The sequence below is a fragment of the Phallusia mammillata genome, chromosome 8, assembly GCF_965637545.1.
Source record: "Phallusia mammillata chromosome 8, kaPhaMamm4.hap1.1, whole genome shotgun sequence".
NCBI lineage: Eukaryota > Metazoa > Chordata > Ascidiacea > Phlebobranchia > Ascidiidae > Phallusia > Phallusia mammillata.
The window spans coordinates 1,360,690-1,471,041 of record NC_137259.1 but is presented as its reverse complement, the minus strand read 5'-3'; the positions used below and the strand labels follow the sequence as shown (position 1 = coordinate 1,471,041).

General features: G+C 35.7%; 8 protein-coding genes and 1 long non-coding RNA gene across 16 annotated transcripts; 6 read left to right on the top strand and 3 right to left on the bottom strand.

The window, feature by feature from the left end:
* Positions 1-2,091: 2,091 nt before the first annotated feature.
* LOC145204999 (uncharacterized) lies at positions 2,092-15,709 on the top strand. Its single transcript, XM_080077621.1, has 12 exons — positions 2,092-2,323; positions 2,858-2,985; positions 10,568-10,640; positions 11,078-11,157; positions 11,423-11,495; positions 11,562-11,635; positions 12,069-12,208; positions 12,428-12,523; positions 12,941-13,046; positions 13,290-13,502; positions 13,938-14,082; positions 14,429-15,709. The coding sequence occupies exons 1-12, from the start codon at positions 2,162-2,164 to the stop codon at positions 14,510-14,512; spliced, it is 1,374 nt and encodes a 457-aa protein (XP_079933747.1). The 5' UTR covers positions 2,092-2,161; the 3' UTR covers positions 14,513-15,709.
* A 457-nt stretch (positions 15,710-16,166) lies between these two features.
* Positions 16,167-18,719, top strand: LOC145205000 (uncharacterized). 2 transcript variants are annotated; one of them, XM_080077622.1, is made up of 10 exons: positions 16,167-16,516; positions 16,624-16,697; positions 16,811-16,937; positions 17,025-17,119; positions 17,248-17,303; positions 17,386-17,481; positions 17,561-17,639; positions 17,773-17,952; positions 18,015-18,135; positions 18,271-18,719. In XM_080077622.1, exons 1-10 carry the CDS (start codon positions 16,418-16,420, stop codon positions 18,352-18,354), a joined length of 1,011 nt encoding a protein of 336 aa, XP_079933748.1. In that variant the 5' UTR covers positions 16,167-16,417; the 3' UTR covers positions 18,355-18,719. The 2 variants fall into 2 exon arrangements, with proteins under 2 accessions (XP_079933748.1, XP_079933749.1); XM_080077623.1 differs by having other exon boundaries at positions 16,168-16,516; positions 16,811-16,895.
* A 223-nt stretch (positions 18,720-18,942) lies between these two features.
* LOC145204729 (endoplasmic reticulum resident protein 44-like) lies at positions 18,943-29,027 on the top strand. 2 transcript variants are annotated; one of them, XM_080077318.1, is made up of 13 exons: positions 18,943-19,095; positions 19,212-19,288; positions 19,360-19,426; positions 19,493-19,648; positions 20,111-20,295; positions 20,782-20,897; positions 20,961-21,018; positions 21,526-21,612; positions 22,461-22,599; positions 23,456-23,597; positions 25,247-25,361; positions 28,124-28,222; positions 28,698-29,027. In XM_080077318.1, exons 2-13 carry the CDS (start codon positions 19,229-19,231, stop codon positions 28,920-28,922), a joined length of 1,449 nt encoding a protein of 482 aa, XP_079933444.1. In that variant the 5' UTR covers positions 18,943-19,095; positions 19,212-19,228; the 3' UTR covers positions 28,923-29,027. The 2 variants fall into 2 exon arrangements, with proteins under 2 accessions (XP_079933444.1, XP_079933446.1); XM_080077320.1 differs by lacking the exons at positions 28,124-28,222; positions 28,698-29,027 and adding an exon at positions 25,825-27,707.
* A 335-nt stretch (positions 29,028-29,362) lies between these two features.
* Positions 29,363-35,218, bottom strand: LOC145205317 (uncharacterized). Its single transcript, XM_080078003.1, has 5 exons — positions 34,550-35,218; positions 33,751-34,061; positions 32,077-32,300; positions 31,229-31,547; positions 29,363-30,819 (listed from the first exon to the last, which is right to left on the bottom strand). Exons 1-5 carry the CDS (start codon positions 34,578-34,580, stop codon positions 29,506-29,508), a joined length of 2,199 nt encoding a protein of 732 aa, XP_079934129.1. The 5' UTR covers positions 34,581-35,218; the 3' UTR covers positions 29,363-29,505.
* Positions 35,219-36,249: 1,031 nt separating this feature from the next.
* On the bottom strand, positions 36,250-44,834 carry LOC145204501 (uncharacterized). Of its 3 annotated transcripts, none has more exons than XM_080077089.1 (7): positions 44,385-44,834; positions 42,862-43,006; positions 41,479-41,722; positions 41,007-41,124; positions 40,134-40,394; positions 37,950-39,602; positions 36,250-37,421 (listed from the first exon to the last, which is right to left on the bottom strand). In XM_080077089.1, exons 2-7 carry the CDS (start codon positions 42,926-42,928, stop codon positions 37,041-37,043), a joined length of 2,724 nt encoding a protein of 907 aa, XP_079933215.1. In that variant the 5' UTR covers positions 42,929-43,006; positions 44,385-44,834; the 3' UTR covers positions 36,250-37,040. The 3 variants fall into 3 exon arrangements, with proteins under 3 accessions (XP_079933215.1, XP_079933217.1, XP_079933216.1); XM_080077091.1 differs by having other exon boundaries at positions 41,479-41,719; XM_080077090.1 differs by lacking the exon at positions 44,385-44,834 and having other exon boundaries at positions 42,862-43,066.
* LOC145204502 (26S proteasome non-ATPase regulatory subunit 5-like) lies at positions 44,822-52,746 on the top strand. Its single transcript, XM_080077092.1, has 9 exons — positions 44,822-45,065; positions 45,816-45,960; positions 46,505-46,759; positions 47,101-47,191; positions 47,556-47,717; positions 48,480-48,671; positions 49,179-49,291; positions 50,625-50,762; positions 51,392-52,746. The coding sequence occupies exons 1-9, from the start codon at positions 44,887-44,889 to the stop codon at positions 51,650-51,652; spliced, it is 1,536 nt and encodes a 511-aa protein (XP_079933218.1). The 5' UTR covers positions 44,822-44,886; the 3' UTR covers positions 51,653-52,746.
* A 5,796-nt stretch (positions 52,747-58,542) lies between these two features.
* Positions 58,543-95,375, top strand: LOC145203767 (band 3 anion transport protein-like). Of its 4 annotated transcripts, none has more exons than XM_080076073.1 (34): positions 58,543-58,784; positions 59,024-59,153; positions 59,847-59,918; positions 60,295-60,434; positions 65,511-65,628; positions 67,837-67,932; positions 68,617-68,725; positions 69,923-70,043; positions 70,418-70,569; positions 71,717-71,801; positions 72,129-72,227; positions 72,674-72,734; positions 73,844-73,982; positions 74,377-74,518; positions 75,622-75,709; positions 76,120-76,232; positions 76,751-76,913; positions 77,248-77,383; positions 79,564-79,726; positions 80,244-80,361; positions 81,192-81,376; positions 82,000-82,198; positions 82,966-83,169; positions 83,676-83,824; positions 84,232-84,426; positions 85,386-85,521; positions 86,237-86,324; positions 86,650-86,764; positions 87,353-87,522; positions 88,130-88,282; positions 88,964-89,064; positions 90,007-90,176; positions 90,767-90,940; positions 92,389-95,375. In XM_080076073.1, exons 2-34 carry the CDS (start codon positions 59,135-59,137, stop codon positions 92,464-92,466), a joined length of 4,251 nt encoding a protein of 1,416 aa, XP_079932199.1. In that variant the 5' UTR covers positions 58,543-58,784; positions 59,024-59,134; the 3' UTR covers positions 92,467-95,375. The 4 variants fall into 4 exon arrangements, with proteins under 4 accessions (XP_079932199.1, XP_079932201.1, XP_079932200.1 ...); XM_080076075.1 differs by having other exon boundaries at positions 58,549-58,784; positions 93,684-95,375; XM_080076074.1 differs by having other exon boundaries at positions 58,549-58,784; positions 59,013-59,153.
* Positions 95,376-95,437: 62 nt separating this feature from the next.
* On the bottom strand, positions 95,438-100,449 carry LOC145203768 (uncharacterized). Its single transcript, XM_080076077.1, has 7 exons — positions 100,003-100,449; positions 99,642-99,762; positions 98,891-98,954; positions 98,699-98,819; positions 98,064-98,159; positions 97,574-97,778; positions 95,438-95,725 (listed from the first exon to the last, which is right to left on the bottom strand). The coding sequence occupies exons 1-7, from the start codon at positions 100,401-100,403 to the stop codon at positions 95,600-95,602; spliced, it is 1,134 nt and encodes a 377-aa protein (XP_079932203.1). The 5' UTR covers positions 100,404-100,449; the 3' UTR covers positions 95,438-95,599.
* A 1,910-nt stretch (positions 100,450-102,359) lies between these two features.
* Positions 102,360-106,226, top strand: LOC145204583 (uncharacterized). The gene is made up of 4 exons (XR_013853507.1): positions 102,360-102,422; positions 102,704-102,767; positions 103,082-105,878; positions 106,154-106,226. It is a non-coding gene; the product is annotated as an uncharacterized LOC145204583 (long non-coding RNA).
* Positions 106,227-110,352: the final 4,126 nt, after the last annotated feature.

Genomic DNA, 110,352 nt, shown 5'->3' with positions numbered 1-110,352 from the left:
TGCAAGTTTCGGGCGTTCATGTCCCGAAGAAATGAGCGAGTGATCGCCTACCGAGGTTTTTCCTGCGCATCAAGGTGCTTGAACCTGCGCAAACGGTTTGTGTTATCGCTCTGTGCGCGTTTTTGATTTGAAAAAGTTAGTTCACTTGCCTAAAATAAATGATGACACGCTATTTGCCTTCAATTTAAGTATTTATTACATGGTTATGATTGCATGTTGTGTTTTATTGTGTTTAATATTATCATTAATTGCTTTCAAAATGTACATTTACCCTAGCACTGCGGACTACATGTTCGAGAAACATGAATATGAAATAAACATGCCACCAATCTATACAACAACACCCAGAACAATCCTGTATGATTACCAAGATCACGTTTACTAACAAATTATGATTTAATTTAGATTCATACAAAGCTTTTTCGATCTAAAATAGGTAACAATAAATTTATGTGGTGATTTATGGCCATTGACATTTGCTGTGAGCTAATCGCAGTGTAAACGGAAGGAATCACAAGGTAAGGTTAGATGAGACGCCGCTAAGCATAGTGTAAACGGGCCTTAAAGCTTGTTGTTTTCCTTTATATTTGCACAAATATGAGGGTGTTTCGTATAGATATCTTATATTTGTGTAGCAAAGGCATCACAAAACCCAAACAATAAAAAATATTGTCGTTAATTGCGTGTTTAAGCCGCCCAACACAGCGGTAGCATTTGGTCAACACACAGACGGTGAGTTGTTGAAAAACCTTGTCCAACGTTTTGCTTTCGTGTTGCTAAAATATGTATTTTTAATTGTGCATAGCGATTGTGGAAGTTGTTTTATTTTTCTTAAACAGAAAAACATGGGTGGATATAAACCGCTCGATACCAAAAATCAAGAACCTAAATTTGGACGAAATTGCCATAACTATGAAATTGCTAATTACCTGTAACTTTTTTGTGTTTTTATTGAAAAACGAGAAACTCGCTAGGTGACAGTGTGGAGTTCCGTTGTGTTTTTGTTTTGACAATTTTAGGAATTTTTGCAGAAAGTTTTAGGATTTTTTTGCGCTTGAATGTATACTAAGTTGTGAAAACAACGCCGTACTGATGTTTCTTCTGTTATTTATTTCTTTTTTCTTCAAAAATGCGTGCTTCACAAAGTTGTAGTTGATAGGTTTTAGTTTTGGCAATCGTTGTTATTTTATTTAAATTGGGTAATTAGGAATATGTTTAGATGTACTTACTGCTTCATGCTCAAAGTACATTACATTAGTTATTTGTTGTGACTATATATTTTAAATAAATTTTGAAATATAAGTTTAATAGCACAAAATATTATTATTTTAACCAAGCAAATCTTCAAGTTATTGGCCACAAAGGTGTAGATACTTTAAAGGCAACTCCTCTTCAAAATGCCTTCAATCAAAAAATGATTGATTACAAAAAGATTATTCTTTTACGGGTCACGTCTAAAACTGCGGGCCCACTTGGCCCGCTAGGCCTAGCACTTGGCCCGCCCTATGCAAGTATAAAAACTGCGGGCCGGCTTGATAAAGCCGTGGACACGCCTGTCCAGGTTTTTTTTGAAGGTTTGGTTTGTGTGGCCGCTAAGTAGTTTTAAGAGACCGCAAGTGTTTCATTTAAATACCAAAAACTGTAGTTGTAGTTGCAAGTCCAAATTTTGGGAAACCGCTGGAGAAATTTGGGGACCGTTTTGTTCCCCCAAAACACCTTAAAAAAACAACACTGCGCCTGTCACATGTCATTAAATTTTGATTTCGACACGACCTGAACGGCAAGCAATGGATAATTTAAAATAGTGGGCCTGCAGTTTTTCACTGGATATAGAAGGCCCCCGTTTTTTCCCTGCGAGAGACGGGCCAAGCAATGGATATAGTGAGTCCGCAGTTTTTATACTTCCGAGGGCCCGCAGCTTTTCAATTGCATGAGGCGGGCCAAGTGCTGGGCCAAGTGGACCCGCAGTTTTAGACGTGACCGTTCTTTTACACTTAACATTGTCATAAATATAAATTTTTGAATCTGAAATATCTTTCTTTTTTGGTGCAATTCAGATTGGTCCATTGTTTACAATTTCTAAATACAATTACTAAATATTAATCAGTTAAAGTTGTTGTTTTAGTCTATAGTGCACTTTGTGATAGTTTTTTCTGTCAAAATGAGTTGGTATCCACAACAAAACAGGGGCTTAACACAGCAGCAAATGCCCCTCCCTCCTGGGTGGGAGGCTAAGTATGATCCAACAAATCGGAAGTGGTTTTATATGAACCATCAAACCAAGATAACCCAATGGGACGATCCACGGCTAACAATGCAAATGGTTAGTGACAGAATTCTATTGGGTCACCTTAAAAACTGTGTTCAGTATTTGTTTGGTAGGAGTAGATTTTATTCCTGCAATATTGACTGTATTTCACTCAGTCATATGTATTATATGTATTGTAAACTTAGCCAACATCTGTTTAGCATTGATTAATTTTTTTGAACCACCCCTGGATGCTAAATAGCAAACTGTGTGTTTAGATTTTAAACAATTCCTGTAATTATGTACCTGCTTTACTTGTATTATGTTTTCAAAAATGTATTGAAGCAATACTTTAGGTACCAAGTGAACATATTGTATTTGAACATCTTAATTCTAACAATATGCAATGAATTTCTTTATCCTGTAACTATAACATCTATAAACAAAATGTGTATTTTTAGTTTTGTGTGATACTTTTCAGGATGTTCATATCTCTGTCAAACTACGGAAAAGTTAATTTTGATAAATTGAAATGAAAAAAAGATTTTAGTAAAGGATTTAAAGCATAAGTATTGCACATAATTTATAAACTGAAACATTGTTTCTTAGCAACCTCAAGGTCAACGTTATGGTCAACAATCACAGAAACCACAGAATGAGACCAGTTTTATGGAAGCTGACCCAAGCAAAGTTAAGACTCTGCTGGACAACTTTGATATTGATGTGGAATTTGCCAGGTAAGAAACCACACTGTTCAGTTTTGTTTTGCAGCAAAAAGTTTTGTGTGGGTCAAAGGGATTGTCAAATTTTTGTACAATGAGATAGTTGTTTAGGATGACTGGTGATAAATATTGCGTAACATACTAAAATAACAAACAGAGATCCAAGATTAGTATAAAACTTTGTAACAAATGCAATACGAATGCATGCCCTATCTTTTGAAATTGCCACAGATTCCCTGGTACTTGGTATTTTACAACTGCTCCAAGTAAATGTATTAAGCCATACCATGAATACCCTCATGTAGGCAGTGCTACTACTACAATTACAAATTTTGCTCAGACATAAAAACATTATAAGTCTGATCTAAAATAAAGCTATAAACCAGGGGTGATCAGACCTGCTTCATGCTCGAGCCGCATATCACATAACTTAGTTTTAAAAGAGCCGCAACACAAAATAGTCAAAAATGAATTTATTCACTCACAATGAAGTGTAAGCTATCAAATAATGATTATTGTTGTGTTGTGACACTGTTAGTCTCCATCTGGGCTACAAGGTGTTTAAAATTAGGCTGATATGATAAGGAAGTTTTTGTGTTTAGATTCATAATGATGTTTCAAGTTATTAGTTGTGTAATGATTGAGCGAAGCTTGACAAATAAGACACACAGGTTTACCTCCATTATCAATGAATACAAACTCCTCCCATTCTCATTATGGGTCCCCTTCCCTGAAGGGGACACATATTGATTTTACTCAAAATGTTTGTGTTTTTTTTCTTTTTTTTTCTTCTACCCAAAGTTTGTCCGACTCGTTTTTCCATCAAATCCTTGATGGATTTGGATGAAATTTACACAGATGGTAGATGTGCATCCCACTTTGTTTTTGTTGTTAACCCCAGTATTTACCCCGCTAGCCCCCTAAAATGAGTATTTTTTCCCCGAAGTTTGTCCGACTCGTTTTTCCATCAAATGTTGGATGAATTTGGCTGAAATTTACACAGATGGTAGATGTAATTATGCAGATGTGCATCCCACTTTGTTTTTGTTGATAACCCCAGTATTTATCCCGCTAGCCCCCTAAAATAGGTATTTCCCCCGAAGTTTGTCCGACTCGTTTTTCTATCAAATGTTTGATGGATTCGGCTGAAATTTACACAGATGGTAGATGTAGTTATGTAGATGTGCATCCCACTTTGTTTTTGTTGATAACCCTAGTATTTATCCCGCTAGCCCCCTAAAATAGGTATTTCCCCCCGAAGTTTGTCCGACTCGTTTTGCCATCAAATGCTTGATGGATGTGGCTGAAACTTATACAGATGGTAGATGTAGTTATGTAGATGTGCATTCCACTTTGTTTTTGTTGATAACCCCAGTATTTACCCCGCTAGCCCCCTAAAATGGGTATTTTCCCCCGAAGTTTGTCCGACTCGTTTTTCTATCAAATGCTTGATGGATGTGGCTGAAACTTATACAGATGGTAGATATAGTTATGTAGATGTGCATCCCACTTTGTTTGTCCGGATAACCCTAGTATTTACCCCGCTAGCCCCCTAAAAGGGGTGAGTTTGTAAACAATGTCAGAATTGGCTAAAATTTAGGTAGCTTGTAAAGTATGCCAATTATCGTTATTGCGCCATTGCAGTTCGGGGGTTGTTAACAGCCCTTTGACGTCAGAAACATTAACGGTTGTTGCTCAAAACACCTCTAGTGGTTGAAATTTTAAACGTTGGCAGATTGGACTGAAATTTTGCAGTACTATTGATTGAGTCATTGTGGTTTCCTACTTTTAAGTTTGTGTGTGTTGAGCCTCAATTAGTTATCCTACTAGCCACATATTGTTTTTGTCTATATTTTTTTTTTCTTTTTTTCTTTCTAACGCGGATTTGTTCCCACGTTTTGGTCAAGAAAGAACGGTTCAAACTTTTTCAAATTTACACACATTATAGATATTGGTCTAAAGATGGTGAACTTGAATTTTGACCCCGTTTGATCCCTCGGTTCACCCACAGCCCCCCAAAACATGAAATTTTTAAAACAGCTGTACTGACCAAAGTACTTAATGTAGGAGTTTCATGCTTTGTTGTTTGGTGCAATGTGAGGTATTTTAAAGAATTTTGTACCTTAAAAAATGATTTACCCATTTTCACCCCTAAACCCCACAATATTCATTTCTGTCTTACGCTGGTTTATTTAACACGTTTGGTCAAGAAAGAGTGCTTTAATTTTTTCAAATTTGTACAGATGTTAGTTATTGATCCAAATTTGATCCTCCTAAAGTTTGACCCCGGATGACCCAGTAGTTCACCCACAGGCCCCCAAAACGATTTTTTTAAAAACGACTGTACTGGCTATTAAACATAATCTGAGAGTTTCATGCTTTGTGGTTGATGCAATGTAAGGTATTTTAAAGAATTTTGTAACTTTTTATTAGATTTACCCATTTGTTCACCCTTTTAACCCCGAAATATTCGGTTTTAGTTTTAGGCCAGAAATGCAAGCCCTATAGTGCTGAAATTTTCGAAAATTTTAACAATTGTTTGAGCAGGGTATTCGTTTAGTATTTAAAATTTTGCCAGTTACCTTTACAGCCCATAATATCTGTACACTATCGGTCAGATATTAGTCCCAAGGGAGTAATTTACAGGTTTACGATTAAGGCGGCAAAGCGGGAGTGCTCAGCTTGACGTCCGGACAAACGTTTTACGAGACAGTCATATGGGCGATTTGAAATCAGCTGTTTTTTGTGCAGCAATGAGGTGTCGTTTTATTAGTTTTTCATGCGCATTTTCAGCTTTGTTGAAGGTTTCACACCTGCAATGTGATTTAAATTCGATAAACGTGTTTCAGTTTCGCATATGTCAAGCAACATAAAGGTGTAAACTTAACTTTTTCGAAAGTCACGATATATGGTCTTTAAATTCTCGTTGTCAGCTTGGCCGCCGCATAACTACGGGTCACTAAAGGTCAACTTGTAGGCATTGCAACATGGAATTTTTCGTCATAACGTAGCTTCTCTATTTTTGACAAATAAATTTAAGAATCATTACTTAAGTCGGGTATAAACTAGGTAGAACGGTTTTGTTGAACACTAAGGACTGCATGGTGTTAAAAACGGTGTCAAAAGGTGATTAAACGATTGTTTTTGCGAAACAAAGTTAAGTGAAAATTCTGAGCAAACGACTTTTTAATTTATAGTGTCTAAAACAACAGTTAGGCTTTCTAGGAAGATTTGTGTTCAATTGTTTGTTCACATGTTAATGAGATCAGAAATACAAGACTTAACCTGCTGAAATTTTATGGGCTGTTAAAAATTTCAGTGCAATCGGCTCAGTAATTACTCTTACAGCCCCAAATATGTTTTTACATGCAGTCTTTTGTCACATTTGTGCTCGCTCAGTGCACAGCTGACGCAATGGGAGTGATTGACGATAGTGGCACATGGAAAAAATGCCTCTGCTTCACGCATGAACGCGGTCGTCACTTGACCATTTTCTCCTTGGTTGAAATTAAGATGTTACGATGTTAGTAATATTGCGCTGTAAACATTAATGTAGGTCAACTTAATATGGGTCCCCTTCCCTGAAGGGGACACATATTGATTTTACTCGAAATGTGTTTTTTTTGTTTTTTTTCTTTTTTTTTCTTCCTTTATTTTTTCTTCCCAAAGTTTGTCCGACTCGTTTTTCCATCAAATGTTTGATGGATTTGGCTGAAATTTACACAGATGGTAGATATAGTTATGTAGATGTGCATTCCACTTTGTTTTTGTTGATAACCCCTGTATTTACCCCGCTAGGCCCCTAAAATGGGTGTTTTTACCCAAAGTTTGTCCGACTCGTTTTTCCATCAAATGTTTGATGGATTTGGCTAAAATTTACACAGATGGTAGATATATTCATGTAGATGTGCATCCCACTTTGTTTTTGTTGATAACCCCAGTATTTACCCCGCTAGCCTCCTGAAATGGGTGAGTTTTTAAACAGTGTCAGAATTGGCTGAAATTTGGATTTCTTGTATAGTATGCCATTTATAGGTGTCGATTGTTGTGTTCAACCCTGTAGTCCTAACATTTACCCCACAAGCCCTTAAAGTGTAAAACGTATTTGTATGTTACTGGGCACCACAAACGAAAGATTTCTTTGGAGCAATAGTGTTACAAGGGCAACCAGTTGTATGTTGCTCGTTGGTGGGTTGCTTGGTGGTCGTTTTTGCGCCATGGCAGTTAGGGGCTTGTTAACAGCCCTATGACGTCAGAAACATTAACGGTTGTTGCTCAAAATACCTCTAGTGGTCAAAATTAAAAATCAAAAAATGCAGTACTATTGATTGAGTCATTGTGGTTTTTATATATTTTTTAGTTTGTGTGTCGAACCCAATTAGTTGCCCTACTAGCCCCCTAAAGTGGGTCAGTTTTTTAAAACGTTAAATAGGACATACTTCAAACAATATCTGGGGTGAATCTAATTTTATAGTTTGTATTCTACATAGTATTATTATTTAAGCCCAGTGCCGATCGCTGTGTTTTACCTTACAACACCTGACTTTCTCATGGTTATCTCTTGAATTGCATGATTTTCAACTTTGCATGTGTGGGGACCCATGAGTTTTTGCCTGCAGAAACAACTAAAGTTATAAATGATGATGGCTAATATGGGACCCAATACAAAATAAGCAAAGGAAATATATTTATGTTTTAAAATAGGTTATAGTAGGGTTGGTCAATTGACCGCTCAAATACTTGTCAAATAGGTCAAATATCGGTCAAATACTATTCCCAGTATTAAATTGCAATTTTAGTTAAAAGTTGGAAGTTTAATCTTCTTCTAAACCATAAGTAGTGGAAATGAAGGTTTCAACTCATGTAAATTTGTTTGTGAAATAGGAAATGTTCAGTTTATATTATATTACAGACTTTTCCGACTGCATTGCATGCTTCATTTCATCAATGTCCCCACCTGTGTGTCTCTAATTTTCATTCAGTAATCACATTTGTGAACTGGATTCTCATAATATTCTATATACATCAGATTAAAGTCTAATTTTGACTGAGATTTAACTGCAAAACTCGCTTATCCTGCTTAAAATCGTAATTTATGCTGTTAAGCTGTTGTCCATTCATGACAAAAAAGGAATATACAAAAGCTTGATATGTACGTACTTTATCCCAGTAAGTACTGAACAGTAACTTATCTACAAAAATCTATTCTGGGCAATTATAAGCTAAATATATAGCTACAAATAATTTTTGAATCAACTACAGAAAAAAGGACTGTGGGCCTACAAGTTTACACAGATGGTTTAAATTACTTAGATTTTTTATCTGTCAGTAAAAATGTGCAACATTTGCAAAATGCCTAAGTAAATACCAATGAACTAACTTCCCCTCATGGACCTATCACACTCAAATTTATTAAGATAAAACGGTGCTAGAAGTGATCCATGTTTTTTAATTGCATTGGAAACCTTGCAAAGTTTGCCATAACGTAAATCAGATCTTAATTTCAAATGAAAAGTATATCCTAATTGTTATGGGATTTTTTTCAAATGAACAAAACACATCTACATTAGCTTAAAAATCACTTATTAATACAAGAGTATGCCCTAAACTGTTCTACCTGAGGGTTATTAGAAATAAATTACCCTTTTCAACAACCAAAAAGCAAGTCCAAGAAAATTTACCACATTTTATTTTTGAAATTAAAAATAGTATTTGACCGGTTAAATAAAGTGCTGTCAATTGACCGGTCAATTGACCGTATTTGACCGGTCAATTGACCGGCTTGCCAACCCTAGGTTATAGTGTATATGCAAGGGCAATATGTGCTAAGCCACCCTTCTAGTTCGTGTTTCAAAACGCACAGCGACAACGCAGCACGGTTTGTTACACCTGTGTAACGTGACTTCTCTAACTGAAAGCGTTAATAAAACTGTTTCAGAACAGGTTTTGGACATAAAAAGCCCAGCTAAGCAATCGTATTGTTGGTATGTAGAAACTTAACGGCGCCAGGGAATGCTACCCCCTGAAAAGCGATTATCTCGGACTCGCGCATAACTGGACGTGCTATCAGGCAGTCTTTTTTGCACTGTGCAATTAAGATATGTTTGTAGATCATTTAAAAACGTTAGTTATGCAATTGTTGTATCACGCAGTTTTGCGTCTCATGGCGGTTAACGACAGGCCCCTCCTGCCGCGATCGGCGCCATATCTTTATCTAACAACATTCGCACGCCGCAAGACAATGATCGCTGAGGGAAATGAAACCGTGAAACATCGATGCTAACCTCTGTTGCCTGGAGCTTTGCATTGACCCCAGCCACTGGAAAAAATGTTGCCCCTATATAACATTTGATGAAATTAGTTGTCGTTAATTTATAAAAATCTCCCACACAAGTTTTTTAATACGACAAATGTCATCTGTGCAATTCAAATTCTTACCTAGCATATGCATGCGCCATTCATCCTGTTACGAATTCAAAATATATGTGTGTGTGGGGACCCAGTGGTTTTTGCTAGCAAAAACAATTATGTTATAACAGGCCACAAAAGTATTGGTACTATACTGAATGTATCCATCAAATATATATCCCTTACAATTATAACAAATGGTGCGTAAATATGGCACAGTTGCTGTAAAATGGAATATATAGGAAAACCACTATTCCAGTTTAACAATGATTGTGCCCTATTTTTACTGTTACCAAATCGCATATGCACATGTGTGGGGACCCATTAGATTATGCTTGCATAAACAATTATGTTATAAAGTGCCAGGAAAAGATAGGGACCCAATGAAATGTAGGTGCCAAATATATATCCATTATAAATATAATAAATGGTATATGTGATACATCGTTAAATATGATGTAGTATATATAAACTGGCAATATATAGGAAAACCACTGTTCTAGTTTAAATAGTTTTTACTCCACATAGCATATTTAGATATGCACAGTACCAATCACTGTGTTTGTCTTCACAATACCAAACTTACTCATTGTTATCTATTGAATTGCATTATTTTCAACTTTGCATGTATGGGGACCCATGAGTTTTTGCCTGCAGAAACAACCAAGGTTATAAAAGACGATGGCTAATATGGGACCCAATACAAAATAAGCATAGGAAATATATTTCTGTTTTAAAATAGATCATAGTGTATGTGCAAGGGCAATATGTGCTAAGCCACCCTTCTAGTTCTGTTTTGAAAGATATTTTCCTGTTTATCTTTTTTTGCAATTATTTCTCAACAACACTTTTTTGTCTAAACTTTCCAGTTATTGCTAGTATAAGCCGCAATACAAATGTAAAATGTTTTTAATGTCAGTCCTGGTTTACAGCTTCAAACTGACAATATATTTGACTACAATGCACAAGCTAGCACGCTTCTGTACAATAATAAATACGTGATAGAATGCATTGTTTTATAATCAGGTTAAACAACTCGGCAAGATGGGGAATGCATGTGCAACATTAAAAGATTTAAATGGGCTCAGTTTGGCCACCCCTGTTATAAAACCTACAGCTAATTTTTGTGCTGTTTACGTAATCTAAAACATTTATTTACTTCAAACAATAATTTTACAATGTTTTCCAGAGAACTGCTGCGGAAAAACCAAAACAATGTCTCTTCAAGTGAGGGAGTCTTGAAATCCATGGGGTATACAAGAGTAAGGAACTAATGTTTAAACCTGTATTTTTAGATTAATCTACTAAAGCAATGGTTCCCAACCGGGGAGGAATTCCCCCCTAGAGAGGAATTTTATCATTTCAGGGGAGGAATTTATAAAAACTGTAAAAAAATTACATTGAAAATGTTGAAGAATACATTTGTAAAGGATTCTAAAATGGACAGATCCCTAATTATAAGGTCTATTTCAAATTGCTATAATTTTTTATGTTATATGTGTTTTTCGTCTGATGGGGAGGAATGAATAGTTCATAAATGGGCAAAGGGAGGAATGTGATAAAAAAGGTTGGGAACCACTGTACTAAAGCAAAATGTCCTCCTAAGTGCTCTGTTTTAATGTTAATTTTTTGTCAATAAAACTTTTCAGTTGACGATTTAGTTGAAATAATGTTTGTGTAATTTTGTGTATTTTTGCAGAAACAACCAGTTGTGGTAAATGAGGTTTATGTAACAAGGATTCACAAAGATTTTCCTTCAGCTGATAAAGAAACAATCAGGTTAATAATGTTCTATTAATGTTAACTCTGAAATGCTGTGGAAACAACTCCAAAATGCTAATCTGTGAAACTATTTCAACACTTTCAAGTACGAATTAAACTTTATAAAAATCTTACATGGGTAAAAAAAACTATGTTTGATGCATAAACATAATAATTTTTTGTGACCTTTTCAAATGTGTAGATAACACTTGTTTTCATACCTCTGCAAAAACAGTTACTTCGACCCTTTTTTTTATGTCGAAAAAATTTTTTTGTATTGCAGAGACATTTTGAAAAACAATAGAAACGATTTTATCAAGACAGTAACGTCATTGAAAGAAATGGGCCATGAGAGGGTAAGTCACAAATTTCCTAAAATTTATTTTAATATAATAGATGTCTCAATAAAGTATTTTTCACAGAAAGTTGAAGCTGATGAGAGACTTGCACAACAGTTTAAAGAAATTTACAAGGATGCCAATATTGATGTTATCCGGTAATGGAGAAGCAAATATAGTTAATACACACAATTCTGGTATTTGCAAATTCATACTTATGTGCTGAATTCCAAAACTGTTGCCCTTTAGTAAACCAGAATCATCTGTTTTAGAAATAGCTTACTTTATTTGCAAAATGTTGCTGCTTATTGTACTTGGACTAGATTTCTACAAACAACTGATGCAAAATGACAAGTCACCTTGAATTTTAACTATTTTGTCCTGCAAATAAACTAATATAGTAAATTTTACTCTGTCCTAATGGCAACAAGAAAAACTTTGGTTTTGCCAAAGTGGTAATTCTTGAATCTTTTGGCAAAACTGATAACTTGTTATAAAACTATTTTTACTGCACTCTTTGCTGGCTATTTTATAGCAGTTTTGAAAAACTGAGCTGAATAATATTTTTAATTACAGATTTTTGTTTTTCAGCTCTGTTTTGGTTCAAGTCCAAAATAATGGACGAAAATTTCGAACTGAAATTGAGAAAATGGGTTTTGTTAAAGGGGGAAAAAAGATTGAAAAACCAAAACCAGTAAAGAAAGAAATGTCAGAAAGTGACAAACGAAAGAGTAAGAATTTATTTTATTTTACTCTAAACACGAAAATGTAACACACTTTTCTAATTTCTTAATGTGACCACACTTGCTAATAGCTAAATAACTTTGAAAACTCTATATGCTGCTTGTGTGTTTATCACAATGGTTAAAACATTGAGAAATGTATTCTTTAATTTTGTTTTCAACATTTGTATATTTGCTGACTGAAGTTTTGTGTTTTTGTATGAACAGTGCAAATGGATATGAAGGCTAAATTTCCAGAGTTGGACAAGTACATCATAGAGTTGTGTCTGATCAGCACAGACTACAATTTCTCCGTAGCTGAAAGTAAGTTGGAATCATGTCTGTACTAGTTGTGTGTTGCTCATCAAACATGTTTTACTCTGTCAAACATGGCAGTTGTTCTTTTGACTCAAAAATCATTTTTCCAATGACCTTTTAAACAAGCAGGCCTACAAAGATATTTGAATTTTCAATCATTTTATTTTATTATTATTTGTAAACTGTTTTATTGTTGTGCCAGAGAGAAATTCCAATTCTTATTTTGTTTCTGAGCAGATCAATGCACTTGGTGCTATTTTTCTGCAACCTAGCAATGCGATTAGAATTACTTGGAAGTTTACTAAAAACATTAAATGACAACTTGTGTTATATGAAGGAGCAACTCGTCAAATAATTAGGTCAAATACTTTTGGTTCAGTTATTGCTATAACTGCTCTGTCTTATTAATTTTCTTACTTGTAGTGGTTCTAAAGCAGAAGGAAAAGAAAAAGTCGACTCCTACAAAAACTCCACCAAAGAGTTCATATGAAATGCCCAGTGATGACTTGTATGCTTCAAAGACCCAAGAGTAAGAGGAATTACATAAAAATTATTATTCCGAATAATACATGATTAGAAATTGTGAAGCTGTCTTATGGCAAAATATCTTCACATATTATATCTGCTTTTATCATTTCTTTAAACAATGCCCAAAAGCTGTTTTTCAGTGCATTACAAGCCTATTAAGGGTGTAACTGGGCATTTTGATTTTTGCGTATCTGGCAAAAATTGAAAAAAACACCTTGCCCATTCCAAAAAACTTTTGTTTCAGGCCTGTTGTGTTCGGTGAGGAAAGTAAACCAATCCCCACACCAAAACTGAATTTATTTGATATGAACAAACTTTCTGCATCAACTTCAACAACTTTTACTTCATTCATCACTCCAATGAAACCTGCTACTGTTGTTAAACCAAGAATTATTGAAAAAACATATCCTCGTACAAAAAAGTTGGTCACTGCCAAGAAAGCAACTTACCAACCAAAGTAAGACAAATTATGTCACAATGTAAATTATGTTGTTTTTTAGAACAAATAACATTAATAAGTATTAGCGTGGTTGACCAAAGTTGTAACTTTTAAATTATAACACTGCTAACATTCATGTCACCAAAACTCCTTTATTATTTGTTTACCCTATTATATACTTGGTATACAAGCTGTTCGGTTGTATTTAAGCTAACATTAATTAACACTTTTCTATAAATACCTTTCTGTGTTAATGTAAAGTAATCATACGATACAAACCATAAAAAGCAACACTTTCCTAAAATAAGATTTTTTGTTTAAACATTTACTAGTGTTGCATTATAATCCGGTTACCAAACCACCCAAAGCCTAACACGAGCTAAACTTAGTTCTGTTATATGTAATAACCAAAGCAGTTTTGTTTTAACAACTGCCCTTTTTGCTTGTTTTTAGGATGGTGGATTGGAAGACCTCTGAAAATCGGACAAAACCAAATGGACCGAACCCAGCTTTACGTATGGGGCCAGACCCAAGTCTTCTCATCACAGATTATTTTACACCAAGTGGCCCCAATAAAGAGTACTATAGTGGACCCCAGGTTGTTATTTAACAATTTGTTTCGTGCTTTGTTTTTCAACAAGTTGAATTCTGACACTCTTATTTTGCTTATTTTATGAATTAAACTTTAACTTGTCTTGTAAATGTGTTCTGCATTTTAAGGTTTTGGCATTCTTAGGGTGCATTTGTTGGAAAATAAGGCTCATAGCACACTGTAAAAAACTTATTGCACAAAAAAACATAGTTAAAGGACCACTATTTGTGCAACAATGCAATGCACTTAAGAACTAATTAACCATACAATTGAATGACAAAATACTATTTTGTTCATGTTCTTGACTGATTGAAAATACCTCAATTTTATTTTACGTTTTATTTACTTACAGGCTACAAACCGGTGTGGTCCTCTGCCAAGCAATCGGAATGGTCCTGCTGGTCTCAGTGTTGGCCCGATGAATTGTGTGGTTTAACTTTTATATTGCATGAACCTTTCTCTTACCTACAGCAAACTTCATTAACTGGTTTGCTTGTAAAATCTTGTGGTTACTTACTCAGAACTTTTAACACAAAAGTATTGCAGCCTGCACGACATATTTTTCTGCATTTTATCTAAAATGTTTAACTTCCAACTTGTTTTACGGATATCTTAAGTTTTATTGCCGGTTTTTACTTCAACCTAAGGATTTTGCAGTCTTAGAATTTTTTTTCTGTTTTTAATACACCTATTGCATATTTTACGCGTATAAAACTTGCTAAGTTGTTATAAAAAAGGTATTTGCTTTGTTGTGTTTTAATGTGTCCTAACATTTAATTTTGACTCTTTTTATTATATATTGCCTTGAATTAATTTACTAAAGAAATTGCAAAAAACTTTTTTCTTGACTTGTTGATAGAGAACTGCCAACTTTATAGTATTACAAATCACTATAATATAAAATATATTGCTCTGGAGTAAACTTTACCAAGCTTATTTTGGGAATTCTGTGACAGTTCATGCATATGACTTAACGCATAGTTTTTCATGTATGGCGATACCTAAAAAACAAAAATCATTTTTTTGACTCTTTAACGTAACTGCCTGTCTGCTTTATTATGTCAGATTGTAATGTTATCATTTCCATATGTTGCTTTTAATATTACTAAAATGTTTTAAAACTAATCTTTTGGGGATTAGCTACAGTAAATGTGTCATGGTAAAAAATATATTCAGTGCTTGGCTGTTTTTTGCCTGCCTCGGTGCAACATAAAATAATTTACAAGGTTTACAAAAATAATGCTTTCATCAAATGAAAAGCAGGCATAAACAACCTTTTGTTATCCACATGCAAATAGTAGGTTTTAAATGCATTGTGTTTTGTTTTATTTTTGAAAAGTAGTTTTTACATACACATGACACCCTTCTTACACCTCTGTTTTATATTTTATTTTACGCATTGCATGGTGACTTTAAATGTTCTCACAAACCATTACTTTTAAACCACTGGATAATATTGCAGAAAATGTTTAAAATCAATAGATTTTCAAAAGCTTCTTGTAACATGTTTCTGCTTGGGAGTTTAATGTTTGTTGCTATTCTATATTTAAACAAATGTTTTATCTTTGGTGTGTTAGTCATTTTACTTGTGCTCTTAACTCAAAACCTTACATTAAAAAATGTGTTTAAATAATGGCTATGTTTGCTAGTATTTAAATGAGCCAAGCTCTGCTCAAGTCTACTATGATTGTATTTGGCTTTTAAAGTTTAGGACAGGTATAAAGCTGGATCAATATTTTTATGCTCAGAAAAGCACAATACCACCAAATTTTCAGATTGACTTTTTGTTTAAAGTTAAACTGGAACAGGAATGAACTATCAAAAATCGAGTTATTTTAGTACTACATATAATATAGCACACTTGAGGTATGTTTTCAACCAAGTTATGTATTTAATGTGTACAAACATGTTGTAAACGACTTAAATTCCAGCTTTGTTATCAGTCCAAGTAGTTAATATTTAAACTACCTACTTAAACATAAAATCAACATCCAGAAAAAAATCAACATCCAGAAATATGTAACAGACTATTGAAGCTTGAAAACTAGGTAGGTAACAAATTATTTATTGACATGAATGTTTTTCTAAAAACATTAGGTTTAAGTGTATTAAATTTAAACGGCATTGTTTACCTTGTCTTAGTTAGAACTGGTGCATGTATATTTTGTTACAGACTGGTGTTTATTTACTTATGAAAAGGAATTTTATCAGTAACCATCTCATACTTGGATGACCTTGTTTCATTTTACCATGGCAAATACCACAAAAGTGATCTAGCCAAAGAATTCTGACATAGGTTGATGAAAACAAGTTGGGCTTCGATTAAGTGAAACTGGAAAATATGTCATATCAGTCAACATACAGTTCCACAAGTTTTCAAGAGAAAGAAGTAAAACCAAGATCAAAAGTTACAAGTGCCGATTCTATTCTTGCACCACTGGTATGAGAAAAGTATGGTTAAAATGACCGTTTTAAATATTATACATTTAGCTGGATTTAATATACTTTTTAAAATAATTGTTGACGAGGAAATATATTTTTTTACAGAAACTACCACAACAAGAGAATTTAGCTCAAAAACTTTTGCAAGAATTTCCAAATGTAAAACTTGGTGTAATACAGTAAGTAATTCTGTTTTGAAATATTTATGTAGAAAATAATCATTTTTTGAAATCAAATAACATTGCCTGCTAACAAGAAATTGTTAGTAATATTCGATTTTAATTCTCTCAAGGTATCAATTAAATAAGCATAACAATCAATTGGAAAAAGTGAGGGAGGCTTTGAAGAATTTGGGATACTCAAAGTCTTCAGAGACAGTGAGGCTTAAGACTTTTGACAAACCAAAAAGCTCGTCGGGCGTATGTTTTTTGAAAAGCAATCATTTTGTTACCTACATTAATTATTTAGGTATTTTTGGTGTTCTGAATATTATTAACTGTTATTAGGTTCCTAAACAAAAAGCAAACGACCAAAAACCATTGACTGAAACCTCATTTATGGATAAAGAAGCAAAATCGACGTCAACTAAATCATTGTCAAAGTTTGTTGAAAATTTTTAAGCAAATAAACTAACAAATTTTTTCCTCAAAAATAGCTCAGTTATACTTTTTGTCTATGACTACAAGAAACAATCTAGGCTGAAAAAAAAATAATAAACAATTTTTTTAGTACAAATGTACGAAACTCTTCTGAAACTGACTTTTTTGACCCAGAACTAGAACGAAGTAAGTCTTTCTATTTTCTTTTATGTTTGCTCTTTTCAATAATGTCTCTCTAAAATAAAAAGCAATAATTTATTTTCAACAGAAAAAAAGCAACTGAAAGGAAAGTTTCCATGGCTTACCGATACTTCTGTAAGCAAGATTTTAGAAACCGCAAGAAACAATATAACCTTGGCTGAAGGTGAAGATTTGTTAGTTACACAATCTTCTATTCACAGTTGTTTCAAATTCACTTAAAGTTTTTACTGCTTTTTTGGCAGAAATTCTGAAGCAATTTGAGAAGAACTCGAAAAAGGAGCAGGAACAAAAAAATGCTTCTGTGTCAAAAGTATTAAAACAGTAAGATTGACAAAACAAATAAAACCTAAATAGTGTAAAAAATGAACCCAAGACAAAGTTTACAGCATACATCTGTTTATGTCAAAATAACCCTTTACTTTGTTATGTAGAAAATATCATTTTTTTGTTGCAGAGCTACAGCAACTGCTGTTCCCAGCACAAAAACAACAACAGTAAAAAAAGTTGTTGCTAAGAAAGCACCAGCTGTCGTAAAAGCAGAAGTGAAAAAAGTAACCACCCCAATTTCACCTTCGACACAACAGAAAAAAGTTACCAAAGTGAAGGAAGTTGTTTTGCAACAAAAGAAATTAAGGTGAAAACTTGGTTGGTAATATATTTTCAAATATTATTTACTGTATTGTGTGTTTTATTTAGTGTGTTTGAGAGGGGTACTACAGAAAGAAAACAATATGTTTCAAAGAACAGAGTGGTTCCAGTTGGACCGAACCCACTATTAAGAAACGGTCCGAACAAAATGAATCGTCTTGGCCCCCAGGTATGTTGATAAATGAAACAAAATCTCTCACATACTTTGACAATCACACAACTAGGCAAGATTTGCAAATACTGTAAACTTTGCAATGGAAAATGTAAAGACAAATCCTCTTGACATGTTTATTTATATTTCTAGCCTAGTAACAGATGTGGTCCCAATCCTGCAAACCGTCAAGGGCCAACGAAGTATCGTTCAAGCTCTCTATGTATGTGTGCTTAATTTTGTGTATTTTGAAATAACCATGTGCAATTTTCTTGTCCTTACGTTTTGAAATGTATGGCGTCTGCAAAAATTTATGATAAATTCTTCGAAATCGTTATCTTTTTTTGCATTTTTGCTTTTCTTTTTTCCGTCATGAAACAAATAAAATCGACGTTATAACTGCATGTGTAGTGGTTGTAATGCTACAAAAGTAGCCACTTGTTGACTTAAACTACTTTCAAGTTTGCAAAAAATAAAAACTATCTCATCTAGCGCCGCTGGTGGTAAATGTTTGACCCCGGGGTCATGTTGACGTTGTTGCTCGTGAGTGGTCGAGATTTGCCGAAGTTGTTCATGCGTGAGATTTGACGTGCTCTGAATAAATCGAGCTTGTAAATGAAAGTGGCGTTATATTTCTCATAAATTATCGTCACTATATGTGTAATAGGAATTGTTTTGTTGCTGTCATCAGGCGTTGTCAACAGCTATTAGGCTTTATGAACATAATTGACCAGGATTTTAAGATTATTTATTAGAAGCAGCAAATCCAAAATGGTTTTTTAAGAGACATTATTTTGTTTGCAAGCTACGACTACGTTTGACTGATTTTTGTGTTCACAACATCAGGGTTAGGTTTTTTAGGATAACTATGAGCTGCCTATAAGCTAGCTACAGAACAGCTTATTAACTAACTGTACATTATTAGTAACTTATGTTCAACTGACAAGCTGGAATCAGGATATATTTTTATTTTCACTAGTAAGTGCATAGTGACTTTATGTTTAGCCAATTTCGGTGTTCAATGAATTTTAAGTCATCAAGCAAAAATTATAATTCATTTAAAGTTACACCAAAATAATGCTCTTAATTTTCAGGGAAAAGGCAATAAAAGATGGCAACGATGCTTGCTCAAACCTCCTTTAAATTCTACTCGTTTATTTTTTTATTTATGGTAAGTATAGAATACAATAATGCAATAGTTTCATGTTTTGTTTTTTTGTAACTAGAACATTTTGTACACAGGTTTTCTTTCATCACTGTACATGTGATGTTGTTCAATTAGACAAAAACAATGTGGATGTAATTTTAAGTAAGTTACCAAGTTTTTTCAAACTTGTGAAGTCAAAATAATTTTAAAATTTCTATCTGTTTCCAGACAATAACCAGTTGGTGTTTGTGAATTTTTATGCTGACTGGTGTCGATTCAGTCGAATGCTAGCTCCCATATTTGAAGAAGGATCAAATCTTGTTAAAAAAGATTATCCTGACCCGGGGATGGTAGTCTTTGCAAAAGTCGATTGTGATTCACAACGTAAGAACAAAAAAATATTTTTATGTTTGTCATCAAACAACTTTTACTTTAAATTTAACTGTGTATGTTTGAGATTACACCCTTTCTTAAACTAATGCATGATTTTTTAGATCTATTTGACCAAATTTAATTTAATAGATTATCAAATAAAACTTTGTATTCGTATAGCTGGTATATGACTATGACCAATTTTTGATATTCCATGCCTTGTATAATCACCATAGTAGATTATCAATAAATGCTGCAAATGTTTTTGTGTGTCAGTCAGGTTTGTAGCTCTTACATCACATTTGGAATTAAAGTTGTGTGACCCCAGCATTTTGACTTGCTTTTTGTATCAGATATTAGTATTTTTTCCAAATCACAGTCATCAGTGTCTTATAATCAAGTCTCATTTCTAACAAAGTAAAACCAATGTTTGTATTTACACAAAATGCTGCAATCATATTTCGTGTTGTGTAGCCGACATCGCCCAAAAATACCACGTAAACAAATACCCTACCATGAAACTTTTTCGTGGGGGTCAGTTGGTGAAGAGAGAATACAGGGGTCAAAGGTCGGCAGAAAACCTTGCAGATTTTATTCGACAGCAGTTGAAAGATCCAATCAAGGAATTTCAGTCATTGGACGAAATCTATGAGCTACAGGTAACGTTTCAAATCATAACATTTTTATTTGACAGCGAAAATAATTTAGTTAATGTTAATTTGGATGTTCATAGCTTTTTGAAACCATTTAAGTTTTTGTGTCATGTTTTGACAAACAAAGTCAAAATCTTTGACTGTAAAACTCAGAATTGTTTGTAGCCTTGTGCTGAATTTACTAGCCAAAATAGTTGTAGCATATTTTGTATTTGAACATTTTGGCAAATACTTAGTGGTACTAAATGGCTACAATCAAATCAAATTCAGTTTTTTCAAAAATAATTGCACAAAGTGTTTGATTACAAAGGAAACAAACTGTGCGTTTTTTCATTGTCTTTATAACTAGAAGTTAAACTGGAGACTAGATAAACATATTGCCATAAAACTGGAGTTAGTTTTCGTGACATAACGTTTTGGGAAAATTTGCACCACTGCGGTTTTGCTGAAATTTGTGTTTTAAAGTCGCTTACATTTTTTGTTACTTTTCAGAGAGATAAAAGAACTATCATTGGCTATTTCACAACCAAAGACTCACTGGAGTATAATGTGTTTGCGCGAGTAGCAAAACTGTTGAAAGATGATTGTCAGTTCTATGTTGGTTTTGGGTAAGTACAGAAACACATGTGGTATTGACAAAATAAATATCCAACAACTTTTATCTTATTCAGTGAAGCTTCGAAAGCTGAAAGAACAACTGGAGACAACATTATTTTTAAACCAATCGGGGTAAGATAAATTTCGTGTGTTTTATTTTCGTTTTATATTTCTAACTCATAATTTTGCTGTTAGCTACATATCTACTGATAATGTCTTATAAAGTGTGTAAAAATGCTTAATTGTTTTATCTAAATCATAGTATGCCAGGCCCATTAAGACATTATACTAAAACAGCCGCTTACCAGGCATTTCCATAACAAGGCATAGGATAGAAAAATCTAACCCGCTGTGTTATTCAAACCCACAACAGAAGTTTTTTTTACCAATTTAATCTATTTTAGTACATAAACACATGACCAAAGCACTTGTCATATTTATAAATTTATTGTGAACTTTGGCATGTTGTATTTTATGTTGAAACAATTTAATATGATTTCTACTTTGCAGACAGTGCACACTGTTTCGACCTATAAGTTCACATCAGTGCAGCTGGTGACGAGAGATCGAAACAGTGTGCACTGTCTGCAGCTTATCATTTATTGGCTCATATGCTTTTACATTTCTACTTTGTTTTAGGAAACGAACCCAGACATGGTTTACCTTGGTTCATTGGCTAATGAGGATTTACTTAAACAATGGTCTCAAGACAAATGTGTTCCCTTGGTAAGTTTAAAAACATTCGGGTTTATACATCCTGAGAGAAATAAAACGACCAAGTAGATGTAAAAAGTGCCATGCTCTATTGTTAAATGTTTTGTTAGATGCTTATGCTGTCATCTGTATAGCTTATCACTTTTTACTTCTGTTTATACCATCATATTCTTTCATAAGACAGATTCGAATGTTGTGTTCCAGTTTATACTTTGCATACAATATATCCTTTTAACCCTAATTTCACATGTATATATTCTGTACAGGAACTGTATATAGCATACACACACAGTAACAAATAATTGAGGATGTCTTTTAATGCTGACCTGTATCCTAATTGTCAACACATTTATGCACATCCTGTCATATAATTGTATAAATTACACCAGTATATATATACACTGCTGTTGGATTGGTATTAGCAATGGCTTACAATAATATACATTACTCATCCTGCTATAATATTGAGTACATTACCATTGAATATGTTGGGTTAAAATTACATTTCAAAGACTTTATTTTGGTTTGTGGATAGTGGGTAAAGTGTACTTTGGTTTTATTGCAACACATATACATGATATGTTTGTCTCTTGAATTCTTACAGTTCCATTCATAGTAATGGGTCAAAACAGAAAACGTCCTTTTAGGTCGAGCACTGAGCATCTCATGTTAATGCACACTTGGTGCATTGTGACATCAAAAACGTTCCCTATTCCACGTTAGTTTTGTCCTTACATCACCAGCAGTATTAAGCAGTACAAACCCTGCTTGGTACCGTGTACTCTGCCGCGGATAGGCTCATCCCTAACATTTATGCATCTAACAGTTACTTAACTTTTTGTGGTAAACTTTTGTTTTAGGTTCGTGAAATCACATTTGCGAATGGTGAGGAGTTAACAGAAGAAGGTCTTCCATTTCTTATTCTCTTCCACAATAAGGAAGATACTGAATCAATGGAAAAATATTCTGCAGAAGTCAGTCGGCTTGTCTCATTCAAAAGTAAGGGCTTGATTTGTTTGTCATTGTAGTTTCTATATGTGAACTGAATGTGAGTTTGTTTGCGTATAAAAACACACAATCGTATGCTGTTTGTCCATCTGGAGTGGTATTTTCATTCCTGTAACCCTGTCACCTATGGTTTGTTTTGTGCTCATATTTTGGAAACAGGAATATCTCAGTGTTTGGTCGAGCAGTCGCACAAAAACAAGTCTTAATAAAATAGACTCTGTGATTATGTATAATTATTTAGCTCCCTTGCTTAACAATGATGCTATTCTGTTCATTACTTCCTTCCACAGCTAAAGTATAATGTTGTTTACATGACACCATGACAGACCTGCTTTATTACTGTCCTGTGTCTTAGTTTTGTGAAAATGGCAGTTGCAAAGTCCAGTCAGAAATCACTGCCGAAAATTGACCAACAGTATTAACTTTGTGTTTTGTGACACACAACTTATTTAACCTTTCAGAACAATTAAGTGGTACACATCAGAACACTTTTGGGCTTTCATCTACAAATTAAGAGCTAGATAGTGTAGCACAGAGTTGTAAGTCAGGCTGGACTTTTCAGGTTGGGTTCATGCCTAGGTTAAATACACTTGATTTGGTGCTGCTAACACTCTACCACTATCGTATCACAAATTTGTAAAAATTTGGCCTAATTAAAGCTTTATGTGTTTTAAATTTTCAAATTTTCGACTGGTTAATACTTGGTTTGAGTCAGCAAGATTTGGGCCTCTATTACATTCCTGCTTACAACTCTCTGGTCTAGCATTGTCTTTAAAATTGGTTTGATACACTTTCAACAATATCGTACAACCGTAGCACATTTTTTATGTTTTATTTTTTCTTACAGGCAGTATCAACTTTTTGTTTGCTGATTGTGAAACATTTTCTCATCCACTTCACCATCTCGGAAAAACTGTGAAAGACTGCCCTCTGGTGGCGATCGATTCATTCAAGCACATGTACCTTTTCCCCAAGTTCGAAGATATTAGGTAAGCCATTAAATTATTTAACAAAACATCTTGAACAACCAAATTTCCAATAGCTGCTGTTGAATATGGCGATAAAATACAAGCACTTTAGTTGTATGACTGTGTTTTTTTGGCAGTTTAAACTGGTTATATAAAAAGGCATGCTAAATAAAAGTCTAAAAAACGATAAGTTGCAGACAGTGCACACTGTTTCAACCTATAATGCCTTAAACCTATGAAATCCCACAGTGTGCACTGTCTGCAGCTTATCAATCGATACTTTTACAAAAGAAAAAACATTTAACAATAGTTTCGCATAAAATCACCTGTTTTTCAACTGTTTGTTTACGATTTCGCAAAAACGTGTTAAAGTATTAGTTCAAGCCATTAGTGATAAGCACTGCATTGTCAATGACGTGGTATGTCGGGTATAATGCGATTGTTTACGTTCAATGGAGACGTTCCATCAAGTTGTTGTGCAAGTCGAAACCAAAACTCAGCAGTTTGCGACTTCGTGTCTTGATAGCAAAGCCAGTACGTGCTTCCTGACGGCGTTTGGGTAGATCTCAATGTTTGTCGTTTTCTTAATCTTCAATAGCCTGATGTGCCGTTCTAATGTATGTAAAATTGTGGTTTACTTTAAAACGATCGTTTTGTGACTTTTCTTCATTGTTTATACCAATACAACGTCTAAGTAATAATAATAAATACTTTTTATGCAACATCAAGTGAACTTGTTTTTTTTTATGCTACTAAAGCTGGTGTCTTAAAAGGTTTCCATGAATCCAAGTACGAAAAAATTAAAACAAACCATTCTTTGTGGCCACCACGTGCCTGAGATGTGTTTAATTTTATTGTTTGTACTTTGTTCCCATATATCGAAGGAAACGCAACCTTGCATATACAACCAGTGGCGCAACTAGCGGAAAATTGGGGAGGGGGCAGGCAACGAACTATCAATACGACTTCCCCAAAACGATTGTATTGCTAATTGCGTATCATAGATTGGTCGAATGGTCCGACGCGCTTTTCCACTAATAATCTATAAAAACTGGGATTCGTCCTTGGATTGCACGGCTTCGAATGCCGTGAAAAAGTAACACTTGTAAGTCACAAAGTTCATTGTGATAATATATTGACGTTTTGAACTAAGGCATTGTTTCGTAACAAATAAACTTGTTCGACTGGGTGTTTATACGTTAGTCTTTCAATCTGTCTCAGTGGAATTGCAATAATAGCTTTACATAGAGACGTAGACGTAAATTACAAACAAGTTGTTGAAAGATTTTTGGCTGAAGCTCCACGGCGATAAACATTTTATTTTTGTGTGTTTACATGTAAATACGTTTTCAAGTTCTAACAAAGATTGTTGTTGCGGTTATTTAGGTTGTTGTATAAATACATCGCAGAAACTTCGTTTTTACCATCGCAATACATGCCGATGAAGCGATTTACTGCTGTACCGGCTTCTCCTGTGAGTTGAAAGTTATTTTTGGCTTTGGTGCGAACGAACGTGTTTTCGGCGCTGTACGAGAGCCGTTATTCACAATAACGCCGATAGAAAAGGGACCTGGCATGCCGACGAGCCTGTCCCCCTAGTTGCGCCCATGTATACAACCCATCCAGCAAGGATCAATTTGAATCTAATATACTGTTTTCTTTTCTTCCAGCCAACCTGGTAAATTGAAGCAGTTTATTCTTGATCTCCATTCCGGCAAACTTCACCGTGAATTCCACCACGGACCTGATCAACCTGCTGCAACCACTGCTCCTCCTACACCTAAGGTAAATGTTTGAATGCAAAACTTTCTTATAATCGCTGCATGTGGAATAATAAATTGCAGGATTTTGTTTCGTGTTCAGTGGGGTAAAGTTGGTGTTTTTTTTATGTTTGATATAAAATGATAATGAAAAGTCGTTTATGGCAACACAATCACATAGATTTGGACAAAATCTTTTTGAATTCGTAGACATTCCCAAGTCCAAGTTTACGATTTTTTTTTATATTTCCATCAATTTTAACTGAATCAATAATTTAGTAAACTCAAAACGTTAGCAATTAATTCCAGTAGTTTTAATTCTAGCCATAACTTGACTAAAAAACAGTCTAAGTGTGCAAAAATAATCGTTAAGTCTTAGAAATGAGTGTTTTTTACTTTTTGTTTGAATATAAAACGCATTTTGGGGACAAAAGCATGTAATTATGAAACTAACTCTTGCATGACATCTTGTGTTGGGTGTTTCGCAGATTAACTCCCGCCAGGTGGAGACAGAGACTCCGAAAAGCGAGGCGGAGACGCAAAGCGAAGAAACATCGCCACCCGAGTCGATATTCAAGAACTTAAAACCGTCAGAGCACAGATACACGTTAAGAGATAGGGACGAGCTGTAATGGAAACTTTTCAAAGGACGATTTCTCGACATATGCATATGATAGAACAATACTGCGGCCCCAGCCCTGTCGCTTTGACGATCAGTTTTTATTTCAAAATGACAAACGTCCTTTCCTACGTTACTAAAGCGGGTTAACAACCGAGCTTTGTGTTGTCATCCATGACTGTTTTTTAAAATCGAGCAAATGTATGCGGAAAATTGGCTTGGAATTATATTTAAAAAATCATAAATAATATTGCGTCCCGATTCATAGATTTCCTGCTTGACTTCACGAAGCTCGTCCTGCAACCCGCTTAAACAAACATACAAACGCTACTATGGTTATTTTAAACGGCAAATATGCTGGGCCAAAAACCATGCATATTTCACACCAAAATGGCTCCTTACCGCCCTCTTATGGTTTAAACTTGCCCTTTGCACCTTAGACTTTTATGGTCATTTACGAAAATTAAATTTCATGAAAAACATAACAACCAATTTTGGGGTTAAAATTTCAAAGAATATGCCGACATTCTGGGGTCATTGTTGACAATCCAACGTTTTTGTACTTCTGCTGGCTACGTCCGTTGTTACCAAGTAAATCTCTTTGCGTCCGCACTTACAACGCACAGAAATAATATTGAAGCTTATAGTCAATGTGCGAACCCGGTTTGTCTACGAAGCTTCGTTCTTTCGCTCTAGTCCATCTTTGTTAGTTTTCTGTTGTTAAATTTGCTTGTTTTTTGTCGGTGATAAATTTTTCTGGGTAAGAGTCGGCCTATTTTGCTCGCATATTTACTTCTCAGGCGATTGGGCGTCCGTGTTAAAGGACACATAAAAATATTTAACTTTATCGCAACAGCATAGCTTAAGAGTGATTGTTAAAACGCAACACAATGGATGGTTTATTTCACCAGACGATCACAAATCGGTGATTTTAAAAATCCCATATTAAAGTTTGCTACCAAAAATATTAAAAGTACCTGTAATAGTTGACATTCATCAATTTTTATCCAGCAGTCTATCTGTTTCTGTATACTATATCTAATTTGACCCCAAAACAACAATTAAATACGCATAAAACAAAGTCATTTCATTCAGACGTTTTAACAAAGCTATTTGCATTATCAATAAAATAATTTCTGGACTGTTATGTTTAACGGTGGTTTAAACCTTGTGAAATTCCCGTCCGTATTGCCTGAATTCTTGTCGGTGTTTAGAGAGCAATATTGTTGAAATAATACCAGTTCATGACAATACTGCGTTAGAATTTTAGGTTTGAAGCATTTGTTTTTTTCTTGCGTGGCGTTATCAGTCGATAAGCTCCCTAAATTTTGTCGTAATCAGTTTTTATAAAGTCAAAATCAATTAGGTGCAAACGCATCATAACGATTTTGTTATAAACTGTGGCAGCGAGTTTTCAAAATATCTAAAAAATCCCTCTTGTACTTTGCCGCTTGACTCCTATTATCTGTCGTTGGACTTTTACCCACCTTAAGCACACCACTTACTGAAGCCCCTTCATTTGTGGCTCCTTTATTCTCCAGTAGCAGGCAATGGTTGCTTGTATATGGGTTTTTGTGCCTCCAGTCTTATATACGAGTGTGTTTGTGCAACTGTGTGCGTCTGTTCTCTCGCGTAACTTATTATTATTACTTGTTTGTGCCGAGTAGTTTAATTCTGTCGAGAGATTTCTAACGTTTTGCGTTCTGTCTCTGTGGTGGCTCGAACCGCTTAAATAAATCATTAGTAAATTTATTGTGATTGAAAACCAATGAAACGGTTAGTAGGAAAGTGTTGCTGTTTGTACGACAGAGTCCACAAATTAGAAAAACTTACCTTAAAAAAGCTATCAACTTTTGAAATGTTTATTTTCAAATTAAGTTTTTGCATTGTATGTTTTAAAACGTTAGTAACTTAGTTTTTGATTTAAATATCACTAAGACGACTTTTCAGGCTAGTCGCCTAGAATAAGTTTCAATCAATCAAGCACTCCATGATAAAGTTACAGGCTGAGTTTTTTTCACAGGTAATAATTGTTTTCAGCATGAAATGTGTGTTGGTGTTTAAAAGGTGTCTTGCTTTGGTCTGATTGCTTTTGAACGCTGGTGAGTGTAATACTTGGTTGGATTTAACACTTAAACTGTTCCTTATTCCAACATTTTGCTTTGTAGGTTGGTTTCCACGCACAATTGCCCAAGCAAGTCGTTGAAAAAGCGAAAGTTGTTCATACCCAAAAACAAATTCTGATAAAATCAAAGGATGCCATCAATGTAAGTTAGTTTGTCAATGATTCCAATATTAGTCTTAGTGAAGCCAACAGTCGTAGCCTACCTGTAGTTTTTTTTATGCCATTTGTGTCCACACCAGGGTGGTAGGTGGCCCGAACTCGAATAGTATTTTTAAAGTCGGTTTAGACCTGAAAGTTTTGATTGAAATGCCTGTAGTAAAGAGGGCATAGACAACCAAGCCAAGACACTTAAGGGCCGTTGGCATTAGGGGATATCAAGCAATAAGCTATGCAATTTGATTAAAAAAAATACTGACGTAGAATGTGAAATCCGCCTCGAATCAAGTCGTTTAAAAAAATAACACTCCGGCCCAAAAACCTAAGCCCGGCCCGACTTACAACTTCGGCCCACTATACGGAACAGGAACTCAAAAGCGGCTTTATATGCGTAACATCAATTAAATATCTCCTGCAAGCTATTCGAAGTCGATAAAACTCAATAAATTTCTTTCCTTCAGACTGTTGTCACATTGGAGCCTGGAAAGGTACCCTCCGCAATACCAACCATAAAAGGTTCAATAAAAATCAAAGCACCTGGAATGAATGAACCTATAGAGGTGGTGTCAAAGTCTGTACCTGCTAAAGAGACCACACCACCCGAAGAAACCAGCATTGAATCAATCTTTGTGAAAATGAAACCCAGCGAGCATCGTTATACGATTTTGGATCGGGACGAGTTATAAATTTGTGAAGAAACTTTATGCAATGTCTGGAATGTGTAGTTATGAATTTGGTGAAACTGTTTATGTGTGCCAAGATATTATGTGGAAATAAATATAATTCTTATAGCCTACTTGTGTTAATGGAAAGTTCTCTCGTAAAAAAGGAAGCTGTTTCTCCCTGCAATTGGAAAGATGTTTTCCTTCTTGCAATATCAACTAAAAGCTAAATCAGTAACAAAAATTGATATTTAAGTAGCAAAAACGTTTTTTGATTTTCAAGTCTCGATTTCTTTCTTTAGCCTATATTAAGTTTATGAAACAACGGAACTATTGTTTTGTCTCTTAATGTTTGCTGCAAAATGTGTGCATTCAACATCTTACGATAAACCTGACAATATTCGAATCCATTACCTAATGGCTACGAGGTTAAGTAGTGCTGCCTGTAACATATCAATCGACGTTTATTTTTTAATGTTGGCTATGAATTTCCAATAGTTAAAAACTGTCATGCATGTACTCTGTCACTCATTGAGGATAAACGTAATTTAATGAGTTAGCAAATTTATTACAAAAAAAATATTTGCAAAAAGTAACAAACACAATATTAAGTTGCAGAGCTAAGTTCAATAGCATTTTCAGGGGCTGTGGCATTATAGATTCGTCCTTTGACTTTACTGAACAAATTTTCAAACACGTCGGAATAAAGGAGAGGGTTAACAACACTATTTATGGGAAAAAGAAAAACAGCAGTTACTACGAACAAACTGTGAGAAAACTCATTTGGTAACGCCAACTGTACGTAAGAAGCCACACAAATTGGTAACCAGCAAATAAAATTAGCGATTACAAGCTTAGTAACGCGTTTTTGCATCACTCGTAAATGTTTGCTACCTTGGTTACTTTTCAAATCTTTGTTAACGGACTTTCTGTATATCATGAAGTATGCAATTGCGACGTAAGTAAATGCAAACATGTTGATTGTGACCAGCAATGTAGGATACTGCCAACCGTTGTCTGTGGCTGGCGTAAAAAAATGAGGCACGCAAAGACTGTTCTCACTGTAAAACCCGAACCGCCCTCTGCTTGCAAATTGACCAGAGCTCAAATAAGCCTCGATGCTATGCAGTGTTGTAATGGGTAAAAACCTTGTGGTCTCTGTTATAAATTGAAGTGTACTGACAATATGAGGAAGCTGACTTGAACGAACAATTGGTGAGATGAAGTATTTGCTAGGAATCCACAAACCGTCAACGAATAGATTCGCATCCATCGCTGGAACGGCTGAAATCACAATAAATCCACACCAGACTGACAGGAGAGCCACAAAAATCCAACGTAGACGAGCAGACATCGCTCTTATTGGGTAGTAGACGGAATACAATCGTTGCGAGGTCATTATAACTAATGTAAAGAGTGATACTTGTGCTGAAAGTGCCGCAAAAGATCCAATACTTTCACATGTCACACTGGTGACCCACGACAGTTCAACGAAACAATAGTTTCCAGAAAATTCGATACTCTTGATACCAACTATAAGCAAATAAACGGACATCATTGCGTCTGCAACATTCAAGTTTAAAATCAAATACAAGTTTCCTTTTGATAAAGTTGACTGCTTGGTATCTCGCAAGGTCTTCAAGGTATAAAGGAATACAGTTGTGTTGCCTATTAGGCCAGTTATAGCCATGACCCAAAGCCAGATTTTAATTCCAACATTTTTGATCATTTCGTGTCTTGATGAATAGAGATTTGTGTCAAGCGCTGGAGGACATTCGTCACTTCCGTCCGAGCAATCGTCATATCCGTCGAACATATAAGACAGCGGAACTGACAACGGATTGCCGGAAACGCAGTAAAAACGATCCGTACAATTTATTTCATCTGATCCGTTTAGGCAGTTTTTAACACCATCGCAAACCTAAGGTAAAAAAACGGAAATAAGTGAGTAAATCATAAAACCAAACGGTTTTATCCTACGAATACACTGTTGCTGCCAGGCATAACGTATCAACAGAATTTTTAGCTCTTCCGGCAGTTTTATCCTACATTGCATTCACGGGTTTTTGTTGCTGTTTTGGTGTTTTGTTTTTGATTAAATGTTATCCTGAACTTATAAATTAATGTCTTAACCAGCAGTCAAAGAAATTTGCTTTTTAGCCTTAAGGCCTTATATAGCCTTATATAATTATATAATTTCTTCTAAATTTTTGATTGCTATAAGTTCTCTCTTTAAACTCATTGCTCTAAAAATTTAAGGGAATTGAGTTTTTTAACCACCAATACTATCTGATAAATATATTGAGTCAATCAAAATGTTTTTCCCTTACCTTCCAATCGTCAATGCTGATTGGATTTCCTCCGCTGCAATAAAACCTGGCTGGACAATTTATTTCTTCTTGTTGAATTCTCGGATTGCACGGCGTCCAAATTCCATCACAAATGTCCCAAGCATAGAACGAAATATTTCGACTTGAATTTCCTGCGCACTGAAACGACCGGTTACCATCAGATGCGTAGTTAGGGGCAACCGAGCAGAATGCTGGGACATTAGTGCAGCTGGAATTGCATTCATCAGATAAATCACCACATTCTAAAATTCCGTCACAATCAAATGCGTTGATTGTTGTTCGATTGTGAGATAAACAACTGGAAAGAAAAATGCATTACTTATATACTGCTATATTTTTGTACACAATTCATGGGTATAGCATACGTACACATATTGTTTACACGTCAAAATAACTAAGATGAACCTACAACCATACTCGGATCAGCCCTGAAGCGTTGATGCAGACCAGCGATCACGACATACTCATATATAGAAATCACAGTACGTCAGGCTAAATGTAGGCGTTACGCCGAGTTCCCAACTCTCAACCATTTCCATATGGTAAGGCACAGGCTAAATTTTTCTGGGGCTGGCGTAATATCATATATATTTATTTATTTACATGGTGTTGATTTGTAGTACGGTCACCAAAGTGTAACCCTTATATACGCCCTGACGTGGTTATTCGCAAACAAAAAAGTAAACAGTTGAAAAACAATGTGGAGTTAAAAACATGTTTGAATATCAGGAAGCAGTCGCAAATATGCAAAAACAACATTTCACTGACTTTTTTAAGTTTCCGACTTGGAGTAAAAAAAACACTGTTAAGTGTTACAACCCAAATACCTTTTTATTCTTTTCGCTGCCGTGTGTCTACAGTATCGCTCATCCAACATATCAGCGCAGTCAATTGTTCCATCACAGACCTTCGAGTGCGTCACAGTCTTAGTATTGTTGTCGCAGTAGATCACCTGACCAAAAGTCATGTGATTGCAGAGAGTTTGTGCGTTTGTGATGTCACACAGGCATTCGTCAGAGAGGTCAGGGCAGTCGATTATTCCGTCACACATCTAAGGGAAGTTTGGTTATTTTTGGCTTGTTTATTTTGTACAAACGGGAGTTTTTGCGAGCGAAATACGTATATACATGAGTAAGTGAGATCTAAGCCAATTAATTAAAAGAGAAAAATAATTTTACAAAAGAAAAAAAAATGACAAAAAAGAAAATTACAAAAAAAACTAACTGCTTGGGCTAAATCATTAAATTAATGTTTGTCTGAAATTCAGTAATATAACTAATAAACATTAGCTGTAAGTTTTAAACAATAAAGTCCTAACGAAAAAAAACGCTTCTAATTGCTAGTAACAGGGTTAACTCGTAATCTTTTTAGTACTATAACCGTTGGAATGGATTATATTTCTGTGATCATGACATCTAAAAATTATTCTTGATATATACATATCTCGCGTTTCGTGACACAAGCCCCTAATGTACTTGGTGCAAAAAACATCTGTCCTATCGTACTGTATTACAAATACAAGAGAAGAAACGGCCTCAAATTCCCCTTCAAGACGTCACGTTAACGCACGATTGGTTTCTGAATTTATACCCAAACTTTCCTGAAGACGTAACCTCTATCCGGTTTAACGTCACAATACGTTGTTATGGAGAATAGAAAAGTGAATCACAAACTTCTTAAATATATTGTTGCTGTGTTCTGCCACAAGTCACCACACGATGTGTTTGGTCGGTTGAACTCAGCGCGCAAGGAAACTTGTTTTTCAACGCTATTTAGGTGCATTTTTTAAAAATTACGGTTACAAGGAAAGGCGCGCGTAAAAGATTTTGCAACGGGTTTAACACATACATTCTTATATGGATGGGTACGGCATCAAGTTATTATTATCATAGGAACTGCGTTGCCTAAAACCTGAAATACTCTACGATGTAGATATAACCCCACATAGCCACGCGTCCTTAAACATTCAACGACTTTCTCTCACTCACTTCCTAGGCCATGAGACTTCATACAACATACAGGGCTCCCTTTTACCCCCACATGTCAGCGCCCATGGTCGCAAAGGTTCAGTATTTTACACAATTAAGTGATTCCAACAGTGTTTGACGCGACCCAATCATTTTTTTAATTATTTTTGAGATTTTTTGCTACCAAATGTCTTATACGTAGGTTTTTTTTAGTTCAACGTTTTGCAACATGCCCATTGACTAAAAATTTAAGAGGAATTCGATGCATTCAGCCAGACAACTCATCCCGTCACAAACAATATCCACAATAACGCGTCAAAAAACTAGTCGTTTTAACATTATTATTACGTAACAGCTTAGAGCCATGCAAATTGAAAAGGTAATTAACCCGGTAAAGTTAAAAAATATTGCTGAATACAAAAACAGGGGACCCAAATATATTTTAAGCCACCCAACTTTTGGAAACATTACTTAATGGGTCTTAACATAAACTTATTGTTTAGAATCCAAAAATATGTTGTTGTATTTTCGCACCTGTTCTGACGTCAGAGTGACGTTAGCAGCGACGCACTTGTTGCACGTGGGCACCCCTCGTATCGGCCGACACAAATCGGCGCCATCGGTACACTGGGTGGCGTTGTCGCTAAGCAACCGTTGCGGCAGGACGCAGGTGTATCCCCTCGCCCCCATCGGACACTTGAAGCCGGTCACGTGACGTATTTCGTCACTTCCATCGCTGCAGTCGGTCACGTGATCACATAGTTTGCTCGCGGGGATGCACTGTCCGTTGTTGCACTGATATTGAGAGGATGTGCAGCATTTTACTGACGGAATAGCGACGAGACCTGCGTAGAATTTATATTGTTGTGACAATGTAGTTGGAAGGGTAAGTTACAAGCACTTTGCATATTAATAAAAATTGTTGAATTTTGTTAAACATTATACTAGTTAAGGTAAACAACTCTCCAAAAAGATTCACTATACTAGTGTTTTACAAGTAAATAAAATAAGTTTCCACCATGTGTTAAAAACGTTAATAATAACGCCTGGTATGGGGTTCAAGTGCAAATGATATTACTGCTCTGAATAGCAATTATCGTTTTTACTAGCTTAAGGTCGTTCAAAAACATGGTGTTGGGAATTAGAAAATCGAAACATTCTTTCTGACACGACCTTGCAGAGTAAGATTAGGAAGCTCTTTCCAGTAAAAACAAACAAATCAGTATTAAGAACAATCTTCCAAGCTTTTCCCTTTGCGACATGTGCAAAATTTATGTTATGTACTACATTTGTCAAAAGCATGAGCATAAAAAGCTTTTTATATAAGACTTACAAATTAACACAACCAGCAAAGAAACTTTCATCCCAATCCTAAATCGTGGTCAGCTTTCAGTTTCGTAAAACCTTCCTGTCCAACACACTACACCACACTAACCACAACTTAACCTCATAACCTTATGCTGGGAGAAAAACACTGACGTTTAGAAGAGCTCTGCAAAAAAAAACTCAGGTCTTGTCATTGAAACCCAGCAAAGCATGACATCTGCACCACTGCCTGGTCAAAAGGTGGGTGATTTTCCGATCTATTAGACCGCAAACCTGTTGCTGCTTGTGAACCATAAATACCTCAACACTGAATTAATCTTGTTTCCTCATGCGGATATTGAATGACGTCATTCTGTGATTTGTTCAACCAGCGACGTGAAAACTTTGTCACCGTTTTGTGAATCAGACGCAAAATGCTGTAAGATGACTTGAATGACAACTGAAAACATATACACAACTGCTCAACACTGTAACTTACTTGGGACACAGAGCTACACAAACCGATACTTTTCGATAGCATCCGTTTCTGTGAGTCCTGTCACAGTTTTAACAGATAACAATTAATATTTCATATGTAGACTGCATGGTAGATAGGCAACACACTGCACTGATTTGAGTGTTTATCTGACATTTTGTTTCAACTATCATTGTACAATGTTGTACAACAGTTCATCAAATATACTTTTTAAACCCAATTAGCGGACTCATTTAGGAACTAATCAATATAATGAACTCCTGCTTAAAACATTATAGTATCACATTGTTGTTACCCAGCAAACTAAGGACGCATGCAGCTCATTACAACCAAACCAGTTTACCATTTTAAGGCTAATTCATTCCAAAATTCATCAGCTGGCCTAAAACTCTGCGCGTTAATCACCTTAATAACAGACTATCAGGTTTCCCACATCTTCAATTCAAGCACCGACTGAAGTCCTATTAACATTTTAACACCCTTAAGCCTAAAACCATATGCTGACACACAATGGACCTATATGCTTGTCCGCTAAGTAGAATGTAGGCCATACGTTGCTATAGACGGGATATGGTTGATATGGTTTTGTTCTTAGACAAATGACGTCCTGTAGTTTTAAGAGATATACGTTAGGTGTGTCACAGTTGTATTTACTAATGACCGACTACCGCTGAATTTAATGAAACTTCACCCTATGATGAGATGTAATGACTGGTTGTAAAGTAGTTGTGTGTGTGAACTAAAGATCAGGTTTAAATTGCTTGTGTAACCTATAACTGCTGGTTGCGTCCATGTGTCATTGATGTTAAAATTGAACTCTCCGTACACAAGTTGCTTTCATAATGTCTGAATAAGTATTACTTTTCCGCTAGATTTTCGGGTAGGCGTAAACAACCGACGTTTCAACATCCCATGGGAAACGCCTTCATCGGAATAATGACGTATCTTAAAATATATTATAATTTTTACTTATGTTGAAAACTTTCTTTAAGTGTCAACACGACAATATCAAAACTTGAAGGGAGTTATGTCTACAACAGTTGTTATGACTAACACAACGATTTATGCCACAACATCCGTTTCAAGCAGGTTGGCCATCGGTGGTCGGCTAGTTGTTGTTGTAAACTGGGTAACCAGTTCTTGACTCAGTGGTGTTACGTTACATTGTAACGTTTCCGTGTTACTTGGATATCTGGTTTTGTATCCTGTCATTTCCCCCAGAAATATGCAAATACCTCGCGTTGTCCTGTATTTTGACGCTTTATTGTGTAAATGGTACGTTTTTGGTGGACTTGACTAACAGCTAACAAATGGTAAAGCGGGTCTTTGGTGAAGTATGATAAACAAGGCAATAAAAGTGAAAAAAACCATGTTCAATTTCTTTGTGAACTAAATACTCCTAGTTTACAACCTTGCCACAATTTTATCAAAGAGTTCACATAATACATGCGCAATAAATAAAAATACAAAGGTTTGACTTAATTTAGGTATTTTTGCTTCATCCTGAGTTGTCAGTTTTGACTAATAGGACGAATGTAAAGATTTTGTACATTTGCTAAAAATGTGAGAAATTGGCGGAATTTACAAAAACAATCTCCTTTTCCAACACTTGTAGACTTCGGACAAAACAGGGCAGCAAACCAAAGGTACGATATTCTAAGCAAAGGTAAAAAGAAAAAGAAAACACAAAAAATAGAAAACAATGATTCTAAAAGTTGTAGAAAACAGGCAACATTTCTGTGTATAAATGCAACACAATTAAGCGCTGTAGGGAATATTATAGTGTCTTTTTAGTTTCTAATGATGCAAAAATGATATTTCAAGTACAAGTATTTGTATATTTCAATAAAAAAAAAAAATTATACAATACAATAACCTAAAAAGTACAAATGAATAAATTCATACTGGGATCAGCTCTCTGAAACGTCGATGCAGACCAGCGATGACGGCATACTTTTCGATAACCTTTAATAGGCCTGGCGTAACATGATTTAAAAAGTACAAACATCTCAATGTAGTTCACTTAAGTTTGTATTTTTTTATTCATCACAGGAGTTTGCAAAGGAGTCACGTGAGTCAAGTTACTTGCGTGTATCCCTGATGACGTATTTTTGTGTGACGTCATCATCTCAGTTCCATGACTTTCAAGCTTGTTCCGTCTCAAACAACATAAGCATCTGCGCATCTTTCTGCGCAGGGGTAAACTTTTGGCCCAAAGGTTTTCAAAAGCGTTGGAATAAAGCAGTGGATTGAGGACGCTGTTTATGGGGAGAAGTACGACCGCTGTTGCAATGTAGGCTTGGCTTTCATCAACTCGAACCACCTCAGAGAAATGAAGAAACACAAGAATACAGATCGGAACCCAGCAAGCGAAGTCTGTGGCGACTAGTTTGATGATTTTTCTCTGAAAATATAAACAAATTTTGCAATTACAGTTACACGGACTGAACACTTTACTGAGTCTGAATAATTTACCGTTTTTCAATATATATATATAGATACATTTCACATAATTAATGGGCATCATCAGTATCTAAAAAGGCGCTAGTGTATTATACACAGTCTGGTGACTCGTGATTATATAATATATAAACATAGTTTACCCAGCAGTCACACGATGCAGCTTATAAAACAATGGCGTGCATTTAAATCTGTCCCTCTGAAAGCGTTTATCAAAATAGTTACGATTATTACCATGAAAACGTTTTGGATGTCTGTAGTAGCTTTTAAATTTTTATGTAAGTAAGGCAACATCGACCGCCTCAGGTCCTATTTGCATCCAGAAGTCATGGCGTTTATGTTTAAACCCAGATAACCAGACTTTTTTGACGGTGATTACAGCATGGTTTAATCTATTCACCTATAGAGTTTGATTGGCAAAAAAGTTTGATCCAATATTTGTATAATCGATCTGCTTCAATTAATGTCTCACCTGCATTTTTGTGGCTCGGTCGTTGGAGGATTGAACATTCCGATTCACGGTTGATAATTTGTATATGATGAGATAGGACGTTGCTACGAACACGAAAAGAATAAAATTGGTTGAAACAATAGCGATGCTAAACTGCCAACCAGGCTGTTTTGAAGTCACGAACAACTTTGAAACGCAAACACTGTTCAATGAGTAGAATCCAAACAACCCTCGTATTACGTTTCCAGAACTGTGGCTGTCTAAATAAGTTATAATATCGGCCCATGGAAGAATTTGTCCTCGATAACTTGTCAGTGGTCGAGCCAAAGGTGAAAAAATGCTGATGTCATCACTGAATGTGACCGAATCACGATGACTCAGCCTCGTGACGTTGAAATATCGGCTGGGAATCCATGCACTGTCTGTAACAACGTCATCTAGTACAGAACTAATTGGCAGCACTGCTAGCAACACTGCGATACCCCAAGCTATTAGAACTGCCACAAACACAAGAGAAAGTCTTAAATTGCGTGACTGCATCGGCCGAGATACAGTGTACAACCGGATGGCAGTTAAAACTGATAGAATGAACACGGAAGCCTCACTGGATACGACAGCAAGAGCGCCTATTAATCTACACACACTCCCTGTACGCCACTTCTCGTCCTCGAAGCAATAATTGCCGGAGAATCGGATCGAATATCCCGCCAAAATCACGAGATAAATCCCCATGAGCGAATCAGCCAAGGCAAGGTTAAAAATCAAGAAATGATTTGCCTTTGAAATCGACGAAGCTGTTTGAAGTTTCTTGAAAGACATGGCTGTTTTTGTGAGCACGAATCCATTACCTGCCACCGCTGCTACTGCCATAATCCACAACCAAATTTTCAAGAAGAGGTTACTTATCATTTCTTGTCGTGAAGAAAATTTATTTCCGGCTAAAAAGTCCGGTGGGCATTCGTCACTTCCGTCCTTGCAGTCAAAAAAATCGTCAAACATGAAATTTTTGCGCACCGATATCGGAGCTGTACCGGTGGTGCAATAAAAACGATCAGTGCAGTTCATTTCATCGCTGGAATCGTCACAGTCAGCATATCCATTACAAACCAATGCTTTATCGATACTGAAGTGAGAGCCACTTTGACATTCAAACCGGCCTGTACAGTTTGTCTCTTCTTCAAGGATTCTCGGCTCACAGGGAGACCACTGCCCGTCGCATATGTGTTGCTGCGATAATTGGAATACTGAACCATTTGCAGTTGAACAACGGATTATAAGATCTGTCGGACTTTGAAACCTGGAACGCAGAGCGCAGAACGGCTGCTCTGTAGGACAACCTTGGTCACATTCATCACTGAAATCGTAGCACTCTGGTCTTCCATCGCAAACATACGCAGTTACAATACTTTTGTTCGATCTATTTCCAGGACACGTGGTAACATTTCCAGAGGCTAACTTTCGGCAGTACTTTTCATCTGCTCCGTCTGGGCAATTGAGTCGTCCATTGCACATGTCCGAAACGGCAGCGGTGTAGTTGTTAAACTCTCCGCAAGACATTGTCCCCAGACGACAGGTGCCTTTTCCTCGGCACACGTTCTGACAAATAGGTGGAGCTCCGTTTGTGCAAAGACATTCATCGCTTAAGTCACGACAATCCACCACTCCGTCGCAAATCTGTGAGAAAATATGGGTTTTATGGGTAATTGTATCGGGACATTGCTTGTATATTATTATGACTTGTGTAAACGCGCCCAGCCAATAAATGATAACCTGCAGACAGTGCACACTGTTTCGACCAATAAGGTTTCATCACTGCAGCTTGTGACGAGAGATCGGCCATGTTAGCTAGTGTAGCTATCCAACGGCACTCAAGTTATAAATATGACTTATGCTTGTTAAAACAACATTTGATTTGATTTTTATTGTTTCAGGAAATAATTGTTAACTAATGGCTCAATCAAGCCATAGTGCAGTGCATAACTTTCAAAGCAAAGTACAGACGGTTCTAGTTTAGCGGATATCCAACCTGCACGCTATTTTATGCAATTAACAAGATTATGCGACTAACCAAATCAGACCGAACAATACAGAGTTCTTTGACATTTGCAATCCCTATGTATTTATTAACGTTAAACATGTAACCAGTAACTGTATCAAAAATGCTAGTTGGTGTGAAATGGAAAAACGTTATTTATGAATCCGTACCTGGGTGCTGGCAATCACTGTGCGACCGTTGAAGCAACGAAAACATGTGAACTCTCCCTTGTCATTATAACAAGAGTCAGCCTCATCTGCACAATGTGTGTAGTTATCGAGAACATGGCGTTGTGGTAGAACGCATACATCTGTTCCACTCCCAAAGATGCATTTTAAACCTGCACTGGACCTTACTTCGTCCGATCTGTCTCCACAATCGTCCTGTCGGTCGCATGCGTTTTCCATCGGTATGCATTTGCCGTTGTTGCACTAAAAACGGGAAAAACAACATTTAGGAACATCTAGTACAGTCTTGAAACGTCTTCGAACCAAAACAAATTGTACAACAATGGCGATTGTTCCAAACAAACAAAAAGACAATATATTCACTATCCGCAAAAAATAACAAATGCAATTGTTTGAAAACGTGTTTTATTCAATTGGGCAGCAACTATATAAGCAAAAACTTATTACTGGGATCAGCACGGCTTGACACGGTGTAACGACTTTAATAGACCACAGATGTTATGAATTATTAAATTGTAATCACTACATAGCACATCTATGGTTATGTTAAAGATCTGGCTTTGTTGTTTAACAAACCATAAGAACTATTTTACTGTTTCAAAGACAATGGATGTCATAGAATATAAAGGAGGGCTATTACATGTTAAGTTAGCTGCAGACAGTGCACACTGGTTCGACCTATAAGATCTCATCAGTGCTGCTGGTGACAAGACATAGAACGTATAATACACTAATAACCTTACGGTACTAAAGTTTGTTGGGAATAGAACAAAGGGAATAAAACAAAACTGTATGCCTTATCGGTTTCATGATGGAATTAAATTACTATAGCAGGTTTTTAAAGGTCTTACATACTTGGAAATGAGAATGCAGACAAGTGCCATTTTCGCCAGGACAAGAATTTTGCCAAGGAAGACAATAATTCGAAGGTCTTTTACATTGAAACTCATCACTTCTGTCGCTGCAGTCGGGTCTGTGAAGATACAAATCCGTGTTTGTTGTTTTATCTCTTTTGAAATTGCGTAAAATACTGTATTTTTTTAAGGGTTACAACCTTTAATTTAGGTTATAACCCACTACAAGAGGTTGGATTCGAATCTCAGGATTTTTTCACACAAAATTCACTATGCTTGATGGCATGTTACATTTTGACTGTTGGTCTTGCAAGAAAAACTGCTGCTATAGGCTGATTATACTGAACGGTATACATATTACATGTAAATGTATTCACTAGTTTTGTTACTTAGAAAATATTTTCACAAATAAATACAAATAACAAAACGTTTCGTGACAATTATGAAAACTACTTTATGTTACAAATTCTTACGTTAGATCGCAAAACTTTGACCCTTCTATACAATCTCCATTATCACACATGAATGTTCCATCAGTACAGTTGACAAACGAAAGAGAACGAGTAGGGCGAGTTCCATTAGGGTTACGTGTTGGACGAGTTCCATCACCGGTACGAGTAGGCCGAGTTCTATTAGCTGTACGAGTAGGTCGAGTAGGCCGAGTGCGAGTTCTTTGGGCGGAGTTAGTAGGCGATGGTTGACCCAGTTCTTGAGCTTCTGTGTAAAATAAAGTTGAATATATAGACACGAAATAAATATACATGCACCCATTGTTATTAATCACAATAGCGCAATATGTTGTTGAGGTGCTTTATACTTGGTTTTGGTACAAAAGAATGAAATGTCTTTTTTCACAATATTTGAATGTATGATCAGGAGCAAAAATTCCGTAAAACTATAAATAGACTCATGATTGAAGTTGAGGCAAGCATGGGGGGCCGCAAAATCCATTCCCAAATGTAGTATTGTTTATTGTTGGATTCGGATAAAATGAATGAAGTTTACGTAAAGTGGGGTTAAATACATTTAAAAGATATAAAACCTAAAACTACATAAAAGCGAAAAAAAAACTAATTTTGCAATTGAAGGACGTCAAAATCTCTTATACTGCCTTAAATACACTCGCCTCAAGCATATGAATATAAGCTCTTACTCGTTTTTGTGGCCACGTTTTTAGAATGTGTCGAAAACAACAAAAACTTTTTCATCTTAGCGACCATTGTTGGAGTTTAATATTGTGCGATATATGGTTCTGCCCTCCTTTATTATTAGAAACATTATTCGTCTAGTTTTGCACGAAAACACCCCACGATTTTATACCACGGTCTGCTATATTCTGGGTGTTATTCGCAGATTAAGGACTTCCTTAACACTTTTCCCCGTGAAGGCGTCAAACATTTTGCTTGTTAATACGCTGACATAATGGAACGATAAAACCATAAATAAAACTTTCATAGTAGCGCTGTAGTCCCTGTCTGGGAGTTTTAATCAAATTGGGTTATCCATGTACGCTGCCGTAGGGACTACACGCATTGCGTTAGACACGCGATTTGTTTTCTGTTAACTATAAACTTCAGACAAGTAAATTTCATACTTCGTACATCGTCATGCATACTTAACGCCATTTGCGCTGCTTCGGTAAATACCCTTTGACGTCACAAAACGTCTATGACGTCACACGGTGGCAATTCACTGACGTGACTAACTTGAAATGAACGTAAAGTTTTCCGGACAAACTTTCGGAAAAACAAGCCACATTTTAATCAATGAAGAAATTTTTGTGAAAACTTGACCTATCTTATTTTGCGTACAGCTGTTTTGACAGACTTTTGACGTTTTAACTTATTTGAACTCACCTGCGCTGCGGCTGAGATACGCTCCAGTTAACAACAATAGAAGCGGCACACAGCAGTACAAATTCATTTCCCCGTTGTGTTTTTTTTTGCACTTTTGTTCAGGTCACGTATGAAATTTTACAAGAAAAATCGTTCCAAGTTAAGCCTAAAAATACAATGTAATGTGTAAGAAAATCGCCTGAGGCAAAAACTATCAATTATTCTGCAAAGAAATTTGTTGCTGTCTTGGTAACTTTGACAATAGGGACAACATATATGTTGTTACTGGTAACCATGCCCACCAGATTTAACACCAAATTGGCTCAGCGATTATGTTCTGTTCTCACGTTCCTTCTCTCTTTAGAGATTTCTGAATTGGTCTAATTTTAAATCAATTTAAAGCAAATCATTTCAATCTTGTTTCAGTTAAATAAACTCTTTTCTACTGTACGTTCAACTCATCTGGCGAATGTTTACGTTGGCGAACGTGCGGGAACTTTCGTTAACGTAATAAATCATTTTCGTCTGAGCCTAAACAGGTCTAACATGTGCAGTTTAAAATCTTTTGACTTGGATATACACTGTTCACATCACAAGACAGATTGATGCGCAACTATAAACATTCGTTCGCTTGCTGGCAACAAAACTTAGACTGAACACATGCCGTGACGCAACATTCGCTGCCAACCATTACTCAATTACAGCAGTCGCCTTCTTGTGCGCTATGACGTCATAATGAAATGACCGCCAGTTTGCTTGTAAGGTTGAACGCGTCCGCCTGGCCCGGGGATTTATGTTTTCTGCCGGCACCTGAATTGAGAAAGGCTTTAGAGGCGCTGCTTCGGTGCTTTGTTGATGGCAAACCATTGGAAACGTGCCATTGTGTTTGGATCATCTGTGGAAAACAGTTTAAACCCCGGGTAAAGATGACTGGGGTGCAGGTGCTTGCTTCTGTTTGTGTTTTTGCACACGAATCTAAATCGTGAAAAACAATATTCACCCCGCTTTTATGCTTTCTACACTTCGAACCCCATTGTATGTTAGACAACCAATGTTGTTCTGAAGGGTTTGACATCTATGGGGATCTTTTATGAGGGAAATTACGAACCAAAAAGATGTAAAAGGCGAAATTTTATTATTCAAACGTTTATTTAAAAGTTTCGGCAAATGCCATCATCAGTGATATAAAGGGCCACACCAGTCACACCCGTTTATGACCACTCAAGTCACGTAAAAGTATGATAAAAATGTGTTGTGCATATTGGGTTTTCCTGAAATGCAATCAACTGATAAGGCGAACTGCTAGTTTTGACCTTTGCAACTAATTTGTTGGAAATCTTAACGCCTTGGAACAAATTTGTAACATTTTCCCCTCATTTCAAAACCGATGAATGTAAATTAAGAGTTTGATAACAAAAAAGTAGGCCCCAATTATACCCAAAATAATCGGTCCGAAAACCCCGATGTTTTTGTCGCAATTATCCTGTCCATTCGTGCATGCATACGTAACATTCTGCGGTGTAACTCGTAAAATCCCTATTTACCTTTATTTCTCTTGATGTTTTACTTCAGTTGTTGCGGAAATGATTTGAAATGTTCCAAACGACAAGAAGTGTCAATCATGAAAACGTTCATGTGGATCATGTTGGCGTTATTGACAGTAATATACTTCTAAACAAAGATACAGTACGGTTTGCGTTACAAACACAACAACTGTTTTTGGCTTGGGAAGTTTTTGTTTTGTTTGGAAACGTATTTCTGTTGAAGCTAGTCGTTATTGCGGGTAATTCCCTAATTGAATTTTTTGCCGGTCACCGTAAAAAATATGTTTTTCGTATTTGTAAAGATTTCTTCGTATTTTAGCAAAATTAAACTTTATCACGTCTAGAAAATGCTATGTCTTTGCCTAAGTATGCTTGTGGTAACGTTTAAAATTCGATGGTTTCAAGGTAAATAAGTGATATAACTTTTGTATTCATGTATTTCCAGGTCTCAACAGTCAACACTGTTGTCCTATGTAACTCTTATATTAACTGAATAAGTAAAATGGCTGGCGTGCAATCTATAACAAGGCTAATGGAAAAGCTTTCGATATCTTCAGAAAGGCCACAGACTCTTGTGGAAATGAAATCATTCGTCACATCTGTTCCTTCTTCAACTTTGAAAAATGTTGTAAAGGCAAATGACCTTCTTGCACTGTTTGAATGCATAAATACAGAAAACAAGTAAGAAATGAAATGTTCTTTTCTTTGTACAAAAGTTCTACAGTAGATCTTGGTTAATCCAAATCCGTTTGGATCAAAAAAACAATTTCCGGATAAGGAGAAGATACAGATTAATTGTTGTCAATTAGTTCAAGATACCACGTTATAAGTCATTTGTCCCTCGAGTTTTGTCTGAATTAGGTAGAGATTCAGATTAATTTAATCAGGTTTAACCAAGGTTTACTGGATTTGAACAAAACAGAAACTGGCAACACAACTTAAATTCCCCAAATTTAGTATTAACAAAAAATAAAGATCAAATTAATATGTGTGTCGCTCTTTTGAAGTATTAATTAATATACTTTCTGCAACATGGAATTTTATAATTTACTCTCATCATGATAAAATGGTTGTATCAAAACCAATAGCCCTGTACTTTCAAACAGTTATGCTGGTTAGCCAGTCTGCAGAACATGGCAGTTCCCGACGTGCAGGACCTACATGTCCCGCATGCGCGCGTGCACGACCCGTAAATTCGCATACAAGACCAATTTCAGCAGGCGCAAAGCAAGTAAAAGAGGTCAAGACAGCCCAATTAAATGCCTTTGGTGCAAAGTTTTTGCGTGCAAACCCCACAACTTGGCGTGCAAAAATATTTTTTCAAAAAAAAATGCGTGTGCAGCTGCCATACTCTGCAGGCTGGCTGGTTAGTTAAACAGTCCTTAAACTTAAAAAACAACAACTATGGTTAAAACAGAAAGTTTTTCGCAGAGAACAGATTGAGAATACCTGTTTTATATTGTCTATTCTTCTCCCCATTGTGGATCCATTCGAAATAATTACATACTTATCAGCATCTTTACAAGTTGGTCTTGAACATCCAAATCAAGAAGTTAAACTACTTGCTCTTAAAGAGGTAAACTTTGTTTGGTACATTCTTACGTCAGAGATTCTTAACTTTTTTGTTTTTTTTACCACTTTGAAACGCCATTATGGAAGACAAAATTTATCTTCGAGTTTTTGAAGCACTCTATATTCAAGCATACAGTTTTTGCTCACTAATTATATTTTTAAATCTTGGTTTTATTAGATTATTTCCCTGCTCCAAACAAGGACATGAAACCACAAATGATAAAATAATTAAAACTTAAACAAAGTTAAGTAAAAATACACTGAAAAGTGTCTCAATAACTTTCTTGTGTTATGGGTAGTAGCACTGTGTTAATATATGTCAGTATTATAGCAATGTTATTCAAGCAGGGAAATTGAAATCTTGGATCTCTGTTAACAATGGGCACTGTTTAAGCATACTTCTTTTGGTTAGTGGCATAAGTTTATTGCATAAAAAAAATGGCTGTGCACATAACACGATTTTAAAATCTCTCAGTAAAATGAATTTGTAATGTAAAGTTATTCTTTAAAATATTAAAACAACTCACATATTACTTGTGCATTTACAGCTCAATCACATAATCTCAACACCTGAGGGCGCCAGAGCTCTTTGTGAATCACCTGAAATTGTAAAACTCGTCATAAAACTTGTAGCAGAAGATGAGGAATTGATCGCTTTGGCTGCAGTAAGATTTCTATCTGATTATGGCAGTATTTCTCCGATGGCTGCACGTATGATGCTCGCGGAAGGAACTGATTCAAATTTAAATGATTTAAAAGAAGCAATGCAGAAAAATTCTGTAGTCAGATACCGAGTATATGAGGTGAATATGAATAACATTATGATTTCTAAGTGGTTTCCTGTTACATTTTGTTTTATTCTGGGTATATACATTGAATATGTAATTTGTCAATGCAAGACTGTATCATAGTAAAAGCACAAGCACACATTTACCCCAGATACTGACTATTATATACAGGCACTGGTAATTGCTTACCTTAAACTCTTTCAATTCAAAATCAAGAAAAAACGGAATGCAGTAAAACAAAATTCAGAAAGTTTGTGACAACAGCAGATTTTTTTAATGTCTGTTGGTAACCACCATTTTGAAGCACTTAAACGTTATAACAGTACATTGATGCAGAAACTGATTTTTACATGCAGATTATTTGTGACATTCAATCCCAGTCTGAGGAAATGCTTAACTTATGTTTGGACACTGGGATTATTGCTGACTTGGTCAAAGAGCTGTTAGGTAAGAAAATCATCATATGAATAAAATGTTAATATGACCAGATCTTTTTAGTATATTTTCTCAAAACATAAATAAATTATTTCACCAATTAGCAATATTCTTTAGCACATGTTGATTCTTATTTACTGTCTACACTTGGGCCCAGTTTTTATTTTTTTACTTTTTTTGTGCGTTTATGCAACCTATGCATTTAAATTTTTAACACGATTTGTTTGGATGCTACATAGATTTGGCTCCATTAACAACTCACAGATGTAAAGTTTAGAATTATTCACCTTATCAATGCAACATGTACTCGTTTTAAGTTTAGTTTCATCCAACAGATGGGACCACTGTAAACTTATAATTTTTGTTTACTTTTTAGGTGATGATGTGTTATCGATGGTAACATGTTGTGCAATGCTGGCAAACATGGCTTCATCTCAACACAGCTTTAATTATCTTGTACAATCGGGAGTTGTATCGAAGATGACAGAACTACTTAAAGATTCTCAGGAAAACCCTTTATCCAGCCTCTACATTCCAGGTAACAATCATTTGTTACTGCTTTACGCATAAGTTATTTGCCTTTGCTCAATATGATGGTTTAAATGTGACCACTAACATAACCCTGTATGGTTAGACTAAAGTTTAGTGGTTCCCAACCTTACCCTTAAAAAAGGAAATGGCAACCTGTGTTTGAATTTGGTACTAATTACTAATTTTGGCTTTAAACAGGTCGAATAGAGTAAAAAAGAATCCATAATCATGAAAAACCTTAATATAGGCAAATAGTCGATTAAATCAGGAATAAAGTTATTTGCAACACACACTTATTTATGCGCATTAAAAAAAGAAAATGGCTTTTTGTGGGTGTTTCTATGGAATATACTCCTGTGGCCCCCCAGAACACAGCTCGTGGCCCCCCTGGGTGGCCATGGGCCCTGGTGGGGAACCACTGGACAAAATGATGCTTAAAATGCTACACTAAACATAAATATCAATGCTTAATGGTTCATGAAAATGTTTTGAGACATAATGATAATTACAGTTTATGCTTGTCCTAGTTATAATGCAAGAATGATAAAATTGTTTCGATTTTTTTGAAAGTTTTTGTGATCCATGTGCAATTCAATTTTTGGCAATCGGTTTATATAAATCAACTCAACTCAAATGTTTTCAGATGTAAATTGTATTTTAACTACTGTACAAGAAAGATAATTTTCGTATCCTGGTTTCTAAAGTGGCTAGTAAGCCATAAACCGTATGTTTCAAAGTTATTTTTACTTATTATACTGATGTCTTTTAGGGGTGATTCGATTTTTTGGCAACCTGTGTCTGTACAATGGTCCGAAAGTGGTCGTGGACATTTATCCTGTTTTCTGCCATATTTTGTTTGATCTGATCAAGAGCTCTGAGCAGAGCAAGAAGCTAGTTGCCATGGAAACAATTGGTGTAGTGGGTGAAAGTTTTGAAGGAAAATCTCTGTTGTATGACCAAGGTAGCCTGCTTGTTTTAAACAATTATTTGGATTGCTCTGCTTGTTAGGAGTTTAAGCTTAAGAAGTGCAGCATTTAATGTATATGATGTGTGGCCACACACTATTTATGTGCTTGAATATCACACAAACTCCCTGAGTACACTGAGGACCACTGCGAGCAACATTAGATGTGCACGCTGTGGCCATACACACCAGTTTATGTGCAGCATGGATTTTTATGTGTCTGTACATACACACAAGCTCCCTGAGTACAGAGAGCACCAATGTGAGCAACATTAAATGTGCGTATTGTGGCCACACACCAGTTTATGCGCAATGCACACTTTCTGGTATGATGAGAATGTACGAACTAACCACAATTGTTCCAGCGCGTAACTCAGAGGGAGCATTGCTATAAAATACCTTGTTTAAAAAACTACTTAACAACTTGCATACCTTATGTATGGTGGAGCGCTTTTAGCATATGCCAAGTTCATTTTTTATGGTAAATTTCATTACATGATTCAGGCAAACGGTGCACTGAAGCAGTGAAAGAGATTTGCCATGTGATGTGTCACGGTTCAGAAGATTTGAGATTCCGAGCAGTTCGAACAATGCGACAACTTCTTACACCAAGCAAGGTGAATGTTTGTGATGGAAATGTAACATAATAACCTATTAGACTTTGGTTTCCTAACTGGCATCAACCACAACGAACTAAACCTTTGCAAATTATGAAACGAACCCCAACCTCTTTTCCTAACAAGGGTGATGAGAGCTTTTCTGGCAATTGTATTTTTCCTTCCCGTGCAGTGTACTACGCGCATTCAGTGTTATTTACACTGATGAAGGCGACCTGTATAGGACGTCGAAACGTCGGAATAAAAATACAATTGCCAGGAGGGCTTTATAAACATGATATTATGCCTGCAGCTTACATAAGGTTTCGTCTGGTCCCACCAACGTTTCCTCCCCAAGTGTGTTTACCCACAATGCCTCTGGTAAGCTTAGCCACATAACGCTTCATAATACGGTGTAGCTGCAGCGCGTTTATTATGATCCAGTGGTAGGATTCATTTTTTGTCAGACGGTTCTATCACAAAAGTCATATTTTTCAGCCGGTTCTGTTACAGAAAGTCCATTGACAGTAACCAGTAATGCTAACCGGTTTGCTGATCTCATAAAATTTTGTGAGACGGTTCTATAGAACCGGTGCGAACCGGCTGAATCCCACCACTGGTATGGTCCACTAATTGTGCCCTTCACTGTTTTGCTCTCCACGACGTTTTAACGTTACACAGAAATTTCCGGCTTGGTGATTTTTACGTGGCATCGTGTCACATGTGTTCTTTTACCCAGCGAAATACACTCAACTTCAACAACACACTGTAGGACACATTTAGGCAACGTGGTGCAAGCAATTAGTCAATGTGACACATAAGCTTGTTGTGGTTTAGCTGACTATGTCACGACTCATGACGTGACATATAGCTATGTGTAAAAGCATGAGTCTGTGTAAAGTTTTCAAAAACCCGCGAACAAACCTAAACCTGCACTACCAAGAAAATTCAGCGTGCAAAAAACATTAAATCGCTAGCTGTATTTTATTGGTTTTCTGAAAACAAATGCACTTCGCTTTTATAAGCACCATCAGTGTCTGAAAACAAGATAAAAAATGGAATAAAACCCATAAATAAAAGTAAAAAAATACAAAAAGCACACACGCCCAGACCAACCGCACGAAACCTCTCCTCTGCCTTACATAACTGCAAATGCAGACCAGGAGGAATGGCGCTGATAAAACCACGATAAAAGGCGAGATTAAGATAAGATTCGAAACGAAAAACGCAAACACGGTAGTAAAAACAAAGCGATTGCAGTTATCGAACTGCCGGAAGGACCATCGCCTGAATATTGAGCCTCAGAGAAAAGATTTCCTGCCTGTACTACAACATAAGATTTGGATGTTTTCAGGAAAACGAGGATCAGACGGATCAAATTAACGACATCACAGTTTCGTGGTTCCAGCAAATTTCTTTAGACCCGGTGGATACAATTATTGGTTTATGCAAACAACCTTTCACTGATATAAGATGCTCTGGGTTTCGACTTGTAAGTGGATGGTTGTTGTTTAGTAAGCAATCGACAATGCACAACCGTTCAATCATACCTTAATCGTGGGTTATTACGAAAAATTAAAGTTGAAACCTTGCAAAAGTAATTTCCTTCATAGTTGAATGTTAGTTCAACATATCATATAACTGATTAACATGACTCAATGAACGACGTACACTAAACGTCGGTTAATCCGGATCATCGCCTAATGCGTACACAACCGGAGGTACGAATGATTTGTAATGTGGTAAGGCTTCTACAAATGGACATCGGTAAATCCTGATCTTTCGGGCATTTTTTGGCCAAATGTGTCTAGATTAACCGAGGTTTTCTTTAATTACAAGATTACTGGTAGCCTACATGTGCAATGAGTACCTTAAAATGTGGCCGTTTCAACCATCACTATTGTCATGATAGACAAAAGTACAAAAGACGAAATGTAGTTACTACTTTAATTTTAATGAGGGTCCGACTTGCCTTCCATGTCTTAACAAACTACAGGCTTCTTTCTTTATGAAACTGCTTCATAAATAATGTTTTTGTTTGCTGCATTGTGTGCTAGTTCTTAGTTATGGTTTTAATTAGGCTTTTTTAAAGTATATGTTAGTTGATTTTTGTTTCTTTAGCTTCAAACTGTTGCTGAATGCAACTGGGGTCTCCCTGCTTTAGTCGAAGTCCCTACTTTGACTGAATTCCTGCTAGACCGCAGCACAGAAACCGAAAAACCCTGCAAAGAAGCCAAATTTGACGTCGTAAAAACCATCGCAATGGCGCCATCAAGCGCTAGCATCTTTGGAAACCAAAACTATCTGAGATTTCGTCATTTTGTCAACGAAGGACCGTTTTACGTTGAAGCCAGTTTGTCTGTTGCAATTGAGGACGCTTGAGAGTGAATGGGAAATGTTTAATTGATATTATACGGTTTGCTTGGGTCCTTTAAATAGTATGAGCTTGACTTTGGTTTTGTACAGACTTTTAGTTTCAATTTTCTACAAGCTTTAGGCCATAGTAATTGGGATTAAGGCAAAAATCCACAATCAAACACTTTTGTACCATCGACAATTACGTCAATTAATCGCACCTAGATTTTAATTCAAATTAATGTAACTTAGGATTGTGGTATAACCTCAGAAACACATGTTGAAACACCTATTAAAGTTTTGGAACTGCAAAGCCCTGTAAAAAGCATGCTATAGTGAGGCATGTTTTTCTGCCATTAACTTTAAAAGCTTTAGATTACCTGCAATTTTGAGTGGTTTTTGTTTGATTTAACATTTTTTCTTGGCAAACGGTTTAAAAAAGACCTGCAATAACAAGACCTAATGCACCATCGTATTGCAAATGCTGCCTTACATTTTTGAGTTTAAGTTTTTACAAAAGTCTTCCAGTTGCTTCAGTTTGTGTCGGGTCTTGGTTGAACTATTCATTTTAGAAAGTGAGAAAGTTTCATTTTAATGTGCATTTCTGTGTTTTACGGTATTTGACAATGAGGTTTTCTTTTGTGGCCTTTCTTAAAAAATTCAACCGTCAAAAATGAGTGTAAATTTGCTGTACGTGCGCCCTGATTAAACTTTGCTTTGTTCTCACGAACGCACGAGTATTACATCACAAAGAAATTGATAAATGGAACATGTCATTTTCTTACCAAGGTAAACATGGACTTTAATACCAAGGAGCTGGAATTACAGTTACATTATTGCCCACAAGTTTGCTTTAAGATTCACCATGACGTTTATCGCAAAAAACTATTGTCGAAATTGTTACAGTCGCTGGAAATATAACGCCAAAGTCCCATGAACAAACAAGAACTCGGCTGATTTATTGGTTTCTGTTGTGTTGTTGAAATATACTTGGCAAGAAATTTAGTCCAAAAAAGTCCATTTCATTGAAACAAGATCAAGATGTGCTTGTACATTTAGCCATTAGTTTCGTTTCATTTAGTTTTATCTTTGACTACTTTGGCTCGTTTAGTGAATCGACGCATATGAAGGTGGAAACTTAGCCAGAGTGCCAGATACCCCGCAAGAACATGATAATTTATATTTTTAGTTTTGTTTGTTTCAATTATGAGGGTTTTAAAATAATATTCTGGGGTGTTATTCGTTTATTTGTCGGTTGTAACATTTGTAGCAATGTGTAGGTATTTAAAATTTTGTGTTTTTCAATTTCGCGATTAAATTAAAAAATTCAATTTATCCGACACGTCAAGGCAGTTTTGTCTTTTCTTTCAGGTCTAGCGGACTTATTTATTGAGTTTTGTAAAACCACACGCCCTAGCACTTACGCAATCGGTAAGCTGTTTCTTGTAGACTCCTTCCTTGTGCGTGTTATGCAACGTTTAGATTAAAGAAAGAAAATGCGCGATTTGACTTCAAAATTAAGAACACTGAACGACACCTGTCCAATAGCAACTTGAACGTAAAACAAGGTTTATTAAACAAATATATAAAGCGCCGTCAAACGTAAAAGTATGCCGTTGGCGATACTTTGTTTAATAACGTACATGCATTAGATCTCAGCGTATAGAGCGCATAGTCTAAGTTAAGTTCTGAGACAAGTTTTGAGTTCTGAGTAGGCTAGTCTCTTTTCTTGGATTAGCAAACGCAAATATATAGTCAAACGACAACGCGTTATTGCAGGGGTGGGCAAACTACGGCCCGCGGGCCGCATGCGGCCCGGCAAAGGAGTTCATGCGGCCCGCCAAATGTTAGTAAATTTAAGAGAGAAGGTTACCGAGAAACGTTGAATAGTATTATAAGCACAGGCGTAGAGTTTTAAAAAATAATAAAAAATACCGAAGGTGCAACTTGCCGATACCTATACCATGTGCAGTATCTGTACCCGTACCATACTTAGGAACTAAACACAGATACTTGTAGGTGCTTTAGCCTATTGTTTCTGCCACGTTATTATGCAAATCGTCACTTGACACATTTTCTTCGTTCGATAAAAGTAAAAGCAATTCAAGTTTTCAAATACAGCCCACTTTGCACTGTTGGCGCCAAAACGTTGTTCACATTGGATCAAGTTTAGGTCGTTGCAATACTTTGCAAACGAACATTAAACACGCCTTTGGAATCGTTAACACAGACCCGTACAACACCTAAAAATGGATACTAAAAGCGGCTCGCTTTGTTTAATGTTGGCGCAAGAATTTATTAACAAAAAGATGTGGTGTAGCCTATGTTCGGCCACATGCGGCCGCGGAGACGAGTTTGTGCGGCTGTGACCATGTATGTTAAAATACACGTGCTGGCGGCGGTGACGTAACTAAAATTATTTTGCCAAATTTTTTGATTTTGAAACTGCTAAAAACAGATTTCGTGAGATTGGAAAAAATGTTACCAGCCTAGTAACCATATGCGCCAGGCTTTTCACCCGCTTTTTGAGTGCAAACGATGCGAAAGAACAGGCACCACATCGTCACAATACAGATTATTACGTCATAAACAGTTAGCTCCGTTCAGCTAAACTTATGCGTCAAGTAAGAAATTTTTAATCTGAGCATTTTAGGCGGCTTTAAATGGTATATACAGGATATAAACCTAATTCTTTACACCAGTTATTAAAAAAAACAAGCAAGCAATTGGCGGTCGTTGGTGAAATACTATGCGGCCCCCTGAGATTAAGAACTTTTGAATGCGGCCCTTGCACTGGAAAGTTTGCCCACCCCTGCGTTATTGTAACTCGAGGCGAAGGTAGTGTCGCACCGAAACAGTTTTACAGTTTTACGATTTTACGATTTTTGAAACAGTTTTGAAACGATTTGCGTAAGTGTTGAAGGGTCTGGTATGAGGACAAATAAGAACGCTAGACCTGAAAGAAAAGACAAAATAGCTTTGACGTGTCCGATGGGCCGCTAAATTGAAAAACACACAAAAATATAAAATAGGCTACACATTCTACCACAAGTTATCAAAACCTATTTTTAAACTTTTGTAAACAAATTATTTTTATTTTTTGTGAAAAATGACAAAATTGTTTCTAACCAACGGTAATAAAGTTTAATTTCAATTTTTTTTTTCACGGGGTTCGAACCCAGGACTCTCCCGGGGACGAATGCCGATCAGTTTTTTTTTTAAGTCTGCATATGAGTCAGGCGCGCCAGACCGTTCGGCCAAGTTCCTGCCCTTAATTTAAATTAAAAAAAAAAAATTTTTGCAGTTAAGAAATTTGTACCAACACAAAAGTAAACAACCGGCCAAAATGTTGACATTTTCCTGCCGTAGGTGGGCGCTGGTGCAGAAAAAATCTGGCAAAGACATTTGTAAACAAGTTGATATGAGCGGGGGTGGGCGTGTAAATGTTGAACTTGAAATTGTTGCTTGGCTTAGTTGCGTTATAAGTCGGGGGTTAAATAAATATTTGCTTGAACTGTAGCAAAGTGTACTTGATGTTTCGATTTATTTATGATTATTCGGTTGAAGTGGTTAAAAGTCCTAAATCGTTTTTGTTCTTTGCTACTTTTGCATCTTTAATATTTTGTACAGCTTATCGAATGTTCCAGAAAATCCGGAATTTTGAGATTGTTTTTGTCAGGAGGTCACGTTCCACGTATGTATCTGCCGGTTTGTCTTGTGTTTACTGCACCACATGTTACAGTTTGCAAATGCTATTTTTGGATTAGTTGTGTCTAAAATTAGCCATTTTGATTTATTTATATCAGTAATTTTTTTAATTCAAGAAACATGAATTTAAGAATTTTAAATTTGTGTGTGCAAAATACTGTGTTTTAGTTATGAGTTAATAAGTTGGTCCACAAGAAATCTGCTTTTTTGTCTGCAGTTTGCTTTATTTTCTGCAAAATGAAACTGAACCATTTTGGTCCAATCCAAACTTTGCTGTCAAATTTTTATGGACAAAATAAACAGTGACTGTGGTTTTTCTGATTCATCAAATGTTATATCAATTGTTATTCAAAATTTTGGGTTTTAAAATACTCTTTTTATGACATTTAAGCAATAGACCAAAATAAAGATATTTCCAAATCTAAAAATGGTCGGGTTCTAAAAAGATGACACAATATTCAAGGCTTTTAAAGCTAGTACATTTTTGTTCCGTGTAGTGTGTGACTGTGTGCAATGTCAAATGTTTAAATTCAAGGCTTGCAATATGATTTCAGCTTGTTGATATATACTTATACAGGGTGGACTACTTTTTGTGTGGTAAGTTAGTTCTAAAATGATTGAAAATACACAGATAAAAATATTCCACAAAATGATTGACTGTCATTTACATGTGCATATAATTGAGTCTAGTTACGTACGCAGGTTTGTTGATAGCCTGTTCAGTCTGTGTACATATATAAGAGATACTACTGTATCAGTTTGTATATGACGTTAATACAGAATGTTTAATTACCTGAAGTACATGTAGTTTGGTACAGAGTTCTTGCTAACAACGAGATAAGGACTTGGTAAACATCATTTGGTATCAACATTATCAATATAATTTGAATAGAGTGGCCTGTCCTGTACATTAGATTGTGTTTATCTGATAAAATGTTGTTGTGTGCATGTGTCGCTGATTTTTCAATCGTGGGTAGTTGTTTTTAAACTTTACACTTAATATACGGTAGTTCTTTACAATACAGTGAAAATGCACAATAAAAATGTGCTGCAAAATTTATCAAAGTTACATTTTGACAAGTAAATAAGAGCCAATACCAACCCAATTAAAAGGGGGCGTTCCCATGCTAGTTTTGCTTTCAGCATTTAAAGGAAGTCATTAGGGGAAAAAGCTCACTCGAGTAGTGGAAGCCAGTTTGTTTTGCTTGAAATTTGAGCTGCACTTGTTTTTGACAACATTCACAGAGTATTTTTACGATTTGAATTGAAACAGGCCATATATATATATGATTTAGAAAACCTACTACTAATGTGATGTTGAATGTGGTGATGTCTTTCATTATGCCCTCTTCATTACAATTTTTAACTAATTGCGTTGACATCTGTTTTAAGTTTCATACTTAGTATCTTAAAGAAGTTTACCACACGTTTTGGTGACCGAAATTTGTCCTTGTAAAGACTAATGTTTCCTGTCTTGCACAAGCGAGTTTTCAACTTACTGCAGTCACTACTAATCATATCGCACAGGAAACGAGTTACTGGCAAGGACCCCACACTGTTATGGAAGTTGGGTCAATAAGGCTTTAGCGCTGCATGTCACTGTTTCACCTTGAGATGTCAAGCTTTGACAAACTGTCTTGCTTAATATGGTGTATGTTCTTCGTAGTGCAAAGCAAAGAGGCTGCAAAGTTTGGAGACAAGTAATTCTTAGGTTTTTTTTTAGGCTAACAAGTTTTAGGGTTGCGACCAGCATTTGACTGTTCGTTTTTCTTAACAATGATACTTAATGCTGTGTTTTGATCAAAGGCTATGCAGGAAGCCTTCATATATTGCTTTTGGGTTTGTTAACTTAGCTATTTGGCCACAATTGCGCCAGAACATTGCAGTGTTTTGTAAACCTCTTCACTTTCTGAAGCACTACATTGGAAAAGTCCCATGTTGTAATGTATTTGAGCTTGTGGTTGTCTTTCCATGTTGTGACATTTTCTGTGTGTGACGACATTTTAGTCAAGTTTCAAAAACAAGTTTCGTTCAAGGTGTTGAAGGAGCAAATTCAATTTAAAATAAATTTATTTATTCTATGTTTCTGTTAGTTCAATAAATTGCACTTTTTAAGCATTCATTAAGGGTATTTTTGGGTAATATTGGTAGCTTTAATGGCCATTATGGTTCACTGGTATAAATATTCAAACCAAAATACACTTCAATTTGCAGCATGTACATTTCAACGTTTGCTATGTTTTCTCCATGCTGATTACTGTTGAAATGTTTCTTATTTTGGTTTTTATTACAATATTGTGCTTTGCAAGCATTTTGTATTTTTTGTGCCAGAACCAATATGTTATTGCAGTTTTGAATAGATTAAATACATTATTTTGCCTAATTCTGTCATTTTCAGCTTTTGTTTCAACCAACTCAGCATTTTGCTTAATCACCTCACTCTAAGCCTCTCATAATCTGGCAGATAAGTAGAGGGTTGTCACATGCACACAACCACACATGCAACAGGGACTAGACAATCAGTGAGCAACTGTTATTGTCATTGTAATATTGCCAATGCCATGGTAGGTCAACCTGGAGGTCATTAAGCAGCCATCATGTTTTAGTCCCTTGACCATTGTTGTGTGCATTAGATATACAGGATTGTGCTATGTATGTATCCAAAGAATGATGTTCTATGTATGTAGGTTTTGTTGAGATGCTTTGATGTTTTGTTGGAAATTGTTTGTTCTTTTAGAACCAGAAATGCAGATGATAAAAGTTTAATTTAGATTAATTAATGCAATTTATTTTGTTCAGTTTACCCAAGAGTTTATTTAAAACAAAAATTAGCTTTTAGAGTGAATATTTGTGTTGTGTACGATGGGGCTAACTGTGGATTAAGTTAAAATTTTAAATTAATCAATGTGTTTTGCAGTATGTATGGTACAATTTTATTTTTTTGTACTTAAATTGAGGAAAAGGACAAAATATTTTACGAAAACATACAAAAATGTGCTCGGTCGTAGTGGTTAATAATCAATTTGCAAATAAAAAAAATATTTGGAAACCATGAACAAACGAAGTGCTACCCATCGTAAAACAACTTATCACCTACTGCCAAACAAACACTGCATGGGCCAATTAAATTTTTACAGCTCTGTACCCCTCTTGTTGGAATTAATATTTAATTAAATCAATCCACCTAACAACCAGTTCTTTTTTTGTACAGGTTTGTTAATTCAGTGTGTTGTTGAGTTTTACCTAGGATCTTAGTACAAGGGAGGCTTCATCTTGCCAATCTAATGCCCTTGAAATCTCAGCTGTTCACCTTGTTGTGTTTGCATTATTTCACTGATACTGAAGAAGAACTTTTCTTGTTTGTTCGAGACGACGCCAAGCGCCGGCATTTTTAAGTTAGCCTTAATGCTGTACACACCCCCACAAGTGGCTTCTTTAAAACTCACGAAAGGTAAGATATGAGATCATTTCTATATGAGCAGCTGAACTGTAGGGATGTCACATGTATGTTATAAGAACATGGTCTGCAGTACACTAGTAGGATTTTTTTGTGATTCAATAAGGAACCAAGATATATGTAGTGTATAATTTAGGTTTTGGGTATGTTTCCTGAACCTATTACTTCGCACTTGTGCATTGTATTTTTTTTAGTTGTCTGCAAAATGTGAATAACTTAAAGGTTTTTTGCAGAAGTTTGCCAGGTTATCTGGGTAGCCACCGTGTCATTGAGAAGACTTTGCTTGTCTAACTGGAACTTTCTGGAAAGCACGCGACCAGAACACTACTTCGAAGATATAGAAAATGGCTAGTGGGACTGATGGTATGTAAAGCCTTATTTAAGGGATCTTGCATACTAGCGAAACTTTAGCTAAAAAGTGTCGAAGTTTTTGCACTTCTGCTTCATAATGCAACCTATATCAGTATTTTGCAACCTCTTTAAGTATCACTATGTTTTTATTTCTCAGCATAACTATTAATTTGATGGAATATAAGTTTATGAAACAAGACATCTAAAAGTCCACACATTTGGGGTAAAAAATATTGATCTAGATTTTGGCACATGATATAACGCAAAAGCACCAAAACTTTTAAATTGGGATTAAAAACAAAACCATAAATTCAGTATGTTAAACCTACAACATGTTTGGTTAAGAATAATGGTTCTATGTTTCTGAAATGTAATCGAGTCTTACCACAGAAACGAAATGGCAAAATCAATTGCTTAGTTGCCACACACACACGCAGAGTGTAACATTGCAAAGATTTTGTGGACAGTAATTGTATGTTTTTGAGAGCAGAACCACAAGACACTAGCAATTGTCAAAACGTAGCCAGCTTGTAAAGACATTAAATGAAGTGGTTTAACATTTTTCCACATGTTATTTGCTGGTGTAAAGGTAGTAAAATTTGACAGACCCCCTTTTGCTGTTGGTACTGGTATTGTTTGTTTATTGTTGCAAATATAGTTATGTAAATTTTTTTCCATTATTTATGCATCTCTGAAATCTTGCAGGCCCTGGAGATGGACCGCTACCCCCCAACAAGAGCAATGAAGAATTCATTTACATGCAAGATCTGAACAAAGGTAATACATAACATCACCAAAGCTTAAAACAACACTTATGTTTTCTTAAATTGTTTATCTCGTTTTGTAGCTTCATACATAAGCAGTAGTTTAATAATGTTGGCTATTAACTTGCAAGTTTTTACTGAATTGAACTGAACTGTTTTTAGTTTGTTTGTGTAACAACGTTTTTTCACACCTATTTAGAATGTAAGCATACAAAATGTACACAGAAAATAGTTGTAAAATTGGATTAAAAAATTTGGCACAATGCAAATATATACAATACCTTTTTCTAAAGAGTATTGTTACCAACAACAACATTTCAAGTGCATTCATTGGTTTTGCATTAAACTTTTCAACTGGCATAGCACTTACTGTTTGGTATGTTTGACAGATGGCGGTGGTCGGCCACATGCTGACAGTGATGTACCGACTGTACCACGCAGTCCAGTGCAGGGAAGCAGACACTTGAGTTTCTCAGACCTGATGGCAAACCAAGATTTGATGCCTGCTGAGCCTGCTACTGATATCAGGGTCAGTATTTTGTGGCTCGAGATAATCATGTTGATGCACTTAATTGCTCATTTTTAGATATTTTTAAGCAGTGGTGGCATTCAGCCGGTTCGCACCGGTTCTATAGAACCGTCTCATGACTGTTTACTGTCGTGGACTTTTTGTAACAGAACCGGCTGAAAAATATGACTTTTGTGATAGAAACGGCTGACAAACAATTCCCACCACTGGATTTAAGCAATGCTTCACTAGACTTTTAATAGTTATCCAAACACCTGTTTTTTCAAAAATGTACCGACTTTAGCTAACATGATGAATTATCACTAAAGGGTTATGTACAAACTGCCTCACATTTTAACAACAAGGTTGTCTATTTTATGTGATATGTACAATCAAAATTGTTTTTCTCTGGTCTGATTTTCCAACAAAATTCACGATGCAATACTTTAATATCCTGTAAGAGTGAAAAGTCAAAATTGATGGATGTCGTCGACGGTTTATAGTTAATTGCCTGTTTCCCTTCACTACCACCCTACGTTAACTTAAAAAGTTAAAGAACTGAAAGTCAAAAAGTCATTCCATAACTAAACCATAACACACAATCCCACAACCTTATATATCCAGTGTTTTAAGTCTTACTACTCTTACTAAGTCACATTGAATTATGCAGCTACTTAAATGTAAATTACCATATATAAAGAAGTCATTGAGGGCTATTAATAAAATGAACATGTTTTTATTGATGTTGTACCGCCATAGAGTTTTTATCAAGCATTATTGTTGTGGTGATGTTTTATGTTATGGGCTAAAAAGGCCTCAAGGAGAATGTAAGGTTTATGATCTATTGTTTATGAAGCACATGTAGCAGTTGTTAACACATATAGACCCCTTCTCAATATGATTTCATGTCTTAAATACTCTCGCAGTAACTTTGCCTGTTGTCAGTAGTAAGAGATATAGAGTTGATGTGGTTGAAGATACAGGTGAAATAATTATCTTTTAGACAAAGTAATGCAATGAGATCTACAAAAGACTGGAATTGTTATGACTGAGAATGTCTGGCTGTTTTTCCGTTTGTTTCAGTATTTCAATCAAGTATATTAAATTTTTCAAATAATTTTACAAAAATTTTGACAGATGTCAGAAAGTTTGTGCAATAATAATGATAAACGTTATCGTCCTTTTTGACAAGACTCTCTGTTTTTCATTATGTCATAAATTGTGAATATGTACAGGAACTGTGCCATTACTTTGCATAATAGACCACAGCATGTATATTGCATTTCTGTGGTCAGCTTGGTTTCATATATCTAATACATTTGTTTGTGGTATGAATATGATATACCCTTCAGCTTGAATGTGCTGAAATACTGTCTGTCACTTGGTTGCTTAAATTAATGTTACTAGAACACAAAATTGTAGCATGTCTTCCTGCCACTACATTAGTACATATCAGTATTTTTTCTATTTTTTGGTTTAACATCTGTTAAAATTTAGTGTAAGACACAACTGAAAATTATGGTTAAATTTGTAACATATACTTGCTGAAAATATGTGTGAAAAGTGTTTTTTCTTGTGTTTGGTGCAAAATTGCTATAATCACAGTTAAATTGTGTGGTGTAGTATTTTAAGATAGAGGTTAAAGGTCACGAGGAATGTGTAATTTAACCTTACTGTGACACTCAGACAAATCAATCATTAATCACTGTCCTAACTATTACAATATTGGCAACCGCTGCATTTCAATTAACAACGACCTTTATCAACTGAATAAACAACCCCATAGTATCCGAGTAGTGAAAAGCCGGTGAAGTTGCCAAGATATTTTTACCTCACTGCTTGCTAAGCAACAACAGATCTGTTTATGCATTCCAAAATATCTTCATTCACATTTTTGCCCTTGTTTCAATTTGTCATTTACCTCCATTGAAATATCTTTACGGCCTGAAACCACTACGCCAAGACACCAAGTCTGATTTTTGGTTGTATTGGGTCCTTGTATTGCATTATCAAACATTTTCTATTGGGAATGTTTAAAAGCTCTGGGTACTTGCACATTTCCCATTTCCCATTTCCCAGGAAAGATTTAGTTTGACTAGTGGCATGTGTATTGTGGATTTTGCATGGTTTTACATGGATTTTTTTTACTGCAGCAAAGTTTTGTGTTGTACTTCCATATACTTTGTGTCAAAAGGTCATTTAACAAGGTAAAGTCACTGTGTTCTGAAATCGTGGTTGTTAGAAAATCGTAAAGGATGTGGTTTTTAGATATATGTATAACTTTTAGTCAAGAAAATAATAGTCCACGGAAAACTTGATAGCTCGCTCAAACTCGTTGCTTGCATTTCAGATAAAAGGCTTTAATTTGTACAAGCTCCAAATCATGTAATCTCACAAGTATAACAAAATATTGGACACTTGCACAAACGTTGTCTACAGTACTAGAATATTTGCTAAGAACTCTTTAATTATGTTATCATGCCTGTGGTTTCAGTGCACCAACATAATACATTGTTTACAAAATGATATTTTCAAACATATGCACATGCTTTGATGCTACCAAGTCATTAAAATCACCACTGACAATAATAAGCAGTGGTCAACAATACAAACCTCCCATAGGAGTTGTGGTTTAACTGCAAATGTCAGATGATAAGTGACCTCAGCAGTGACCATATACTGTTGGTCTATCTTGTGTAGCTGTGTTTGAAGTGTGGAGTCATAGAAATGATGGTAGTGCTGATATTATTGACAAGTTGCCCATGAGATAAGATGATAAGTGATAAAGTTCGTAAAAAAGTCATGAATTAGAAATTTTACGAAAAGTTTAGAACATTTAAATGAGGTTTTCTCTATTTTGCTTAAAGTGGTATTTTGAAATATAAAAAAATCAGGGAGAAATTAAATTTTGGCAAATACGTACTTATATACCATTGCCTTTATTCAATTTACATTTTATACAATAAACTGTATGAAAAAGGGTATATTATTTTGCTGCAGTAGGCCCAAAGAATTTGATTAATTGTATTTTGCTGAGATACATTGATGTATTTTTCCAGTGAGTAATTGTGCATGGATTAATTTGAATAACGTACAAGACAAACCAGCATTTGTGGGAGTGGAGGTTTGGGAAAGTGAACATAGTTTAGATATGTTTTGTGTGGTTTTGGTCCCTCACACTATCTCCCAGATAACAACATGGTCTTGTGGTATTTTCTGCTCATTTGTCTCCATTCCATTGTCTGCTTGTTTCTGGTTTATGTCTCCTATGCCAAAACTAATGGTACTGTTGACAAAAATGCAAAACACTGCAGAGTACACAAATGTGTCTTTAATAATGTATTTTGTCAATAAACAGGCAAGCTAATGTTTTTAAATTTTTGGTGTCATTTTCAAAGGGAAAAGTAAAATGATGCAAGCTTGTAAAAGTAAAAAGAAAGTGACAGAATAAGGAATTCACTTTTTGAATTGTGTACGTAATCCTATAATTCCTGGTCTGTGAGCATAATGCAGCTTGCATATATTCCTCTTGACTTTAAGAATCGTTATTTTGTTTTTTTCAGAAAACTGACAAAGTGAAAAATGTGTTCACTTTAAAATACCTGATATATTTCACTGGCCCTTGCAAAACCTAAATGCCTTGTAGAAATAAGATGTTTATAATGTTTTTGCAGATTAGAAAATATAATATATATATATTGCTTCTAAATTGTTTTTGCTTGTCCTGCGTTTAGCCTTGTAAGGGTGAAAAATCTCAACAATGCTTCCTAAGGTAACAAAGCTAAAACTAACTAATCATTGCTAAACACTTCAATATTTTATTCCTAAATATTCCGTCCATTTGGATTTGCAAAGCATTTCATGGGATCTACTTTAGGATTTTATTTTTAAACCTTCTTGTGGTTGTTTATACATAATAAGGGTTAAAAGTTGAGATCTACATAGTGAGGTCAAATTTTCCATTCATATTTTTCACACCTACCATTGAATTCACTTTCATGAATTGACTGTGTCCTTACCATTATTCCTTTAACAATTGAAAGTTTAATACAGTGTCAGTATCTATAATATGCACCTACCACCACATGTTAATGACATGTCTTTGGAAAATGATTGCAACCATAAAAATCTGTGGTTTAGATCAGTGGTTCCCAACCGCCGGTCCACGGACCAGTGCCGGTCCGCGTAAATATTTTGCCGGTCCACAAATTATTTTACTTTATGTATACTTTTCAAAGTAGGCCTAATGCAAAGTTGTTGGCCGTAAAACTGGGGTTTCCACTGTTGATATCAGCAAAATTACTCAATAAAACTTTTGTGACGTTTATGATTGTTTTGTCATAAACTGCGTCTAGCATTCAACAAACAAAGATATTCTTCGCTTTTGAGATGAGATTCCTACTGGCAGCTAAACAACAGCAAACATCCCACTAACATTGACTTTGTATGTAAATAGATTGACGTTTTGTTGTTTCAGTGGAGTTGATTGCCGTTTGGTTGTAATTTTTCGTCTTAAATATATAGGCTATGACTAAACCTTGCATTATGTTGCGCAACGATAACGCTGGTGAACAAAAAGCATACAAATATCTGTTGCATTCACTACGATCTTTTGTTACCGGTCCATGGATTTTTTTTAGGTTTTTACCAGTCCAGTGGCGTAAAAAGGTTGGGAACCAATGGTTTAGATTCAAGAAATTGGCATTACCAGCAGAGATATGTCTATACTTTTTCTTTTCATACCATTGTATACAATATTATTTTGAATACAACAACATATGATCAAAGAGATACATAATTTCCTTGCCTACTGTTTTGGAGGATACATATTTTCCTGATTGTCATTAAACAAATAGCAAAACTTAAATTATATTCCCCCTTTCACATATGTTTTCAGTACTTTTGCTTTTGAAATTAATAGTAATATGGTTGCAAACATGTTCCCGCTATTTTTACTTATACCTATGTTCAATAAGCAAATAAGAACAGTAAATCATACGACTTTAAACTTTAGCTGCAAAAGTATACATGTTACATTCTAAAGCAATTACATTTTTCACGAGGCTTTAAAATTTCAATTATTGTTTTTCATTGCAGAGGATGTCTGGTGGTGGAATAGCCCTTGAACGAACACCAGGAAATTCAGGCTCGTATAACCCAACTTTGCATATGGACACTTCACTTAATGAAGAAATTGAAAAGGTTTTTGAAGATGGTGTGTATATGAGTCAATGTCACGTTGTTATTTATCCACATAAACACCTGCTAATGAAGCAATAGGCCATTGTATGTTTTTATGTTGCATGATTAAATTTTTGCGAAGTTGCATTTTTACATTCTTAGATAGTTTTTTCCTCTTTCTGCAACAAAAATCCTTTTTCCTGCTCAAAAAACAAATAAATTCAATAGTATTATAGCATTTATTTTCATTTTCTACACTTATTAAACAGACCATGCTTCGGAAACGATAGAATATATTTCATTAGTAGCTTATCAATATTATGAAGTACCTTGTTATCATAATATATATTTCCAATGTGTTCAAATTGAAGTCAATCTTCCAATACAAAGGTGATAAACACAACAATACCATTTGGTAAACACCTTGACTCAACAAAACCTTATGTTATCCTTGACTTTGTCAATATATGATATTAAAAACTATACAATGTATTTTGTCATTTTAAACACGTCTATAGGCTATAAACACCTGTCGCAGAATTAAATAACAGTTTATCAGTGAATTGACTGAAACTGAAACGTTATATTCACATGACTTTATCCAGATGTTTTACAAAAACATTAATGCTTTGTTGTGAATGGCACATAACAAATTTTGTTTTAATTAAGGGTTAGCTTTTTAGTTTGATACTTAGTTTGTATAAAACTTATAGTTTACTTGTAAAGGCCACATCTTCAATTTTGATTCAAGCATTGCAAGTAGGGTTGGGCATTTGACCGGTCAAATAAAATCTGGTCAATTGACCGGTCAAATACTTGTCAAATAGGTCAAATATCGGTCAAATACTATTCCCATTATTAAATTGCAATTTTAGTTAAAAGTTGGAAGTTTAATCTTCTTCTAAACCATAAGTAATGGAAATGAAGGTTTCAACTCATGTAAATTTGTTTGTGAAATAGGAAATGTTCAGTTTATATTATATTACAGACTTTTCCGATTGCATTGCATGCTTCATTTCATCAATGGCCCCACCTGTGTGTCTGTAATTTTCATTCAGTAATCACATTTGTGAACTGGATTCTCATAATATTCTATATACATCAGATTAAAGTCTAATTTTGACTGAGATTTAACTGCAAAACTCGCTTATCCTGCTTAAAATCGTAATTTATGCTGTTAAGCTGTTGTCCATTCATGACAAAAAAGGAATATACAAAAGCTTGATATGTACGTACTTTATCCCAATAAGTACTGAACAGTAACTTATCTACAAAAATCTATTCTGGGCAATTATAAGCTAAATATATAGCTACAAACAATTTTTGGATCAACTATAGAAAAAAGGACTGTGGGCCTACAAGTTTACACAGATGGTTTAAATTACTTAGATTTTTTATCTGTCAGTAAAAATGTGCAACATTTGCAAAATGCCTAAGTAAATACCAATGAACTAACTTCCCCTCATGGACCTATCACACTCAAATTTATTAAGATAAAACGGTGCTAGAAGTGATCCATGTTTTTTAATTGCATTGGAAACCTTGCAAAGTTTGCCATAACGTAAATCAGATCTTAATTTCAAATGAAAAGTATATCCTAATTGTTATGGGATTTTTTTCAAATGAACAAAACACATCTACATTAGCTTAAAAATCACTTATTAATACAAGAGTATGCCCTAAACTGTTCTACCTGAGGGTTATTAGAAATAAATTACCCTTTTCAACAACCAAAAAGCAAGTCCAAGAAAATTTACCACATTTTATTTTTGAAATTAAAAATAGTATTTGACCGGTTAAATAAAGTGCTGTCAATTGACCGGTCAATTGACCGTATTTGACCGGTCAATTGACCGGCTTGCCAACCCTAATTGCAAGTGTTTCTTTTATAATTATTCCGCAAAACGCAAATTCATCCAAAACATGGAGTTTTCATGCTGAAGGCATGGAGTTTTACTTAGCTTAATAGTTTCGTTCGTGCGGTTTTTCAAAATGGTTTCTGTACATGATTCAGTTTGGAAAGCTACATTGGGAATTTTATCTTATTTTGACATATATATTTTTCCACAACCATGTGTAAATTTTAAATTTTCCATCCAATAACAAATGTTATTTCACAATATGTGCATATGTGATATGTGGAATATTTTTAACCTGGCTGCATTATTCAAACAGCTGATTTTTGCAGTTTTACAAAATTCGACAACTATTATTTTACCATGGTATTTTGTTTTTCCCACAGAACCGTACCATTTGAAGATGGATTTTTCTAACTTGGGAATGGCTGGGAACGCTCAAAATTATCCGCATCAAAAATATCACGAAGGGGATTACTCCTGTAAGCAAAGTTTAATTTAACTTTAAGTGTGTGTGGATAAATTACAAGTGTTTTCTAGGCCCAATTGGGCACATTTTTAATAGTTAGTTTGAGGCATTGAAACACAGCACCTTTCTAACAAAATGGTTTTGAAAAAATGTTGTGTATTGAATGTAATACTATTATTTTAGCCAATATTACTTTTTACACTTTTTTCTATGCACATTGAAAGAAATGTTACATTTTAAAAGTTATTTCACAAAAAATCACATTCAAACATGCAAGTTTATCAGTTTCTGTAAAATTGTCACATTATTTTTGTTTTTCCTGGTTTTAGCACATGAATCTATCTCATAAAATGTTCCAGTGAGCAAAACTTTCAACAAAACCCTTTTGTTGTGTGCTTGCAGTGAAAATTATACGATATTGTTACTGCAGTTGGACAATGGTTACTGTTTGCCAATAAAACCCCTTTGTGCATTGAACAATGTCCTTTTTAGTTTATTTTGTCCTTGCGGAACTGTGTCCTTGCGGAACTGTGTCCTTTGTTGCAAATACCCAAGGGGTCACAAGTTTTTCTAATCATTGTCTTTTACTCTGATAAATAAAAACTTACATTTTTTAGCTGTAGTTTTAAAATACTTTGCCAAAATACCATTTTTACAACAATTTTGTCCATGTTATCCATAATCTATTTTTTTTCAGCTCACAGACGAAGTCAGGTGCAAATGTATCAACCAATGACGACCCATCTTTCATCAAATGAGCTTAAAACCATCCAATCAGCACACGGCTTGGTTTCAGCTGAAGACAGGTATGCTATTTTTAGTGCCTGTCTAAAAATTTCAATTCAGTTGCAGTTTTATCAAAAATGGTTCAGAATTCTTTTTACACTCCAATGTTCAATAGCAAAAGGTAAAAACAATGAAAATGTTTGTGTTTATTTTTTTAAACGAAAAAATTCTAAGCCCATATTTTGAATTAAATCTAAAAGAATAAGATTCCCTTTTTCGATTTTTTTTTTGAAAATAATAAATAAAAAACACAAAAAAACTAACCAGATTATGGATTTTAATAGTTTATAATCTTTTTATAAACCTGTTCTTTAAAAATTAATGTGAAAAAAATTAAATTCTGTTGCCTTAAAATAGAAACATAAATATAAACGAAAAATCCTGGACCATAAAAATAGCAGCCATGCTGTTTGTTTATTGATGCATAATTCACATTGCCATGCTATGGTTTCCTTTGCATTAAACCACAAATGCAAGTTGAGTGATAATTGTTGGTTAACATAGATTTGTTCGGCATAAATCGATTCTAAATAAATTAATAAATATTTAAGCGTGCGGCCGGCCTGTCCTGGCTCGTGTTGGTGCCATTATGAATTTTTAATTACAAATGTCTAAACCGGTGGTCTTCAAACAAGGGTTAACCTTTGTTTTTTTATGCAACTCAAGCTAAAATGCTGTTTCTTGCTGTTACGTTTAAGATTTTAAAGGTCATAAGCAGGAAAAGAAGCCACAGTAACCTTCTACTATGTTATTTTAAACTTAAATCTAAACGAAATCACAATAAACCTTGACCATAAAAAGTGGTTTACACCAGCAGTTTTTTACTGTTTTAGCCATTCTACTTCTTTGACACGGTCTTCGTTAATTGTAACTTTTTGTCTACAATCACAATGACAAATAATTTTTTTGCAATGAAAATAAAATTTTGACAAAAATTGACAAAATTTTTACTCATTATGCGGCATAGTTGGGGAAAAAGAAATATTCTGATCATACTGATAGTTTACTTTTCACTAGAAAGCTTTTATTTTTACACTTACTCCCTGCTTTGTTGCTTCATACCTACAAAGTGTACATGACCTTGGTTAAAAGATTTATTTCTCAGGTCTTCTCTTGTCACTGGTTTGCATGAATGACAATAGCCTGACTTATGTAATAAATACTGATATATATGTGATCAAAATTGCAACTTGATTTTGATTTGATTTTTTGTTCAGCACCAAGCGTAGACGGCACAGATCTTCCTCTTCTTCTGGGTCTGGATCTTCCAAACAGGTTGGGAAGAAAGCTGACGGTCATCTTGACAAGCGACGCCGAAAGAAGGGGAAAAAGAAGAAGGTATCTGAAAACGAAGCAGTTTATAATCATCTACAAAAAATCAAAATATATACCTAAACGAAAGCAATTCAGTTTAAAGAGGTCAAAAATACAAAAAAGTTCAACTGAGTTATATACTTATTGCCTCAAAACTTAAACATTAAATCAAAGGTTCCTTTAAGTGGCCATAACTTTTAACTGTAAGGACATCAGTAATGAATACCATCTCACATTCTAAACACAACACCACATTTTAATGTGATAGTGAAAACAATTATGCTTTTCCTAAAATGAACAAAGCAAGCATGTTTCTGTTTCTATATGAATAATTAACACATTGTATCTATCGAAAATGTTTAAAAAATTGGCATCTAAGTGTAAATTGTTTGACACAGAGCAAGAGAAAGTTGCTAACGGCGACCATGAGGAGTCGAACAATGAGCATCCCCGAGGAAGATGAGGATCAGGATGAGAGTGATGAGGAGGATGACAGTGATGATGAAGGAGAGGAAGATCAGGATGAGGAAGATGGTGGAGAAAGTGAAAGGTTCGGAATATGTGATTTTGTTTGCCTTGTTTTAGAAATTAAATCTTTAACTTAAAATTTAAATCGATAACCTATAAATCATAGTACGCCAGACCTTTTTGAGTCATTATACCAAAACACTCCTCCAACCCAAGCATTACCATATGGCAAGGCACAGGCTAGAAAACTCTACACTGCAGTGGGATTCGAACCCACAACGATGGAGTGGAGAATCCGCCGAAAGTCGAATCACCAGCACCGTTGCACTGCCTTGTATGCTGCACATGTCAGCTTCGTAATAGGGGATGGCCAGTTCGACCATATCAGCTAAGATAAATATATTCATACTAGGAAGCCCTAAAGCGTGTATGCAGACCAGCGATTACGGCACACTTATATATAAATCACAGTACGCCAGGCCCATTGAAGGTGTTATACCGAATCAGCTGGTCACCAAGCATTCACCACCATATGGCAAGGCGTAGGCTAGAAAAATCTAATTCGAACCCTTGCCAGGAGTTGTTCGGGGACTCGTGTTTTACCAAAATGTGAATGAATAACATTTTTAAATTGTTAAATTGGTCTCTTGTATAGTTAACCTCAATTAAACTGGATTCGGTCAATCCAGATGTTCGTATATTGGTATAGGACAAAACTTGAGGTACAAATGATTTATAATGTGGAAAGGCTTTAACTAATCAACATCGGTTAATCCAAATCTTGGCCAAATCCGGGCAAATTTTTGGTTCAAATACACTGATGTCATTAGGATGCCCTTGTGTATTGCTTGTGTATTTTAAACTGAAATTATTAGCATGTGATTGGGTATTGCTGTGGGACATATAATAAATGTCATGACACACCAAGCACTGTTTTCTATCATGAGTAGATTGGCTGTCGATTGAACAAACATTTGTGGTTTCTGGACTCATAAAATAGATGTATGTTGTTTTCCCTGTAGACTGGTCCGTTTACTTTTGGCATGAAATATTCGCGTCAATAAATTTATTTCCTTTAAGTTTATTCATTGGATGATTTCAGTATAATATGCTCAGGGTGTTCTTGCATTGGTTTTTACACAAACCTTTAGTACACAGTTCACGGTTTTAGGGATCCTAACCAGAAATAAGTTATTGTTATGTAATGTGTTTATTGGAATATTCAACAGAAAAGATGGAGGTGATGGAACAGGTGGAGATAATAGCACCCAAGAAATGGATGAACCAGATAATGATCAGCGTGGAAGCAGAAAAGTATGATATTTATTGTGTACCACACATGTAACATATTCATACCTACATAAATTTTGTAATTTATTTAAAAGGAAAAAATTTTTTTTTATCATTTTGCTTGAACAAATTTCAGATTTTTTAAAGGCAAATATTTTGTTTTGAAAACCTAAACAACGAAAAAGTAATGATGCTTTTACTAAATGTACTCTGCTTTGTATATCTCTAAAACTTGTAAAAAAACGTTTTTGTTTGTATTATTGTCACCCAAACTTTTTTGTCGTCATTTTTTTACAAGTCCCTATTTTTTAACCAACTTTTCTCAATACATAAACACTTTGCATTGAACAGAGTCCAACAAAACAAGGTTTAAAGTCCCAGGACGGAAGCAAGAGTGGTGATGGAAATTCCGAAGCTGTTGGGAAGAATGTCGTTGAAGCTGTGACTAACGTAAGCACTGTTATGAACTTTGACATTTGACCTGAAGGTCGTGTTGACATCACAGATGTTGTAACATCAAGTGAAGTTATTAATATGAGTTGAATGACAATTATATTTCATGTGGGAAGGTTATAGTGATGCAATGTTTGATAGATATTATAGTTTATGACAATTTTGTAAATTTTAACGCTAACATTTCTATATACTTGAACTTAAAATGCTAGAGTAGATGTGTATAAACTCAGCTTAAGACACATATATTATTTTGGTGTGCAACACTATTCAATTGAAACTTGTGGGTATAAAGTTACTTTTCATGGCCATTTTTGTCAGTATATTCCCTATTTTGTCGGTAGATTATGTTTGCTAAATGGTGAATACAAATAACTGGTTCAACAACTTCTGGATTTAAGTGTTGAAAGTTTAGTTTTAACAACTGTATGTGATAATTTCAGGTGATGTTTACTGTTGGAACTGAAACACCACAAAAATCAGCAGATCCTCAAAATCAAGCTGGTAAATTGGTTTTCTGTCTATATTTTCAATAATTAGACATTTTTCTTTTTTGCAAACATTTTGCACTTTCAATTCCAATTTTTTTGTCTTTGTTGGTTAGTCTTTAAATGTTATTGTCAGTTTTGGCAAAAAATTGATATTATTTTTTGGGAGTACTTTGAACACCATGAACTCAAATCTCATCGAAATATATGAATGCATGCTTTACCAGTTTGTAGTGCAATGTCTTAATGTTAAGATTTATCAATGTAAAAGCATAGAGGCAATAAATGAATAAATGATGCTCCAGACAGTGCACACTGTTACTCACAACAAACTGGAGTGATGTTGGATAGCTCCACTTACCAATACGGCCTATCTCTTGTCGCCAGCTGCACTGATGAGATCTTATAGGTCGAAACAATGTGCACTGTCTGCAGTTGAGTTTTATCTTTTTACAGTTAGGTCATTGAGAATTAAATTTTGCAATACTGTGTGCTATATTAGGTAATATGGAATTTTTAAAATCGTGCAGTGTGTAATAGACAATCTTCAATACAAGGTATTGCTAAAAGTGATTAGTCGCCCTGCACAATCGGATGAGTCATTAGTCACATGTCACATGATAAAATTTTGCTTGTGACTCATTATATTTTGAAATATTGATTTTGTGGCATTGTACAAAAATTTAATACATCAAAGTATTTGTATGATGTTTCAAAATGAATCCTTGCACCGTTTTTGTGTGTTGATCAGAAATTTTTGCATGATTGCAATAGGTTTAAAATCTACAAATTTAAGTTGGTAATTGCCACATTTTTTTGGACTCAATATATATTTACATTCAATCTTGAAGCACTTTATGGTGATAATCTTTATTATCGATCATGAGTCACCATAGACATTGGTGCGAGGGATGGAGACAACAATCGTGTGTAATAACACACTGAAAACTTTGACAAGTCTGAAGTCATCCACTGTTAATTTATGATATATGGATTTCACCTAGTAATAGGGTGGATATTAATTGTATTAATTTATTTTCTGTACTGAAATTGAGCATATGTTTATATCCAAACATGGAAACTTGCATTTTTTCCACAATACTAATCATGAAACCAATGTTTTAGCCACAACAGCTGGGACTCCATTCCCACCATCTGATAAACCTGGAAGTTTCTCATCTTTGCGAAGTTCAGGAAAATCTTTCTCTGAAGGTTCGTCTGATTCTGCTACATCCGATGCTGAAAACAGCCAAAGGCCTCTTGTGTAAGTTATCACTTTAGTATGGATTTAATGCTACATCTTCTGGTATCGTTGTGAATTAAAAAAGGAAGCTACTGTATCAGTTTGGCTATAAATTTTTGTGCAAAAATCTAGGTGCAGTAAACTAGTTTATGAAATTCGAAACACAACCCAAGTTTAAAAAATTCATATACTTTGTTTAATTTATAAAAGTGCATTATTTTTTATCAGCACATTAACATTAATACCAATATCATGGCAAACGTCTTAAAAATATTAAAACAAAAATATATCTTTGAGATTTTTGATCTATGTAATTAGTTTTTGTTGATATTGGAACATTTTTTATGGTCTTTATTCAACCATAACAACTTACATCACTGTTTTTGACTTTAAAAACATATTTTTCTGTATGTAGGAATGTGAATGAGAAAACCAAAACAGATGGTAAAAAGAAATCATCGAAGCACAAAAAACATCGACATCATAACCATCATCACAAGCGACGTCACAAACATGACGATGCCAACCAACGACGACTTGCTGGTGACCAACTTAAGGTTCGTATGTCATGTGATCGTTCAGTAATCATAGTTTCATGTGGTTACTGCAGTCAGTGTTAATGAATATAAAAATTCTGTTTGAAAAAGTATATAGATGACACTGTAAAAGTGAAATACATTTGCTTTAAAAACAAAAGAACACATGGCTGAATGTGCTTTGTAAACTAAAACCTTTTTGCCATAAATTGTCTTTATTCAATAAGCTAGAACTTGATAAATCTGGCTTTGAGGTAAAGTTATATGTATGGGTAGATAAGTTTAACTGTTTTGCCTAAATAAACTTGTTACCTTAATTTGCATTGTTACAAAATTGTCAGGACGAATTTAAGAAATTATGCTTGAAAGTTACTAAATTTTGAATCAGAGTCTCATTTATACAACAGGTCCTTTTTCAAATGTAGCTTGAATATTTTATTTAACATTATTGACAGTTTGAATACAGAATCACACACCTACATGATAATTTCAAACTTCCAATTAGCCTGTGTTATTCCCAATGATAGAGGGATTACTTGTGCATCGCTTTGTCATTTCCATACAGCTGAAGTAGAGATATCCATGTGGCTGGGTTTGGCCCAAGATCGATGTTGATCAGATCTATTTATGACAAACCTGTATATAGACGTGTTGTTTTCTCCTACGGCTAGTTGTTCTTGATAAGTTGTTGATCACTTATCACTCGTCGGTGATAAACAGCAAATACAAGACATAATACAAGTTGCATTCGTTTTTTTTTTGGAAAAATCTTCAGCATATTTCAAACCAGTATTAAAATAAATCAACAGTACTTAAATGAACAAACTTTGTGTTCTCCTAGAAAATAATTGTTACAAGAAAATTGGCAACATGTAGAAAGCCACTTTTCTTGTGTTTATTCACACTTTTTGCATGTAAATTGTGGCCCAATGTAATTTGTTTTACTCTATAAACCATATTATGCCAGGCTCATTGAAGGCATTACCGAATCATCAGCAAGACATAGGCTTGAAAAGTCTGATCCAAGTTATGAATTTATGTTCTTCTTAACTGATTTGCTCAGAATACTTTCTATTTGTTGGTGAAAGTTTTTCTCTTGCATTAAAACTTGTTTTTCCTTTCAGGATGTCGACACATTCAAGATCCCAAAGATCACAGTTGGATCAGATGATGAGGAAGATTTAGGAGGAGCAGATAAGAGTGAAATGCAAAGTAATCTCCTTCACATAATTGCATCCCAATGTCACCTGTTTCAATAAAAAAACATTTTTTGTTTTTAGTTGAAGTTTTAGATTTGTATGGTAAACCCATGACACCAAATGTCATCTATTTTTCTACCCAGTAATTTAAACAGTGTGGTTTCATGCAAAGAATTCCTAAACATGAAATATACTTCATAAGCTGCAGAAAGTTCACACTGTTTCAAGCTGTAATGTCTTACAGTGCAGCAGGTGCCGAGACATGGCCTCTATTAGCTAGTGCAACTTCCTTACAATCTTTTGAGTTCAACACTCAACTATCACTTTAAGATACCTTGTAGTGTGCACTGTCTGCAGCTTATCATGTATTGGCATGATGCTTTAATATTGAATTTTGCCTAATTGGAGGATTTGTTTATTTAGGTCACAGGTTTGAGGATCGTACAGGAATCCGCAAACATCTGCTTCATCGTCCAGTGAAACGTCGTAAGATACGAACCGAGATGAAAATGACTCATGACAGAAAACCACATGAGGTAGGTTTCACCTTTTCCGGTCGGCCCTCTTTGAAAAGGCCACTTTCCAAGTGGCCATGTAAACGGGCTAATTGAAACACTAAAATTAAAAAAATGGTTACTCCTGTTTGGAATTAGAAGTTGAAAGTCATGAGCAGAAAGTAATGTTTAGCAGGGTTGGGCAACCTGCGGCCTGTGGGCCACATGCGGCCCATTGATTAAAGTTGTGCGGCCTGCAGAGACACTTGGATTTCAAATGTACTGACAAATTAGTCCAATTATTATATTTTTTTGAGCAGATTAGTGTGCCTGGTGCTATTTTTCTGTGACCTGACAATATGCTGCTAGAATCAAATGCAATTTTACTTGTAGTAAGGCATTTTTGGCATGCAAAAAGTAAAATCACCTTGTGTTATATAAAGGTGCGACCCGCGATCCAATTTTGACATTTGTAATCCGCCCCACAGTGACAAAGGTTGCCCACCCCACATTTAGAGGCTGAAAATACCCTACTAAAGTTAATGTTGAAATGTTTTTAGGTGTTTGTTGAGCTTGATGAGCTTGTGAGTGGTGAATGGAAGGAAACAGCTCGATGGATTAAGTTCGAAGAAGATGTGGAAGAATCTCAGATGTGGGGAAAACCCAGGGTGGCTTCCCTGTCTTTCCACAGTTTGCTGGAACTGAGAAAAATGATCGAAAAAGGTTTGCAACTTTGTTTTGTTCAAGAAATAAAAAACTTGTTTGTAAAAATTTAAAAGATACTTAGTACAATGTACAACAGTATTGTTTTTAACTGTCTGTTTAAGACATCAGGTGATGCACCTTAATCATATACAGGTATTTGTAACTAATTGCCTTTAGATTACCACAGATAACCCTTAACAATGGGAATCCATGCTTAATAACTGGCTGCATTAAATAGCAAAAAGTATTTTAAGCATTTCTGTTCTGTTGTGTTTATAGAAGTCTGTAATAAATTCATAGTTATGATGGTTGAGTGTAGATTTTGGTCAATTGATTTTCACTTCTATGTCAGGTGCTGTTATGTTGGATGTTGAAAAGGAAAATCTGAGCGACGTCGCCAACGCGGTGGTTGAAGAGATGGTGAACACAGGACAGATCCGAGCTGAAGACCAAGGCAACATTCTGAAAGTCCTGCTCTCCAAACATAAGTATGTTGTTTATATTACACAAGTGCGGATTTGCTTGAAAGTTTTGTTTCCAATTCTAGTTGCTTGTTTATTTGCAGGTTTTTATTGACTCATTAATACCATAGTTCTCAAACTGTGCGTTGTGATGGCCTGGTGCGTCGTTTCAATTTTTAAAGGGCGTCGCAGAATAGTTCCATTTCGTGACTTTTTATTGTTGTATCATTAAACACAACTTTAATAATAAGTTTCCTCATTAACTTTTATTTACTGCTGCGTCACAAGTCCAGAAAACTTTTCCAGGGGTGTCTCAAGAAAAAAAAGTTTGAGAACCACTGCGTTAATACCTTTATCAATACAGCACTATGTAAAAGCACCATGCCAATACATAACAGTGTGCACTGTCTGCATCTTAACACAGCACTATATTTACAATTTTGGACATTTGTAAGCAATAGTTACACCCGGCCATATAGTTCAGCATTATTGCTTAAAAGAGCAGCTGCAAAGACAACTTTTTATTTTGTTTGATTCTGACATTTTGCTGCAGCCCAGACAAGATCTCAAAGCTCTTCTAAAAGATGTTTTGATGAAACAGTTTAATTTGACTGAATTGTTTAGATTTAGTCTCTAAGGCAATTAGTCTCTTAATAAATAAGAAGATTATTGTTTGAACCTAGCTGTTTGTTTCATTTGAGGCTATATTTGCAGCAGTTTAATTTTCTGGTTAATATAAAATTATCATTTTACATTGTAAAGCGCTGTAAGTAGTTGTAGGCGATTAGGTAATAAATAAATAAAAATAACTTTAATAAGAGTTATATTTATCCTTTGGTGTGCAGCCATTCCTCTGGACAAGGTTCCAATACCCGGGATAAAAGGTTGGCAAATCAAACGCGCATGCTTACTGTGCTTCAGTTTGCCTGTCACATGCATATTTACCTTATTTTGATTTCTCCTTGCACATATGTCGTTTGCTTGCGATGTTAGAACAGCTGCTGTGTTCTTTCACGCTGTTGCTGAACAATCAGCGCTGCAAGATATACGATCTGTTTTTCAATTGATTTTTCACCTTTTCCTAATACAATAGAAATGTGGAGTAGTTGCACATGTTATGTAAACATGTTGTAAAACTGTTTTGAAGTTTATTTAAATTGTAACATAACTTTACTTTCCCTATTATCATATTATATAAGTTTTGTTGTTGTAATAATAATATTGTATGTTTTGATCCTAAAATTTTATCGTTTTGGTGCCCCTCTTTTTAGTATAAAATGTTAGACCTACTTTTCATTTTTTAGATTATTTCTGGAATAAAAACAGTCATTAAATGAACAGTTGTATGGTTTTACTAGATCTAAAATCAAATGAAATTAGTTTGTGTAGGATTCTTTGCTGAAAACTAAAAGTTTTGATGTTGAGTTTTACTTTTTGAGTTAATTCATGACATCTACTAACAACCAAAAAATCAAGTGTGAGGAAAACACAATCTTAAATTAACATAATGTCAGGTTTTCGCTTGTTTTAGTTTATTGCTGCTTGTAAAACTAAATGCATTTAAAACAACTAAAAGCAAACTTGTGTGACATAAACACCAAACCCTAAAAAATATGTACTGTCAAAAACACAAGCCCACCATTTCATTATAAATTCAAAAATTGTAAAATGTTGCCATTTACACCACCCACTGCGATTTAATTTTTTGAAACAAGTTTTTTTTTTGACCATGAAATAAAAAATCACATATTCATGTATAATATATTAATGTTTATACATGGACTACAAGTAATTACTTTTTTAATGATTTAAGTTTCACAAATGAAATTACTTCATTTAGTTGTGATTTTTTTTGTTTTTATTTTTAAAGCAAAACAAAATGCTGTTTTGACTGAAAACTCCCCACCATTTTATGAACACTCTTGCCTAAAAATTTAGAGGCAAAAACTTATTATCATCCAATTTTTCATGATTTCAAACAAAAAAGTAACTTGTTGAACATTTTATTATATTTTTCAAACTAACAAATTTATCAAATTTTTTTTTAACTTTATCCAAAAAGCATTATAGAAACATTTTAATTGTTCAGCATCTCAAGCTACATGCAACATTTCGATCAGCTCATAATGTTTAAAATGTTTGAACATGTTTTGATGCAAAAATGTCAAGGTGTTTAATGAAAATAAAACAAACATGTTTATTTCCAGACACATCATACCACAGACAGCTTTCCCATACAATCTGTCACAAGCAAGCATCAGTAGTTTCTTCACAAATCAAAGTTACGCTTCTCGACTACACACAGCTACCAATGCAAGTTCAACACAAGCAGAAGGAACTCAGCCTCTCATGTCAGAGTCGGACATGGAGGTGAGACTTTAAACTTTTTTACTTTCAGTTTTTCCAGCAGCTTTACTTCACATAATTGAGTTTGTTTGCTAGTATTACCACTTTTTGGCCTTTAAATGGGTGTATTGATCAGTAACCCAATGTTTTGGCTTTATTGTGTAACTTGGCACCTGTATAAATGTATTAAACTATTTTTCGCTTTGGTAGTTTTAATGTCTGGTATTTAGCTGCAGAAGACTATTTTAAATAATCTCATTTTTCTCTCATTTGACACTTCGTAGTTTTCAAGGAATACAAGTGTCTTTATTACACCAATATTTTACAGTACACATTTTTTACTTATCCCTGAAGCATAAAAAATTTTACCCCTATCCCTGAAGCATAAAAATTTAGTTTGAGAACTTTTTTAGTATTGTATTAGTACTGCATTATAATAAAATGATTGAATGATTTTATAAAAACCTTTGGTTGTTCTCTTTCATTTAGAAAACTTGAATTCCTAACTGTTAGGCATCTCTAATTTTTTTTCCTCCAACAGAAAGGGAATTATCGCCCTGAAAGCTCTGCTGGCATCGTGACATCTGGGCCATCAACAAAAGAACTCAAAATTATGCGTAAAATTCCTGAGGGTGCTGAAGCCACTGCTGTGTTGGTCGGTAAGTTGGAAAATATTCTGAATTCTTAGACCACCTACAGTGGAGGGGACGTATTTTGTTTGTGCACATTTTATTGCTGTCTGTCTCGGGTGTTGTTTTTCTCTTTCAACCAAGAAGGACTATAGAATGTTTTAAAGTTTACGCAGAAGATGGATGTGTTTCTAATGTTGTGTATTTAGACTTTTCACCCTGTAAACCACAGGTAGTAAAAGCGTTGTATTTTAATGAGCTGTAGAGATACAAGAAAATAAATTTATTTCAGGGTTTTAAATTTGTTTTGTCTTTTTCTGTTTGCAATAACAACTTACCTCACGTGTTTAAACTATTCAGCACTCTCCACCATCTACTTCCTTCTATTAACGTCTTTGTGTTTTTTCAAACACATGATTTTTTGGTTAGAATGATTTCATGCTTTTACCCTAAAGATGCAAGCATTAAACACTGACGGTTTAACGTTTAAGCTTTGCCCTGATGATACGAACAACAGCGTTTATTGAAACTTCTGCTTTCCTGCAAATTTTGTTTTATCGAACCATACGGAACGTGACAAAAAAACAGACAAGCCAACATATTTATAGAAAATCATAACGACTATTCTTATGCCATCTCAAATAGAAATAAAAATGTTAAACCCAAATAGCAAGAAAAACCAGTAGAAGCAGCAAAAAGACGAGAGAACAGCGTAACTTAAAAAATAACTATGAATCAACTCTCCTTTACGTAAAATTCTTTATTATTTAAACGTTTCGGCAAATGCTCATGTCATCATTAGTGTTCACTGATGATTTTGGGTCGTTATTTTCACTCATTAAACTCTCATTTATTCCCAGGTAATGTGGATTATCTTGAGCAACCAACTTTGGCATTTGTTCGACTCGCACAAGGAACTGACCTGGAAAATGTGGTCGCTCTACCCATTCCAGTCCGGTTTATATTTGTTCTGCTCGGTCCATCAAAGCAGGACTTTGACTACCACGAAATCGGTCGATCTATATCTACACTCATGGCTGACCAGGTAAGGCATGGGCGGGATTTGTTATGTTTTTGTATAGATTTTTACGCATTTTGGGAATAAAAAGTAATTTCTTATTAAATAATGCGTTACCAATCATATCGAGAACAATGTTGTAAGATAAACAATGATGACGTTACTTATTTGATCAAAATATATCGCTGGACAGACAGAAAAAACGTTTTTCAGTACTAGGATTTTTACCATTTGTCTTTATCAGTAGATACGTCTGGGTATTAAATTAATACTTTGTAACTCATATTGTTATACACCAGGCCTATTAAAGACGTTGTCCCTAATCTACTGGGCACCAAGCATTGCCATATATAGCAAGGCGTAGGCTAAAAAAATGTAAGCTGCGGTGAGATTTGAACCGACGACAGGAGCCGTTCCGGTTCAATATCGGGATGTTTGAAATGCTATCAGGTTGTGCTTGTTACGTGTTTTGATGACAAACATAAAAAAATATTAAGTGGCAAAATATAGGAAAGTCACCTTTCTAATTTTATACTTTATCCGTTTTCAACCATTATATTATTAAAGATTCGTTTTGTATTTGTCAAGCACACTTGGATTTCGTTTATTGCTTAAAATGATCAAATGTAGTAACTGTTGCAATTATGTAGGAGTTCCACGTGATGGCATATGGAGCGATGAACCGGATTGACCTCTTGCGTGCGATTAATGAGTTTCTGGATGATTCGATCGTTTTGCCGCCAGGTCAACTTGAAAACCCGGATCTACTTCAAAACATCTCCAAGTATCAAAAGGGACTCGCCGAAAGAAGAGAGAAGAAAAAACGGAAAGACAAACCGAAAGAAATCGGTGGGTTGTGTGGTTTTCATACAACAGGTTTAGTAAAGTGTTGAGTGTTGGTGAAAATCGGTCTGTAGAAATGGGACAGAACGACTTAAAATTTCTGCTGCTTAAAAATTGGAAAACTGCGGCTTGTGCAATGCTTGTTTCCAAAGTGAGACAAGCCATCACTTAAGTTCTCAATTTAATGTTCTGTGTTCGGCCGATATCTGAAAAACCTGGCATAATGATGCGCAAAAATTTATAAATACAATCCAGACGCGTTTGGGCCAAACAAATATTTGGATGAGACAAAAACCCGGATTAACCGATGTCGATTAGTTGAAGCCTAACCACATAACAAATCACATGTATCTTAAGTTTTGTCCAAATTAGGCGAAGATCCGGATTAACCGATTTTGATTAGTTATGTCATGCCAAAGCCTTGTCACAGTACTAATCGTGTAGCTAACTTTTAACTGTTAAGAATGCTATAACCTTGTTTTGATTTGTTGCCAAAAGCATTTGTACTCAACACAATGAAATTGCAAAATTATTTCTTTGGACAACGTTTTTAGCGCACACTGATGATGTTTGTGTAAGCGAAATGCATTTGTTTGTCTAAAAAAATAAAAATACAGAGACAGATTTAGTGTTTTGACTTTGAAATTCTCCGCAGTCATGAATTAATTACCCTGAACCTTCGCAACCCTTTGCTTTACTTGCAAGGAGATTTAATTAATAAGGCAGCATTTACCAAATTACAAAACTCAAATTTTATTTCTTTTTCTCCACAGACGATGAAAAGGTTCCACCGCCAGAAGACGACCCCCTGAAACGGACTGGTCGATTTTTCGGTGGTTTCATTAAAGATGTGAAGCGCAGATATCCGAAGTATTTGAGTGATATTACTGATGCATTTAACCTCCAGTGTTTGGCTTCAATTATTTTCATCTACTTTGCTGCACTCTCTCCGGCCATAACCTTCGGTGGCTTGCTTGGTGGGTTCTGTTGCAAACACTAAAACTTATTTTTTTCTGGTTTATGTTTAGAAATATTTATGAAGGATTTTTTGTGGTCTTTTTTATTTTTGTTTGTTTCTTATTTTTTGTTTGTAATTTTTTTGGCCTAATTCCGGTTTAAAAAAATTTCGCCTTTTACTTTTAGCTTAGGGCCAAACGCCCTCTGTTTGGGGCCTAACTCTGGTCTACACCAACCGATTAACGGGGAATATAATCCTTTTTTATGCACTTTGCAGTTTTGACAACGTGGCCGCTCTGTTTTGCACCAAATTTATTTTAGCTTTGAGTTAAAGATTATTTAAAAAAATGCATCCAAGAATAAAATAAATTAACCAAAGTTTACAATGAACTGAAATATCTGACAATGAATTGTCACTTACATAACTAATAAAGATTTAACTTGAAAAATACAAGCATAGTCCATAAGGCTGTAATGTTGCCCATTCCTCGTTTTAAACAAGTTTATTAAAATTTACCAATCACAGGGGAGAAGACTCACACACTTATGGGCGTGTCCGAGATGATACTGGGGTGTTGTATTGGTGGATGCATGTTCGGTCTTTTCTCTGGTCAACCTCTACTTGTGGTCGGGTCAACCGGGCCGTTACTTGTGTTCGAAGAAGCTGTGTACAATGTGAGTATTGCTAACGAGTTTCAATGCATACAAGTTAGGATTTTGGTTATTTCTTTTTACTTTACCATGTGATTAACATGTTTACTTGTTTAATTTCGATTGTTTAGAGTGACTTACTAATTCTTTTACTTGGTAAATATGTTCTCATGAGATGGAGAATTATTTTCAAAAGCTTGGTTTAATCATGAATTTATTATAAACTTGTATACTTTTCAATTTATAAGCTGTTGCTGCCAGGCATGATATCAACTTTGTTGAACTCTTCTCGCAATTGTGTTCGAAAAAATAAAGAGCTTTTATAGTTTTCTTTCACATTACCTAAAATTTATCTTGTGAATAGAATCAAAAGAAAATTGTTTGAAAAAAATCAATTGCACACGTCGACTCAAATTTTCGATTTCTTTCAGTTCTGCATTGGGAACGATTTACCTTTCCTTGCTACAAGAGTTTGGATTGGTTTATGGATTTTCGTCATTAGTATCTTCACTGCAATGTTCGAAGGCTCATTCCTGGTTCGATACGTTTCCCGATTCACACAAGATATATTCGCTGCTCTTATCTCTCTCATCTTCATCTATGAGACTTTCAACAAATTGGCTAAAGTAAGAAAAAAATTGTGAGCTTAAAATTGAGGAAAACCCAATAAAGTTTAATTTAGCAAACAAGCTTAAAGGGCGACCAACAGAAATAAAGTCTTAATATCTCGCGCCCGATATGAACTGTGGTGTAAAAAAGAATGTTCGACAATACATTGTTTAAAAACAGCACAATGAAATCATGAAACTGACTTTTTGACCCAGGCCGTATCCCAGACGTTCAAGCCCAAAACGCGGCCGAACTAAATTTTGTAAAAAAGCGAACCTGAAATTACGTTACAAGTGTAATGTCAGGTTTTAATCATGCCAGTTTCCAGAAAAGACTGAAGCCGAAACCCGCGCTCGACCCACTACAACTATAATGCAGACCAGAGTACATCACAAAATTGTACTGTAAGACAGGGATGTCAAACTCAAACTGCTTTGAGAGCCAAAACCAAACCTGTCATTAAGTCGAGGGCCGCACTTACGAAACAGTTGTTGCAGTGTAATGTGACAACAAAAATATTGCATGATTAAACAGTTAAATGTTCATTAATGCAATTAGCTACATTAAAAAATAATATTGTGAAAACTAACAACGAAATAAACAGTGTAGCAGAGTGAAATAACCAAGTGTGCTTTATTGATTTGTGAGAAAACAATAGCATACAATGACGCAACAATCGCAACTGCTGATTCTGATGATGGGCTATTTCTCTCATCTTATTAAAACGCTACATATACCAGTCAAAGAGAATGATTGTATCATGTAAACTCACGTGTCTGACAGGCTATTCCCCCTGAGTGAAACACATATAACTTCTAAAAGTTATTTCGCGGGCCGCACAAAAACTGTTGGTGGGCCGCACGTTTGACACCCCTGCTGTAATATATAACACACTTTTGGGTTTTTCGTGACTCAGTTTCGCCCACTGTTTAAGTTTAATGATTTTCAAGTTATTCGATTAATTTGTTTCTTTCAGACTTTCATTGCCCACCCTCTTAAGAGCGATTACTCTATTAATGTAACTGGCGAATACAACTGTTCCAACCCTCCTCCCCTGCTGGTCAATCTTACAAACTCCACAAATGGAACAACTGAGATTAACCTGCCTGGTGGTAAGATACTTGTGTTATTCACTTGATACTGAAGTTACACTTAATGTTAAATGACTAAAACAGTAGATTAACTAAATCCATACTGCCGTTAAAGTGCCATAGAACGCAGCAATCTTGTACTGGTGGTGAGTTACTTGTTTAATTCACTTTAAACTGAAGCTAAGAACATCACACCGAGTTTAAGGGTTGCTTGACACAGAACAAAATAAGCAACAAAGTTTTATAGTCTAGTCCAGTGGTTTCCAACGTTTTCCGACGAATTTCCTTCCTTGACCATTTTAAACATTCTCATTCCTCCCCAATATACTACATAGCAGATGCTAATCCAGACAAAGGACATTTAAAAATTGGTCTTTTATCAACTTCACACGTTATATTCTTAGAGCTGTATGTATGTAAAAACCACTTAAATGAGTTGCAGTAAATTCCTCCTCTAAAGCTTTAAAATTCCTTGCTTGGGTAAAATTCATTCCCGTTGGGGAACCACTGGTCTAGTCGTTTGTAGTTCAAATGTTTCAAACATCGCATGACATCTTTTGATTTGCATCGTTTCTCTGATGATGTCAATCAATTTTATCAAAAATGCGTTTAAATTGCAATATAACTACGTTTTTTGATGCTTGATAGAAATTTGTGTTTTGTTAACTATGGTTGGGTATTGGGGTCTGAGATCTGCTATTCAATGTGTGTTTTTTAAATTTTTTTGTTTTTGTAGAAATTCTGAATCAGCCCAACACAGCTCTGCTCTCCACTCTTCTCATGTTCGGGACTTTTATCATCGCTTACTTCCTCCGCGAGTTCAAGTAAGTTCAACTTGGGTAACTTTGTATTTCAAAACCATTGGTTGCAATGTAAAGCGTTTACTTGTATCTCTCTTGTACTATTTCGAAACATCGATTAAACAACATTTTTAATCAAAACGCAATTCACCAAAGTTATTTAGTTACGAAAATGGTGTTTTTTGTTGGGACAGAATTGGCAAAAATATTCTTGAAGTATTTTACTTAAAATAATTTGAAAAAAAATTAAATAAACGATTCGTCCACTTGTGCAAATTAAGCTGCATGTTTACTGCGTCATGTTACAAGTTATTTTGTGTTCATAATATAACTCTCTTTCTTTTAACAGAAATAGCAAGTTCCTCCGAAGTTCAGTTCGTCGCACTATAGGAGATTTTGGAGTTCCTATCGCCATATTCGCAATGTTGATGGTCGATTTGGCGATCACTGATACATATACACAGGTATATAAGGGTATAGATATATCTAACATGGGTAAAAACTATGGGTGAAATAATATTCTCAATATAACTGGAATTTCAAACGACTTGGTGATAAAATCTCAGCCTCTACGTGTAAGATACATGTTGGTGACCATAGATATACAAAGATCATGACCCATAGATATACAAAGATCATGACCCATAGATATACAAAGATCATGACCCATAGATATACAAAGATTTGTGATGTGGCCCTTCATTTCACTGATGATGGCTTGAACATTTACCGAAACGTTTGAACAATAAAGCATGTCGCTTTGTTTTTTTGGGTAGTTATTTTCATCATGAAACTTATGGACAGATCCGTATTTAGTGTTCCTTTCTGTTTTTATTCCAACTTTTTCAAAATTTGTACTGACTCACAGCGGTTCACAAAGTTTGCGACCTATTCGTTCAGTTTTTTAGTTGTAGGAAATACTTCATAGGTGGATCCTAACACCTATAGTATATTCTGCAAGTTTTATTGTTTTTCGTATTTTTCAACTTTTTGTTAAAACTTTTTTATACGACTGTCATTAACATTTTTCCCCACATTGAAATTTTATGCAGAAATTGACCGTACCCAAGGGGATTTCCCCCACCAACTCGTCCATGAGAGGATGGTTCATTCCTCCACTAGGTGACGCCAACAAGCCGCTCCCTGTGTGGATGATATTTGGTTCAGCTCTACCTGCCTTCCTTGTCTTCATTCTCATCTTCATGGAATCTCATATCACAGAGTAAGTTTACTTTAAAAATATCGCGGTTTGATTGAAATCAGATTCTTAACCGCAAGTCTGCGTGAACTGTTGACTGGTGCCCATAAATATCATCCAGTTTTATACTGTATTTGTAAAACTTCTAGGGGGTAATGGGTTTAGCTTTTACTGTTGCAATTAGTCATCAGAATTAGATAAGTTTAATAACGAATATAATGGCACTAGTCTAGATAAAAAGCGACATGCTTCATTATTTAAACGTGTCGGCAAATGCTCATGCCATCATCTGTGATATGAGGGACCACACCAGTAAAACATGTCGATTTTTACGTCTATTTGGGCCGTTACTTACCGCAAAAAACTTATGAACAGATCTGTGCTTAGTGTTCCAAAATTATAGATAAATTGTGGTAGCAATAGCAAATTCCAACACGCTAAAAACCTTGCGTTATATATGAAAATAACACATGTTCCGATAAAAGCATGTCACAATACATGAAACCAGATAAAATCGTCCCCATTCCTGACAATTTTATAAAAGTGTGATGCATGTGTTTTCATTGAATGTTTTTGTATTTTGTTGTGCGACAATCTGTGTAATAATCATCACTTATATTATGTTTTGCAGAACAATTGTCAGTGCCAAGGAGCGACGATTGAAGAAGGGAACAGGTTTTCACCTCAACATTTTATTACTTGGTTTGTTGAACGGAGGCCTATCTATGTTCGGAATGCCATGGGTTTGCTGTGCTACTGTGCGTTCCATCACTCATACGAACAGGTTAATACACTGTCTCACATATGTTTGTGTAGTGATGAAGATTTTCTGCAGCAAAGTCATTGATTTTGCAAATGGTTGACACAATTTTTTTGCGTCATTTTCTATGTGACGCAGCTTCACACTATTACGCCATACATGTGTAACTGGTGACGTTACACTAAATGTTAGATAATATAGCTTTGTCAGTATGACGTAACTTATGTCACAAAGTATGCCCCATAACAGTGCTTCTCAAACTGTCGGCCGCAACCTAAATTGGGTCGCGAAACATCATGCGTTATTATGTCATTGTCACAATAAATAGTATACGTGCGTAAATTTATTGTGTAAACATTATTCATGTGTATAGGCTACACCCATCAAAGGTTCACATAGAACTTTCTATTCCAAAATGGGTTCACGGAGCAAGAAAGTTTGAGAAGCCCTGCTCTATAATATATCACAAAACGTCTTTTTTGACATCACCTTATTAAAGCGATAATTGTCACTATGGCGCAACTTATTATATCACAAAAGCACTTTTTACATGACAATAATTAACCAAAGTGACGTAAGTGTTCCGCGACGTTCTAGTGACGTAACATTTATATTCGACATGTGTTTAGCAACACTGGATAGCTAAATATGTTCATAAAATTTTACTGGCCTGGTATAAATTTTTTACATTTCCACGTTTCTCAGCTTGACGATCATGAGTACCAACCAAGCACCTGGAGAAAAAGCAAGAATTGAAGGAATTCATGAACAGAGAGTTACAGTGTTTGTTGTGAACGCTTGTTTGGGTGAGTAAGAGTCTGGGTGGCAGTCACATATTTGTTTTATCGGCCAGTTTGGATTTATTTTGCACTTTTAACCCAACAAAAGAAACAAAATCATAACTGTATGTTGAGTTCTATCGCAAAAACACATAGTTAGAACTAAAATATGTTGTTTTGTCGAAATGATTTTTCTGGTCAAAGAAAACTGGAAAGTGTGAGTTTTGATACCAAGTGAAAATCTTGTTCAAACACTCATTCATTAAAACAATATCCCGCCACTAAATTATTGCTACAAGTTTTCAAATCTTTGCTAGTAACCTTGGCAACAGCATAAATATTAAAAGCTTAAGTTGGGATTTTTTGGAGAAAAAAAGATTGTGTTTGAGATGTTTAAACACTTTGTCATTAAATTAATATTATAACTAGGGATGCGCCGAGCCGAGCCAGAACCCGAGTACTCGGTACCGAGCATCGCCTTTTTTATGCTCGGTGCTCGGCCGAGCAGTTGCACAAACTGACCCGAGCATTAAATTTGTATATTCATGCCATGCTAACATACGTAACTAGTGTTCGAAGGGGTGTCTATGAACAAAAACAAATATTTTTTCAAATGTATAAGATGGGTCAAAAACGTGTACTTCTGGTTCTGAGGCCTGTACAGCTTAATACAAGGCTGGTGACGTAAGATACCTTCTTGTAGAGCCAAAACGTATAAAGGGGATTTTTTGTGACGTCATAATGCACCGAGCATGCTCGGCCGAGCACCGAGCATTAACGTGAGATGCTCGGTGCTCGACCAAACAGAACATTTGCAGTTTTGGCACATCCCTAATTATAACATCAGACAATTGAGCATAATCTTTATCACTCTGCTCAAAAAACGTTAGTGGAAATGGAAACAATTAGAAGATGTAAACGGCTGACAATGTTTTCGACATTAACCAATAAACTTTCGTTTCTTTTCAGGTCTTTCAATTTTGATGCAACCACTTTTGAAGGAAATTCCTCTTGCAGTTTTATTCGGAATATTCCTATACATGGGCGTTACTTCACTTACTGGAGTTCAATTTATTGATCGGGTAGAAATGTTGTTCATGCCGTCGAAAAATTATCCTGACTACAGCTACGTGAAAGCGGTAAGTGTGATTCGATTTGAAAAAGTAAAATATTTTTTGGGTTTTGGAAATTTAGATAATTTCTTAGACAACTAGTCCAATAACACATGAGGAATAAGATTTCCATATAAATCACAGTATTCCAGGCCTATTAAAGGCGCCATACCGAATCAGCCGGTCACCAAGCATTCACCACCATATGGCAAGGCATAGGATAGAACAATCTAGCCTGCGGTGGGATTCGAACCCACGACAGGAGTCTTTCAGGGTTGATCGCAGTTATGAATTTATCTTCACCTTAAATTTCTAAATAGGATACATTTGAAAAAGGTCCCATAATACTGTTAAGTCGAAATTTACATATCTTGCAATCGAATGACTGAACGTTTTCACGAACTTAAATCAATAGACATATAAAGTTCATTATTGTCTTTAGCCACTAAGCAATGAGCTGGGAGATTCTATTGTGACGTTTAAAGTACAAGTATTGTTTTACACTTGTTAGTGGAGAAGATGTAATGTAACGACAAAAAGATTGAGTAACTGTTTTTAACACAATCTAATTACATCATCCTTTCACAAACCAAAATTATTTGTTTATTTTCACACAGGTTCGACCTTGGCGCATTCACATCTTCACACTGATTGAGGTGGTGTGCTTAGCTGTCCTTTGGATTGTGAAATCGACCCCTGCACAAATCGCCTTCCCATTCTTTCTGGTGCTCACAATCCCAATACGGCGATTCCTCCTGCCCAAAATCTTCACACCTAAAGAGCTGCAAGAGGTGAAGCCAAAAAATCTAACTTTTTTCAATGTTCCAGATTCGCTAAAACTGAAATTAGGGATCAAATTGATTCTGTAGCTCTAGGTGGTCGGTTAAATTTATGCAGATATTTCGTCATAATAGCCGTTGTGACGTGCGTAATCACGTGACGATCTAATTGGTTTTCAAATAAGGATTTGTGAAACCATGCTGTTCGCCAACGCACACCAAGAGAGTTTTAAGATAAAATTGTGTGGTCGGTCACTGAGTGTTAATTACCCTGATGAAGGCGACCTGTATAGGACGTCGAACGTCGGAATAAAAATACTTGCCAGAGCTCTTTAAACTTGGCCCAACCTTATTAAAAACCAAACGTTTGCTACATTATTTTTAAAATGCTTGCTGAATGAACGCCTGAAAAATCTACTTTAGTTGACAAAAGATCTAATATTAAATCCCAATCATCTGCATGCCAACGAGTTGCCCCTGATTATATGGTGTGTGCCTTTTAGTTGATTTGCACGCAATCTATATACAAATAAAGCCACATGTTGTGGCATTAAACTGGTTACACAACATATTGGCTGCATTATAGAAGAATAGCTGCATACATACTTGCCCTAAACCTCTACATATGCTATGGAAACGGGCTAACAGCCATATTTGTATTATTTTGTCCCAAAAGAATTGGGGGTTGTTAACGTCTACCAAACCATACCCAGTTTGTTTTTGGCTCTTGTCGTGACGTACAAAGCTGAACGATGACGTCATGAACTTGATGATGTCATGAACTTGTTGACGTCACAGAGCTGTTTTAGATTTTTGCCTAAACACAAATTCCGGTTTTGGTAATCACTAAGAATATGTAATATGGCTGATTTAATTTGCAATCCGCACCGGTTAATCAATATTGTGCTGTAAGATAACACAGATGTAATTCCTTTTTACATGTTGTCTGTTTTCTAACCAACACCCTCTGTAACAACCCTCTGTAATTCCACTGATGTTGTCCACACAATAACTTATGCCAGCAATCATAACAAATTTAACTGATGATTTTGTGGCTGTAAGTGACACAGCATTCAATATAATGCCAATACTTTAAAGCAGTGGTTCTTAACCTTGGTTTGACTCACCTAAGCCCCGATAAAAAGCTTTTTAAATTGTGAAAATATGAAGTACTAGGGTAAAGTGCTGTGCGTAAGCTTTAAGTTATGTCCGTTAACTTTAAATCCGCACACTTTCAAAACAAATTCTTTTCGTAAATGTTTTTATCAATTCTATACATTGGTTAAAACAAAGTCAATTAGTCCCTAAAGCACTTACTTAAATCATAACATAGGTGATTTCAAGGGGTTAAGGACCACTGCGTTAAAGTATTTAATGGACTATTGGTTTAAACTAAGTTTAGTCCACAACCAAGTCGAGTATTCCACGATTTCAAACTTTTCCTTTTTCTTCATCCCCAGTTGGACGGTTCCGATGTTAAGCCAAGCGTGCCATCACGTGATCAGGACGAACACAAAGACGCAAAAAATCCAAAATGAGCCAAAAAAACCCACATTTATCCGCATTAAGGCTGAGAGCTCTTTACGCCCGTGCTAGCCGCCGGCTGCCCTGAGACTAAAAACGTTCCCGCGCTTTCAAACGGTATCCGGCCACGAAAGCGAACTTGATATTATTTCCACTGTAAAGCGTGTATATTGCCCCCTCCCTTGTGGAATTATTTTACTCCGAGTTTTGCTAAAGTTTTAATTGCGATGTGCACTTTGCTCTCTAGCACCCTCTGGTGCTTGTTATCCTCGTTCGCAGGCCGCTTTAATTCACAGAAACAACCTCGTTATAGCAAGATGTTTACCTTCATACAAATGTTTCCGGGATTGAAACGAATTCCACGTCTGTGTACATGATGCAGTGGTTCCCAAGCTGTTTCCTCGCTCTAAACATTTAAACACATTCAGCCCCCTCCGATAAACCAAGTAACGCTAAAGTAAACAAACTGTATTAAAGTTGCGGCTTTACATTGACTTGAAACGCCCTGCCTCCAGAACTAAAGTACTTTTGTCACCAACCACGTGCCATGAAGTGGAATTCCTTCCCTTGAGTTAAAAATTTCTTACTCAGAATAAATACTTTCAGGTTGGGAACCACTGCAGTATGTGAAACATTACACTAAGATATTCAACGTTGCATTGCATTGAGCCATTTCACCGCAGTAGGTTGCAGAACGCTGGTTTCGATAACCAGGAAAAGTTGCAATTCATTACTAAATATTCAAGTTTCTCCAACACACAAGCTTTTGTCACGCCTACACTGCCCATTACACAACCAGCTGAAACTATTCTCGTTATGACGTAATGCCAACGTCACTGCTAGTGACGTCATGTCAACGTCATAATTAGTGACGTCATGCCAACGTCGTTATTAGTGACGTCACGTGTATATTGCTAAATGGCAGAAGACCTGGTTAGTATTGCGGTCGCCTTTTTCCCCCAAAACAGTTATTTGTATGACGTCATATTGCATCATTGGTGACGCAATAGTTGGTATATTTGCAATGGAAAATATGCTTCACTTATATCTAGAAACAAATGAATTTGGACCCCACATTCTGCTTTGCCTTGCTTCCCTTAGGATTCGAGTTTTAGTAAATATTGCATTTGTTCATCTGCTGTGTCACTTCATAATTGATGAGTCAGCATTAATTTCACACCGTAATAACATTTCTAGTCAATCGCATAACTCATGTATATATGTTTTGCAGCTCGACACGTGAAGTAAAAAAAGCTGTCTGTCTGTCTGTCTGTCTGGTAAACGTGTTTGTTTTGGTGGGAGTGTGTTTGTTTGTGTGTGTGTGGTTTTTCAGATTTTGGGTGTCTGTTTAAATTCTGTTCCTTTTTGTCCGATTGACCTTTTCCCACTTAATTGTCAGTTGAATTGTGCAGTAATTCTTTCCAATCCAATCACTTGATGTACATAAACGCGTGCATTTGCGTCTGTTCGTCTTTTAACGAAGCATGAACCTGTATGAAAATAACACTACGTCTAAGCAAAGTTCAATTCGACCAATTCCTCCAAGAACTCCAAAAAACTGTAACTAAACATAAAACCATCTGTTCCGTTGTCAAGACACCCGATAGCACTGTGACGTCATAGAGTTCCCCTTGTTTCGTCAGCTTCTGTTGGTGTTATTTTAAAGGAAAGGTGTCAAGAGAATAAGATGACAAAAATGTGCTTTGTAGACGGAAAAAATTATGTGTGTTTTGTGTTCTTTGTAATTCGTTTTATGCTGTCAACGACGTTTGTTTTGTTTGAAAGCTGTTAAAAGAACATTTTCTGTCGGTTTCTATATGACAGCTCCTTTAAACAATGTTAATATGTTTTATTGGTGCAAATGCCTTGAATCATATTGTAGTATCCGATCAGCTATGTTGCTCTGCAATTTATTAGCTGCTTTTTAAATCTTACTTATTGCAGTAAAAGAACGTCAATTTTTTCCACCGAATTAAAATCAACTCAAAATTCCACAGAAACCTGGGCCCTTTTATTACATCCCACTTTTATTAACAAAAATATATATTTTCCCCCTTTTTTATAAGAGTAGATGCGTTTTAAACGTTGAAATCCACTTCAAATAACTCTCAACATATTTTTAAACCCATTCTGTGTTCAAACTTGTCTTTAACTTCAACCATATATAACAATCTTCAATCACAGATTTATTCAACAAAATCTGCATGAACTTTTATTTTGTTGCTTGCAATTAGTTTTGCACGCGTTTGCTTGTCCTTCGCAATCTGCGGCAAATATGAGCTTGTTTTCCCGTGGGCCAAGTTCCAAAATCTCAATCTGCGTCACTTAAAACGTCGAGTTGTACGCAGTGGTTTGCGCAGTAATCACGCCTTTTGCAATTTTATGATGAAAAGTATTTTGTACAAAAAGGGGCATTTTTGTATGAATGTATTTTCAAATTTTAACTTCAAAAACAAAATCTCAGTTTTAAGCACACCTGAATCAAAATTGCAACCAGATTTTTGCATTCTGTCCTTTCGACAAAAAATCCAGTGTTTCCAAAATTTTTTTCATTACTTCCTTGCTACAAATGCTGCGCCCCGTTTTAATCTGTGCTTAAAATCGCCACATACTTGTACAGTTAAAAATCGCTTTGTCTGTTGCAACTAGTTCTTCAATGCATCAATTTAGTAATCGTTTTCAGAAGCGTGCGCTACTAGAAAAGATATTTATACAAAAAAGTGTGCGTTCTATCGCTTTTTGTGCTTCTTAGTGTACGTGCTTTTGTGCTTTATTACAATTTTGAGGTAAAACTTATTTTTTTGATTTTTTCACTTTTCTGTGTCGTGTGATGTGCCAGTTTTTTCACTCCCAAATTTGCTTGTATATATTTGGCCCACAAAGTTCTTATCATGCCAATAAAAGTATACGATTCCTGCTATTACATCACAATAGTCCACATTCTGCTATATTACATCACAATAGTCCACAATCCAGGAGAACAAATTACAGAATGACTTTTATGCTACATTACTGTTTAATGCAGCAATGATTGCGCACCATAACATGTGTTTTCGAATTACAGTTTTTTTTGAAATGCAACAAGCTATAATTACATGGCGATGCAACATATCCACAGCAGTGTAGCACGTCCGTAGCACTACAAGTTCACACAATATCACAGCTCCCAACCCGGTCAATATAAGGCCGCTTTTCTTTCCCAATCAACCAAAAAGGTTCTCGCTGGTTTGAGATTTCCGCTTTATAGATGGGAATCAATGTGACGGAATGACTCTAAAACAGAGATTAAAAAATTACATTGTAAACCCAGTGGTTCCCAACTGGTAGTCAATGAACCACTAGTGGTCCATAATGATTGTTTATGTGGTTCACAGGACTTCCACTAATTGTTGATGAACTGGAGATAACTTCATGTTAATCAAGTCAAAATGTAGCTGTCAATAATTTATGTCACTTATTTTTGAAGAAATATATTTTGGGTCCAAGTTCTTGTTGTGTAGGCTTAATTTACTCAAGGCTCGAAAATGAAATAGACCAAGACATTCATTAAATTGGACCGGTGGTCTATGGCCTGAAACGAGTTGAGAGCCACTGACTTGATTGTTTATCTCGCTCAATTAGGGAGGGTTTCATCCACAGTAAACTTCGGTTAATCGGACCCGTTTGGACCAAAAAATTGTCCGAATTAGACGGAGATCCGGACTAACCGATGTCGATTAGTTAAAGCCTTATTACAAATCATTTGTACCTCAAGTTTCGTCGGAATTGGGCGAAGATTCGGGTTGTCCGAATCCGGTTTAACCAAGGTTTACTGCAGTTCAATAGCGCACTCTTGCCCTAGGATATTTTAATTACCAACCACTGACTTACGTGTTGCCCATTTATGTTCTAAGACAGGGGTCCGCAAATACTTTTTGGCGCGACCCTAAAAAATCGCTCTAAATTCTCGCGACCCAAGCATCAAGTCTGTGGAAAATACTAATCAACTAAATATCAATATTAAGACTGCTATTATGCTATTGTCAGTTGCTATTTTCACATAAAGCAGTAGGTAAGCGAACGTATTTATTCTAACAAATGAAAAACTGTGGGCTCTGTTTTGAGAACACAGCTAATCAGAAAACGCATGCTTGCATAGGTGCGCTTAACTTTTTGCATTGTTACATAACCTCTGTCACAGTATACGTAGTCATACGTAACAATGCAATAATGATTAAAAGGTTGAATAAAGCCCAAAATTCATTAATACTGTAGATGCGATGCTTATATTCATGGGAAATTTGAAATATTTCGCGACCCAGACTATAAGGTCTCGCGACCCAAATTTGGGTCGCGACCCACTATTTGCGGACCCCTGTTCTAAGACACAATTAAGACACGTTTCACTCTATTGCTATTCCCCACTCCTGTCTTAGGACATGTTCACCGTTCCACCAACCTTTAACGCGTCTTAATAATTAAACCTTATCGAATTTTGTCGTTCGCCAATCTACAGTCGAGAAACCCGATAACGTCAGTCGACAGGATCGACAAACCACAACTCACGATATTTATCGTTCGATCGTGCTCGTTCATGCGTAACGATATCACGAGTTATCGTCCCAAGTATCGCGGACCGCGAATTCGCAACAAGACCGGCTGTTTACAGGGATGCATATTAATAAGCTAAGATAAGAGATCTCTTCTCAATAAATCCGTTTATCACCATCGAATGAGACGATCGATAAAATCGCTGATCTTTATCGCGGAGACGATATTTCGATGGTACGCCATATTTTTGTCTCAATTTTTGGGCAGTTTTTTTGTGTTCTTGCTTCACTTTAAGGTGTTGTTTTGTATTTTTTAATGTGCGAAGGCGTCTTAATGAGGCTTGGCCGAACTGTTTATTTGCTGTTTAAAACTAATAAACCCAAAAATTGTGACTCATCATCAGAAAAGGCGCAGTTCTGATGAACACCGAACATTGAAACTGCTTTAAATGTTGCTCGAAAACTTGTAGGTCAAGATTTTACATTCAAAGTTGAAAACCTAAAAATTTGCGAAAAGCTAAAATGTTCGCTTCAGGCATCACAATAATCTACAACGTTTTAAATTTAACGAAAAGTTGTAAAGTTTCAAGACCTGTTTTATAATCTTTCCTCGATTCTTGTGGCTTTTTAAGAGATGATGTGACGAGTTGATGACGTCTTGATCTACGCAGTTGTTTTCCGTTAGAGGGCGCACGTTAGATTTTGATTCCGTGAAGATTTCGTAACCTTTCGCATTCTTAAGCTTCTTCGGCTTCAAACCGTTCACCAACGAAACATACTCATGTCTGATTTTGCTTCTATGTAAGAAATAAATTCGTGGTTTTAAGATGGTTTTAAACTCATTAAGCTTCTCCCAATTAGGCTACATTGTTTTCAAGTATTAAAGACAACTTAAAATCACCGATGATGGCATGAGCAAATTGCCTAAACTTGTTTGGGTATCAAGAAAGTCGTTTTTTGCTTGCTTTATTGCCGGTTATCTCTTACAAAAATTTACTCTTTATCGTTGTAGTCATTTATTGACAAGCAATGCAATTTGTTTTTAAGGTTTATCATTTTTGAGGCAAGACGAAATTTTTTACCTCTGTACTCTTTCCATCTTATACCGAACAACAAATCCAGTCCCACAACATTTTCTGCATAATCTTACATCCACCTTGTGGCCAGTTTTACACGAACTGAAAAAAGAAACAAAATATTATACCACAGAAACAACACACTATTTAATTTTAAGCAACGATGTGACCCATTTTTTTTCTTTTTTTTGAACTGCATTTCATTTTTTTCATAATTTTTTTTTGGTCGTATGTTATTTGAATTAAGTAATGTCACGAAACATAAATTTAATGCAACCTTAAACGTGAAGAAAGTTATTGTCGCCAGATTTATTGAAAAATGTGTAGGCTATGTTTTTTTATGGAGTTTATGTACTTGGGACACGAATTTTATGCAAAGTTAAAGCCTCCACAACGGAATAAATGCATGAAATACAATGTCAAAGTGTTGGTATAGTCGGGCCAGGCTAATCGGGTTTGGGTTTTATTTTGTAAAAAACGGGCTTTATTCGGGCCTGACTTTGTATTCGATCGAAGCTTTACCTTGTGAATTTAACTTTCACGCCTAGTTCTTTTGGTTTTGTTTTCGGGTTTGCTTTTTCAAATGCGGACCCAATGATAACTTGGCTAAATATGTAACTTTGTAAACATAGTTTGCTTACTTGGGACACGAAATTTTTTCCGATGTATTTGGAATTCTCACGCATATTCCGTTCTCCTCATCCGACGAAACGTTGCATAAAGTTGGCGAATCGCTGCTCGATTTTTCGTCAATCGATTCTCCTGTGAAAGAGTATCGAATTTTACATGAAGCGGAGACGATCTATATTCTTGTTACAACAGAAGGTCTCTACCTGGTCTGTGAGGTTGAGTCCGAAAAAATGTCGCCCTCTCTTCTACCGTTGATTTCAAGCAATACTGAAATACGAAATAACTGTATGTAGGAATGTAGCCTATCTTAGGAAATTCATCTAAAGGAAAACAGAAATTTATTGTAAAAAGTGGCACAGATTTGTTGTATTGAAAGAAAGAGGCAAGTTTGTTGCCGCAGCACAAGCAAGTTTTAACAAATTCAAGTGCGCGGGACTAAATGACTAACACCAATACGAAGCGACAGGGTTGCAAGCGGGTCCGAAACTCAATCCAAACCCGATTTTCTCAAACAAAGTCCAAATAAAGCTCGAAAAATGTATAAAGTCATGCCCAAATCAAGGCGATTATATTCGATCTAGAGCAGTGGTGGCCAAACTACGGCCCGCGGGCCGCATCCGGCCCCCAGTCCTGTTTCATCCGGCCCGCCAAACACCTTGCCTGGTTTTTTTTCCAAGCACCATATTTACCACTGTGAACAAGCAGTGCAACAGCGCTGGCTGCTACTAGCAGTTATTAAATCCAAGTGTAAACAAGATGGTGTTATTTATTGTTATTCTACTACAATAATATATATTTTAATAAAGATGGCAACCAGTTACGACAAATTTTACGTAAATCTCATTTAATCCGGCCCCCCAGTAGCAAGACAGTTGCAAATTTGGCCCTCTGGTAAAAAAGTTTGGCCACCCCTGATCTAGAGCTTGAATCCGACTTATAACTTTTTGAACGAACCTTGTATGCGTAGGTGGGTGTGACGTCATCAACACATCCGCTACTGTTGAATAGTCCTTTTCTTCCTGTCGTATATTTCTCATACATTTCCTGGACCTCTTCCGTTGTCATCTCAGGAATTCTATGGCAAAATACAAAATTTCCAATACCTTTAGCCTATTTACCACTAGAAAGATTTTCGTCCATTTTTGTCGCGTGTTTTGGTTTTGTTGTGAGTAAAAAAGACACTTAGATTCTATTTTTATAAGGGACTGAAGATGCCAGTTCTCGAAATATATTAGATGTGAATTTTAAACATACACAAGCGAGAATCCGTACTAAAGCGATTTGTGTAAATTTGATTGAAAGTTTTTCAACTTACAGTAAATATTCCAAAACCGCGTCGTCAGAATTCCTGGTCATAAATTTAGCTCCATTGCAGTTCTCCTTTAATTTCATAATATTTCTTTCATCTCGACCAAAAACGCGGAACTCCTTTAATTCCGAATCAAACCTCCCAATCTTGGCCAATTCATCGTTTCTTTTCATAATATCCAACAAATCAGTACTAATACAAGTCGAGAGACGATAAACCGGGTCTACAGGGTCTTCATCCGGGTCAGTAGGTTCTTCTTGTGGCGCAGAAGGAAGTACTTGTCCCTCTAAGGTCGTGTGAGCCGTGTTGAGAGGGTTAAGCTCGCTGTAAGGTGGCGGAGGGTAATAATCTGGACTCCCGTAAGGCCACGTACACCACTCGGCCTGAAAGGCAGGCGCACTTGCCATAACAAGTTCACTACACACTTGTGCCTATTGCTTGTTCAGTAGACAATTCTCCTGCAAATTATTACATTTAATCTGTAATACTTTAAACTAGAATCTCCTCTAACGCGTTGCTTGGTGGATGAAGACTGTAATGAACCTTATACTTATTGATTTAAGTTCATGAAAACATGAAGTCACTCGTCCTTTAGAATTGAAGATATATATATACATCTTTCGCCTTTACAGCATCATCCGTCTTTTATTGAAATAGAATTCTTTTGAATCTAATTTGTATTTCTTTACTCTATCCGGCATAAAACCCAGACAAAGTGCAACGAACCCAAAGGCGGGTTATAAGCTCTAATTGTGACTCCATTTTGGTTTTTATTTCTATCTTATTGGTATATACAACAATAATACATTACATCCATATGAATTAATAAATCGGCATTGCTTGGCAGTTCCCAATAAAAAACATTCCCGGGTGTTGAATAAACGTTTACTTAAAAATTACGTTTTTCCGTCTGTGACCTGTTACTGGCAATCAAAATCAAACAACCTGAAATGGGTCACACGCTTTGAAGTCGTCTCTGTCTACTTAACACAAGTTTAATATTTCAAAGGTTGTTGGGAAACTATCTCACCAGACGTAGTAACTAATAGGGGCTTAAATTGCAGCAAATTATAAACATGGACCCTGCTTGTTACTAAACAACACTTTAGCATGTAGCGAAAGTAATTTGGCTTCAATACTGGCTTGTGTTCTTACAGAAAGTTAATATTCATACCAGAACGTCATGGAAATTGTTACGTAGTGTACGTAAACAAAAATGCGAAATAATTCCTTTTCACAGAAAAAAACTTCCAAATAATTTTCGCGGTATCTCTTATATGTCCTTGTCCTACATTAATACACCAGCTTTTTAATGAGTTGCAAATATATATCGTTCTGGAAAAAAATATACCCAAATATTTTATAAATTAAAGCAAGCAATTAGATTTTTTATTTTTTTTTTGTTCTACTTTTTGTCTTTATTTGTAAACTTTTCCCAAACCTTAACCTTGCATACATATCTCGTTCTAGCTGGATATAAGATACAAGCCTTTCTATGCAAGTTCAAACCATGTATACGAAGCACTTACTTACGGCTCGACTGTCTCGTTTAAAATTGACGGCGTCTGCGATTTCCAAAATTCGCAATTACTTAATCTTGGCGAGTTAAGAAAAAGTGTTGCGTTCGCGCCCTAGGCGGTGCTGGCGTGCATGAAGAAGAAGAGGAAAATACATCAACAGGAAACGTACAATATCAAAACAGTGCTGACGTTAATACAACTTCAAGTTAATTGTTTCGGTGGAAGGGCCGCATCAGGACAAACCCGTCACCGTAAGTTAAGTTTATTTCAAATATTTAAATCACTTGCCACACAAATACAACCTCGTTATTTTGAAAAGGCATACAATAGATAGGCAAAATATAGAAGGAACTTACGATGGGTTGGGTGTTTGTTGAAACGTTTGTACCATAAATCGTGTCGCTTTTTACCTCTCTGTGGGCCGTTATATTTTCATCAGACTGATGTACTCTCGAATTCGGAACAGTTCCTTAGTATGAAGACATAAACCGCTTGGTTTATGGTTCAAATCCCACTCTGGACATGCCCTTAACTCAATTACGATTTACTTAACGTTATTTTGTACTCGCGACCAAATACCGAAACATGGCATACATTTTCAGTTTATAAAATCGGACATTCAAACTGATATTATTTTTACAATGTTTCAAAATTAACTAGTTAAAGCATATACCTTTTGACCCAATAATAATTATTGAAAATAAATATAATTTTAAACCGAAAAAAACATGGTTTCAAATGTTTCCAAACGCACATCACATTCCGATACGCTTGATTCGCTTTGGTGACATCCCGACCAATCAGCTTTCGAGCTTATCCCGCGCCGAACTCGACCCTTTCCTTGCAAAGCCATTTGCTTTGTTGAGTTGATGGCGTGCGGAGGTGGAAGGCTGGCGGTGCTATAAGGTAAATTGCATTTGTTTCTTCACGCTGATCTGTAGAGTTGCACATCTATATCCTGTGGTAATCTTGACTAATATCTAACTGTGTCATTATTTAAACTAGGTAAACTATACAACTTGTGTAGTATATTGTTATTGATTTGATAGCAATATTTCTGTTGGATGTAAGACTTTGTGAACTGTAAATACACGTTATTTTTGCGTTATGATTTGATACAGCAACCAACATAACTAGTGAAGCTATATAGCCAATATCTTTGTCTAAATGTTTTCTATCTTTTACAGTTTGCACAAAATGCAAAACAAAACCGCCAGAAGTTATCAAGCATTCCTTCGCCGCCAAGTTCAGGTAAATTAAGTTTTACTTGTTGCTTAAGTCTTAACTAGTTAAGATTGGTAAACAAATTTAACTGTGCTTAAAATACCACTACTGTTATATACACAGGCAAGCTTCAGGAACGCTTGCATTGTGCTTTATTGTGACGTAACAAACGGCGTTTTTTTTCAATCGGCACTGATTGTAGCAAGCTTACTCGCACACAATTCTTGCCTGCAGAAATGAGGCCTTAGTTTGCAACTAAACAACTCCTTTTACATTTACTCCAGTTCTTTGGATCAAAATATCCTGGTATTTAAAGTAATATAATGCATATTTGTTTACAGATTTACTTCGTCTTATTCACCTCAACGATCTTCGTCACATCTTTCTTCGTCAATCATCCAACATTCCTCAACTTCATATATTTATTTGTATGTAAACATAGGAGTCTGTCGTGGGTCAACCGGGATTGCGGAACTGTTAGGCCTAACTTAGGCTAACTGGCGCTAGGGTGAGTGACCTATTCTTTGCCGAGATTGACTCGTGAAGGAAGTCTTCCTCGGTGGTCAAAGAATGGTCCCAGTCTGCAGGAGTGCTACTATGTCAGCAAGTTGGCGCTAGGGCTAGAAGTACGAGTGGCACTCGTTAACTAAGGTTAGGCTAGGTAACATAGGTGGGGTACGTTTGGGATTCGCGCGCCACGTAGGAACTTAGCTTAGAACGATTTCTAGATAGGTGTGGCGCGTTGCTAAATGGCTTTAGCTAAAATAAGGTGCGTATAGAAACACGACTTGGCATGGCCTCCACCGCACGCGCTGGCCGCGGTGTAGGCGGGGTCAGAGTAGGGACACAGCTACTCCCAATGAAGGTCCAGGCTCGTGGACCTGAGGGGGCCGGCATAGCATTTTGCCCGAAAAATCCCGTGAGCCACCCTGATAGGGCGCAAACTGTTGTTAATCTTTTCCCCAGCCAAGCGGTTGCGTAATTCATTTGGGTCCTTGCGGGGGGACTCTGAGGGCAAGGGGCAGTGACGCGATACTGTTGATTTATACGCTGTAAATGTCACTGTTCCTTTTTAAACAAACTTCTGCGCCTATGCTAACTGTAAAATTAGGGATGTTGTGGATTTTTTTTCGGGTTTTGACCAGCTTGTGTGATCCATGCTTGTGCATCCTTTTCTCAGTTTTCTTCACTAAGAAGAGACTGCGAATTTGATATCAAGCATGTGATGTTAATGGCCTCGATATTCGTATTACACAAATTCAGTATTACATAAAATGGCGCTAATTTTCGCCCCAATTCCCCTGTTTGCTGGTCAAGCCCATTTTTTTTCGTGGATTTAGGCTAACATACTTACTATTAATTTCAGTTTCGTTTTCCTGCTTGACCCGGCCATCCAGTCATTATGGGGCAGTGACTATTTGGGTGGTTGTAAAACATGACAGACTCACCTTCTACTTTTCTAGGCTAATTTGCGACGGTTGTATGCAGCAGGGCAGTTAGCTGAGGCAAGCTTGTGTACTTTTACGTCGGCGGCGCAGGGACGATGGCGGTTCCAACGTTTTTTCAGAAACTGCTCGAGAATACCGAAGCAGACGAACGACCGGTTCTCGTTGGCGATACAAACTTGATTAAAATTTCACAACGCATTAAAGTAATAGCACTATAGACTTTAATAATTTTAGTACGAAGCTCTTAATTGGCCTGACGTACTTAATACTAAGTAAAACACATAATGGGAAATATTAATTGGCATTTGTGTTTTTGCTTTCGTTTTCCCTCTTTCATGAGCAAAAATTGTGTGCAGAGTCCACTTTTTCTATCCTTTTATTTTCCATTAGTTAGACCAGTTCTTGGGGGGTGTTGTGCCTTTTTACATCAGCCGACAGGTTCTTTATGTTAATAGTGTATGTTTGTTTATTCCTCGTCGCTCTAACCATGCGAACCGCCATCGTCAGGTTTTAAGTGACAAAGAATTAACATCAGTCAGTTTAAAGTTTGGATTTTCTTCTGTTTTGTGTCCGTCCAAAACATTCCCATGTAAGTTTAAAGTTTCACTTCTGCGCTTTAGTAATAAAACTAACCATGTTTGTTTTGTATTTCAGAATCCTCCTCAAAAAAACTCATTGATATTTGTCTTTTTGTGTTTTTACATTGAAAGCAATTGCAATAATTTTGGAACCAAACCTTGCATTGGAGGTATTTGTAATGTTTGAAATAGTTACAAACCAACTGTTTGTAGTATAAAAAAACTCATCTTTGTTTTTTGCAGATATTAACCTCATTTCTCTTTTACAGATTTTATTTAATTCATTGTTTGTTGCAGGTTTAACCAATTTATGTTTTACAGAACTTCCCCGTTTATACTTTGTTATTTGTTGCAGGTTTAGGGGTTATTTTAATCGTTTTAATACTAATCCCTTTTTCAGGTTTACCATTGTTTTATGTTTCCACAGGTTTTAGGAAAATGTGTTTAAAAGTATAATTATCATCAGGTGATCAAACTTTTTACAGGCTTTTTACAGGCTGGAAGTTTACTACTATTTTGTTATTTTATTGAACTGTTTTAATTTTGTTCTTGTTTTGCAGGAAATAGGTAATTAGGATATGTGTAAGCCTTTTAGGTTCCTTTAACGTTTGTTTTTTGTATTTGCAGACTCTTGATCATTAGTGTTTTAACAGGTTTTTGGACTTTTCAGGTTTTAGGAAAAACAAAACTGAGTTAAACAAAATTTTTTAGGTGTTTGCACGTTTTCCGCAGGTCTAGGTTCTGTTTTGCAAATTTGTGTTAAATTTCGTCGGTAAAGGTAAAGTAGCCTATACCCCTTGTTTAAACCAATTTGTCCCTGTAGAAAAGTAACAATGTTTCTACATTTTTTGAATGCAAACTAGAAGCAGTAAAACAAACATATTAATCAAAACAGGTGGCAAACTGGAAACGATTTACGGCGGTTTGGGAATTTGAGTTTTGTGAAATCCTTGTTTTAGTTTTTCAGAATCTAGAACCGATTGCCACAACCGATGACGTCACATGTTTTTACGTCACACCCGATGACGCCACATGTTTCCTTCCGACATTGGAACGTCATCAGCGATCACCCCTGGCGACCGAGGTTGGATGATACGCTTCCATGACGTTCGGTATTTATGTTTTTTCTGTACATTGGTCTTCGCCCTTAAAATCCCTTCGAAAAGCGTCAATACCAAACATTAAGTATCAGACTTTGTATTCGATGGTTGGTTTCTATTAATCTACATTTAAATCGTTGGATAATTGCCTGTAGCAAGAGTGTGTTTTTGTTGATAAGAGCAATAATAATAAAAGTTCCAGCACACTTTTGGTTAGTTGAGATGTTTAAAACCTGTCTATTATATATATTACGCTTGTTTTTGTTTAATCTGTTTTTCATTTGCAGATCACCAATTATCGCCACTACTTCAAGACTCGGACATTTTCCATGCAGCCATATTGGACATCATGACTACATACGGCAGGTAAATGAACTAACAAACCCTGTTCTACGCCATTAAACCATCCACTCGTGTAAAGTTTTAAGTGTTTGTGTTCTTGACTTATACTGTTGTTTATTTGCAGATCAACAATGATCGACTCAGATGCCGACATCCGTGGAGCGCATGGAGCATTGTGACGTAATACTGCAGGTAATAGGGTTGTCATCTTGCTGGTTGAGGGTTTGGTAGTTGATGACGTAATTTGATGACGTCATTGTTGTGTTTCAGATGTTGCAACAGATTGACTTCTCATCCAGAAGCAGATACGAGAAGCAAACGTTCGAGCTGGAAACGGCATAAGTATCCATCACTGCAAGGTAACACGAGTTTAATGTTTTGTTGGTTTGGTGTGGTATTGATATATTGAGATTCCCATTAAAGCTTTGATTTGTTTTACCTCATTTTAACGTATAGTTAATAACATGATTTCTACTTTTATATTGTATTTATAATAGTTGTCTCGCTTGTGTTTAGTTTGGAGTGTAGACGTGAATCGTTCCAGTGCCTTATTGTTTAATATATTTTCTTGTTGTTTAGACGTTGCAAAGTCGCCTCCATTCACCCCAACTACGCTGATCAGACACGTATACATCAGTTACAAGGTGAGTCTGATTGCGCTGAACCCATTGATATTGAGTTTTGTCTCTGTAGCAGGTTTAATTGTACATTTTCTAAACGCGATTACACTGTGGCCTTATGCCACTACGATTTTTTCCAATAATGATTTGTCTACATCCATATACAGTGATTTTTAGTATACTGAACCAAATTACCATCTTTAAACGCTGCATAGTGTTCAGTATCTCTGTACTACATTAAATATTTAGTCGTAAACATAATTAATTCATGATTTTTCTGTAAAAACAAATTCTGTACATTATTACCATGTTTTATTTGTTTAGATCCTGCTACAAAAGAACTGTTGGTCTAAAGAAGAAAGTTCAACCCACAAAGAAAAATTAAAAATCATTTCCTCCGACTGAATCCTCTCACGCAAGCACGCCGAAGAGGGAAAGAAAAGGGTCGAAAACCAAGCTGTCAACTAAAACAGAAGTTTCTCCCGAGCTTGCTGCTTCCTTGGACAATGTTGCCTCCGTTCAAATGTCCGGGTAATGGTCGAGCAGCTAGCGGACTGTTTCGCCACCCAAAACCTTCGGGGCGCTCTTTCCACTTGGTGGACGGTATATCAGGCAACGTGATATTATGTGGACTGTTGTCTGTTGCTCCGCGCCACACATCACGTTTAGGCTAGCATTACTTTCTCCCGAGCTAGCGATGGGACAGGACAGCGGTGACATGTTGAGAAAGCGGTGACAAATGCAATACAAATAAACTACGCTTCCGTCACAAATATGCATATAAAACCTCATGCCAACAATTTACTTCCAAACTGACATTTATGTTTCTTTCTTCCCAGCAACTATCGGACATTAGTTATGCACTGTTGTACTGTGCGGCACGCAAACTCTTCTCTTCTCGGATAGCCTTTGTTTTAGTAATTATTTTAACGTATCCCTCTTGCTCTTGTGCGTTTCCACTTGTGTATGTATCATTCATTGCTCTGAAGAAGCCCTGTCGTTCTATTGGGCTAAACACTAGGTATTTAGCTTCCCTCCCGAACCGATTGCTCGGTTTTGTGTAAAGGATCGCACAGGTTTTACAAACTTTTCAGCTCGCGCACCTTTCCACTTGAACGAAAAATGTCGCGATGCGTGGAATTAGATAAACTGCATTTATTACATTAATTGTGTGTCTAATTGAAACTTTATCTTGTAATCTCTGTGTGCATCCTGTACTTCAGGCTAGTTCAGCAAAAGTTGATATTCTGCATCAATTATGATATTTGAAAGTTATGACTATATTATTGATACAAATTATACTTTGTATTAAACTGCCTTTCCAATTTAATATTGTTTTGTGACCTTTCAAATGGATCAAATGCATTGATTACTTCAACTGTTTGCGTTTTAATCTTTCTCTTGTAGTCTCTCAGTACATGATATAGTTTAGAAACTTGATCAACTAAAATTGGTATTCTTTGTCGACTCTGTCATTATAAAGTTAACTACTGCTGATACAAATGACTTTGTACTAATGTATCAGGAACTTTGGGATAAAGTAGATTACCTCGTCGCGTATTTTTTATGACTTTTTTCCTATGCGACTTTTAAATATATTGTTGCTTTCTACATTGACTTTATAAAAGTCAAATACAAATGCTTGTGATATAACTCGTGAACTAAGAAGCTTCACAACTTTGCGTTAGGTTCTACTCTTTAATTGTTCCATTCCAACTCTTTGTTAATTTGCATCGAAAAACGTGTTACTTTTTATGATCTTTGAGTGTTATGAATGGATAGGATAGTGTAAGGAAAGTACCTGTCGGTGCTGACAGGTGGTTTGAATGTTTTACAACCAGCGGTTTGCAATCTTTGTCACTAAAGGGTCAAATACAGTTTAACCATAGTTAGACCGAAGTTTATGTAACACAGTTTTACTTGTGGCGTACCCAACCCGCTTGTATTGTTGATGTTAATTCTAGCTGCATTGTTGGGTAACAGAACTTTACTTCAATCTGCTCCGAACGAAAATGTCTAAATCATCATCATCGTATTTATTTGCAGTTGCGTATACGGTTATTGCATACAAATGAAACACACTGCGGGCAAAAGCAACTGGCGGATAGCGAAGGGAACATACAGGCCAAGTCGCTTAATAGCTAAAATAGTTTTGCAAGCCACTTTTTAATTTGAAATGTAACATAGTTTTCCCATACTAAACAATACTAAATGAAAGCGCATTTGGCCTGCGGAACCCAAGTTGCATATTCTTGGTTTACCCATAGCAAGAGGGGTTTGTTAGACTTTGATAGACAAATTAAATGTTTATTTTTCTCCTCTGTCGCCAAAACATTTGTTAATATTAGATATTTTTTATTGCCTTTAGGTCTAGGAAAATTTATTGTATAAATCAGTGGTTCTCAAACTGTTTTTTGTTGCGACGCCACTGGAAAAGTTTTCTGGTCACCAGCAAATAAATTTTAATGAGGAAACTTATTATTAAAGTTGTGTTTATTGATACAACCACAAAAAACCACGAAACGGAACTATTCTGCGACGCCCTTGGAAAATTGAAACGACGCACAGTTTGAGAACTACTGGTATAAATTGATCGAAGTTAATCGCTTTGTAGCTTAAGTAGTTCAGTGAGCCGCTTTTCATTATTAACAATGCAATAACAGTCTTCGCAATGCAAACAATACTTAATCATTTGGCATGCGACGGCAAGTTGTGCACTCTAGATAAATATTTTATGTCGTTTTGGTCATTGGTTTTGTAAGAATGGGATAGGGAAAGTACCTTAAGGTGCTGCCTGGTATTTAACTTCGCGCAACGTCTACACATAACGTAAATCGAGTTGCATATGTTTAATGGTGAGACAAAAAACTTTGTAACTTTGCGTTCCGAAGTTAAAAGATTGCTGAAGTTAGTATTTTTAGTTTGTAATACAACATTCTTTAGTAAAATATTTTGTAGGTAAATGTTATTTGCAACAAACACGCTGTTTTAATTTTTACACTCTAGGCTTACTGTATAAAAGTTTGAATGCAAATGCTTGAGATTTCGTCCGTATAACGTAAGAGTTTTACATGATATAATTGCTAATTACCATTAAAACTAGGTTTGAATGGGTCATATTCCGTTCTGTTAATGTTTGTGTCTGTTCTTTTGATATGAAAGTTTCGTACTTTTGTGTGATGTGCATCTGCTTTTTCTTATTCTTCTTGACCGAGGAACATTAACCTTTCGCTAACGTAATAAATATTACTCAATATTTGTCGCTGTAGCGAATAACACGTTGCCGAATAAGACAAGTGGGTAGGTAATGTGCAGTTATTGTAAAGCCCTGCCGTTTATGTGTGCAGCGTACTACCCGTTAATCGTCTCAATACAAGAATGATTTGGGAACTGAAAGATTTGTGTGCTAGTTGAAGCAGAAAAACCCACCGAAAACCGGATTTTTCTTCGATTTTTTGACCCCCAAAAATCGAAAAAACGGAAAGGCTATAGCCTTAGGGTTTTTTCAAAAATCGGGTCCAAAT

Bases quoted from the DNA above. Each gene is read 5' to 3' on its own strand.
- LOC145204999 (XM_080077621.1), top strand. From the start codon at position 2,162: ATGAGTTGGTATCCACAACAAAACAGGGGCTTAACACAGCAGCAAATG. The intron at 11,158-11,422 runs GTTAATAATGTT...TTTGTATTGCAG, and splicing joins GCTGATAAAGAAACAATCAG to AGACATTTTGAAAAACAATA. The intron at 11,496-11,561 runs GTAAGTCACAAA...TATTTTTCACAG, and splicing joins AAGAAATGGGCCATGAGAGG to AAAGTTGAAGCTGATGAGAG.
- LOC145205000 (XM_080077622.1), top strand. From the start codon at position 16,418: ATGTCATATCAGTCAACATACAGTTCCACAAGTTTTCAAGAGAAAGAA. The intron at 16,938-17,024 runs GTATGTTTTTTG...AACTGTTATTAG, and splicing joins AACCAAAAAGCTCGTCGGGC to GTTCCTAAACAAAAAGCAAA. The intron at 17,953-18,014 runs GTGAAAACTTGG...TGTTTTATTTAG, and splicing joins TTGCAACAAAAGAAATTAAG to TGTGTTTGAGAGGGGTACTA.
- LOC145204729 (XM_080077318.1), top strand. From the start codon at position 19,229: ATGGCAACGATGCTTGCTCAAACCTCCTTTAAATTCTACTCGTTTATT. The intron at 19,289-19,359 runs GTAAGTATAGAA...TTTTGTACACAG, and splicing joins CGTTTATTTTTTTATTTATG to GTTTTCTTTCATCACTGTAC. The intron at 28,223-28,697 runs GTAAGTTAGTTT...TCTTTCCTTCAG, and splicing joins AATCAAAGGATGCCATCAAT to ACTGTTGTCACATTGGAGCC.
- LOC145205317 (XM_080078003.1), bottom strand. From the start codon at position 34,580: ATGAAAGTTTCTTTGCTGGTTGTGTTAATTT. The intron at 32,301-33,750 runs GTGCGAAAATAC...AACTTCCCTTAG, and splicing joins TCACTCTGACGTCAGAACAG to ATGTGTGACGGAATAATCGA. The intron at 31,548-32,076 runs GTATTTGGGTTG...TTTTCTTTCCAG, and splicing joins GCAGCGAAAAGAATAAAAAG to TTGTTTATCTCACAATCGAA.
- LOC145204501 (XM_080077089.1), bottom strand. From the start codon at position 42,928: ATGAATTTGTACTGCTGTGTGCCGCTTCTATTGTTGTTAACTGGAGCG. The intron at 40,395-41,006 runs GTATGTAAGACC...TCCCGTTTTTAG, and splicing joins GTCTGCATTCTCATTTCCAA to TGCAACAACGGCAAATGCAT. The intron at 37,422-37,949 runs GTGAGACATTAA...TTATATTTTCAG, and splicing joins ACCGAGCCACAAAAATGCAG to AGAAAAATCATCAAACTAGT.
- LOC145204502 (XM_080077092.1), top strand. From the start codon at position 44,887: ATGGCTGGCGTGCAATCTATAACAAGGCTAATGGAAAAGCTTTCGATA. The intron at 48,672-49,178 runs GTAGCCTGCTTG...TACATGATTCAG, and splicing joins ATCTCTGTTGTATGACCAAG to GCAAACGGTGCACTGAAGCA. The intron at 49,292-50,624 runs GTGAATGTTTGT...GGATGTTTTCAG, and splicing joins AACTTCTTACACCAAGCAAG to GAAAACGAGGATCAGACGGA.
- LOC145203767 (XM_080076073.1), top strand. The intron at 77,384-79,563 runs GTATGTTGTTTA...GTTTATTTCCAG, and splicing joins GTCCTGCTCTCCAAACATAA to ACACATCATACCACAGACAG. The intron at 85,522-86,236 runs GTAAGATACTTG...TTGTTTTTGTAG, and splicing joins TGAGATTAACCTGCCTGGTG to AAATTCTGAATCAGCCCAAC.
- LOC145203768 (XM_080076077.1), bottom strand. From the start codon at position 100,403: ATGGCAAGTGCGCCTGCCTTTCAGGCCGAGTGGTGTACGTGGCCTTAC. The intron at 99,763-100,002 runs GTAAGTTGAAAA...ATTTTGCCATAG, and splicing joins GCGGTTTTGGAATATTTACT to AATTCCTGAGATGACAACGG. The intron at 98,955-99,641 runs GTTCGTTCAAAA...TTCGTATTTCAG, and splicing joins CACCCACCTACGCATACAAG to TATTGCTTGAAATCAACGGT.